This window comes from Schistocerca piceifrons, chromosome 2 (assembly GCF_021461385.2).
Source record: "Schistocerca piceifrons isolate TAMUIC-IGC-003096 chromosome 2, iqSchPice1.1, whole genome shotgun sequence".
NCBI classification, from domain to species: domain Eukaryota; kingdom Metazoa; phylum Arthropoda; class Insecta; order Orthoptera; family Acrididae; genus Schistocerca; species Schistocerca piceifrons.
The window spans coordinates 200,578,685-200,722,863 of record NC_060139.1 but is presented as its reverse complement, the minus strand read 5'-3'; the positions used below and the strand labels follow the sequence as shown (position 1 = coordinate 200,722,863).

Here is a 144,179-nt window from a genome sequence, read left to right as displayed (position 1 = left end):
GAATATAACAATGTGCCGAAGAGAAGGAGTGCAGTCATGAGTTGAAGCAAGAATTTGTGAACTTAATCTTAAGGCATTGTTTGTACCCAAGAAAATGCCTGGAGAGAAGGCTGCAGAGGAGACGCTGACTTTACACCAGGAACTGGGAAGGTCTATGTTAGAGTGCATCGACAGGCTTCTAAAAGAAATCGATAAGCGTGCAGAACCATGATATGTATATCAGATGGTTTTGCAGTTTTGGATCCCAGAAATCGGATTAAAATTTCAGAAACGGAACTTACCACGACTGTAGAAAGTTTAGTCGACAATACAATGAGATTTCTGAAGATGGTATCCTTGCAGAAATTCCATACCTTAAAATATTTCTGCAAGCTGCCTAGATGGTATCCTTGCAGAAATTCCATGCCTGAAAATATTTCTGCAAGCTGCCCAAATTCCAAAAAAAGAATCTCTTGGTCAGATATATTTAAGAATCTTACAATTCATCGTTGAATATGAATTTTCTGAATCAGTTCCCAACCATATTCTGACGTAAAGATTATTCTTAACACTGTGTGTTCCAATAGTGTCATGTGAGAGGAGTTTTTCAAAATTCAAACTAATAAAAAATTATTTCAGTTTCACTTTGAGTCAAGCATGACTGTCTAATTTGAGAAACACTCGAAAATACTGCAGCTAAACGTATGTACAGGGTGATTGATGGACGATATGCAAATATTTTAATATATTATTCTGCAAGTAAAACTAAAGAAAGAAGTTCATATAAACATGGCTCCGCAAATGTTTAGTTACGAAGTTAACGGCTGATAAAAGATTTTGCCTGAAAGTTAGCAAATTCGCTAATATGAAGCCATCGCAAAACTGTACAAGGTTAAAGTAAAGCACGATTTCCATTCATTTTGTTGTTATTGGTCTGGTGAATGTAATAAAGCATGTCCGCGGTTTCTGAGGAAGAAATCAAAAGAATGAGACAACACAATCACTGAGAGAAATACTGTATTATACTCAAATGCAGTGCAGTGACCTCTAGATGCAATTTTATACGAGTCCTTGGCAAAGCCAGTATAAGTTGAAAAATTTGGGCCTTCACAACAAACATTAGCAGAGTACGTTGTGATTCCACTATATGTCGATCTTCGTATGCTGCTGACTGGAGCTACTCGACAACTAGGCAAGCATTCGGCAAGAAGCGTTCGACAAGAACTAGCTAGAGCTGCAGTCGGGAGGTCTCTTATCCGCGTGATTCGTGGTGCCATTGGCGCCTCAGGTCAGGGGGCGTGGCAGCCACGCGACCAGCGGTTGGGCAGCGCCAGTCGCTGTCGCTGTCGGACAACTGCAGAACCTCTGGTGCCAACCTCCGAACCTAGAACGATTGCCACCTGTGTCGTATCATTTGGCTACGATACCACACGTATGAGACGGTTGTGACCATAGAAATTTTCCCAGCATAGAGAGTATTCCCTGAAGTTTCCATATAGCCAGATAACGACGACTTCTTGGCACGATATTTCAGCTGACAACCATTCAGCTACATTCAGGTGAATGTTTTGCACTGGGGAATGCTAGCTGACACCGCTACTTTTACAGCAAAAATTGACGCGATGACGCATGCGCATTCTGACAGAGGGAGCGCATCTAGTATCTCTCTACGCTTGCGCCTGCGCGCCACAGATTGAGGACTATTCCAACAGGGCGCGTAACCCGACAGAGGTCGCTCATGTAACGGCTGCCTTTGCGCATGCGTCTTCGCGCCAATTTTTGGTGTAAAGGTAGCGATGTGAACCAGCTATCTCCCTATCGCATCCGCCTCCCTTCCCCCACGGAGATCCTCTACGACTTTTCCCACACCTCCTCCTCTTCCTTGAATGGATACGGATCCTTTACACCTCCCTTAAACTTGAACCCCACACCCGCTTGTCTCTCCCATACTTTCCCACCCCCGTCCGCTGCCGCGCTTGTGTAATTGTATCCCACCTGCTCTCCATATTACCACACTCCATACCCTTGCCCAAGGTGGCTTCCGTCAACTCCCCCTCCCAGATGATGCCACCTCCCCTCCATCTACCCCTCCCACCAACTTTGATCCTCCCCTTCCTCCTCCTGTGTTTTTCCTCCAGGACACCCTCTTTCCCTTCTCTCCCTTCTCCCTTCCTCCCACCTCCTCCCTCCCTCCCCTCCCCCACTCACTGGGCTTCTGCACACCCCCCTACACTCTCCCCACCCGCTCCCTTCTTCTCTCCCACTGGCATCTTCCCCCCTCCTCCCTCCTCCCCTCACCTCTTCCCCCTGGCATGCCTCTGGCTTTTTAGTGTACACAGTAAGTTTTTAGTGCGCCGGAGATCGTCGCCACTGTGATAGTGTTTGTCCACCAGTCCGTTACTCAGTGTCTCTCATTCAGTGTTCATCCGTTCACGTGTGAAACTCTGTGTCTCCGTTGTGTACCGTGCTGAACGTTTTTATACAAACAGCGCATCCGTGAACGCCTTCATTTGTTTTAATATGTCTGTCTCCTGCTTTTATCCTCCACGTACGTTTGATTATGTGTCTTCTTGTTTTCTGTATGTTTCTTTCTGCGGCATAGATAGGCCGCTGCCGGCCTACATTTTTGTAAAGGTGTTAAATAAAATAAGGAGAAAAAAACTAGCTATCTCCAGTGCAAACCACTCACTTGAAGACAGCTGAATGGTAGACGTTATAGGGCTACAATTTCGAAACGTCATAGAATATGAGAAGGTTCTCCGCAGAATCGCCAAAGAAACGACCGTAGCAAAACACTGACAAGAAGAAAGGACAGGATGATAGGAAAGGTGTTTAAATATCAGAGAGTCACTTCCATGGTACCAGAGGGAGCAATAGACAACAGACTACGCAAGGGAAGACAGCGATTGGAACACATCCAACAAATAATTGAGGACGTAGGGTGAAAATGTTGATACATGAGGAAAAGCAGAACATCGTTTTGTGCTGAAGCATTTTCAAGAAGACCAATGCTGGATTCCCCCCTTTTTCTTAATGTCTGTATAATTGCAAAAATTCTAGATGGACAGACATTATTGCGAATTTAATTATCAGCCTGAGACAACAAAATGCTTATTGTAAATATACTGCACACCAAGTTTTTGTTTTCAGTGCGAAGTTATTTCATGACGCCGAGAAATTTAAGAGGCCTTGCAACGGTAACAGGTACTGATCATATCACTGTGATGACGTAATCTGAGACGCTATCAGCTACACACCTCTCTACAACTACTTAATGCTATCACATTACCGGTAGTCCCGTGTGGAGATAAAAGAGGATCTTGGGTTTTTACAGTAATGTTCCTTGCTACAGATCTTATCTCTGACTGTTGTAATGTTTGTGGCCTGCACTTGAGTAGCTTAGATTAAGAAAATTCTTAAAACGGGTTCAGCAGCTAAGTGCTCTAACTATCCACTACTTTTAGTTCCAGTCCATAACCCAGTCACTCAACTCAGTGTTTTCGCGCATCGCGAGCAAAAACTTCAGAGTTGCCAAAAGCATGGATGTCTGACCTCCTGCCTGTTTTGAACGTACGACGAAGTGCAAGGAATAGCTAAATATTTCATACCCATGTAATTTAACATAATTAATGATCATCCTTGCAATTACGCTCTCCTGCAGACGTGTTTCTGCGTCCAGAATCTAATTAATCGCAGTTTTCCTCTCCGTTTACCCTTATTCCGGTTTGTAATATTGCGACAGCTGTTATTCGGTATGTTAAGGGAGACGAAAATTTAATTGTAATGGAATGCGACAGAAAAATACGAGACGGTGGAGTAGGGAGCAAAGAACGGATGAAGAAAAGGACGTAGTAGAATTATGACACAGCATAAGAAAATCATTCCTAGCATTTGATTTAAGAGTTATGAAAGTAGGTTGTATCCGTATAAAAGAGTTGCACATCGGAGGATTTCTGATGTAATTCATATTGGTACTTATGAGATTTGCTGTTGTAATCTTCAGTCCTGAGACCGGTTCCATGCAGCTAAATTGTACAAGCTTCTCCACCTCTGAAGTGTGGTCCATTGATAGTGACCGGGCCAAATATCTCACGAAATAAGCATCAAACGAAAAAACTACAAAGAACGAAACTCTTCTAGCTTGAAGAGGGAAACCAGATGGCGCTATGGTTGGCCCGCTAGATGTCGCTGCCCTAGGTCAAACGGATATCAACTGCGTTTCTTTAAATAGGAACCCCCATTTTTTATTACATATTCGTGTAATACGTAAAGAAATATGAATGTTTTAGTTGGACCACTTTTTTCGCTTTGTGATAGATGGCGCTGTAATAGTCACAAACGTATAAGAACGTGGTATCACGTAGCATTCCGCCAGTGCGGACGGTATTTGCTTCGTGATACATTACCCGTGTTAAAATGGACAGTTTACCAATTGCGGAAAAGGTCGATATGGCGTTGATGTATGGCTATTGTGATCAACATGCCCAACGGGCGTGTGCTACGTATGCTGCTCGGTATCCTGGACGACATCATCAAAATGTCCGGACCGTTCGCCGGATAGTTACGTTATTAAAGGAAACAGGAAGTGTTCAGCCACATGTGAAACGTCAACCACGACCTGTAACAAATGAGGATGCCCAAGTAGATGTTTTAGCTGCTGTCGCGGCTAATCCGCACATCAGTAGCAGACAAAATGAGCGAGAATCGGGAATCTCAAAAACGTCGGTGTTGAGAATGCTACATCAACATCGACTGCACTCGTACCATATTTCTATGCACCAGGAATTGCATGGCGACGACTTTGAACGTCGTGTACAGTTCTGCCACTGGGCACAAGAGAAATTACGGGACGATGACAGATTTTTTGCACGCGTTCTATTTAGCGACGAAGCGTCATTCACCAACAGCGGTAACGTAAATAGGCATGATATGCACTATTGGGCAAATCCACGATGGCTGCGACAAGTGGAACATCAGCGACCTTGGCGGGTTAATGTATGGTGCGGCATTATGGGAGGAAGGATAATTGACCCCCATTTTATCGATGGCAATCTAAATGGTGCAATGTATGCTGATTTCCTACGTAATGTTCTACCGATGTTACTACAAGATGTTTCACTGCATGACAGAATGGCGATGTACCGGCACATAGCTCGCGTGCGGTTGAAGCAGTATTGAATAGTATATTTTATGACAGGTGGACTGGTCGTCGAAGCAAGTTCGCACGCTCACTGGATCTGACGTCCACGGATTTCTTTCTATGGGGAAAGTTGAAGGATATTTGCTATCTTGATCCAACGACAACGCCTGACAACATGCGTCAGCGTATTGTTAATGCATGTGCGAACATTACAGAAGGCGAACTACTCGCTGTTGAGAGGAATGTCGTTACACGTATTGCCAAATGCATTGAGGATGACGGACATCATTTTGAGCATTTATTGCATTAATGTGGTATTTACAGGTAATAACGCTGTAACGCGTTCTCAGAAATGATAAGTTCACAAAGGTACATGTATCACATTGGAACAACCGAAATAAAATGTTCAAACGTACCTACGTTCTGTATTTTATTTTAAAAAACCTACCTGTTACCAACTGTTCGTCTAAAATTGTGAGCCATATGTTTGTGATTATTACAGCGCGATTATCACAAAGCTAAAAAAGTGGTCCAACTAAAACATTCATATTTCTTTAAGTACTGCGCGAATATGTAATAAAAAATGGGGATTCCTATTTTTAAAAAACGCATATGATATCCGTTTGACCTATGGCAGCGCCATCTAGCGGGCCAACCATAGCGCCATCTGGTTTCCCCCTTCAAGCTAGACAAGTTTCGTTTTTTGTAGTTTTTTCGTTTGACGCTATTTCGTGAGATATTTGGCCCGGTAACGATCAATGGACCACCCTGTATATAAATAATGCACCAAATATCTACTTGAATCTGCCCATAAAATACCATGAAGATGGCCGCTGTAGGCCGAAATCGATTACGATCGTGTCATTAAATATAATTTGTTGCAGAAAAAAAAGTTAAGAATTCCACTGCTGAAAATGAACGAGCACTGTAGGCAGCACTACGTGAACCAAGCGCACTGTAGCCACATAAACCATCTCTTCGGTAGTAGTCGTTTCTTTATGACCACCCTTTCCTCCCTGCCCCTAATTCTTTAACAAACCTAACTCCCATGTATAAAACAGTTTGATACGTCTGATTGTTTTACAAATGTTAAAACTTTTATGACTGAAGAAACAAAACCCATATTATGTTGGTTTCATTAGTCTCGTACCGTTCATCCATACACTAACGAAAAAGTTTAAAGAAGGTTTGAAATTATATTCGAAGTATGTTGGAAGTCGCTAAGTGCTTTCGTTATCAAACGAAGGATGATTTGGGCTCCACGTTAAGAAAGATTAGTTCTTCACTCATCTCAGTGTTTATGACATCATGTCTCTTAAACTATGTCGTACAATGATATAACTTTGCAGGTACACTCAATGGTTTGGTTTGTGTGTGTGTGTGTGTGTGTGTGTGTGTGTGTACTGTCTGCAAAACGTGTTGCGAATAGATTAACTGGTAAAGAAGTGGCAAAATAAAACGTCGTGCCTGATCCTGAAGTTTTTTTACAGAGTCAACAACGAAAATTTAGTGAGGAGGGGTTTGTGGAGAGCAGAAGGGGTTTGTAATGATAGCATATGGTTAATTCGTTTCTAAACGATTTTTTCAGCAGTCTGTAGGTTGCTTGAAATCATCCAAGCCGACTGCGAAATGCATTCCCGCCCCCCCCCCCCCCCCCCTCCTTTTGGTCCAGAATCTATTTACGCGCATGTAATACTATAATAACTTAAGCTTTTTCAGATGTTCTATCATTATCTTCAATTTGTAATGTTTTTAAGTTGTAGAAATAGTGATATAAGTAATAATTTTTGGTTACTTTTGTAGCAGTACTTATCTTTATGTATATTCTGTTCTTTCTGACGCATTTTGTACTATGACTCTGGGCATAAAGGTGGCTCACTTCTGGAAAAGCGCTTTATGTCTTCAACTTTTACTAGAAGAACGATGTTCAGCTGTGAAATGTATTATTCGTAATATCACTGGAACACTGAGTCCAATCGTGACAACTCTAAAATGTTTCTAAATAAAACTCGTACAAAAGACAACGTATGTTACAGCGTAGAGGAGTTTAGTAGTAGTAGTAGTAATAGTAGTAGCAGTAGTAGTAGTAGCATCAAAGACTGTATAGCAAACATTAGAAGTCAGTTGAGTTCAGTGAGTGTTAAGATCCCAAAACTGTAGTTCGTAGTATTTGTGTATTCCATTTTGTTTTATAAGTATGATTTCTTGCTACAGCTTCGAGTTGACTGTTGAAATAATAGTTCAAAAAGAAGTTCTTGATCACTTAATGTAATTGAAGAATTTTGATGTTAAGTTTGAGACTGAATTAAGAAACCTGGAATTTCATGTGCTGAGACAATTCTGACTTGGTTTCAGGTAAGTCGTAAATTTAAATACAAGATTGTATGAGGAGAAAGACAATTGTCAAAAGAGACTTGAGCCCTTTTAGCTTTACAAGTTATCCAACTTTAAGATTCATGTGCTCCGCTAAAGTGAACCTTACTCGTATACTAGAAGATCGAGCTGTCTTTTGTTGGCAAGGAGGTAATTTATTATATTAAAATTTTAATTCGTTTGGCGATGAACTGCAGTTATTGCACTGTCAAATAAAGAAATACTTAATTGCGCATTTGGGTATTTCTCATAGAATCCTTCCTGCTACCAAGTCCATACTCTTCGTAACTCCCCTCTGTTCCCTCCTCTACTTCTGCGCTCCAGTCCCATATGATTATTAGATTTTCATCGATCTTTACAAGCTGAGTAATCCTTACAGTATCCTCACATAATTTCTCTGATTCTTCATCTTCTGTTCGAGACATCTGACATCTTCATGTATATGTAATTTGTTGTTAGCGTTGTTTGGCGTCGATTTTGATGAGTAACTCACTCTCTGCCCTGGCTTCCTATTCATAACGAATTCTATTCCCGTTGTGTCATTTTTTCTGTTTTTGTTATAAGCATGTATTATTGTGACTGGATATCCGTCTCGTCTTTCCGTTTCACTTTACGGACCTACACTACATCTAGACTGAGCCTTTCTACACTCCTGGAAATGGAAAAAAGAACACATTGACACCGGTGTGTCAGACCCACCATACTTACTCCGGACACTGCGAGAGGGCTGTACAAGCAATGATCACACGCACGGCACAGCGGACACACCAGGAACCGCGGTGTTGGCCGTCGAATGGCGCTAGCTGCGCAGCATTTGTGCACCGCCGCCGTCAGTGTCAGCCAGTTTGCCGTGGCATACGGAGCTCCATCGCAGTCTTTAACACTGGTAGCATGCCGCGACAGCGTGGACGTGAACCGTATGTGCAGTTGACGGACTTTGAGCGAGGGCGTATAGTGGGCATGCGGGAGGCCGGGTGGACGTACCGCCGAATTGCTCAACACGTGGGGCGTGAGGTCTCCACAGTACATCGATGTTGTCGTCTGTGGTCGGCGGAAGGTGCACGTGCCCGTCGACCTGGGACCGGACCGCAGCGACGCACGGATGCACGCCAAGACCGTAGGATCCTACGCAGTGCCGTAGGGGACCGCACCGCCACTTCCCAGCAAATTAGGGACACTGTTGCTTCTGGGGTATCGGCGAGGACCATTCGCAACCGTCTCCATGAAGCTGGGCTACGGTCCCGCACACCGTTAGGCCGTCTTCTGCTCACGCCCCAACATCGTGCAGCCCGCCTCCAGTGGTGTCGCGACAGGCGTGAATGGAGGGACGAATGGAGACGTGTCGTCTTCAGCGATGAGAGTCGCTTCTGCCTTGGTGCCAATGATGGTCGTATGCGTGTTTGGTGCCGTGCAGGTGAGCGCCACAATCAGGACTGCATACGACCGAGGCACACAGGGCCAACACCCGGCATCATGGTGTGGGGAGCGATCTCCTACACTGGCCGTACAACACTGGTGATCGTCGAGGGGACACTGAATAGTGCACGGTACATCCAAACCGTCATCGAACCCATCGTTCTACCATTCCTAGACCGGCAAGGGAACTTGCTGTTCCAACAGGACAATGCACGTCCGCATGTATCCCGTGCCACCCAATGTGCTCTAGAAGGTGTAAGTCAACTACCCTGGCCAGCAAGATCTCCGGATCTGTCCCCCATTGAGCATATTTGGGACTGGATGAAGCGTCGTCGCACGCGGTCTGCACGTCCAGCACGAACGCTGGTCCAACTGAGGCGCCAGGTGGAAATGGCATGGCAAGCCGTTCCACAGGACTACATCCAGCATCTCTACGATCGTCTCCATGGGAGAATAGCAGCCTGCATTGCTGCGAAAGGTGGATATACACTGTCCTAGTGCCGACATTGTGCATGCTGTGTTGCCTGTGTCTATGTGCCTGTCGTTCTGTCAGTGTGATCATGTGATGTAAGTGACCCCAGGAATGTGTCAATAAAGTTTCCCCTTCCTGGGACAATGAATTCACGGTGTTCTTATTTCAATTTCCAGGAGTGTATTTTCCCTTTTCAGATTCTCTAGTTTCCCCACTAGGATTAAGTCCGCCTCTGTATCTCAGAGGAATAATCCGAAATCTGTTGCCAATGGTGAGACCACCATGATGCTTTTTGAGTTACATGCTATATGTCCCGTGGCCACAAATAGCGTGTCTTTAACACACTGGTTTCCATTACGTTCTGAATCTCCATGCCATTGATCATTGCAGATTCTTCTACCTCTTGTGGGCAATTTCCCAACCCAAGGCCAAATGTTGGCCTACAACGTGTAGTATTTCAAAATATTCGCTCGAACCCAGAAGTCATTTCCCGCCTGAGCGACGTCTAGGACATAAAATTAGTTTATTTGAAGGAATATTATTAACTGTTTGTCAAAGTATTAAAATAAATTTGAGTTTTGTTTTTGTTACATCTGGAGCTAAGGAGTTCGTGACAACGCGCTCCGGTAATTATATATGGACGCTGCGTGCGGCGGCGCACTTCACTAGAAAGAAATAGCCGAGTGCCAGCGTCCGGGAGAAGTCAATGGCGGCATTGTCAGGATATTCGTAGCAAGTTATTATATTAAAATGATGATTAGAAACGCGATTAGTTTGTGCTGAGCATTTGATCAAACATTATCTTGCGATTTATGAATTTGATCTCGGACTTAGTCCTATATTTCGCATTAGTGTGATTGTTCTACTATAAAATTAATAATTATCGATGATGAAATAAGCGAACATATACCTTGGAGTTGGAGTATTAATTTTATCCAATAATTTCTCGTGAAGAACATCGAGCCGGAAGGCCTACACAACTTCGATATCTACATGTACATCCATACTCCGCAAGCTCTCTGACGGTGTGTGGCGGAGGGTTCTTTGAGTACCTCTATCGGTTCTCCCTTCTATTCCAGTCTCGTATTGTTCGTGGAAAGAAAGATTGTCGGTATGCATCTTTGTGGGCTCTAATCTCTCTGATTTTATCCTCATGATCTCTTCGCGAGATATACGTAGGAGAGAGCAATATACTGCTTGACTCCTCGGTGAAGGTATGTTCTCGAAACTTCAACAAAAGCCCGTACCGAGCTACTGAGCGTCTGTCTTGCAGAGTCTTTTCACTGGAGTTCATCTATCATCTCCGTATCGCTTTCGCGATTACTAAATGATCCCGTAACGAAGTGCGCTGCTCTCCGTTGGATCTTCTCTATCTCTTCTATCAACTCTATCTGGTACGGATCCCACACCGGTGAGATGTATTCAAGCAGTGGACGGACAAGTGTACTGTAACCTATATCCTTTGTTTTCGGATTGCATTTCCTTAGGATTCTTCCAATGAATCTCAGTCTGGTATCTGCTTCACCGCCGATTAATTTTATATGGTCGTTCCATTTTAAATCACTCCTAATGCCTACTCCCAGATAATTTATGAAATTAACTGCTTCCAGTTGCTGACCTGCTATATTGTAGCTCAATGATAAAGAATCTTTCTTTCTATGTATTCGCAGCACTCTACACTTGTCTACATTGAGATTCAGTTGCCATTCCCTGCACCATGCGTCAATTAGTTGCAGATCCTCCTGCATTTCAGTACAATTTTCCATTGTTACAACCGCTCGATATACTACAGCATCATCCGCAGAAAGCCTCAGTGAACTTCCGTTGTTATCCACAAGGTCGTTTATGTATATTTTGAATAGCAACGGTCCTACGACACTCCCCTGCGGAGCACCTGAAATCACTCTTACTTCGCGAGACTTCTTTCCATCGAGAATGACATGCTGCGTTCTCCACGAAAGAACGAAAAAATTAAGGTGCCATGGACGTTCAATAAGTAATGCAACATATTTTTTTCTAAAACCATGCCTGGTTTTATTCAGTATTCTAATACACCATATCATTCCCCACTCTTCTGCCTAAAAACCCTATTTTTCAAAATAACCTCCACTCGATTCGACGGCCTTATGCCGTCTTACTCGGAGGGCCTGTATTCCCGCATGGTACCATTCCACTGGTCTACTTGAATAATCTCCCCATGATCCACGTACTGCTCCTCGCGAAGTGCCTCCTTCATTGGGCCAAACAAATGGAAGTCTTCTGTTAGGCAGCGAGGAACCCAGTGGGCAGACATCTTTCAGTACCCCTACTGCTGGGCGAGTATATCAGCAATACCATCAGAGACGTCCGGTTGAGCAACTAGGTGTCTGATTGCGATCCGTCGGTCACCTCGAATGAGTGTGTCGTCCGCACTTTCCGACATTGCAGAGTCACAGCTGTGTACGGCCGGCCAGCACGCCGTAGCTCGGACAGGTTTGCGCGACCTTGTTGCACTAACCGTGCTTTTGTTCACTGCCAGATCTCCGTAGACATTCTGCACGAGACTATGAATGTCCACGATGTTCTGGCTTTCTGCCAAAAGAATCTCAGTGACAGCTCTCTGCTTCGAACGCACCTCCGCTGCAGACGCCATTTTGAATGCTACGTATATCGCCACCACCTATCGGAATTTCATGAAACCATAGGTGCTGAAGTGGGAATACTTCAAGATGTCCCACAAAAAATTGTGCATTTTTAACTGAAATTGGCAAGGGAAAAATGTATTGTTTTACCTATTGAACGCCTCTCGTATATTGAAATTCAATCAAGGAATATTACAAATAATAATTTAAGTTGTATTTGATCTTGCGCTGAAATTTACTGACTTTAATTAATTCCCAGCTAAAATGTGAATTGCGAATTACAAGCATTTAATTTACGTAAAATCTCGTTTTATTTTGTGTGGAGTTGAAGACGCGGCAGTCAAATAGATATTAATCAAAATAAACATTCGGACAACAGCAGTTAACCAAAAGAAGAAAAAGATGAAGAAGAAGTCTTTACTTGGGTTTGTGGTGTTCCTATTTGTTCCACGATCATTCACGCGAAAAACAAGTCCGTATGATGGATCACAGATATTAATAAGGAGGCAGTGACACGGTAGAATCTGTTCGTCCCTCCTCCCTCTTTTGTCAGGGTCATTGGCAGAACGATGGTTATGGTTTATATCAGAAGTCTTTGGTCGCCAGTGCTAATGATTTGTATTTAAAATATAAGCTGCGGCTAGTCTTGAAACCGGGATCCAGGACGTAAACCCTAGACTAGTGGTTCCCAACCTGGGGGTAATTACCCTCTGAGGGACAAAATGAAATTTTCTGAAATGATTCGATTCCTTTTCAGTCAGGAAACTAAACTATTTTCAAAATATCAGTACTATTATCATAATTCTGTAAGCCTCTGATATCAACTATATAAGTAATCAATAACTATTTTTTTCTCAATTAGTAGCATTAATGCGAAGGAGATTACAGGTTCCTCATATAGTCCACCCACCTACACACATATGTTGTGCTTGTCCCGTACATCGCTGACGATTAAAGAGGTATATTTACGTCACAAATGCTAGATACTTCAAGTAAATGTCTTCTCCAAAATGTCGATACTGCCTGCAGTAGTCCAGAAATTGCTTCATTAGTCGCTTCGAAACAGATAAATGAAGTAACTGACAGCATGACACAGTAGTAACTAATTAAGGACTCTACACACTATTATTATTATTATCAATAAATTGCAGCCAGTGCGTTGAAGCGCAACGCCTCTGCAAAGAAATACAATAAAATACAAAAATATTATTTTAATGTAAGCATGTGACTTTACCACTGCAAAATATACACGCGAGCTGGTGATCACTATCAATAAAACCTAAAAATAATACGCGGGGAAATTTTTTTTTTTGAAAATTTCCGATGTTTCAAACCACTTTATGACTACTATCAGAAGACTAAGTTGGATCCTGGTAGAGTAAGCCACATCCAAGATGCTACTCCAGGCGGGTGTAAAAATGAAGGTGCGCAATGGAAAATACTGAACGCGAAAAGCCGTCCGGGGTGGAAGAGCGGTTCTAGGCGCTACAGTCTGGAACCACGCGACCGTTACGGTCGCAGGTTCGAATCCTGCATAGGGCAGGGATGTGTGTGATGTCCTTAGGTTAGTTAGGTTTAAGTAGTTCTAAGTTCTAGGGGACTGATGACCTCAGAAGTTAAGTCCCATAGTGCTCAGAGCCATAAGAAAGCGAAAATGAAGATTTGGCCCTGTTTGCCTACCCCCTAAATCAGGTTTTAGGATCTCTTAATGGTGATATTGATGATGATGACGAGGTCCCATACTCCGAGGAGCGTAGGGGACGATGCGGGAGACCCGCACCGCTGACTAGGCAAGGTCCTAGCGGAGGTGTATTGCCATTGCCTTCCTCCGACCGTAATGGGGAATGGTGATATTATTTCCTTCTTGTTGCTCGTTAACATATAAATTCCATAAATGAACGATTGAAGGAACTAGTAACTACAAAATTACACAACTGGCCATTAAAATTGCTACACCAAGAAGAAATGCAGATGATAAACGGGTATTCATTCGACAAATATATTATACTAGAACTGACATGTGATTACATTATCACGCAATTTGGGTGCATAGATCTTGAGAAATCAGTACCCAGAACGACCACCTCTGGCCGTAATAACTGCCTTGATACGCCTGAGCATTGAGTGAAACAGAGCTTGGATGGCGTGTACATGTACAGCTGCCCATGCAATTTCAACACGATACCTTAGATCATGAAGAGTAGTGACTGGCGTATTGTGACGAGCCAGTTGCTCGGCCACCATTGACCAGACGTTTTCAATTGGTGAGGCATCTGGAGAATGTGCTGGTCAGGGCAGCAATCGAACATTTTCTGTATCCAGAAAGGCCCATACAAGACCTGCAACATGCGGTCGTGCATTATCCTGCTGAAATGTAGGGTTTCGCAGGGATCGAATGAAGAGTAGAGCCACGGGTCGTAACGCATCTGATATGTAACGTCCACTGTTCAGAGTGCCGTCAATGTGAACAAATGGTGACCGAGACGTGTAGCCAATGGCACCTCATACCATCACGCCGGATGATACGCCAGTGCTGATGCTGTAAACAGAACCTGGATTCATCCGAAAAAATGACGTTTTGCCATTCGTGCACCCAGGTTCGTCGCTGAGTACACCATCGCTGGAGCTCCTGTCTGTGATGCAGCGTCGAGGGTAACCGCAGCCATGGTCTCCGAACTGATAGTCCATGGTACTGCAAACGTCGTTGAACTGTTCGTGCAGATGGTTGTTGTCTTACAAACGTCCCCATCTGTTGACTCAGGGATCGAGACGTGGCTGCACGATCCGTTACAGCCATGCGGATAAGATTCCTGTCATCTCGACTGCTAGTGATACGAGGCCGTTGGGATCCAGCACGGCGTTCCGTATTACCCTTCTGAACCCACCGATTTCATATTCTGATAAGTCATTGGATCTCGACCAACGCGAGCAGCAATGTCGCGATACAATAAACCGCAATCGCGATATGCTAGAATCCGACCTTTATCAAAGTCGGAAACGTGATGGTACGCATTTCTCATCCTTACACGAGGCATCACAACAACGTTTCACCAGGCAACGCCGGTCAACTGCTGATTGTGTATGAGAAATCGGTTGGAAACTTTCCTCATGTCAGCACATTGTATGTGTCGCCACCGGCGCCAACCTTGTGTGAATGCTCTGTAAAGCTAATCATTTGCATATCACAGCATCTTGTTCCTGTCGGTTAAATTTCGCGTCTGTAGCACGTCATCTTCGTGGTGTAGCAATTTTAATGGCCATTAGTGTATAGATGTTGATTCTGCTTATATCCCTTTTATATATTACAAATGTTTATATATCAATGTCCAATTGACATAAAGAGCGACAAATGAATTTCCTAACTAATATCTTTGATCAGTTGCCGAATTCTGCCCCTATTTATGGCTTCGTGATCTAATATCAATAAACCGAGATGACTGACATCATCTACGTACCAAACACTAAAAGACAATACTTTCAAAGATGATCTACAGTGGTGTGCAACCCCAGTGGAAATAAAACTTACGTTATCACAACTGTTTAACTTTACAGCCCTAATAAGCCGAAGCAGTTAGCAATATCACCGTATGTACTGCGTCCGGTGCGTCTGAGTGATGGTTCTCGTATATGTCCGCGACGATGGAAGAACTCCAGCCACAAAATAAAAACTCTTTCAAACACTAGGATGGCAGAAGGCGGTCTTATGACTAGTATGAGCTAATACCGTCTCCTCCTCTCTGTGTTCTAAAGTCATGAAATGCGAGCTCCCAGCCACAAGGACGGAATTCAGATAACGTCTCTACGTGAGTACAGACAGAGGAAGTGCTCTCAATCACTGAATGCTGCGTACTCAACGACGACTCCCTACCCGGAGGCGAAGTCCTGAATCGTATAAGTTCGCAACAGCACTGTGCCTAACCATTCTAACTACAAAATCTCCAGAGAGCAAAGACAGCAAGTTCGTCTGTACCAACAAAAGCTAATACTGAGCGACTGTCAAACACGGGCGCTCAAAACGGAAGACCTCTTTCTCTCCATCGCTGGCTTCCCAGCAAAGCTCGGCTCCCCTCCCTCGTAACTGCAGAAGGTGAATCATATTCTCGAAACCCCGAAATATTCTCCCTCTCTACAGATTCTTCCGAAAGCCAACCAACCATATTTTAGTCTCTCGTCGCCCAGGGCGGAAAGTTTGCTTGGAAATACCTATCCCCATTAATTAGGAATTCATACAATAGTACACTTCTTAGAGTAAAAATCCTCAGAAATAACACAGTCTGCGTGATTTCCGAGGTAACGCTTCCTTTCTGTGGCGTCCAAGATTTTCAGAGTTTCTGAAGTATTATCCAGTTATACTTCTGGCCTCGCTACAATGCCGGCCAGCTGCCATTCTATTGATCTTCATTGCTTAGGCACCCCGACCGTCCATCTAGGGCTACTTTCCGTGTTAAGCAGGACCAACACTCCTGTGCAGGCTTTTCCAACCAGGGCCTGAGTTATGCCTGCTGTTTCATTTCCACTGGCGTTCCAACCTCTACTGGTACAGGCAATCATTCATTAAGCCATTTTTATAATAAAGACACTCCATCACCTTTCATGCAATAAGCGTTAACAACCATTTAAAAGGTGTACGCGACAATGTCAGTCTTCTTTAAATATTCATAAATACGATGTACAACACATCAAATGTTACCCAGTTCCGGTTTTATATCACGGCAAAGTATGCAGATGAGAGCTCATAAGGTGCGAAATTATAGCCACCTTACAGAACATATACATTATAAACAGTGCCTGAAAGAAATAGGTGTTGATTTTTACATAACATTGAGCGAGAAAAGTACCCTATATCCTTAAGAACTTTAGGCTCCATGCTTTCAAGCAACATATCTACAGACTGACTGAGGGTGAAAAGAGAAAGTATGACGAATCTGACATCAGTCGCGGATTTGTTGATTCTGACGACTCACCTCTCTGCATGTTATGTAGCAAGCTACTTCCAAATAGTTCCATGGTACCTGCTAAGATGCACTGACATTTAGAAACTATACATCCCAGTTTCAAAGACAAGAATAAAGACCTTTTTATGTGCAAGAAAGCACAGTTATTAAGAAGTCAAAAAAACTAGGAAGTATGTAACCCAAAATATGAATAAGAAGCTACGGAGGCATCGTATTTGGTCAGCTATCACATTGCAGAAGGGGGCGAAGCCCGTAAAATGCAGAGAATAAAAGCATGTGTGGCAGCAACAACACAATGTACGCTCGACGAAAAATCTGCAAAACATCTTTCTACAGCGCTGCTGTCAAACTCATCTGTTTCACGTCGAAATGACGAGCTAGCTAACTATATCAAAGAACTAGTTCGTCCCCTTTAATACAAAAAATTCGTCTTGTAAATGGATAAGTCAACTGATGGCTCTGAACTGGCCACCTTGCTGATAACTGTACGATATCTATATAAACATTCACTCAGATAATGCGTGCTTTTGGGCATATCGCTGCAAATGGTTCAAATGGCTCTGAGCACTATGGGACTTAACATCTGTGGTCATCAGTCCCCTAGAACTTAGAACTACTTAAACCTAACTAACCTAAAGGACATCACACACATCCATGCCCGAGGCAGGATTCGAACCTGCGACCGTAACAGTCGCGCGGTTCCGGACTGAGCGCCTAGAACCGCATATCGCTGCAAACTAACACTACTGGAAAAGAAATTTTTAACACAATTAACAGTTTTCTTGAAATAAACGATCTTGAATCGATTGATTGTATCAATATTTGTACATATGGGGTCAGGGCACTGACTGGTAAAACAGCAGGAGCGGTATCACTAACAAAAAATAAAGCGCCAAGCTAGTTCCAGCCATTGTATCCTGTGTAGACAAGCACTCACGATAAAAAAGTTGCCACTAAATCTAAAATTGGTTTTTGATTGAGGGGTGAATTGTGAGCTGCTCACAAAGTGGACAGCTAAATGCAACGCTTACTCCAAAGTCTGCGAACATGCGGCCCAATTGGTGCCAGGACCATCTGCGTCTGGACTGTAAGTCTGCCTCCCTCTCCGCGGCACGACGGCACGTGTCCGAAATTATTCCTCTCTCAATCAAACACACGAATTTTTGAAATCTCTATATGCAGGGGAAGATTCCTAGCCATAGCCATAGTGGCCAACGATGATTTCGCTTTGTTTACGTGAGTACAGCGAACCATGTATAAATTTCCCATTCTTGGCTTACAGAACGCGTTTTAACATTTAGGACCTTGGTATCGATTGCTAGCCATGTTCCACCCGTTGGGCGAGTCCTTTGCACCTACGCAAGGTGGCAGGCAAGACACATTTGACTGGATAACAAGATCTGGAGGAAAAAGCGACTAATTTTCTCACTGTAGCCGAGCAGCGCGGTGGTGGCCCATTCTTTGATCTGTGACATGGAGGTGAGCTATGCTCTAGGGAGCTGCAGTGGTTTAGCGGCAGCTCCCTTCAAAGGAGAAAAACCGCCTTCACCATCAAAGTGTGGAGGAGATGCTTTTGACAACCGCATCAGAGAACTACAATGGCCTGGGGATCCGCTTCCCCTCCCTAGAGCCTCTGTGACTGACCTCCTGTGGTAAAACCAGACAAGGGGATGAACACCTGGGCCCATTAGTTCCTTAACAAGATAATCGGAAGCCTTCTTTCCCAATCAGAAAGCTTAGCACTCTCCTAAACAATATCCAAGAGATGAGCAGAAAAATAGGCAAATATAGCTCAGCGATAAGTGACTGTCATGTGACACTGATTGCCAAAGTTGATCCATGTCCAAAAATAAAACTTTCCGTCGTTAGATATTCCTGTCATTCTGTGGGTTGGAACAGCGATGAAAAGAATCAGAAAAACATTTGCTTTAGTCTAGAGTCGCATTTTCATTTTGTCTACTGGCTGTTGGCTTCAGTGCCACGTACCATCATCACTTTGCCAAGCTCGCTTTCCAGATAGGTATGTTGAATTCCAAAACGTGTTGATTGTGGGTTGGAACCTCATGCTAAGTTGTTTTATTAGTGGATAAAAAGTAGCACAGTGTTCAAAAGTTTGTCAGAAATAAAACATTTACAGTCAAAATGCAACCTGTGCACATGGCCCTGTCCGTATACAGTGAGGTGTCAAAAGTCACGGAACAGCGATATGCACGTATACAGACGGCGGTAGTATAGCGTATACAAGGTATAAAAGGGCCATGCATTGGCGGAGCTATCATTTGTACTTAGGTGATTCATTTGAAAAGATTTCCGACGTGATTATGGCCCCGCGACGGGAATTAACCTACTTTGAACACGGAGTAGTAGTTGGAGCTACAAGCAGGGGAGACCCAATTTCGGAAATCGTTAGCGATTTCAATATTCTGAGATCCACAGTGACAAAAGTGTGCAAAGAATACGAAATTTCAAGCATTACCTCTCACCACGGACAAAACAGTAGCCGACGGCCTTCACTTAACGAACGAGAGCAGTGGAGTTTATGTAGAGTCGTACTAACACACAAGCACAACTGCGTGTAACAACCGCAGATATCAGTATGGGACGTACGATGAATGTATCCGTTAAGACAGTGCAGCGAAATTTGGCGTTAATGGGCTATGGCACCAGACGACCGACGCTAATGCCTTTGCTAACAGTACGACATGGCCTGCAGCGCCTTTCCTGCGGTTGGACGCTAGGCGACTGGAAAACCGTGCTCTGAACAGATGAGTCCCGATTTCAGTTGGTAAGGGCTGGTGGTAGGGTTCGAGTGTGGCGCAGATCCCGCAAAGACATGGACCCCAGTTGTCAACGAGGCACGGTGCAAGCTGCGATGGCTCCATAATGATGCGGGGTGTGTTTACGTGGAATATACTGGGACCTCTGGTCCAATTGAATCGATCATTGACTGGAAATGGTTGTCTTCGGCTACTTGAAGACCATTTGCAGCCACTCATGGACTTCATGTTCGCAAACAACGATGTCATGTCACAGGCCTTCAATTGTTCGCGATTGTTATGAGAATCCCTTCAAACACTGATGGAACATAATTGGGAGGTTAGTTCGTGCACAGCTTTCTGCACCGGTATAATTTCCCAGGGGACTTCCGACGACTTGTTGAGTTCATGCCACATCGACTTGCTGCACTACGCCGGGCAAAAGAAGGTCCGACACGATATTAGGAAGTATCCCATGACTTTTGTCACCTCAGAATACGTAGCGCTCACACGTGATTTTTAAGTCTTAAAAAATCACAATATACCGTGAAATACACATCCGCACGTCTGCTTACGTTAGATATTCCATTCATTGATGATCAACCTTAGACAGCATATTACTCGCGCAAACAAAGTTGACGCTCGGCGCGGTGGCTGATGGGAACGACTGTAAACGGCAAATGGCTTTACGATCGCTCCCATCAGCCACCGCGCCGAGTGTCAACTGTTTGTGCGTGTAATATGTGGTACAACTCAACGGACGTGGCCATATGCACAAGGAGCTCTTTAACTGTAAATGTTTTGCTTTGAATGACTGTTCCGTCGGTTCTCGGTAGAATATTTTGCACATCATGAATGAAACACGCAGAACACTAGCGTGTTTGTTTCACGAACCGGTTTTCGGGTGTTACGCCATCTGATGATAATAATGTAAATATATTATTTCTGACACACCTTTGTTGGAAGTGCTGCATTTTACCCATTAACATGACAACTTGGCATGAGGTTCCAACTCACAATGAACACGTTTTGTAAATAAAATTTTTAAGACCAGAAGATGACAACAAAATCTGTGGAAAATAGTTGTCGAAAATAAAAAAAAGTATTTATGCGATCTTGTCTGTGCAAAGTTTTTTACCAAGTCAACAGGTCGCTCCTTCTCATTTCTCAACAAGAGAAAATTTAATTTCTTTTCTCTAACGTTTGTCCTGTCTAGTACGTGGTCCACTTTTTCAGGTTTTGCAAATTTTCTTTTATTTTTTAACTCTTTGGCCGGATACTTTTCCCGACGCCATAGATGTCAAAGCAGTCTAAGGTTAGTCTTGGACGCCGTCTGTATGTGAATCGTGTACAGTTTGCTCTGTATGTTGGCCTATTTTAAGTGATGAGGAATTTGGGAATTAGCGCAGCATTTGTTTAAACAAGCATGGAAAACCCGCTAAAACCACACTCAGGCTAGCTGGTGTTCCAGACCGCTGTCAGCCCGTCTGTGTCACCACCCTGTCCCGCAAGCTAGCGCTCTGTGCATTATTCAGTACAAGCAGGAACGTTGATCAGTGATGAAATACATGTCGTAATTAGTCTCGTGAGCAGGACGTCACTATGAGCGCCTGGATTTCGGCACAAATGTGTGACGCCATACTTTCTTGGATGAAGACAAGGACTGTTACAAAAGATCCACCCTGGTATTTCACAAAGGATTTATGCACGAGTCTATACATAAACACCGAAAGTTTTACAGAAATGGGAAATAAAAAAGATCGTGACACTAGACTAAATGTAAATTATATACAGACGACCTAGCTCCTGTTGCAGAGAATGATGACGTTCAGGTAGGAGCCTATAGGTTGCAGCAGGTAGCCTCACAAAGTAACATTGTCGGCAGATGAAACGAAAGTGGTGGCATTTCAGGGCAGACAACCAGTAAGATCTAAAATAGTCTTGAATAACAAAATCTTTTAACAAGTAAAACATTTTGAATATCTACCATGTGACATCACTTGCGAATATGACAATGACGTCGACCAAAAATTAAATAAATTTTCTTCCATATGTGGAACCATCGGAAAACGTTTGCAGTATAAAGACAGGAAAGAAAAGCAGATGAAGTTTTATAAAAGAATAGCAGTACCAACTCTTACTTACGGAAGTGAAGCATGGCCAACAACAAGACGCAAAGAATGTAGGAAACAAGCTCAAGAAATGAAATTTCTAGTAAGAGCGGAAGGGTGTTCATAAGAAGATCAAAAAAAATGAGGGTATAAGGAAGGATGTAGGAATATATAACCAAAACATAAAATTGAAGTAAAATAGGAGAAAGTGGAAGGAACATTTAGACCGTATTCGTGGAGAAATATTCCCGGTAAAGGCTCTCACTTATAAATGCGCTGAAAGAAGAAATGTAGGAAGACCTTACAAGGATAGCGTAACAGGCAGTTTGCCTAATAAATGAAGCGAAGAAGAGAAAGGAGATGATTTGGGGAAACTCCGAAAATCTTAAATGCAAATGGCCAGACGGATTGAACTCAGCTCACTCTCAACTCCTACATTAGCTCACTCTCACATTTGATTACATTTTAAAAGACGAATGCTTTTTTCTCGTGTAAAATAGTTCTAGAAAGTTTAAACATCATAGAATAAGCCTAATTTTTCACAAATACTTACGCTTTTTATGTTACATGTGGGACACCACACACTGAAATATAGACTAAGCAAAAATAGTAATAATTTTTGCACCTGAGAAAACAATTAATACTTCTCATATTATTGCAACAGCTCTTGATTGTTTCACCACCCAAGAACAAAGCAGATCAGCAATCTTTACTAGCAACATCTAAATATTTCTTCATTTTTTGGTTATCTCTTATAGCTCGTGTTCGCCAAGTGTTATCCCAAAAAGTACTTGTTTCTGGGAGAAATTTATAGTAAAAAATAAAATACAGAGCTTTAGCACGGATTTGATGCGAGAGAGCCTTAAGTTACCTAAAAATTTATTTTTATCTTTATGTCCATATTTCACTGGAATGACCCAACAGTTATTTGCATAAGAAATTGCTAAAGGATAATTGTTGACCTTCTAGGAAAATCGTATTCATGAGAACTTTCAAATGGTATATAACACAAGTAAGGATGAGGCATCATTTCTAATATATAAAGGTTCGAGGATCACTCACTTTGGAAGCTTTTTTTATGGCCGGTTTTAACGCTGCCTCTGTCATAAATTATGAACCCAACAGCGATAAAACATACACTACTGGCCATTGAAATTGCTACACCAAGAAGAAATGCACATGATAAACGGGTATACGTTGGACAAATATACTAGAACTGACATGTGATTACATTTTCACGCAATTTGGGTGCATAGATCCTGAGAAATCAGTACCCTGAACAACCACCTCTGGCCGTAATAACGGCCTTGATACGTCTGGGCATTGAGTCAAACAGAGCTTGGATGGCGTGTACAGGTACAGCTGCCCATGCAGCTTCAACACGATACCACAGTTCATCGACACTAGTGACTGTCGTATTGTGACGAGCCAGTTGCTCGGCCACCTTTGACCAGACGTTTTCAATTGGTGAGACATCTGGAGAATGTGCTGGTCAGGGCAACAGTCGAACATTTTCTGTATCCAGAAAGGCCCGTACAGGATCTGCAACATGCGGACGTGCATTATCCTGCTTAAATGTAGGGTTTCGCAGGGATCGAATGAAGGATAGAGCCACGGGTCGTAACACATGCGAAATGTAACGTCCACTGTTCAAAGTGCCGTCAATGCGAACAAGAGGTGACAGAGATGTGTAACCAATGGCACCCAATACCATCACGCCGGGTGATACGCCAGTATGGCGATGACGAATACACGCTTCCAATGTGCGTTCACCGCAATATCACCAAACACGGATGCGACTATCCTGATGCTGTAAGCAGAACCTGGATTCATCCGAAAAAATGACGTTTTGCCATTCGTGTGCCCAGATTCGTCGTCGAGTACACCATCCCAGGCGCTCCTGCCTGTGATGCAGCGTCAAGGGTAACCGCAGCCATGGTCTCCGAACTGATAGTCCCTGCTGCTGCAAACGTCGTCCAACTGTTCGTGCAGATGGTTGTTGTCTTGCAAATGTCCCCATCTGTTGACTCAGGAAACGAGACGTGGCTGCACGATCCGTTACAGCCATGCGGATAAGATGCCTGTCATCTCGACTGTTAGTGATACGAGGCCGTTGGGATCCAGCACGGCCTGTCGTATTACCCTCCTGAACCCAACGATTCCATATTCTGCTAACAGTCATTGGATCTCGACCAACGCGAGCGACAATGTCGGGATACAATAAACCGCAACCGCGATAGGCTACAATCCGACCTTTATCAAAGTTGGAAACGTGATGGTACGCATTTCTTCTCCTTACACGTCGTCGAACTGTTCGTGCAGATGGTTGTTGTCTTGCAAATGTCCCCATCTGTTGACTCAGAGATCGAGACGTAGCTGCACGATCCGTTACAGCCATGCGGATAAGATGCCTGTCATCTCGACTGCTAGTGATACGAGGCCGTTGGGATCCAGAACGGCCTGTCGTATTACCCTCCTGAACCCAACGATTCCATATTCTGCTAACAGTCATTGGATCTCGACCAACGCGAGCAGCAATGTCGCGATACGATAAACCGCAATCGCGATAGCCTACAATCCGTCCTTTATCAAAGTCAGAAACGTGATGGTACGCATTACTGCTCCTTACACGAGGCATCACAACAACGTTTTACCAGGCAACGCCGGTCAACTACTGTTTGTGTATGAGAAATCGGTTGGAAACTTTCCTCATGTCAGTAGGTTGTAGGTGTCACCACCGACGCCAATCTTGTGTGAATGTTCTGAAAAGCCAATCATTTGCATATCACAGCATCTTCTTCCTGTCGGTTAAATTTCGCGTCTGTAGCACGTCATCTTCATGGTGTAGCAATTTTAATGGGCAGTAGTGTAAAAGTTTTATAAACAAGCTACCAGCAACAAGGTCACAAAAGATGGGGTTTCTAAACCAGTTACACAAGGAGAACAAGCAACTTCACCTTAGGAAGAATTATGTCGCTACAAAATTCATTGATAAATTTGTGTGCCAGTTTGAAGCAAAAATATGGAACCAGTGAACGTGCACAATGCAGTCTGATCAACTGTCGTGCCAAATTTTGCAGCTTTATGACAGTTATCCACTCAACTACAGTACTTCAAAGATGGCTAAAATTGTTGGAATGTCGCAGAGATGTTTGGACCCTTCACTTAAAGGGCCCCTAATCACAAAGTCTTAAAAATTCGGAGCTAGTAAGTTTCAAATTTTCTTTGGCCGTCTAGCAAACCTGCAATCAAATTTGAACAAAATCGGAGATGGTCAAATGGGGACCTCTAGACTACTTTATGCGGAATCACCCATATAAGACCATGAGCGCAACCAAGTCTTTTCACGGAACAACGTGTCTGCGCACAGCGAGAAATTTTATCCGGTGGTCCCGGTTTCATTAATTTTTTTGCTGGTGCCATGGCAGCAGGAAACGATCTCTTTATGCAGACATAACTAACTGTTTCAGCAGACACTTCTTGCAGAGGACGCAGAGCCGTGGTCTGTTAGCGAAGACCGGAATTAATACGAGACGTCAGAGGTTTGAATAATTTATGACACCTGCAAACAAGCTGGACGTCACTGGTCTCTCGCTCCCAGCGCTCTGGATTGTCCGCGTTCGGCCGGTATGCAAACGGCTCCGTTCATTATTCTCCTCGCCTGTCTGAGCAGCTGCATTATTCAGTCAACGATAACGGCTGAATTAACGCACAGTCCTGAGCGAATACCTGTTCTGGCCTCTGACCTCTGTGCACTAAATCCAACTTCACTGCTATGATCACTTTCGCTACACGACTTTTCTTCGGGCGACATAATGATAGTACCAGGTTCTTATAACTAAAACACAGCTTCTCAGAGAGGTCCACTGCGGGCTGTAATTATCGTATTGAAGGGAAATTTGGTAGATATTCTAATGCGTTAATGCGGAACCGATTTACACCGGAAAAAAATTGTTCCAATTTTGGCCGTCAGGTGCAAATCTGGAGCTTTCAATGCAAGAAAGACGCATAGAAATGTTTCCATATGTAATGCGTTAGAAACGGGATGGAGAGAAAAGGCCAAACAAATGAGAAAAGCATAATGTTTATTTTATTATTAACCGCTGTTTACACAGTTTGTTCAGTATGAGCACCAGAGACGCCGACGAAAAGCTGAATCCGAAAAGCGATGAGATCAACAGTTGCACGCAGCATTTCCGGTGGAATCTGACAACGGTTTCTGTATACTGGTCTTCATATCAGATAGAGACCGATCGTGTCCTCAGAGCCAAAAGTCGCATGGACTCATATCAAGTGATCTTGCAGGCCATGCATCTGGGTAACATCTGGAGATAACGCGTTCGTGAGAGTAGTCGCGATAACGCGCAGACGTCACGCTACTCTGAAAGAACCTCTGTGTATATTCTGTCTCTTAAAGTGAATGCATGGCTCTTCGTCCACAACACACGGTTTAACAGTACCCGAAATTCAGTTCTGTGTATTAACTGCACCCTGTAGTGTAACATGTGCCTAGCCTCTCCACAGAATATTGCCAGGCCACATGTCATCAACTTCGATGCGTGCCAGAAACTGATCGTTGCTCCGGATATTGAGATTTCAGTTGCTGCTCCATCTGGATCTTGTACAGTTATCAGCGTGAAACAGACCACAAAACTTTCCGTACTGTTGACTAAGGGAAGGACAATTCTCAATACACTGCGCGAGCACTAGCACACTACCTGGGGCACGTGCTGCATGGTCAATTACACCAACAGCAACCTCGTCAATAACTGCTGCCGCGATAGGACGCCTTTCTCTTCCAGGTGCTATACCATGCTCGCCCGTGTTTTGGAATTTCTTTATCACCTTCTTTAAGCTATTTAATGACATCAGGCCTCTCCTCAGACATTTCAGTGGGCGATATTCTCTCAGTGCAGCACTGTTATTGCTGCAGTTCACATAACAAAGGTTCACTAACAGCGTACAGTCTCTTCTCTCGATAGCTTCATAATGAATGACATAATGAGCCATCCAATGTGTAGCCAATTATATTTAGAATCACGAACGTTATTTTATTTCTTCCTTTGCCATCCAGCACCCCACCAGATTACACAGTAAACACAATACGCCAGCCAATGAGTACCGCAGCACAAAAGCTTATCACAGGACAAATTAGTTACGTAGTTTATCTGTTCCCGACACACATCCACGCCTTTACTTTACAGTCAGCTGCTCTGTTCAAATACTAATCTAATCATGAGAAAAATATTTTTCCACAACTACACAGCAATATTCACTGAAGCACCAAAGAAACTGGTACAGGCGTGCGTATTCAAATACAGAGATATGTAAACAGGCAGAATACAGCGCTACGCTCGGCAACGCTTATATAAGACAGCAAGTGGCCGGTACAGTTGCTACATCGGTTACTGCTGCTACGATGGCAGGTTATCAAGATTTAAGTGAGTTTGAACTTGGTGTTGTTGTCGGCGCCCTAGCGATGAGACAGCATTTCACGAGTGTACTGTGAATATTAGGAATCCAGCAAAACATCAAATCTCCCACATCGCTGCGGCCGGAAGAAGATCATGTAAGAAAGGGGCCAACTACGACTGAAGAGAATCGTTGAATTTGACAGAAGTGCAACCCTTCAGTAAATTGCTGATGATTTCAATGCTTGGCATCAAGTGTCAGCGTGCGAGTCATTCAACGAAACATTTTCGATATGGGCTTTCGGAATCGAGGCCTTGATGACTGCACGACACAAAGCTTTGCGCCTGACCTGGGCCCGTCAACACCGACGTTGGACGATTGATGGCTGGAAACATGTTGCCTGGTCGGACGAGTCTCATTTCAAATTGTATCGAGTGGGTGGACCTGGGAGGGTATGGACACAGTCTCATAAATCCATGGACACTGCATGTCAGCAGAGGACTGTTCAAGCTGGTGGAGACTCTGTAATGGTGTGGGACGTGTGCAGTCGGAGTGATATGGGACCCTGATACGTCTAGATACGACTCTGGCAGGTAACACATACGTAAGCATTCTGTCTGATCACCTGCATCCATTCATGTCCATTGTGCATTCCGACGAACTTGCGCAATTCCAGCAGGACAATGCGACACCCCACGCGTCCAGAATTGCTACAGAGTGGCTCCAGGAACACTCTGCTGAGTTTAAACACGTCCGATGGGCACCAGACTCGCCAGACATAAACATTACTGAGCTTGTGCTGTTTGAGGCTTTCCCGGCGTGCGTCTACTTGATAGGTTCCCGCGAATTACGCCGGATAATATTGTAGAAACCGCACAATATATCAGCGAGACAACTGCCCGCCATCTTCAGGTGCTACTGTCGCGTCGCTGAAAAGCTCGCCAATTTATATGTTGGCTATTCATATAAATTGGGGAGCTTCTCAGCGACGCGACAGTAGCACCTGAAGATGCCGGGCAGTTGTCTCATTGAAATATTGTGCAGTTTCTACAATATTATCCGGCGTAATTCCCGGGAACCTATCAAGCATTATTGAGCTTATCTGGGATGCCTTGCAACGTGCTGTTCAGAAGAGATCTCCACCCCCTCCTAATCTTATGGATTTATGGACAGTCCTGAAGGATTCATGGTGTCAATTGCCTCCAGCACTACTTCAGACATTAGTCGAGTCCATGCCACGTCGCGTTGCTGCACTTCTGCTTGCTCGCTGGGACCCTATACGATATTAGGCAAGTGCACTAGCTTCTTTGGCTATTTAGTGTATTACATATTGCCACCTGCTGATTTTTGTGATTTTGGCTTAGAGTATGCGGTACCCACACACCGATTTTTAAACTGTCCCCATTGCATGCAAATGATGCACGATGGTGGAATGGTCAAAGTTCATCACATTTGCCAGTTCTCAAGTAACTGATATGGATCATTGTGAATTAATGAGTTTAAACGATCTTCATCAAACCAAAAGGTCTTCCTGAACGTGGAGAGTCACTAAAGTCAAAACGATCTTCCTTAAAACCATTTTCTTGGTGTGCTCTGTCAATGGCATCACCCCTACACAAGGTGCAACATTAAGACGCTCGTGTAGCATTGAGCTGGTAATTGTGGAGAGTACGGCCAGGCTGACAGGAAACAGACTCTGCCGATCGTTTCTGGACAACTGACAGAACCTACCTCAGTAACCTTCACGAGACGACGCTGAAAATACCTCGCGCGCAGTCAGTGAAACTTGTCAAGGTTTAATGATTCATGTTAATCCTACGCAAAACAGTTTCCTGTTAGTCCAATTCCAATCCAGGAATAAGGGGGAGTTGGGGCAAGTTGTCTATTTTGGCTTATTGGGTGGTGGGGCGGAAATGAATTTCGTAGTGGTGCCGGCTTAAAAGGAATGCCCAGTGTTGCAGACTTTGCACCATCTCATCCAGGAGCTTAGAACGAAGCCTGGATACAGAAATCAATGTTTTGTGATCAGTCAAGAAGTGGAATTTGCTGCCATACAAAAACACACGAAATTTCTTGACCCCATAACTAGTAGAGTAGTTGGGTTTTCAGTGCAGTTCTGATACCCAATTGATATGTAAATTAATTAAATTAATCAAATACTTCCCCCACCATCACGCCCATCTCCACCCCAAGGGACGTCATGTCTTTTCGTCAGCCTGGACGTGGGTCCTAGCCCCCTACCACCTTCCCACACCCCTCCCCCGCTCTCCGACCAACCCTATTAGCAGGAATTTCGAATTTTGGTGGGAATTTCGAATTTTGACCGGAATTTCGAATTTTTGTGGCTATTTCTTTGTCATGGGGCTAAGCTGACGTCCCACCCCATCCACCACCCGGGAATCTGCGGGAAATTAATAATGGTGCCGCTTCTGGGATTCGAACCTTGGTCTTTTTGGACAAAAAAGCCCAAGTGCACCCCCCCCCCCAAAAAAAAGACAATTATACTACCAGATGTGCTTGGAACTGGTGGGAAATTACAAATGGCAGTGCCCTTTCTGGGACTCGAACCCTGGTCCTTCTGGACAGTAAGCGCAAGTGCACCCCCAACACCTGGAAACTGCCCAGATACAGGAAATTTGTGGTAAAATCTTATGGTACGAAACTGGTAAGGTCATCAGCCCCTAAGCTTACTACTTAATCTAACTTAAACTAACTTATGCTAAGGACAACACACACACCCAGGGAGGACTCGAACCTCCGATGGGAGAAGCCAAACGGACCGTGACAGGATGCCCTCGACCGCGCAGCTACCCCGCACAGCCCAGATGCAGGAGGGTAAGGTTAGGTCAGTGTACTTTATTTACTTTGGTCGGGAAACTGACGGAAATATCAACCTAATTACATAATTAATATAATCGGCCCTAATTACACAACTATATGCATAGTGCTACACAAGGACTGCCTAAAATTGCAATACAGCTCAAAAATTGAGAATGCTGTACAATTGGGGTTAAATGGCTCTGAGCACTATGCGACTTAACTTCTGAGGTCATCAGTCGCCTAGAACTTAGAACTAATTAAACCTAACTAACCTCACACATCCTTGCCCGAGACAGGATTCGAATCTGCGGCCGGAGCGGTCGCTCGGCCCCAGACTGTAGCGCCTAGAACCGCACGGCCACTCCGGCAGGCAAATGGGGTTATCCTGCTGGGAAAAAAAATTCGCAATACCACTTGAAACTAGTGATGGACACACTCAAACTTTATCCTTTACCTACAAGCTGGTGGGAAAATGGCTGGGGTGTAAGGTATTATCTTTATTATTTTTGGCAAGAAATATGTTCAACTGATGAGATGCTGGTGTTGGACAGAGAGGAGTTTGATAAGTGTATTACCTGTAAGCATACTGCTGAGGACAGTATCTATCGTTGTTTGACGCCAGAGTTCACTACAGATACCTGCTCAAAAACCACCCTGAAGCCTAGGTAATCGAAGGCAATACGTGCTACCACAACTGATGGAAAAAAAATACATCACTGTTCTAATTACACTTAGAAATTGCCATGAAAAAACCAGCACTCATAATGAAGGGTCATAATGCAACACACGTACTGGGGAAAATCGTCATCCCAAAAGACTGCAGAGGCGACGATAGTTGAACGTGTGTTTTTCTTGATAGGTGCTCACAAACTCCAGAAATTCAAGACTCTCCTACCTCCCCTCATCCACCCAACCCTCCTTCCTTCCATCACCCTAAGGGAGGGCACAGGCTTTTCTGCAGCCCACAGCCCTTATGGCGCGCAAGAGCTGGGCACAGTCGCTGTCTGCCTTGAGGCAATGGTCCTTCATCATCACAAAAGCATGTATAGTCAACTAACAATAGGAGATAAAAGGACGGCAGCTCCAAGTGCAACTTGTTCATCTAAAGTATAGCGGCATGGTCTCACCCTCACACGCCGTCCCTAATGGTCAGGGAGCGCACCTGCGGCGGCGACCTGACACAGTTTTGGCATGCCCCCAATGCCTGTCGTTCTGCAATGGAAAACACTTTTATTTAACATCAATGCAACTCTTTCTTGCGTTCTGTTAAACATATTTCTTAGAAAAACTGGAACCCTCTGGAACAACAAGGAAATTTCAGAGAACAGTCCAGATTGTCTATAGTGTCTTCAGTACAATGAAGCTGCAACTACAATAGAGCGCGACGCCAGTGGTGTATTCGCGCCCAGAAAGGGTGGAGGACGGTGCCGCTAATCCCCTTCCCCGACAGACAAAAGAGTTGAGGGACGCTACCTGGAGGTTTCCGAGCTGGAGTTTTCTGCCATCAGACAGAGAGAGAGAATTAAGTTTCTACCACACACCACTTCAAACTGCAGTAATTACAATAGATTACATTCTTTTGCTTACCTGCAGTACTATTCAGCAGTCATTATCAATATAATTTTCATTATAACAACTACACTTCTTGAATACTCAGAAATATCAAGTGACTCTATACTTGGCGATTAGTAATGTCACTTAATTTTAACTCTTAATTTATGAAAACTAGCGAGGAATTGGGGTGGTGACTCTTGAATGAGAAGTATAATTGTAAATGGTTGACTCTGAAAAGGGTTCGCTTTTGTTTTGGTGTATTGTAAAACACATATCCTGTATTTTAAAAAAATCTGATTTCCATCACACTTTATCCAAGCTTTGGACTGGCTAGAGAGCAAAAGTCATTTAGGCGTGTTTAAAATCTGCTTATAAGCATCGTCAATATTTTTTTAATTTTTATTATTTTTTATATAAGTTGCTATTTACATTTGAACACTATTGTATCTATATACATCTTCTGATAAATTCAGTCAAGTTTCTGTAGGTAGGATATGGCTTTCAAGCAATCCTTGATCTCATAATCCTCTTCGTATTTTTTTACTATTTTTCCCAACCTTTCATCACGTTTCATGTGGACTGTTTTTTTCCGTTTATCTTCCATACTCAGTTCTGCCCTCATTAAGACGCACGCAGAATTTTCTGCTCCTCTTTTCAAACACCTAATAACGTCATTAATTTTCGGATTTGGTTTAGCAAGCATGTTATTAATTTTGTGGTGCCAACCTTCTACAGCGATGGTTGTTCGGTGGCGCCGTTTGTAGCAACCCCAAAGGTTGATAGGGGTTTCTTCATTTTCCAACCATCTATCTACGAAGTAGTCAAAAAATTCAGAAATTTTGGGGATATCCTGTGCATGTGAATGTATCTCCAGCCAACCATCACATACATCTTCAGGCCGTAGAAACGCCAGCGCAGCACACATGCGAACATGTTGTCTCACATCTTCGTTTTCTTTGTATTCACGAGTAAGTCCTAGCTCTTGAACTTTTCTCCAGAGACACTTTTTCGTATGGAAATAACATCCATGCAATTCAGCTGTCGGAAATACAACTTTAATTGCCGAAATCTTAGTTGATTCTAAGTCTACGGTCACGTTTGCAGGTTTCCATTCTGGAATTTTTTCCATCAAATTTCGGAAAAGACGGACGTACGTCTCTTTTCTTTTGTTTGGCAGTAGTGCAAAGGCAACTGGATAGATGTTTGTCTCATTATTTGTACTCCCAAAGTCGGCGAAAACTGTTTGCTGCAGCACTTGAACGTACCATCCATAAAAAAGTATTGTTTACACCTTAGAGCCTCTCTTCCTGCCCTTCCACTAAAGACTATTATCCTCTCTCCTAGTTTGTCGTCGGTTAACAGAAAACTGCTGCCATCGTTCATAGCTAGTAAACCTGCCTTTAGGTCAATTTCTTCTCTTGTCGGCGGATCTCTCTCATTTCCCTGTGATTTTGCCCGCTGGTGGTACAAAGCTCTCTTCGTTGTTTGCTGCTCTGGCATTTCAGTCACAAAATCATAGCCTCGATTATGCAGGCAACCCAGCTCCTCTGAATATATTTTTGAAATAGACGTCTCTTCGTCTCCTGCCCTCTTCTTTGCGTGGTTCAAAGTCTTACTTACTTCCAACCGAGCGACATCCGGAGGTCCACATTGATGCTCGAATGAAAAAAGCAGTGTCGAATCCTTCGTTTTCAGCATTCCTCGGCAGTGGTTAGCTCTCTGTCTTGAACAGCGCCACGTTACTGTTCCATCTTCTTTAGTTCTCTTCACTATGTAAGAATAACCTTCGTAGTGGCAACATGGCTTACCGTGATTACGGGTTGAAAATTCCATATCTGAATTACTCTGTCAAAAATACACGAATCGCGCGATGTGAACTCTTCGACAGCCAGAGCGGCACTAAGGCAGTGTTTGTGTATCAGACAGTCGGCGGCTGTGCCTAGTACCGGGGGGCAGGCAGGTCCCTGTGTCCGAGGAGCAGGTGGTTTAGGGTGATTAGGAAGGCCCGGGCGCGGGTAAGCCCGACACAAAGGGGGCAGGTGTTGGGCGCGAATCTCACACATTTCTACGCACCCTTAGCGCTAGAATTTCACCCGAAACAAGTCCCGCCCCTTCACCCCCCACTGCGCCTATCCATAGCGTAAGGCCCACCCCTAAACAGGCGCCAGTTCCGCAAACTGGAAGCTACATGAAAAGTTGTTATCGTCACAGTCCAACACATGTTACACTGTGATGAAATTCAGTAATGATAAGAAATTTAAGTTTTTCTAGATAGTAATATAATGTGCATTATTAAAGAAATAGAAATATTTATAGAGAATTGAAAGCATCGCCAGCAATAGAAAAGAAAAAAATAACGTGATGTTCTTTAAGGGCAATAAGGACAAATTTTCATTAACTAATTCACTTATTATAATACGTTTATTTGAGGGAAACAGCAGAGCAAACATACAACGCGAAAACAACGGTCATAAATCTGTCATGTCGGTAGTAAAGCCACGGATGCAATCGAATAACTCGGTTGTCTAAAATCAATGTTATATAGAAATATGTCAAAGTCGTTTTGTTTATGTTGGCCCTCATAGTAGCTTACGAAAATTAAAGAATATAAGAATGCCATAAAGTAGAAACGCCTAATGAAAACAGTAAGATATTTGCTTATGACATATTTCGTTAGTATTTGCATGGGTAATAGGTGAAATTAACTTGTAAATTCTTCCAGTGCCATACCTGCGTATTATAAACGAGGTTGTAAAGAATTGTGACTGTTTCTGTGTGATTAGTGTCCTATATGCTGTTGCAAACGTCTCAGAAAAATAATCTGTCGTTATTCTTTGTCCTATCTGTCTTTAACCAAAAGATTTATTAATTTCATAAATGTCATTCAAATCATTTTTTTAAAATAATAATGATGTGTATATTTGTCACAGAGCAGTTATGGAGGAAATAAATGCTGCAGTGTTTCAGGGCTGTAAAACGTCCTTCATGCTGTGCTACCTCTTCTTCCACCTCTAAAACTTTTCAGCAAAACTACTGATGAATAACACGCAAAAACAGCTTGGATCGATCTAGCAAAAACAAAGTAATTTTGATGCCCTCTGGAAGTACAGTGAACACTGGTGCTTGTTTCACATATACTGTCTGAGTTCTGAAACTCAAGTGTCAAGAATACTGTGGTTCCTCTTTCTCCCAGCAAATTATTTTTGAGGTTAGGTTTTCCTGTTTTAGCTTTGGGTGCTTTTTCTCACATAGAAGTATGTTTCTTCATAGGCTATTCATCTGAATACCGAGTTCTCGTATTAAAGAATTCAGTGCTAAATTGTTTTCTGTTATGTTTGCTGTGGAAGTACCCGGCGCTGCTGAGGCCAATTGTGCACGTTTTTTGTAACGTGTCTTTTAACTATCTGGCAAAATTTAAGACCTAGCAAGATATTGATTTAACATTCACTCCAAGTGCAGCCGAACGCGGTAAACCACGTGGGTCAACTGAAACGATGCCCAGGCGCCGAACAAAGACCGGGAAAACCGGGGGTGAATGGGTAGGACTTGTTCCGGGTGAAATCCTAGCTCTAACGATTCCTCACATTTCTGGTTGGGAGTGAATCTCACTGGGCGCAATTTTCATAGATTCGACGCCAGCATCCCTCAGAACAAAACTGTGATAAATGAGGGCTGTCCTACCCATGGGTTGTTTGTCTAAGTGGACAGACACGACCTCCTACGGAACTCAGCCACCACGCTGTTCTAAGCACTGCACTGTAACATTTGCATTTAACATCAACACGTCTCCTATAATCAAGCGTCTATTAAAGCAGGAAAACACAATCACGACAACAATAAATGTCCTGCTACAGAAGTAGAGCAGTCCATTTTCTATTAGTTTATGAGCAAAATCGGTATAGTTTTTACTTTCAACTGCAGAATACAATTCGCATCTCATTATTTTGTGACAGCCAACGAAGTGCACCACCGCCGATTACAGGTGATTAGCAGAGACCCGTCCACCCTGCATAAAATTGGGAAAAAGCTTCCACTATTTTGATGCGAAAACTACCGATCACTGTAGAATGTCCTCGTTACTTCAAAACCATTATCGGAGCAAAGAGAAATCGAGAATTTGAACTCTGAAGAAAATAACATCTATGTTAATCAATTTCTTTCAGCTTGATGGACAGATTACACGACCTGAGACACCTCTCGCTTTCACATCAGTGTCTGCAATCAAACTGTCATGTATGTGCGTATTACAAACATTTCAGACACATGAAATAACATTAGAGAATACAATCTTTCACGTCATTGGCTCAAATGTCGGGAAAAACACAATTATTTTATGTTCGACAACAACAAGCTGTTATTCGCGAGAACATAGCTGTTTTGTACACTATAGCACGTGCTGTTTTACCAATGCGATGCTTTATCGTACTAGCGTTTACGAAACAAATTGTGAGAGCCTGTCTCGCCCAGTGTAGGTGGGAGATTGAAATTTCGTTAAAAGATATCGTCGTAACGAAAAAAAAAGAACAGAAATGCCTGTCAAGAACCATTCCGTGGTGCCCTAGCAATCTCTTCCACCCACCAGGCAGCACGTCATTGTTACCAAACTGATAGGATAATTAATTAAATTAATCAGGGTCACTTTGCGTGGCAAGTGATTTTTTTTTTTTTTTTTTTTTTTTTTTTTTTTTTTTTTTTTTTTTTTTTTTTTTTTTTGAGTAGTCAGATTACACTAACCAGTAGGTCAAATGGGAATCCATGGAGGGAAGACGATGTTCTTTTCGAGGAACATTATTGAGAACCAACATTTGAAGCTGACCAGACAGGGATTTTACAGCCCACAACATACACTTCATGTAAGGACTGTACTATTAAAAACATGTTCATAGCGACTATGTTACCGTCACCCTGTATAAAAATCAGTATTGAGTCTACGGCACACACAGGTCGCTGATAATGTTACGCTTTCTGGTAGAAATGCCGTCTGCGATTTTGAATCAAGTCCATCCATTCAACCACATACTTGCATTGGATCCTGTATACATGTCTTCTAATGATTACAGCCACTGGTGCATCATATTGGTGCCAATCTCATACATCGAGTCACCTTTTTCGAACCTATCTGCTGAGAATCCCATACTGCAAAAACTCCAGCACTGTTTTTTTAGACAGTCCATCTGCATCTTGTAACTGCTCCTCAGTCTCCGCCCCATCCTCCCTGCAACTTTGTCCATGTGATCATCCCGTGGAGAAACAGGACGAGCTGACTTGATGCGACAGTACCGCGTTTTGACCACTGGGTGGAAACTGGAACATGTTGTAGCTCCGCCAACCACGTACAATGTGTAAGGCCAGTGCCAAACAAAGCTTTCCCCAGCAACATGAGGCAGTAGAAAAGATAGTACGAGCTTTTACGGTGGTGTTTCTTGTTGGTAAAATTAGGAATACTCCACATCATACAGGACATGAAAGAAGGACGAAGATTTTGCCACTGCATTGCGACATATCTCCAAACTACATCCATTTACTGCAGTCCGAAGGAGATCTGCGTCTCTCAGGGTGCATTCATGTCTGTCACCCAAACATTCTCCCACACCTCAGTATTTTGTACCGTCCAACAGAGAAAACCTACAAATTATAAAAACTTCGCTAACATCATCCGTTAGAGAACTTGATAAGATATTAACATGTCCCTGTCTTCTGATACATGGAAAACAAATGCAGTCTGCATGCTGGCATTGAGCATGTTTGGTGATCCTATTAAATATACAGGTATTGGTTCATTGGAGCAGGTGGCTCATGATCGAATTCGCTCCCACAGACCAGTGTAAAGTTTCGTCACCTGAACTGGAGCAGGAGCATATCCCACAGACTATCAGTCGCAAGAGACGGTCCCTGTGTTGTTTGATGCAGTGCTTTTTTTCTGCTGTAACACATTCAAGCAGTGGGAGAATACAATTAAATACACCGCCATCATTTTTTTATTTTTTTTTCTATCACGGCTTTGAGGTTTGCGTCACGTGCTAAACAGACTTTAACACATCTCAGTCCATTGACTCTCACAGAAAAATGGACATCGCATGGTGTAATTATGCTATTGCTGCTTACACGATACACACAAGATGACTGAAACAGCCGGCCGGTGTGGCCGAGCAGATCTAGGTGTTTCAGTCTGGAACCGCGCGACCGCTACGGTCGCAGGCTCGAAAACTGCCACGGGCATGGATGTGTGTGATGTCCTTAAGTTAGTTAGGTTTAAGTACTTCTAAGTTCTAGGGGACTGATGACCTCAGATGTTAAGTCCCATAGTGCTCAGAGCCATTTTTTTTTTTTTTACTGAAATAAAAGATTGATGACCTCTCCATTTAAAGTCGTCTTTCACAGTGATGTGGTAGCAGATGTCTAGATGTACCGTTTCTACTGATCCGTCGTACGGCAGTCATGTATATGATCACTGCTTCAGTGCAGATGATCCTCGAAGGGTGTTGCTCCCACTAAGACACTTTCTCCCTCTCAAACAATCATCATGTACTAATCAACAGCATACCCGTGGACTAATTGGATGAAAAAGACGCTGTCTATTTACTGTAATAAACACCACAGTTGAAAGTGCGACCAGTTTTGGCAATTTTACAAGTTTTTCTGTAATTTTAACACCGACCAATGAGGCGGCAGCGTGCTTCCCAGTTCCTGTATCATCGCTAAACCACCCCTCCACTACTTTGCGAGTAGCATATACAAGACTGCGAATGTAGATAAATGTCTGTGCAGTCCATCCACTCATTGTTAATTCTCGAATAAATATATATACAAGGTGAGTCACCTAACGTTATGGCGCAGTGGTTAGCACACTGGACTCGCATTCGGGAGGACGACGGTTCAATCCCGTCTCCAGCCATCCTGATTTAGGTTTTCCGTGATTTCCCTAAATTGCTTCAGGCAAATGCTGGGATGGTTCCTTTGAAAGGGCACGGCCGATTTCCTTCCCAATCCTTCCCTAACCCGAGCGTGAGCTCCGTCTCTAATGACCTCGTTGTCGACGGGACGTTACACACTAACCACCACCACCACCACCACCTAACGTTGCCGCTGGATATATTTCGTAAACCACATCAAATACTGACGAACCGATTTCACAGACCGAACGTGAGGAGAGAGGCTAGTGTAATTGTTTAATACAAACCATACAAAAATGCACGGAAGTATGTTTTTTAACACAAACCTACGTTTTTTTAAATGGAACCACGTTAGTTTTGTTAGCACATCTGAACATATAAACAAATACGTAATCAGTGCCGTTTGTTGCATTGTAAAATGTTAATTACATCAGGAGATATTGTAACCTAAAGTTGACGCTTGAAACCTCCGATGTTCAGTTGCGTGCTGTAACAAACACGGGCCGCGGTCGGCGAGCAGCATCTGCAGGGACATGTTTACGATGACGACCGTGTTTGCGAGTGTGGCTGTAGTGCACTGTTGTGGTTTGATCTAGCTATCGCAGTGTCCGCATGTAGCGCTTGCTGCTATTGTTATTCTGCATTCGTCTCCGCACGCAGACCAACTGTAGTACACTGTGTTACCAGACGTCTGTGATAGTGTAGTGTTGTAGGAACTGTGACCATGGTGTATTCGAACTCTCAAAAGACGAGTGTCGACGAAATGCTGTTGAAGCCTGCAGGGTGTATGCAGAACGGTACCCGGACAGAGAGCATCCAACGTGCCGCACATTGCAAAACATCTACCGCCAACTGTATGCAACAGGTATGGTCGTAACACGCAAACGGGTCCGCAACAGACCCGTCACAGGAGAAGCGGGTGCAGTTGGTGTGTTAGCTGCTGTTGCCATGAATCCACACATGAGTACGCGGGACACTGCGAGAGCTGGTGGACTGAGTCAAAGTAGTGTCATGCGCATACTGCATCGTCACCGCTTTCACCCGCTTCATGTGTCGCTACATCAGCAATTACATGGTGATGACTTTAATCATCGAGTGCAATTCTGTCAATGGGCATTAACAGAGAATGCGTTGCAGTTCTACCTGTTTACCGATGAAGCGGCCTTCACAAATCACGGGGCAGTGAATCTACGGAACATGCATTACTGGTCCGTGGACAATCCTCGCTGGCTCAGACAGGCAGAGCGACAGCGACCATGAACTGTAAATGTATGGTGCGGAATCATTGGCGACCACCTCATTGGTCCTCACTTCAATGCAGGGGCCCAAACAGCTGCAACATACATCGCGTTTCTACAAAACGATCTGCCAACGTTGCTCGAAAATGTCCCACTGGTAACGCGTCGACGTATGTGGTATCAGCATGATGGTGCACCTGCACATTCCGCAATTAACACTAGGCTGACCCTTGACAGGATGTTCGACGGCCGTTTCATAGGACGTGGAGGACGCATAAATTGGCCAGCCCGTTCTCCTAATCTTACGCCTCTGCACTTCTTTCTGTGGGGTACGTTAAAGGAAAATGTGTACCGTGATGTGCCTACAACCCCAGAGGATATGAAACAACGCACTGTGGCAGCCTGCGGCGACATTACACCAGATGTACTGCGGCGTGTACGACATTCATTACGTCAGAGATTGCAATTGTGTGCAGCAAATGATGGCCACCACATTGAACATCTATTGGCCTGACATGTCGGGACACACTCTATTCCACTCCGTAATTGAAAACGGAAACCACGTGTGTACGTGTACCTCACCCCTCATGGTAATGTACATGTGCGTCAGTGAAAAGGACCAATAAAAAGGTGTTAGCTTGTGGACGTAATGTGCTGTTCCAGTCTCTTCTGTACCTAAGGTCCATCGCCGTTCCCTTTGGATCCCTACGTAATTCGGTGTTCTCCGATACACATGATCGAACAGCGGAGGAGTGGTACTCAAGCGTCAACTTTAGGTTACAATATCTCTCTTATGTAATTAACATTTTACAATGCAACAAACGGCACTGATTACGTATTTGTTTATATGTTCAGATGTGCTAACAAAACTAACGGGGTTTCATTTACAAAAACGTAGGTTTGTGTTAAAAAACATACTTCGTGCATTTTTTTATGGTTTGTATTAACCAATTACACTAGCCCCTCTCCTCACGTCCGGTCTGTGGAATCGATTCGTCAGTATTTGATGTGGTTTACGAAATACATCCAGCGGTAATGTTAGGTGACATATATATATATATATATATATATATATATATATATATATATATATATATATATATATATAGGGTGAGTCACCTAACGTTACCGCTGGATGTTAGGTTATATATATACAGGGTGAGTCACCTAACGTTACCGCTGGATATATTTCGTAAACCACATCAAATACTGACGAACCGATTCCACAGACCGAACGTGAGGAGAGGGGCTAGTGTAATTGGTTAATGGAAACCATACAAAAATGCACGGAAGTATGTTTTTTAACACAAACCTACGTTTTTTTAAATGGAACCACGTTAGTTTTGTTAGCACATCTGAACATATAAACAAATACGTAATCAGTGCCGTTTGTTGCATTGAAACGTCCCCTTTGAACAATTTATACATGACTGTGCTTAACCTGACACACAATATTTTGTTAGCGCAACGCAATCTGACTTTCAAAAATCCCTACAAAAGAATGGCCCTGACTAACATTAAACTATACCTTTCACAAATCACTTACCTCACAAAAATCTTTGCTGCTCAAGCTACTGCAATACAGCGAGCGCCACTACTGCCAGCTAAATAAAAGATTCAAACTATGGAAGGCACTAACTACTGATAGGGATAGTTAGCAAATGAAAGATATTAGTAGAGAACAAACAATGTATTTACCTTGATATCATCATATATAAATATAGCAGTTCATGACAAATTACAAATCTCCGCCATCTCTCTCCCCACATCCACCACTGCTGGCGGCTCACCTCCAACTGCGCAATGCTACGCGCTGTTCACAGCCAGCTGCCTAACACTACAATGGCGAGTATTACAACAATGCAAAGCAGCCACAGACTGCACACAGCACAGCCAGTGATTTTCATACAGAGGTGGCGTTACCAATAAAAAAACCTAAACAGCCTACTTACATAGCCCCCATGCTCCCCACAAAAATTTTTACAAATTGGATTGGGCAGTGGCCAATACAGATTTTAAAAAAATTTTCATAATTACAATGACAAAGAAATCAAATGCACACACTTATTGATACAATGTTGATCAAAAGCTAAAATTTTCTCACAGTCTATAAAGATAGTCCTGATCATTCATCATAATAGTAATTACAGGTTTTTTTTCACAAAGTCTCATTAGTAAAAGAAATTGCACACAGAAGTAGTGGATTTCCATGCAGTCTTGCAGAAGTAGTGTTGTCCTTCCAACGGAAAGACAGTGCTGACTCTTGACATGCTGACAGGTAATGGGCCACAACAGAGCAAACCCACAGCAGAGTCAGTCGAAGTTTTGAAGAATATTGGTGGGTAGGTCATCACAGAGCAGACCCACTGGAGTCCTGGTAGAGATTGTGGTATTCGTGGGCCACCAGAGGTGCAAACCCACTGCAGTCCTTGTAGAAATAATGGTATTGGTGGGCCATCAAAGATGCAGACCTACTGTAGTCCTTGTAGAAATAATGGTATTGATGGATCATCAAAGATGTAGACCCACTGTAGTCCTTGAAGAGACAGCCAGCAGCCATCTGTTGCGACTGTGCAGGTGCACAATCACCATCGAAGAGTCTTGTGGAGAATATAGCAAGTCCATAACCACCACTTGTGCACTCACAAAGTTTTTGGAATTGTCCTTAGAACCAGCAATGCTGTTATCCAGTCCCTTGCTGAATTATTAACACACGTGCAAACACTAACAGTCCCTACTTCTCACATATTGTCCATATACTACGACCAACAGAAACGTGTGCAGTGAAATGTAACTTATAAGTTAATAATATCATGAACTGGTGACAATTACAATTTTATAACATAAGAATACAATAACAAAGGTACATAATACATCATTAAAGAACATAATAATACAGATAACATTTGTAGCACAGGCTTTACAAAAGAATCGAACTAACATATACATCAGTGGAATTATGACATGAGTACATACATAAAAGATCACAATAACTTTTGAAACATCAACTTCACACATGAGCATTAAACAGAACGGAATTAATAATGTCTAACATCTTTACAAAGTAAATAACATAGTATTAGAAAAATTCTACAACATAGCTCTCATCAGCTAAACACATAAAGACAGTAAAAACACAAATATACAAGAGTACACAAACATATAGAGGGATGACACAAAAGGGAAGGACAGGGTTTGTTTTACTGCAGTATTTTGCATGGAGATCTCCCTTTGTTCATCATTATTCCCAAAAGTACTATCTAAGCCTGCTTTCTGTATTCTGGTCACATCCTCTTTCAAAATAGTTTTTCTCCACTGTACACTACTTTTTTTTTGGCCAAACCATTTTCTTATATCTTCTCAATGCATTTCTTCCGATTCATCATAGTTAGTTTCTTATATAGTGTACCCCCTCTTAAGCTAACTTAAATCTACTGAGCTCAGATGCTAAACTAAGGGACGAGGCAATGCAGCAGCACAAAACAATTAACACAAACAGTAATGATAAAAAAATACAAATGCCAAAGCAAGCAGTATAAATTAGCAGAGCAATTGCAATATTACAACTAATATAAGGCAATGTGCAGCAAAGAATAAAATAAATCTGGCTTAGCAGAGTAACACAAATTAAAGTTCAGTAGCACTATGCCTGGCAAACAGCAGCTTATATCTAAACATGACATAGCTCAAGCAGAAAAAATAGTACACTAAAGATAACAATGCAGATAAGGGAAATGTATAATCATATCTTAATGTCTAAGTAATTAAAGTGGTGCACCACAACAACTTATTGTAAAAGAAATATTACCATGTACTTGAAAAGAATATTATGTATGCAGTTACTGTTACTAGTCCCTTCTTATTGTTCTTTCCTTAGCAAATGCATTTAATTTTATTTTATGAAACCAATGCTGCAACACAGCTGGAAAACAGATGTCAAATGAAATAAGCAATTACGCAAACCAAAGCATAAAACCATCATTCAATAGCTATGTGGCATTTCGTAAGTCAGTAGCTCTCAACTCTCGTAGAAAGACACTTGTCATAATCAGGTGTGCAGATGTACGAATATTTCCCATCAATTCATAAGCATTTCAGTAATTAGCACAAAGTACGAGTAACCATATGTTTTCAGGTAATGAGCGTGTAATATTTGTGATGCTTTCTACAAAGGAACGTCAATAGCGAGGATAATGGCCTCCCTTTTTCTTTCTACCTGTGCCGCTGAAAGGCTAATGGCTTTTTTTCGGGCGGCTGTCGCCCAGGTGGGTGCCCGCGACGCATTACGTGCAGGTGGTCACTTAACTTTCTTACGGAAATATTTACGACAGCAGTTTCCGCTACAGTGACAGTCTCACATAAAAATATTTCGCAGGTCAAGAATTAGCGTTGCAAATCTGCAGAAAGAAAATCCTATAAATATAAGTGTCCAAATAAAATATTCGTCAGCATTGTGATACAGTCACGAATTTACGCACATTTCATAACTCTTAAAGTATGAATCTTGGTTTCCAACAACCTTTTTCACAAACCAGAGTCCCTAAACACTACTCATTATTCCTTACCTTATTACACATATACGTATCCATCGACACTCGTCAATATTTCGTCATTATAAATATGAAGCATAATCAAATAACTCATATAGCCTCAGCCTATTAATCATAAACATACCTCAGCAGCATAATACACATCGTCGTCATAATAATAACATCATAACACCTCAGTCAAATCTCAAAAACGTCGTAGCTTTCTGTAATAATTTCAAAACCTAAAAAAAATTCTCTGCTCATTTTAATAGTGTCATCTACCTCAAACGTACTTTAAAATCATGCTCCCTTACCAAATATATCATTCAAAGCTCTCATAGTATCACAATGGTTCCGAAAAAATATGAACAGATCACACAGTACAGACAAAATACAATTTCCTAAGTGTGAAGTAATCCAACTCTGTAATTGCGTAAACATATGTCACTGATGTAATAAAAAAAGTTTATCTCTCAGTTACATGATCAGATAGCTGTGTAATTTGTGTGTTAGAGAAATATGGTACCGATGTGTAAAGTTGTATAAGCAAATACCATATTAGCTAGGGTTCCTTGTGGTTGCCACACACATGGTACACAAAGTAAGCGCGTACCCCTCTGAGGATAAATGTAATTATACCCTCAGGTGTTACAGATAACACCAATGGAATGAAATATATCATGGAAAACATTCTTTGTAATTCAAAAATCTTTAAAAATTAATGTTTTAAGTATAAAATTAATCACTCAAATACGTGTACTGTAGCGCTAAACTGTGCGTCTTGTAACATAATCTCTGTGGAAGTGTCGTAGTTATCGTCCTCCGAAAGCTAAGTTCTGCAGAAGTCAATGTACTTACCTCATGACAAACAGAAGGGGAAATGCTTTGCGTATAGATATCGTAGTTATTATGCTTATAGGCGTGATGAAGAAAGTACTGTACAGTAACGTACTGTTGTGCCACGAAAAAGGCTGTCTCATTGTTGCTATACCACAAAAGTTACTACTAAAACATGTTTTTCTTTCCAGAAGATTTCAGAAAACTGTGCAGATATAAAACAGATACACCGCAAAAGCAACATTGTAAATTGTCACTCATTAGTAGCGTCGTAATAAAAATCGTGTAGCTGTCACATAAACTAACCTCTGTGTCATCTGGTATCTCTCAGAAAGCACTTTAAATTCAGAATGTATTTTCAAATAAACCAAAATGTTGGCCACCACTGCTAGCGGCTCACCACCAACTGCGCAATGCTACGCGCTGTTCACAGCCAGCTGCCTAACACTACAATGGCGAGTATTACAACAATGCAAAGCAGCCACAGACTGCACACAGCACAGCCAGTGATTTTCATACAGAGGTGGCGTTACCAATAAAAAAACCTAAACAGCCTACTTACAGCATTGTAAAATGTTAATTACATCAGAAGATATTGTAACCTAAAGTTAACGCTTGAAACCTCCGATGTTCAGTTGCGTGTTGTAACAAAAACGGGCCGCGGTCGGCGAGCAGCATCTGCAGGGACATGTTTACGATGACGACCGTGTTTACGAGTGTGGCTGTAGTGCACTGTTGTGGTTTGGTCTAGCTATCGCAGTGTCCGCATGTAGCGCTTGCTGCTATTGTTATTCTGCATTCGTCTCCGCACGCAGACCAACTGTAGTACACTGTGTTACCAGACGTCTGTGATAGTGTAGTGTTGTAGGAACTGTGACCATGGTGTATTCAAACTCTCAAAAGACGAGTGTCGACGAAATGCTGTTGAAGCCTGCAGGGTGTATGCAGAACGGTACCCGGACAGAGAGCATCCAACGTGCCGCACATTGCAAAACATCTACCGCCAACTGTATGCAACAGGTATGGTCGTAACACGCAAACGGGTCCGCAACAGACCCGTCACAGGAGAAGCGGGTGCAGTTGGTGTGTTAGCTGCTGTTGCCATGAATCCACACATGAGTACGCGGGACACTGCGAGAGCTGGTGGACTGAGTCAAAGTAGTGTCATGCGCATACTGCATCGTCACCGCTTTCACCCGCTTCATGTGTCGCTACATCAGCAATTACATGGTGATGACTTTAATCATCGAGTGCAATTCTGTCAATGGGCATTAACAGAGAATGCGTTGCAGTTCTACCTGTTTACCGATGAAGCGGCCTTCACAAATCACGGGGCAGTGAATCTACGGAACATGCATTACTGGTCCGTGGACAATCCTCGCTGGCTCAGACAGGCAGAGCGACAGCGACCATGAACTGTAAATGTATGGTGCGGAATCATTGGCGACCACCTCATTGGTCCTCACTTCATTGCAGGGGCCCAAACAGCTGCAACATACATCGCGTTTCTACAGAATGATCTGCCAACGTTGCTCGAAAATGTCCCACTGGAAACGCGTCGACGTATGTGGTATCAGCATGATGGTGCACCTGCACATTCCGCTTGCTGCTATTGTTATTCTGCATTCGTCTCCGCACGCAGACCAACTGTAGTACACCGTGTTACCAGACGTCTATGATAGTGTAGTGTTGTAGGAACTGTGACTATGATGTATCGAACTCTGAAAAGGCGGAGATGATACTCATCTATGGCGAGTGTCGACGAAATGCAGCTGAAGCCTGCAGGGTGTATGCAGAACGGTACCCGGACAGAGAGCATCCAACGTGCCGCACATTGCAAGACATCTACTGCCAACTGTATGCAACAGGTATGGTCGTAGTACGCAAACGGGTCTGTAACAGGCCCGTCACAGGAGAAGCGGCTGCAGTTGGTGTGGTAGCTGCTGTTGCCATGAACCCACACATGGGTACACGGGACATTGCGAGGGCCAGTGGACTGAGTCAAAGTAGTGTCATGCGCATACTGCATCGTCACCGCTTTCACCCGTTTCATGTGTCGCTACATCAGCAATTACATGGTGATGACTTTAATCATCGAGAGCAATTCTGTCAATGGGCATTAACAGAGAATGCGTTGCAGTTCTACCTGTTTACCGATGAAGTGGGTTTCACAAATCACGGGGCAGTGAATCTGGTCCGTGGACAATCCTCGCTGGCTCAGACAGGTAGAGCGACAGCGATCGTGGACTGTAAATGTATGGTGCGGAACCATTGGCGACCACCTCATTGGTCCTCACTTCATTGCAGGGGCCCAAACAGCTGCAACATACATCGCGTTTCCACAGAATGATCTGCCAACGTTGCTCGAATATGTCCCACTGGAAACGCGTCGACGTATGTGGTATCAGCATGATGGTGCACCTGCACATTCCGCAATTAACACTAGGCTGACCCTTGACAGGATGTTCGACGGCCGTTTCATAGGACGTGGAGGACGCATAAATTGGCCAGCCCGTTCTCCTGATCTTACACCTCTGGACTTCTTTCTGTGGGGTACGTTAAACGAGAATGTGTACCGTGATGTGCCTACAACCCCAGAGGATATGAAACAACGCACTGTGGCAGCCTGCGGCGACATTACACCAGATGTACTGCGGCGTGTACGACATTCATTACGTCAGAGATTGCAATTGTGTGCAGCAAATGATGGCCACCACATTGAACATCTATTGGCCTGACATGTCGGGACACACTCTATTCCACTCCGTAATTGAAAACGGAAACCACGTGTGTACGTGTACCTCACCCCCCATGGTAATGTACATGTGCGTCAGTGAAAAAGACCAATAAAAAGGTGTTAGCTTGTGGACGTAATGTGCTGTTCCAGTCTCTTCTGTACCTAAGGTCCATCACCGTTCCCTTTGGATCCCTACGTAATTCGGTGCTCTCCGATACACACGATCTAACAGCGGAGGAGTGGTATTCAAGCGTCAACTTTAGGTTACAATATCTCCGGATGTAATTAACATTTTACAATGCAACAAACGGCACTGATTACGTATTTGTTTATATGTTCAGATGTGCTAACAAAAAAAACGGGGTTCCATTTAAAAAAACGTAGGTTTGTGTTAAAAACATACTTCCGTGCATTTTTTTATGGTTTGTATTAACCAATTACACTAGCCCCTCTCCTCACGTTCGGTCTGTGGAATCGATTCGTCAGTATTTGATGTGGTTTACGAAACATATCCAGCGGTAATGTTAGGTGACTCACCCTGTATATCAGACAGCGTCCTATACTGATCTACACATTGGTAGTACCTCGATCATTGTGCGTTATTTACGATTATAATTCGCCAACTTTCCCTACACGACTGAGAGTCACAGAGCGTTCTTGCATTCTTAGGATAAAGTTGTAGATTGAGAGATCTCCCAGTATTGTCTCTGACCAACCCTCCCTGAAATTCTGTCACCAATTTAATTTCCAGCTGACCATAAGTAGGAGGCTACTATATGCACACTATGCAACAGAACGAACCGAGACCGTAACTGCTGTTCAGCGAAGACTGTTCCGCGCTGATCTTACTCACAGCGCCCATCCAAGTGAACAAGATCTCTCCAGATGCACGTATCTTGATGAGATTAACACCCCTTGTCGGTGTATAGCAGATATGATAGTGTTGTGACGGTATAACAGACGGCTATGAAGAAGAAAAGTTTGGTTTATGCATGATGGAGCTCCAGACGGACGTAGTTTGAAGCAGCTTACGTAAATCAACTGCGCTATCAATTCAGAAGTATTGTTCTAGTGTCTTGGGTCAGTATCAAGATGGTATTGGTAAGAGGGAAATGATCGTGAACTATAAACACATATAATCCTAAGGCTACACGGTTCTGCACTTAAAACTCGCTGTACTGCTACAGCGGCGCGGCTTCCGACCTATTCGTCGTGTGGAATACAACCCTGTTAATATTCAAATGTAAAAAATATATTCCCAACGCATGACTTACTTTCTCCCTGCAAGTTTCTGTACCATAAACTGTGGTGGCAAACTGGAAAGTATAAAGCGACTACCTTGCACAACAAAGGAAACATCGATTCTTTGTAACAAAAACACTACATAGGTTCAAATGGCTCTGAGCACTATGGGACTTAACTACTGTGGTCATCAGTCCCCTAGAACTTAGAACTACTTAAACCTAACTAACCTAAGGACATCACACACATCCATGCCCGAGGCAGGATTCGAACCTGCGACCGTAGCGGTCACGCGGTTCCAGACTGTAGCGCCTATAACCGCACGGCCACTCCGGCCGGCCACTACGTAGGTTTCCAGAGGTGTGTGACGCCTGTCTTTTACGAAGTTTAAGACCGATTACGGTTCGGAAATTACGATACGCTCACAACAGGCCTATAAAATGATCGTCGACGGCCGAAAACGCATACGAAGTAGCCCATCGCTCCTCGTAACCAACAGAAGTTATGGCCCGATGTTAGATCGTATTGCTCATGTGCAGGATAATATTGCCGTTTCGCCTTCACACCACATCTCTAGAATGCCTCCTCTCTCCGCTTTAAGATATGTGTATGTAACATCGGTCTACTCTCCTCCTCTAGAACACGCAGTTTTATTGATTTTGCTCAATATTCTTATCATGGTATTTGACTCTAATTTTATGTATTCTCAGTTTCCACAATTTTAGTAGGTTTCCGCGATTTTACATATTTTATATTTCCCTCAATTTTTATGTATCTCTCATCAATTTTTAGTGATTATACCAGATTTTTCAAGAATTTTACCGATTTTACGTCATTTCCCATATTTTTCCCACGTTTCCCATATGTACAGTATATGGTCATATCGGTGACATACCCATGTGCGGTTTGATTTTCTACGAGCATATCTGCGCGTGTTATACACCAACCTACTAAAAAGTTCCGCCCCCTCCCCGATGATCCACTTAAATGCATTTTGGATAGAATGAATATGAAGAGCCGCTTCGTACCTATATGAAACTGAAGACTCGATATACGTCCAAGATGTGGCAGAGACGTGGAATACATCCCACACACCTTCGTTCGTCTAAAAGAGGGCGCCGAAACAGGTTTTCCGTTGATGGATATGTTTCATCATCACGCATGCGTTGGAAGCTCTCTGATGGCTGTGGTTTGGAGACGTTTGCTGTTATCGATCGCAGGTAGATAGGGCTGTAAGTCACACACACAGAACACGCAATTGTATATTAGTCAATCGCAGGTTATACCACACAGCTGATACACCCCGAGAGAACAACGGGAAACAAATGGTTAAATGCGTGATAAATGTATGCAGCAACATCCCCCTCTCCCTAGTATGCATAATCAGACTACCATTAAATCATACCTCGCTACAACCCCTCTCAACCGATCGCTCCATCCACTTTGTATCATCCTTTAACGCAGATCCATGTCAGTTTAGAGGCAGACGGCTTTGTTTATCAGGTCATCATCAAAGACAACAGTCAACTTCCATGATCACTATTACCTTAATAAACATACAGCTGAATTTTCTAAAGAAAAAAAAGCCATGTAGCAACTGTTTGTAAGGTTTTTGTTAGCTCACATCGCGTGACTGTGGTTAGTGGAAAACGCAGTCAAGCACATTGTAAACACAGTTTGTTAGAGTTTAAAACACGTAAACAGTCCTGTAAAGTGTCAAACACGCGATCCATTCTGTAGTTGTGTATTACAGCCATCCCAGCTGGTAATACAGCACTCTTTAGCTAAGGACACTTTATGAAAATTTATAAGGCGGCTGTAGATAACTTTGGGTTCACACTTGGGCTGCTGACCCGACATACACTCCTGGAAATGGAAAAAAGAACACATTGACACCGGTGTGTCAGACCCACCATACTTGCTCCGGACACTGCGAGAGGGCTGTACAAGCAATGATCACACGCACGGCACAGCGGACACACCAGGAACCGCGGTGTTGGCCGTCGAATGGCGCTAGCTGCGCAGCATTTGTGCACCGCCGCCGTCAGTGTCAGCCAGTTTGCCGTGGCATACGGAGCTCCATCGCAGTCTTTAACACTGGTAGCATGCCGCGACAGCGTGGACGTGAACCGTATGTGCAGTTGACGGACTTTGAGCGAGGGCGTATAGTGGGCATGCGGGAGGCCGGGTGGATGTACCGCCGAATTGCTCAACACGTGGGGCGTGAGGTCTCCACAGTACATCGATGTTGTCGCCAGTGGTCGGCGGAAGGTGCACGTGCCCGTCGACCTGGGACCGGACCGCAGAGACGCACGGATGCACGCCAACACCGTAGGATCCTACGCAGTGCCGTAGCGGACCGCACCGCCACTTCCCAGCAAATTAGGGACACTGTTGCTCCTGGGGTATCGGCGAGGACCATTCGCAACCGTCTCCATGAAGCTGGGCTACGGTCCCGCACACCGTCAGGCCGTCTTCCGCTCACCCCCCAACATCGTGCAGCCCGCCTCCAGTGGTGTCGCGACAGGCGTGAATGGAGGGACGAATGGAGACGTGTCGTCTTCAGCGATGAGAGTCGCTTCTGCCTTGGTGCCAATGATGGTCGTATGCGTGTTTGGCGCCGTGCAGGTGAGCGCCACAATCAGGACTGCATACGACCGAGGCACACAGGGCCAACACCCGGCATCATGGTGTGGGGAGCGATCTCCTACACTGGCCGTACACCACTGGTGATCATCGAGGGGACACTGAATAGTGCACGGTACATCCCATCGTTCTACCATTCCTAGACCGGCAAGGGAACTTGCTGTTCCAACAGGACAATGCACGTCCGCATGTATCCCGCGCCACCCAACGTGCTCTAGAAGGTGTAAGTCAACTACCCTGGCCAGCAAGATCTCCGGATCTGTCCCCCATTGAGCATGTTTGGGACTGGATGAAGCGTCGTCTCACGCGGTCTGCACGTCCAGCACGAACGCTGGTCCAACTGAGGCGCCAGGTGGAAATGGCATGGCAAGCCGTTCCACAGGACTACATCCAGCATCTCTACGATCGTCTCCATGGGAGAATAGCAGCCTGCATTGCTGCGAAAGGTGGATATACACTGTACTAGTGCCGACATTGTGCATGCTCTGTTGCCTGTGTCTATGTGCCTGTGGTTCTGTCAGTGTGATCATGTGATGTATCTGACCCCAGCAATGTGTCAATAAAGTTTCCCCTTCCTGGGACAATGAATTCACGGTGTTCTTATTTCAATTTCCAGGAGTGTATATAGATTTATTACTCTGCATTTGATGGTCAGAGACGTTAACATTCTATCCCAACCGTCTTATCGCTGTAGACGAAAAAAATGACTGTTTCCTTGTTCCCAGGTGTTCTCATATCACTTTTTTCGTCTTCCTCTTGCTGTCGCATACTCGTTCCCATGTACAAGAACTTTCCTGCACCAAGCAGAAGACATGCATGTATCCACTCATTCCTCTCAACTGCCCCCGCATTTTGGTGTATTTTCCATCAACTTATACGTATTTTCCGTAATTTTATAGATTTTATGTCACTTCTACCCATAGGATCATGACATCACTTCTGGGCACGTATTCTAAAACTGACTGTAAATGTAGTGCAGCTGTGAACATCTAGTGCAAATGTACTATTTTTGTAATCGGGCGACGTGGTACAGCACTGTTCTCGAATGCATCCAGTCACCGCCAACCGCTTATTCTACAGCTGCAGTGAGTTTGCTCTATTTTCTGGATATCTGTACATGTGTCGCAGATGGTTCCCATGACCTGGAGTAGACCCGAGTTAGTCTTCGAATGTGGATCCGCCACGGGTGTGGGGCGATGTTCGGATTCGAATCCACAATATGCCATTACTTTTCACCATGTATATAAACGACACAGTAGACAGTATCGGAAGTTCCTCGAGACTTTTCGCGGGTGATGATGCTTGTACTGAGAAGTCACAACACTTGAAAATTGTGGAGAAATACAGGATGACATGCAGAGGATCGACGCTTTGTGAAGGGACCCTCAACGTAAACATACGTAACGCACTGAGTGTACATAAGAAGATCCATTATTGTATCATCACGCGATTGTAGAACAATCACGGGAAGCCGTTACTTCCATAAAATATCTGGGACTATGCGTATGGGGCGACTTAAGGTGGAACGACAACATAAAAATAATCGCAGGAAAGGCTGATGCCAGACTGAGATTCATTGGAAGAATCCTCAAGAAATGTAGTCCATCAACAAAGGGGGGGGGGGGGGGGGTAGCTTGAAAAACCATCGTTCAACCAGTACTTGAATACTGCTCGTCAGTATGGGATCTGTAACAGACACAATTGACAGAGGAAATGGCGGAGGAGGAGTAGGAGATTAGTGCTTAACGTCCCGTCGACAACGAGGTCATTAGAGACGGAGCACAAGCTCGGATTAGGGAAGGATGGGGAAGGAACCCGGCAGTGTCCTTTCGAAGGGGCTATCCCGGCATTTTCCTTAGGCTATGTAGGAAAATCACAGAAACCTAAATCAGGATGGCCGGACGCGGGTTTAAACAGTCGTCCTCCCGAGTGTGGGTCCAATGTGCTAACCACTGCATCACCTCGGTGACAGAGGAAATACAGACGATCCAAAGAAGAGCAGCGCGTTTCGTTCCAGGGACAAATTTTCAACGACAACTAGTGTCTTTGTATAATACTACGGCCTATATTTACGACCAAAGAGCCGACCGAGTAAAAGTCTGAGGGTCGGGTACAAACCAGAAAATAATAAGGAGGATAGGTGGATAATGACACAAATCACCACGAGGATTACAGAATGTTACTCTCCTTTATCAGCAAGCAGTTCCATAGATCCACGGTGCGTATCAGCGGTTACTGAGTGGTGCCGATGAATGTCAGGTAGAAGAGGGCAGCCAGGCCACGAGCGGTCGTCCGACACAAATGTTGCCAACCAACCGACAGGATGTCGGCCTGCTGCTTGCAGTCGACGCTGACCCCGGTGAAGTACTCCAGTACCTTAGCTCTGCGCAGGCCCTCCTTGTGCAGCTGGTGGCTTCGGCCGCTTGGACCCCATGACCACCCCTTGTCGCGCCGCTACCGCCAATGCCCAACTTCCCAACCTCCAATTCCTCCCAGAGGGAGGACTTCGTGCCTCCCTCGAGGGCGAGCTAAACCCGTATATATATCGGCAAGCAAAGACCTTCTAAGGGCACATCCCCCAGATACCAACTCTTCCTCATAGATATTGACAATGGGGAACAAGAGGGATAGTTGATACTACACCTGAGCCAGTGGCCCCAGACAGAACAGTCTACTTATTCAATGGCGCCACGGCTCAGAGATTCGAAAACTCTCTCCTCAAAACTTGTAGGGAAAATCCCGTTGCCCTACAGTCATAAAATTTGGCAAGAAGCAATGTTTCACAATACAACCAAAGAAAAAATACGAAAATGGTGAATTTTTAATAATATCACATGAAAAATAGTTTTTTTCATTTGTTATCAGACTATCTGTCTGTCATCCCATCTATTAAGACCCCGTTCTCCCAGGAATGGATAGACGTACTAAGTTGAAGTTTATTTCACACACTAGGATGTAAAGTCCTTTGGCGATCAAATAAGCGGTAGCTTCTAAGTCGGTGCAATCAAAAGACACGTCACATATTTTGATACTTGCAGACTCACTCATCAAAACCTACAGGCTACTTCCCGTTGGTCTAGAATCACGAAATTTGGCAAGAAGCAACGATTCACTGTACAAGTAAGGGGGAAAAACGAAAATTGTGAATCATTAATTACATCAGACGAAAAAAACTATTTTGTCATTGTTATCCGTTTTGAAACTTGAAATGAAAACATTTCCAGAAGTCTTGGAATCCCTGGGACCTATAGTTGCCAGTATCAACGTCGGTAACAGACAAAACTTGTCGAGATTCTCGATGGCTAGACTCTCTTTGTACATAATTAAGTTTCTACGGGACCCTGCGCGAATCCTACTCACTCCTGGCCAATTTTTCTTCTTTGTTTCTATTTTTTCTTATATATGTATATATAAACGGAAGTTACTTTATGAATAGTCCTCGTATCTCGCAAGAATTGGCAACTAAGCCAGTTCTCGCGAGATATTTAGTGTCTTTCTTCAAGACAGAAACGAAATTATGAGTATTTTTCTCACCCACACGTATACATCTCGCAGAGGTCGTGTGGATAAAATCGGACAGATAACAACTCGTACAGAGGTGTGTACAAGCCGTCATTCTTCCCATGCTCTGTCTGTGAATAGAACGGAAAGAAATCCCGGTATGTGGCACCCACTTTACAGTGATTCGCAAAGATGCATTTGTAGAATAAAGTTCCTCATCTCCTCAGCGCGTTTTCGCCCACGTAGACAGACATCACCGCTCGATATTAACAGGTCATGTGTTGCGTACCTCGGCGTTAACGGGCAGTCACGGAGGTCGTTAGTGAGATAACGTATCTGCAAAGGGAACTTCCCCTACCGTGTGCAGCTAACAACAGAGGTAAAAGTATTACGTTGCTAATGCCAGTCCTGTACGACTACTTTTAAGAAACAGATAGGTGGGGCAGAGTTGTGTATGAGTTCCCAGAGATTGGCGTTGACTCGTCCGGGTACTGTGTGTGAGCTTCCGAACTGTAAATCAACAAACGTTCTACAGAATTCCAAACCGTGTCCTTTACCAGTATTTGAGCCTTGCATATTGTCGGAAGATTCCACCGATGGAGTAGAAAATGACGATCGCGGTTCGAATACTGATATGACACAGTTTAGGTCTGCCAGGAAGATCAAATGCAGTGAGAAGCTTGTCAGCGAGGGGAGGTTAATTGTGGACTACAAGTTGCATCGGCAGTCGACCCCATTACAGAGGAAGTCGTGAAAGAGCCATTAGAGCCGAATAATGAGCTTAATTTCCTCTCCCTACTGTATGTGATCAGATCCAGATACTCCATAATGAAGTCGACGAGATAGATATTTTTACCTACTCTAAAATTTATCTGTCGGAACAGTCGCAAGTGGAGAGACGTTATCGACACTGGCGAGTAAGTCTGGCGCAACTGCACCCCTGAAAAGTTACTTCCCTCACTATAATTCGAGTGTATCATCTATGAACGTCTGAGTAGTGTCAGTATTGTTCCAGTTACGAAGAAGTGAAGGTCTATTCACCAGTTCATCTACCCAGCTCATAGATCCCGTCACCTACTCTGCTCCACCACTAAACAGGATTCTTTCCACCACAGCCATGTAACTGTACCCAGTACCCAATTACCTTCAGCGGATGTGTGACGAAACCCTTCTATAGACTGTCACATCTATACTGACGGAAAAAATATCGCAATACTAGGAACGAGTTTTCGGGATATAAAAAAGTTGGTGGGTGTGTTTCTACATCGGAAAGATGATGTCTGTTCAGATTTTGCGCCTGTGCATAAGAGTGGCGCTAGTACGAGGGTTCTGCCGAAAGTTTTTGGCAGCCCGTAAACCGTAAGGTGGAGAACAGTGGGGTTGTTTTCATTCGAGAGAGCGATGTTTTTCGACCTTGGGACGTGCGCACTCAGCCCCTGGCTAGCGGTGATCCCCCCACCCCCACAGCGCGGTAAGAAAGCGCAGGCAGTGCTGAGTCAGAGACGGTGCAGGATGGAGCTGTCGCGCCGCGACTTTCGCGCCATGACTTTTACGATTATAAAAAGGGTTTAAGTGCCCAAGAATGCCACTCTTCTTTGCTGTGTGTTTTTGGTGAAGCTTCCCCTTCTAGGGCCACAGTTGGAAATTGGTTTCGGGAGGTTTCGAGGGATCGGCAGTCAATTGAAGAGGAACCTCGTCCCGATCGGCCAGCAACAGCTGTGACTCCTAAAAACATTGATGCAGTAAGGAAAATAATCAAAGAAAATCCACATCTTACATTTTGCGACATTGAAGGGACCCTAAATATTGGATCAACAGCAGTACAGACCATCGTTTATAGTCACTTAGGCCTTACTAAGAGATGTGCCCGTTGGGTGTCACATTCCCTGACAGAAAGCCAAAAGGAGGCGAGAGTGGACTGGTGTCGTTTCATGCTCGAATAATTCAATCGAGGGAAGTCCCAAGACACCTACAATATCGTCACAGGTGATGAAATGTGGGTCTACCATTATGACCCTGAAACGAAGAGACAGTCTTCTGTGTGGTGCTTTCCAGGGGAGGAACCACCCACAAAAGCTCGACGATGTCGGAGCTCCGGAAAAAAGATGGTGGCAACTTTTTTCACAAAGATCGAGCATCTGACCTCTGTGACCTTGGACACACGTCGTAAAGTCAATGCTGAATTGTACGTGAACGATTGTCTTCGAAAAGTCGTGGCCACATGGAAGTCACAGCATCCAAAGTCCAAGAGTGGGCACCTTCTGCTGCATCACGACAATGCATCTGCGCACAGGGCTGCCAGAACGATGGACTTTCTGACCTGGCCCCCTGTTACTTATTTCTGTTCCCTAAGACTAAGGAAAAAATTCGAGGGTAGCGGTTTTCATCAGATGAAGAGGCCATTGCAGCGTACGAGAGTGCACTAAGTGACATCCAAAAAGAAGCTCGGACTGACACATTTTCCAAGTGGTTTCAGAGAATGGAAAAATGTATACGTGCTTATGGAGAGTATTTTGAAAAGTTGTAAACGTGTTTTTGCAAATAAATTTTTTTCACACGTTCTGCTAATAACTTTCGGCATAGCCCTCGTAGCACCACTGTGAGGATGTAAATCAGGTGCACTTGAAATACACGCTGCAACGATTGTGAGTGTTAGTTACCTTTGAGATTGAACGTGGAGAGCTGATGTTAGCTCAAGAATGCCTTTAAGGCGATAAAGACGCCATTATCAACACCTCATGAGTTTGAACGAGGTCATTTAATACGGCTATGAGAAGCTGGATCTTCCTTCCGCGATACTCCACAAAGGCTTGTCAGGAATGTAACCACTGTACATGAATGCTGGCAGCGGTAATCAAGGGGATGTACGATCGCAAGAAGACAAGGCTCCGGGCGGTCACACGGCAATAACGAGAGGAAAGACCATCGTGTTCAGCTTGCAGCTCTGGCGTCCCGTACGGCTTCTGCAGCAGTAATTTGAGCAGTACTTAGCACCATAGTGACACAAAGAACTGTCACAAATCGATTACTTCAAGGACAGCTCCTAGCCAGACGCTCTACAGCGTGCATTCCACTAACCCCAAACCACCGCCATTTGAGACTTCATTGGTATCAAGCAAGAGCTCATTGCAAGGCTAGATGGAGGTGTACTGTGTTGGTTCTGCCTCGGTGCAAGTGATGGTCGTGTGTTCCTTGGAAGGAGGCCAGTTGATTGCCTCCAACCAACCTGTCTTCATGCTAGACACACTGGACCTACGCCTCTACACCTGGAGTTATGGTCTGAGATGCGATTTCGTACGACAGCGGGAGCACTCTCGTTGTTATCCCACGCACACTGATTGCAAAATCGTACGTCAGTCTGGTGATTTTCCAACAGGATAACGCTCGATCGCGTACCGCCGTTGCAACCCATCATGATCTAAAGAGTGTCGACACGTTGCCTTGGCTACCCTATCACCAGATCTGTCTCTATTCGAGAACATATGGGACATCATCGGACAACTCCAGCGTCATCTACAACCAGCATTAACCGTCCCTGTATTGGCCGACCAAGTGGAACAGGTATAGAGCTCCAGACACTACATCCGGCAATTTTACAACACGATGCATGCACGTTTTCATACTTGCATTCAACATTATGGCAATTGCAGCGGTTCTTAGTGTGCCAACATTTCACATTTGCAATGGCTTATCTCGCGCTTCCATTAACATGGTGATCTTACAATGTTAATCATTTAAGTATGTTACCTAGACAAATTAACATTCGAAGTTGCATTACTTTCCATTAGTTATTTTTTAGTGTTGCGATCGATTTTTGTTGTCAGTGTATAGCAAAACACGAGAACATATTCTGAGTGTAAACATAATGCCTGTTACGGAACAAATAAACTTCTCCGTGAGGTTCTGCTCTTCATACGTGACATCATCAGAAGGAAACTAAATTTATTCCACGTTTATACGCTTTCGAAGAGCTTTTGATTCAGTTCCACGCCAATGTTGCCTAACAAAAATCGTTATGGGATATCTAACCCTGACCCACGCTGGCTTACGTCATTGTTCCTTGACAATAGGATGATTAATGAGTTACCATTGCATCCAGTTATATCATACACATATTTCGAAGTAACAGTGTGTGGAGATACGAAGTGGTTGTAAGTAAAGCAAACCGCAGACCGCGATGCTTGTAAGAGATCGGGGAACTGCAGTTTTTCTACAAAACGGTCTGAATACAGAACTCTTGTACGGCGTCTACTTGAATACTGCTCAAGTTTATGGGACTTGTACCAGATCGGACTAACAGGGACAAGGCCAGTTTAAGGCCCAAACGACGCAAGCGGCAGCAAAAATCAAAAATAATCTAGTAAATATGGATCCGCAGATGAGCCGTTTGCCAAATGTCTGCGAATTTGTGGTCACGCACCGCCAGTGGGGACTTAATCGAAAAATGTTACAATAAATGTCTGATATTGTCACCTGAAGAGCGATCGTGCATTCATTGTAAAGAAAGCTACGGATACGAAGTTTTTATTGCCTTTATCGCATGTAGGTACACTAGATTACTAGTTTCGGCGGGGCTAAGCTGCCATCTTCAGATCCTCTGTGCACAGGTTACGAAATCATGCTATGCGATAAACCGCACGTTTCTTACGGCGGTACAAAAACAAACTAGCGGTTTATCGCACAGCATGATTTCGTAACTTGTACACTGCCGAAACTATTAATCCAGTGTGCCTACATGCGATCAAGGCAATAAAAACTTGATATCTGAAGCTTTCTTTATCTTAAAATGTTTACATTTCAAACACATTTTTAGTATCCAGGACAACATTCCATACTGAAATCAGTTTCTGATCGAAACTTCACATTCACAATTATCTCGTGAAAAGCTCGCTTGCGGATCCATATTTACTGGAACGTTCTTGCTTCTGTTATCGTATCCTTTCTCCAGTGTCGTTTTTGTAACAAAATGAGATCCATCCTCTAGAGTACAATTTTAACTGAAATATTTACAGATAAATAAATAATAAATCTTTTGTGGCTCAAAGCTTGGTGCAAAACCACTCTAAGATTTAAAAAAAATCGATGCACGACGAAGGAGTTATCCGACTGGGACGGAAATCAGAGGACGCGATGTACTTGTACAGACAAACAAACGGTTAAAGTTTCAGAAAAATTGGATGATTCATTCAAGAGAAAGAGCTTTACAAATTGAGCAAGTCAATAACGCGATAGTCCAGTTATGGCCTTCATGCAAGCAGTTATTTGGCTTGGAACTTGATTGATAGAGTTGTTGGTTGTCCTACTGCGTGATATCGTGCGAAATGCTGTCCAATTGTGGCGTTATATCGTCAAAATCCTGAGCTGGTTGGAGGTTACTGCCCATAATCGTCCAAAAGTTCTGAGTTGGGGGGAGATCCGACTACCTTGCTGGTCAAGGTAGGGTTTGGCAAGCACAAAGATAAGCAGTAGAAACTATCGCCATGTGTGGGTGGACATTTTCTGGCTGAAATATAAGCCCAGGATGGCTTGCCATGATGGGCAACAAAACGGGACGTGGAATATCGTCGACGTTCCGCTGTGTTCTAAAGGCGCCGCGAATAACAAAGAGGTCCTGTTATGTACAGAAGTGGCACCCCAAACCATCACTCTTGACTGTCGTGCCATATGGCGGACGACAGTCATGTTGTTATCCTACCGAATTCCGGGAAATCTCCAGACACGTCTTCGATCTGGAAACTCATTGTCTGGAGAAGAATTGTCTTCAGTGATGAGTCCTGCTTGGAATTAAGACCAGATGACCAGCGAAAACATATCTGGTGGCGCCCTGGACAGCAGTGGGGTACCAACCTGATCGTTGCCAGCCACACAGCCCACCAATCAGGAGTGATGGTCTGGGGTGCCATTTTTTTACACTCCTGGAAATGGAAAAAAGAACACATTGACACCGGTGTGTCAGACCCACCATACTTGCTCCGGACACTGCGAGAGGGCTGTACAAGCAATGATCACACGCACGGCACAGCGGACACACCAGGAACCGCGGTGTTGGCCGTCGAATGGCGCTAGCTGCGCAGCATTTGTGCACCGCCGCCGTCAGTGTCAGCCAGTTTGCCGTGGCATACGGAGCTCCATCGCAGTCTTTAACACTGGTAGCATGCCGCGACAGCGTGGACGTGAACCGTATGTGCAGTTGACGGACTCTGAGCGAGGGCGTATAGTGGGCATGCGGGAGGCCGGGTGGACGTAGCGCCGAATTGCTCAACACGTGGGGCGTGAGGTCTCCACAGTACATCGATGTTGTCGCCAGTGGTCGGCGGAAGGTGCACGTGCCCGTCGACCTGGGACCGGACCGCAGCGATGCACGGATGCACGCCAAGACCGTAGGATCCTACCCAGTGCCGTAGGGGACCGCACCGCCACTTCCCAGCAAATTAGGGACACTGTTGCTCCTGGGGTATCGGCGAGGACCATTCGCAACCGTCTCCATGAAGCTGGGCTACGGTCCCGCACACCGTTAGGCCGTCTTCCGCTCACGCCCCAACATCGTGCAGCCCGCCTCCAGTGGTGTCGCGACAGGCGTGAATGGAGGGACGAATGGAGACGTGTCGTCTTCAGCGATGAGAGTCGCTTATGCCTTGGTGCCAATGATGGTCGTATGCGTGTTTGGCGCCGTGCAGGTGAGCGCCACAATCAGGACTGCATACGACCGAGGCACACAGGGCCAACACCCGGCATCATGGTGTGGGGAGCGATCTCCTACATTGGCCGTACACCACTGGTGATCGTCGAGGGGACACTGAATAGTGCACGGTACATCTAAACCGTCATCGAACCCATCGTTCTACCATTCCTAGACCGGCAAGGGAACTTGCTGTTCCAACAGGACAATGCACGTCCGCATGTATCCCGTGCCACCCAACGTGCTCTATAAGGTGTAAGTCAACTACCCTGGCCAGCAAGATCTCCGGATCTGTCCCCCATTGAGCATGTTTGGGACTGGATGAAGCGTCGTCTCACGCGGTCTGCACGTCCAGCACGAACGCTGGTCCAACTGAGGCGCCAGGTGGAAATGGCATGGCAAGCCGTTCCACAGGACTACATGCAGCATCTCTACGATCGTCTCCATGGGAGAATAGCAGCCTGCATTGCTGGGAAAGGTGGATATACACTGTACTAGTGCCGACATTGTGCATGCTCTGTTGCCTGTGTCTATGTGCCTGTGGTTCTGTCAGTGTGATCATGTGATGTATCTGACCCCAGGAATGTGTCAATAAAGTTTCCCCTTCCTGGGACAATGAATTCACGGTGTTCTTATTTCAATTTCCAGGAGTGTATAACAGGATCTCTTTGATCTTAAATTAAATTTTCCCTGAGAAATTTAAGTCTCCAATTTATCTACGATAACGTTGGAAACTGAGGAAGTAAATTAAAATTTGTGTTGCGGCCAGGACTCGAACCCACGTCTTCTTGCTGACTAGATAGATATGCTGAATATGCTGACAATGACACCACCACAGCTTTATGGTCCACAGAGCTGCACGAACTACCCAAGTCAAATACCCCCCCCCCCCCCCCCCCAACACAAACTCCAATTTACATCTCCCCTTATATTGTCACTATTACCAGGGCTCTCCGACATTGGAGTATCACCCCAGCATTGGACGTAATGGGGAAGTGCTGTACTACATGTGACCGTATAGATCTTAAATTAAATTTTCCCTGAGACATTTAAGGGGAGATGTGAATGGGGGTCTGTGCTGGGAAGGGTATTTGACTTTGGTAGTTCGTGCAGCTGTGTTCACTATCATGCTTTGGTGGTGTAATGGTCAGCATATTTGCCTACTCAGCAAGAAGACCTAGGATCTAGTCCCGCCCGCAGCACAGATTTTAATTCACTTCTTCACCTTCCAAGGTTATCGTAGGATCCCTTTGGTTGTCATCCGCGCCAGCCTTACGGCACAGTAGCGCGTCGTCTGATCAATATATCTATGACATGAGTAAAATGCTTTTGATTGAATATTATTAATGGCAGGGCATTATGACTGGTAAATTGCAGTCTTATAACAAAATACATAGCACTTGGTCAGTCCTCTTTAATAACGAATAGACTGGTGAAGTACACAGAACCTCATGTGCTAGCCAAATGTTGTATCTCCCTCCTGCCCTTCCACACTGCATTGCCGAGAATGGCATCGAAACAATGTGGTAATTCCACTTGATTCCATATCGCAGTGATCAATTCGTCTCCTAGAACACTGTGATTCCCAAACTTTTCCTCTGACGGAACATTTTCAGGGTAATTTTACGCTGATGGAACACCTTGTTTGTTTTGAAGGTTAATGAAATGATGAAAACTTGTTTTATTCATGGGTTCCTTCAATTTTAAATCATATCTAGTAACACAGAAATCATAATGAAGTGTAAAAAAAGTTAACCCTATCGTCTAAATGTCGAAAAAAACGACATGCGACATGTCGTTAATAGTCTTACGCGTAAAATCACGTAAACGAATAAACGTGTTTGACAAAATTGCTCTTATGTAACCACGGATTTGTCAAGCACGCCCGCACACGTTCAAACAACGTTTGTCAGTTTAACCTCTCATTGAAGCAGACGCTGTTCGTCCTCATAAATATTTTGACAGTAGTGAGAAAGATTACAAATACAGACAAACCAGTCCAGGCATTGACTTTGGCACTATGTTTAAAGAAGAAGAAGTAAACATGACTCTGGTCCAGGGAATGACTTAAAATGACACATTCGCCAGAGAATATCTCCTAAAGGAAATATGACCGTCCGAACCCAATGATTACATCCACTTTCTTCGAATGGATAACGAATTTTTTTTAAACTTGCTAAGGCCCTCCTAAAGAAACGAACATGTCTATCGAGTTCCCTCTTATCTAGCCACGGATGTGGGAAACAGTCCCGTACGTGTACCAAGAAAGCCTGTCAATTCAACCTCACTTTTGAAGCAGAAGCTTTTCGTGTATGCTGTATTTTGGCACTAGTGGGAATGGCTACAAATGAAAATACAGCATTTTTAGTAGGATGGAGGGCTGCATCATACCACTTTTCGGACTGAAGACCACAAAAACAACAACAGTGACTCTGGCACTAAGTTTAAAGAAGAAGGAAACAAGACGATGGTCCAGGGAATGGTTTAAAATGAGAGAGAAATATACAACAAGAAACCTGTTTATGGAACTGTTACATTCAGAACCTGGTGATTACATCAACTTTCTGCGGATGGACAGTGAAACGTTCAATAACTTGTTTACCGTTACTTTGCCCTAACATTGAAAAAGAAGACCCAAGAATGGGAAAATGTATTCTCTCCTACTTATTCATCTAAGACAATTCATTAAAAGACTAGAACGTAGGGACATATGGCTCACATCGTGCGTGGAAGAACCGGGGAACTTAGGTTTCTTTTATTTCATTCCACTTCCGCTTGTATGTGACTGCGTAAAATATTGATTTCCTTCATAATCTTTTCATGCCTAATATATGGCTCGGAAAGATGCTATACCTCTACCATTTTGGTAACTGTCAGAGCTGTTTTGCTTTTGTACTTGACCACAGTTTCCATGGTTGTGGAATCTCACGATATAATGAGGTAAATTGTGATAAAACAATTTTTCACTTAACATTTGCGGTGAAACACTGTCACACACACATCTATATATCTGTTTTTCGTTTTGTTATAAAAAAACACTAAGAAATGTTCAGAATGTAACCATATGTGCAAATTAATTTGTGATGTGAATGTAAAACCACTCTCGTTCCAGATCATTGCGACCTATCGCGCTAAATGATTCGTGGAACATGTAACTAACTAGCTAACTAGTAAAAGATACAGTCAGGCATGAGCTAAATGTAATGACAAACCCCATTAATGATGAAATAACAGTGATAAGCTAAAAAGTCACGTGAATAGCGTGAGAGATGAAAAAACTTAGAAAATCTCGAACTACAGCTCCAAAGGTCTGAGAGACACAGATCGACCAAACAATGGACATCAACTTTGTGGCGACGGAACAGACAAGTGCTCAATCCCTGTCTGTAAGACGGCTTTTACGACGAAGTTGCTGTTAACATCAACATTTTTCTAACAGAAAAATTTTTGGCATAGGTATCTCCCTTTGGAAATAACGAATAATTAATTTAGTATTACGCATGCAGCTATTTAGTTGGGGAATAATAACATCTGTACAGGTGATGACAACGCATTTCATTTACGTTAACACCATTAACAGTTCAGCCTGCTGTTCATGAATAGTTGAAAACTATCAATGCGGTTCAGCACCTGGTAATCACACAGAATTGTTGGAAAGTTGTCCCAGAATAAGATAAAATTTCGTTATATACGGGTGGTAAAAATGAACCTTCTTATTAAAGTTTGTTAGATAGCTGTAGAAATGCTTGCTTAAGTGTGAACATATCCAGCACAAATGTAGTTGTAAGTTGAAAGGTTGTTGCTATGGATAGAGTACTATGGAAGGTTTGTTTACGTTAGCACTTTTTTTAAACACTGTACACCAAGTGTGTCCGTAAATTGATTTAGCTGCTAAACAAGGCTTTATTGGCCGTAGTTGACCTTCAGCGGCTCCCCCTTAGCGACATAACGAGATAGAATCAGTGGAGGGGCACGGCACCGCACATCACGTCGCGAAGATAGCGGCCGGATTGAATGAGTTTATAGCGCCTCGTGTAATCGCTGGGTGTTGTAAGCAGTTACTGTGCGCCGTCGCAGGAAGCGGTAGCAATGGCAACCAAGCTGGGGAGAATTGCTAGGTTTCAGGTAAAAGTCAGTGGAACTCTCTTGTGTAATGTGTGTCATTAGTTTTTTTAAAAGCCGTTGAGTGTCTGCTCAATGTTACATATGCACGACAACGTCTGTTTTGTGAGAAATGCTATTAACACGTGTTCTGCGACTTTACTGCCGAATGTGTGCAATAACTCGAGTTGTTGATATTAATTTTCTGTACCGCACTGTACGAAGATAGAGTTTTGCTCTATCTGTTGTAGACGTAAAACTTCGGATGTGTTATGGGCTCATTTAAAAGCCATGAAGTGTCAACAAACATGTAGGCATTTTCTGTTGTCACATAACGACCTCAGTTTATTGCAAATTGAGTCTACATGTAGTTTTGATGTGCAGCTGGTGCAAATAAGAAACTATTTAAACTATCTTTCAAAGTGCCTGCTCTATACTTCAGATACCAACACCGGCGGCACCAGTCCGTTCGAACACAATGTTTATGAAGCGTAATCAGTTCGAACCTATTACCTTCTTAATGTACTTGACGGATATATTCAGGAATTAAGTATTTTAGAGTCCATACTATCAATTCAGGAAATACTTGACAAGCGGTGCTATGCTTCAATGAGTTAACAAAGGTTTGTATACATTCTTGGAACATAATTTCTATATTCAATAGACGACGGACAATCAATCCAGAAAAATTACAGCGATCCTGCGAGTGAATTAACTGTCACTTAGAATCCATCTCTTGCAGGCCGTCGTACCGTAAGAATATTCGTTCTCGGTATTGAAGGTTGTAGTCCTCCCATTTTAATTGACAGCCATTCGTAATAGACATGGGGAGTGAAAGAAAAGATATTTTATGTTTTAAATGTAAAAATAAAGTGAAGGATATAGCATGGGCATTTAGTGTCATGTCATTCAGGAACTTGGGAAGAACTGTTTTGCCATAGCAAGTGATTCTCTCTCTCTCTCTCTCTCTCTCTCTCTCTCTCTCTGTGTGTGTGTGTGTGTGTGTGTGTGTGTGTGTGTGTGTGTGTGTGTGTGTGTGTGTGTGTGTGAAGACTATACTTTATCATTTCAGTATTCCTTTTTCTCTTCCATTTCTTTATTCATACCCATTGCTGCTAGTGGACCTGGTTTAAATTTACTTGCCTACAGTACAGAACTTTAATATTATTATTATTATTATTATTATTATGGCTTTCATGATCACTCATGTTGCTGCTGATACTACTTAATAATCTTGATATGATACAATTTACAGTTCTCAGTTGCTAAGGTTTTAGTTCTCCTTAAAGATGCCTGAAAAATTATTTTTTCAGGTTCAGAAGTTGAATGGGGATCCTGCGGTCAGATACTTTAGTTCACCTGCACCAACAACAAAGTTATTTATTGATGGAAAGTTTGTTGAGTCTAAAACAAAAGACTGGATAGACTTGCACAATCCAGCAACAAATGAGGTATCCTAATTTGTCACTGAGCACAACAAATGACTGCTCTTTATTTTGTAAGAATTGCCATATTTGGAAAAATGTGATTTGTTATACTTCCATATAAAATGTGAATATTGGTGTAGGTGGTTACTAGAGTCCCAAAGTCGACACAGGATGAAATGGAAGCAGCTGTGGCCTCAGCAAAAGAGGCTTTTAAATCTTGGTCCAATACCTCGATACTGACTCGTCAGCAAATAATGTTCAAATATCAAGACATAATTCGCAAAAATATGGTACGTAGTGACAAATATCTACCTGCACAGTTAAAGAAATTCTTTCCACTAGTTTCTTGTGGGGTTTGTAATATTTTTTCCTGTTTATCAATTTTTTCTATAGGGTGAGTTGGCAAAAAACATTACCACAGAGCAAGGAAAAACCCTTGTAGATGCAGAAGGTGACGTTCTACGTGGCTTGCGTAAGTGAATTGTGCTGCATACATTTCTTGCAAGTAAATATTCTTTTAAGAGTTGCAAAAGCTGAAACATTCCCTTTATCATGTATTTACTCTCTTTCATAAAACCTATAATTTACCATGCTACTATACACACACGCATATTGCTCCTGGATTTTTCCCAATGTCATCCACCCACCTTCATTTATTCATTCAGTGACAGTTTACATCGCAAATTAAAATGGTTTTATATAAATAAAAATGTGCAGTTCTCATTTATAGCTAGTACTGGTGAGATAAGCAGACGTTGTTGCACTCTGTTTTTGATCTTTGTAAATAATGACCTTCAGTAACATTTTGTGTGTGCTGTTTAGAGATAAAAAATTGGTACACAATACAAGTTCAATGTATAAGATATTGTAGCAATGAATATTAGATCTTATAATGTTAACTACATCAGCCTTTTTTTTTCCCTCTAAAATAGAGGTGGTGGAACATTGCTGCAGTGTGACCTCTTTGGCACTGGGAGAAACGCTACCCAACATTGCGAAGAATATGGACACACATTCGTACCGCTTGCCACTTGGTGTAACTGCTGGAATCACACCTTTCAACTTTCCTGCTATGATCCCATTATGGATGTTCCCTGTTGCTACAGTTCTGGGAAATACATCAGTGATAAAGCCTTCAGAACGTGATCCTGGTGCTTGTATGATGTTGATGGAGATGCTAAATGAAGCTGGTTGTCCTCCAGGTGTAGTCAATGTGATACATGGTGCACATGAATCAGTTAACTTTATTTGTGACCATCCAGATATTAAAGCCATTTCCTTTGTTGGATCTGATCAAGCTGTAAGTATGTAATGCTAGTTCATGTTTAGTTTTGTGACCAGTTTCAAGTTGAAAAACAGTGTTTTTTGTTGCATGAAATAATGATATTAATATTTGATTTGTGGATGTTACTGTATCAACCACATCCCAAATTTACTGTAATCTAATTTGTGAGGACAGAGGAAATTGGCTCCAGTGTTCGGCAGGATAGATATAAACTGATTGTTTAAGCTTTATAATTTCCACTTAACTCTCCCAACACCTTTTCTGACTAGAATGTCTAAAAGCTAAATCTTTTACCACAATATTTAGCATAATATTATTTCTACTTTTGAGGACGAATGCTTTATTTCAGGAAACTCTAACTGGTCTCTTCTTGTGCAGATTTTCAATCAGCAAAGACTTGCCAAAGTTCTTCAGATTTCTTCAATCACAAATAAACTTCCCAAACCAAATGAATTTCCAGACACCTAACAAAGGAACTAGTACTCACTTTACAGTGTACAATTCTTTTATTTTATTTTAGGAGCAGGCGCAGTAACAAACTTTTGATAGTGTCTGTTTTGGCCATATGTTGGCCGTCTTTAGAAATCTTAAGTGCTCAGCAGGGTGTGGTAAACTGTGTACACTAAACACGACCTAATACCTAAGATTTCTGAAGATGGGAAATGTATTGCTGGATATGGCTTTGATTAAAACTTTATTACTGTAACAGTGCTTAAAAGAAATAAAGAATTGTACAATTTATGTCTAATTACCTTTCTCAGTGAACAGAAAGTCATTTCTCCAATTCTGGATTAAATTTGTGCACCCACTCATGTTTACTTGGTGACATTTTAATCAATATCCATCATTACACATTCTGGCACTCTTCAAACTGATAATGAATTGATTGTCCAGTGTGTCAAGATGTGAATTTGGTTTACTGATACTTTTTCCTAAAAATGGGGGGGGGGGGGCGGGGAGGAGGAGGAAGAGGGTGTGCAGCTGATGCCTTCCCCTGCATCCACTGGTTCAATCTTGATAAGATGCCAAATAAATAAATAAATAAATATGCTTCCCTGCAGTGTTCAATGAAATTCTGTCGAAATCGATTTTTTTTTTTTTTTCTTCAGTTTACTTCCTACATCTTGGAAGTATAGAAAACACTTGTGGAATATCATATAGTGGTCAAAATAAATGTTGCATATTGCCAAAACTTTAATACTGAATGTTGTGATCAATAGAATAGTTTGTTTGTAATGTCATTCTAGTGCATACACTCCTTGTTTTTACCATGAGGGGGCAGTATGTGATGACTGTAGCACTTATCAACATTGTAGTGCTAGAGCTATGTGCCAGTTTAAGAGTTGTGTTGCTTCAGAATGATTTGAACAACAACAACAACGTACAATCAGAGGCTCCATTTACTCAGTCCAGTGGAACAGTTAATGAGACAGGTGGATATCACAGTGAGTGTTACTGAGTCACAAATTGATGCCTCTAGTGTCTGGAAGAAGTTACTAGCAACAGGATCAGTTGAGGACCATCCATCACAGAAGTGCCCAAGGAAGAAAAATAAGTGTGAATGTTCAATACATGGGTATAACAGCAAGCAGTGCTATACGTCTACAGCGGCAATTCCAAATAGCTATAATAACGCAGATGTCAACACAAGCAATATAAAATAGGCTCCATGAGTAGCAACATAAAATAGGCTCCTCCCTTAAATCAGGTTCAGAGAGGACCTTGTCACATGGGTGTGAAACTACTCTTTGTGGACTAGGCAGCAGTGGGACATGTTGCAGGACATGTTGCTCTTTCCTGATGCTACTCTTGTCAGCCTCCAACCTGACATATTTGTGAGTGGAGGAAATGACGACATTTACATCGTAACTGTATCACAGGCCGCCACCCTTATCAAGGTGATTCAGTCAGACTTTGGAGTGGAATTGTTTATGGCCACAGGACCCCATTGTGTCAATACATAGGACGATTAGTGTGAAGTATTGGGACGACATCCTTGCTTACATTGTGGGCTCATTTGGTGAACATATTGGAACAATGGCTTGCAATCCTATTTCACAAGAGACCTTACAGGGTATCATAGAGACTGCTGTGGAGGAATGGGACAATTTCCCTCAGGTCTATCTGGACAATGTGTTAAGCGGTATGCATAATCACATTCAGAAGTATCTCCAATTACTAGGGGGCCAATTGGTTCATAAGCTATGTGTTATGCAAAATGACAGCGAGGAAAAACTGTAGTGTTTGCAGTGGAATCTTTTGTAAGGTTTTGTTTTTGCCTTTTTGTTTGCCATTATTAAGTGGGAAAGTGTTTATCTTTTTGTTCTTGTTTCCTTGTGACTAGCTTACAGTATAAAATCAGTTTTGTTTCCTGTTACATCCAGCATTGACAGTAAAGCTATATGAAACATTATTTTACCACTCTATATTGTTAACTTATATAAATTTTCACAATAGAGCTGACAAAATAGGTTGTGACAAGTATTTATTGTATTTGCAGTAAATATGTTGGCAGCTGATTGTAAGTAATTAAATTTTTCTGTAAACTTCTGTTTGAATGTATGGATGTGCTTATGCAAATACGCACAGCCTGAATGTAACAACGATAATGATTTTCTACCTTTTGTAATATTGTACTGGTCCAATGATATGACTTTAGATTGTGAACAAACACAATTTCAACAAAAACTGAAAAATAAAATGCAGTTGTCTTCAACAAAGGGAGGAAGGAGGAGGGTTAGAGAAACTGTTGTAAAGGAGATAATTACTGCCCACTTAAAATAAAGGCTCTTGTTTCAACTTTATTTTCAATAATAGCTGTGTTACTAGCTCTGCACTTCATGGAGTATTGTATCAGTGGAGCACAATGATCAAATGACTGTCAAATATTTCAGTATGGTCAGTGTAAAGCATGAAATGGCTAACTGTGAATTCATACACTTTAATTAAAACCATTATATTTTCGTAGGGCAAGTACATTTATGAACGAGGTTCACGAAATGGTAAACGTGTACAGTGCAACATGGGAGCAAAGAATCATGGTGTCATTATGCCGGATGCAGACAAGGAACGTACACTAAATCAGCTTGTGGGGGCAGCATTTGGTGCAGCAGGGCAGCGTTGCATGGCTCTTAGCACAGCTGTTTTCGTGGGTGAAGCAAATGACTGGCTACCTGACTTGGTGGACCGAGCAAAGAAATTAAAAGTCAATGCAGGTAAAGTTTTCCATTAATAAATAGAGTGCAATTGATGTATGCAATGCAAATGAGTCTGTCAAGTGCTGAAGAGTTTGTGCTGTTATTAACCCTAGCAATACCAATGCATTTTTCATAATGTGTACTATGGAGGGATGAGCGAGGACTGTACTTCATGCCACCAGAAAAGAAATGAAAAAATCACAAAAAAAATTGTTTATTGTTATCAACTTTTATTCACAACATGCTAATTAAAAATATATAAATGTTTAAGGAGGACCCAGAACCTGAAGATTATGAATGACATTTGCTGCGTGAGGTGACTTTCACTAATAAGCATTAAATTTTTGGGTTAAGTTTTACTGAAAACTTGTAAAAAATCATTGCAGAGTTTGGCATAAGAAATCATTAAAAACCATAAATAATTTGTCAAAATTTTCAAATGTAAAGTATATTACTAGATTATAATATTTCAAAAAGTTGGGCATAAAACAGTTCCCCCCTCCCTTTATCCTTGGTATTCTGAGGACTAAGATCTCACTGGATAATATATACACTATGTGGTCAAAAGTATCCAGACACCCTAAAAAACATACGTTTTTCATATTAGGTGCATTGCACTGCCACCTACTGCCAGATTCTCCATATCAGCTATCTCAGTCAGACATCGTGAGATAGCAGACTGGGGCACTCCGCGGAACTCGCGGACCTCAAACCTGGCTAGGTGATTGGGTGTCACTTGTGTCATATGTCTGTACGCGAGATTTCCACACTCTTAAACATCCCTAGGCTCACTGTTTCTGTTGTGATAGTAATGTGGAAATGTGAAGGGACACGTACAGCACAAAAGCGTACAGGCTGACCTTGTCTGTTGACAGACCGCCGATAGTTGAAGAGGGTCGTAATGTTTAATAGGCAGACACCTATCCAGACCATCATACAGGAATTCCAAATTGCATTGGGATCCACTGCAAGTACTTTGACAGTTAGACAGGAGGTGAGAAAACTTGGATTTCATGGTTGACTGGCTGCTCATAAGCCACATATCATGCCGGTAAATGCCAAACGACACCTCGCTTGGTGTAAGGAGCGTAAACTTTGGACGGGTGAACAGTGGAAAAACGTGTGGAGTGATGAATCACGGTACACAATGTGGTGATCCGATGGCAGAGTGTGGTTATGGCAGATGCCTGGTGAACGTCATGTGCCAGTGTGTGTAGTGCCAACAGTAAAATTCAGAGGCGGTGGTGTTATGGTGTGGTAATTTGTTTCATGGAAGGGGCTTGCACCCCTTGTTGTTTTGTGTGGCACTGTCACAGCACAGGCCTACATTGATGTTTTAAGCACCTTCTTGCTTCCCCCTGTTGAAGAGCAATTCTGGGATGGCAGTTGCATATTTCAACACGATCGAGCCCCTGTTCGTAACGCACGGCCCGTGGAGTGGTTACACAACAGAACATCCCTGTTGATACCTCTGCTCAGTGCAGCACTCTGTGACGATTGGGCTGCCATTCCCCAAGAAACCTTCCAGCACCCAATTAAACATATGCCTGTGAGAATGAAAGCTGTCATCAAGGCTAAGGGTGGGCCAACACCATATTGAATCCTAGCATTACCAGTGGAGAGCACCATGAACTTGTAAGTCATTTTCAGCTAGGTGTCCAGATACTTTGGATCACATAGTGTATGCCAGCTTCAGTTCATGCTAAATCATTCATTTCCATGCCTAGTGTGTGATGGTGAGTTACAGAAGATTTCAGTGGGGTATGTAAATCGTTACAAATAAATAATACATCTACAAACCATTGTGAGGTGCATTACACCAGTTATTAGAGTTTCTTCCCATTTCATTCAAGTATAGTGTGTGGGAAGAATGACTGTTTGAATGGTTCTGGGTGTGCTGTAATTATTCCAATCTTGTCCTCACAATCCCTTTGTGAGCAATATATAGGGGGTTGTAGTATATTCTTGGAGCTATCATTTAAAGCTGGTTCTTGAAACTTCATTAGTAGACTTTCTTGAGATAGTTTAAGTCTGTCTTCAAGAATCTGCCAGTTCAGATTCCTCAGCATCTGTGTGACTCTCCCATGGGCCAAACAAACCTGTGGCCATTTGTGCTGCCTTTTCTGTATACATTCAATATTCCCTGTTAGTCCTATTAGGTACAGGTCCCACACTTCAGCAATATTCTAGAATGGGTCGCATGAGTGATTTGTAAGCATTCTCTTGTGTAGACACCGAGCGAGGTGGCGCTGTGGTTAGCACACTGGACTCGCATTCGGGAGGACGATGGTTCAATCCCGTCTCCGACCATCCTGATTTCCCTAAATCGCTACAGGCAAATGCCGGGATGGTTCCTTTGAAAGGGTACGGCCGATTTCCTTCCCCATCCTTTCCTCACCCGAGCTTGCGCTCCGTCTCTAATGACCTCGTTGTCGACGCGACGTTAAACACTAATCTCCTCCTCCTCTTGTGTAGACTGATTGCAGTGTCCCAGTATTCTACCAATAAACTGAAGTCAGCCACCTGCTTTACCGACAATTGAGCCTATTCGATCATTCCATTTCATGTCCAGTGTTACACTCTCATATTTGTTTGAGTTGGTCAATTCCAGCTGTGACTCAGTGATATTATAGTCATAGGACACTATCATTTTCATTTTGTGAAGTGCACAACTTTAAATGTCTGAACATTTAAAGCAAGTTGCCAGTCTTTGGTCCACTTTGAAATCTTACCAAGATCTGGCTGAACATTTATGATGCAACTTCTTTCAGAAAGTGCTTCATTATAGATAACTGCATCATCTACAAAAAGTCTGAGGTTACTATTACTATTGTCTGCAAGGTCATTAATAGACATCATGAAAGGGTCCCAACACACTTCCCTGGACCGCACTGAAAGTTGCTTTTACATCCAATGATACATTTTGCAGCAGACAAGTGTCAAACTAAAAAATGCTCATAATGGTGGCAATGTTTAAAACCAACTCAGGACCGAAACAGTGAACATATCACATAAGGCACGTATATTGGAATCCACATTCTATTCCTGCCTTCTAAATGGATTTTCCATGGCTCTATCACACACTGGAGAAATCTGGTTCCAGAAGGTTGATATTTACTGTACCCAGTATTGTTTACTTGATCATAACTGCAATCTCTTGACCAGTTTTCAAGAAGTAAAGCTAGTATAGATTCTACTTATGAATTTCTTTGCAGCACCAAGAATTTGATTTTGTGTGTGTGTGTGTGTGTGTGTGTGTGTGTGTGTGTGTGTGTGTGTGTGTCAATCATCACATCAAATATAGTTTCAATCCTGAAAGTGATCTCCTACATGTCCTTTGCTCATAGTGTTCTGTAGGTAAAAGTGGGAAGGAAAAATACCTGCAATATTTTATGCGAAAAGAGAACTCAGTTATTACTTCTTGTTTCAACAGAATGTTATTCATGAACATCAGTATTACAGATTCTGACAATTACTGGTGTTAGGTGAAAAATTTACATCAGTTACAATTCACAAATAGGGAGGAAAAATATTTTAATATCTGACAGACCATATCTTCAAAAAAGATAGTAGTAGACTGACACAAAAGTCAATACAATATTTATTCATTCACTCTGCCACGCTAATGATAAGGACAGCATGTGTAAGACTGCAGTGGTACATCATCTCCTATGTTATAAACATATATTGTTCTCAAATTAGCCTTTCTGTTATGTATGTGTATGTTCATATCAATTCCAAGAGCATAAATCTAATTGTTAATCAAATAAAAGTTAATTATTTTCGTAGAGGCAGTAGCAAGATGCACACAACAATATTTGACAATTTCCGGGGGTTGGAGATGGCAGAATGTGGGATAGATTTTTTTTTTTTTTTTTTTTTTTTGTGGGGGGGGGGGGGGGCTACTGAGAGAGAGCTTTGTGGTTGTGGCTTCATGTATTATGAAGTGAACTAATGAGGTAATGGTAAGAAACTGATGGAAGTAAGAGGGGAAGTAGCGGGATTTACATGTGGAGGCAACATTTGGTCCCCCAGTGTACCAAAAGTAATACTAACAAAAAAACCAAGGTTCCCAGCAACATTTCTCAAGTAAGCTGTATCACAGTATCCTGCTTGAGAAAAGTAATCATTCTGCTGAAGGTTACATCTAACTGTCATTAAGGAGGTTTTATATTTGTCTATACTGACAGCAATTAAACTGAATTACAGATTGTCTTAATTATCTATAAATAAAATATTGCTGCTTCTATGAGTTTTTTGTTTTGCTCATTTGTGAAGCTCTGTTTCAGATATATTTAAGAAAGAATGCTTAATTAATTGATAAATTCAATTTTTTCATCAATGAAAACATTTTAAAAAAGGTAATACGTATTGGATCTGGTTGCCAATACACTCTCTGAGGGGGAAGGTAAGCAAATTTGCTTTGGTCAGAATGTCTGCAAAGATCAGGAATCTGAGTGTGAGCTCTGACCTGTTACAGTTGGAAGTTCTTATGAATGCTTATTACAGTGTGTCCTCTGTTATAGCACACACAGATGAAAACTGCTGTGAATGATATGAAAAACAAGGGGAATCAATTAATGCATATTAAAACATGGTGGATGACAAGAACAAACAACTGCTGTAGAGGAGTCTGTGTTCAGCAGTAAAAGAAAATGAATAGCAGCAAAAGAAAATGAATCTTACGTGTGCAGCGAGTTGGATGTGACCCATTATTATGAACTCCTCTCTGTTTCTAAAAATAAATTATGCATGTGCACTTTCTTAGTTATAATAAGTCAAGGCAGCAATTTTAAGTGAGTAGTAAGTTCAAAATAATACTTAAAATTAAGTACTCACATGGTTGTCATATCTCTTAATCAAACATAAGGCTTACTGAAAACATGGCTTGCTGAAAGCAATAATTGTGTAGGTGATATGATTTTAGTTTTCTCTTAAAATCCGAACATTTCATTGTCATTCCTTTTATTTTTATCATCTCCTATTTCAGTGTAATCTTACAAAAGGTGGGTCTCCCTTATGATAGAATCCACTCAGTTGAGCATAACAATTTCATATTAATTGCATGGCCACTATTCCATGATAGCTACTTAACTTCTTGGACCATGATTGACCAACTTCGACAAGATGAAAGAAGATAAAAGAAGTCATAGTACAGCAATGTTAAACATTTTGACTTTACAGCCAGAGAATCAAATTATCCTAAAATTATTCTGCAGCATAAATTAAAGAATGACTTTGATAATTTCAAATATGATTACAATTCTGAATTAAATTTGAAGTATGAGAACTAATTATGTTTTCCAAAAAATAAATCTTTTGTTAATTTCATGTGGTATTTCTGTTTACAAAAAATAAAGTATTAAGTTATGTCAGTTTAATCAAAGTATAATATTCTGCAGTACATGATGATAGAGGAAGACTGACCAGTTCTGTTACAAGATTTTGTCCATATGGTGTAGTTTGTATTGCTCATAAAAAGGCAAAATGCTGCACTGAACTTTGATTCTCAATGGTGTTTTTCTGGATAAACTACCAAGTGGTGTAATCAAATTAAACTAACTTTTTCCCTTCTTACAGGTCATGTTCCTGGCACAGATTTAGGCCCAGTCATCTCCCCACAGTCCAAAAAAAGAATTTGTGATCTTGTTCAGTCTGGTGTTGATGATGGAGCACAGTTGCTGCTAGATGGCAGAGATATTGTGGTTCCTGGTTTTGAGAAAGGGAATTTCATTGGACCCACAATTTTAAGTGGTGTTAAGGTCAGTTTGATTTTATGTTAATGTCTAGTTGCAGATCATTATATGAATGTTCTAACAAAAATGAGCATGCACACAATATTATCTGTAGGAAGTGCTGAAATCTATTCAGACTTCTACCAGCTTAAAGAGGATGTTTGTGTTCACAAATAACATTGATTGCACAATTAAGGGATTTAAAACAAGGTGTCAGCACCTTCAAATGTTTGCTGGCCAGGAGTAGTGTGTAGTTCGAAGAATTGTAGTTTGATAGCATGAAACCTCAAAGAAATCGTAGGATGATGTGCAAGTATGGTGAGAGCTTCCAACTGCCGATTCACTTTCACACATTGACTAACGGTTAGTAAGGTTTCAGCACTTCATGAGACTGAGGGTTTGTCTCAGTATCCTGTGTGCACACAGTCCACTATCTGTCTGAGCAGATCCATGATAACACAAACACCCAAAAAGGTGCTTGAAATGTTGTGGGATGTCGTTGGTATCTGTGAGGGTACTTGTTTTGTTATAACCAAGCTGCTTCTGAACTGTTTTCATCTGCTTTGCTGTACACAAACACCATCTCAGCTTGTTCTCGACATGAATACTGGACTATCCTTAGCAACACACAAAGACCACATAGCATGTGGCCAGAGGACCTGCCATTTGTAAGCACCATCTACCGTGGCAATGATGACTTTCTGGACACGTGTTCATAGCACCATTTTTTCCTGTACTTCCAGTCACGAATCCGCCCCTGTAGTTTGACAGTTTTATTAATGTTCACCCTGTATAAGGTGTCTCCTTAACCTATATCACCCCAAATAACCTACTGCCCAGAAGTCAAATAGAAAATGTGTTTTTTATTTATCAGATGCACTAACCAATGTCATTGCCTTTCTTGTAACTTTGTTTATTACCAAGATACATACAGGAGTATGTGCCTTCTAAGTAACAACCTATATTTTTTATGAAGTAATCCACATCCTTCCAACGAGACATGTTCAAACAGCATCATTGTACTATTCACATAAATACTGTGTTATTAAAAGCTTAACACAAAATCGATTGACTCATTGCAGGAATCTGGGGCAATGAAACTCACCATCTCGCTGAAGATGACAGTAAACAAATGGAAACACAAGAGAAGTTCAAAGTGGCCATTCAGTCACATTATTGCAATTACTGTTCTGCTAACTTACATGGAAACCAGTTGGCTGAATGACTGTGATAAGTTTTTCAACAGATGCTGAGAGGAAGTGAATTACTGAATTAAATATAAGGGTGCTATATAAAAAAAGTACTGCCATTCACATCGTTATGATGAGTTAAAAGAGAGGCAAATGTGCTGGGTAATATCCCCCTGTCAGCTAAACAAAATTTATTTGGTACATTTTTCATTTTGCTTCTGGACAGCAAATTATTTGGGGGGAATCAAGTGGGACATGCTGTATATGAGTTGGACCACATCTGACATGAAAGTTAGAACTGTGTGCCAGAGTGGGACTCAAACCTGGGACTTTTGGCTATTCATTGACTGAGCTACCCAAGTGCAACTTACGACTTGCTATCACAGCTTTAAGGCGAAGGTCCCAGTTTCGAATCCTGGTCCAGTACACATTTATAATCCACCAGGAAGTTTCAAATCAATGCACTCTCTGCTTCAGAGTGAAAATCCATTCTGGAAATACGTCTAACATTTCTTGCTGCCACATTTTTCACTATCTCAAGAAGCAAATTATTTGAGAGGTTGTCAGTTATCACTTTTTATTTGTGAATGACATTTTTTGGTAATAAGTTTATGTACTCAAGATTTTTCTGTGACATTAGCACTACAGATATTTTTCAAAAATTTACAGCCCAGTATGAAATGTTACAAGGAGGAAATATTTGGTCCAGTTCTTATAATTTTGTCTGTTGACACTCTGGATGAAGCAGTGCAGTTGATCAACAGAAATCCGTATGGTAATGGAACAGCAATCTTCACCACTAATGGAGCAACTGCTAGAAAATTCACCAATGAAATCGATGTTGGACAGGTATGTATACAGAATTTTTTTTATTGAATTATGGTTACTGATGCTCTGACACAAAATTAGAATGTTTGAAGTTATAGAAATTATTCAGGATGTTTTATCACCTACATTTTCAAATTACCCTTAACTTTCTGTGTCAGTTGAGTGAATTCATCAGATTTTAATCCTTACCCATGTTTTGTGTTCATTCGTTCATCAGTTTAATTACTGCAAAACTTGCTGGCAATGTATTTCTTGTGTGTTACACTTGCAACTGCTGTTTTAAACATTTTAAGTTATGCATTGGGCATGGGGTAGCTATTGCATCCAATTCATCCATAGTTTTTTTCTGCTGGTAACCTTTCTTCCTCTGCACATTCACATACAAAAAAAGCTATACAGAATGTTAAATCTGGACTGCAGTGAAACAATAAAAGGGAACCATTGATCAATCGAATGTCTTGGTGACCCTGAACATGAAATTGCTGGCAAATGTTATCTGTGACATACAGGAGTATGTGAGCCTGCATAAAGTGAATGTGCAACATTATCCCACTGAAATTACTGATCACACATTAACTTTGAAGGATCTTCAGGTATTATTCACAAATATTCATTTTGCAGGAAATGAAAGCTGCATCATTGGACATTGTAACCATGCACTCTTAACATTACCTTACAATGTCCTTACACCTTCTTAACATAAATGTACAGCTTTTTGGCCATCCTGAAATGAATTACCTGCCAGTCATTAGTAAAATTATGATAAAGTTGTCTTGAGCTCCATACAGTGTTCAGTGTCAAGGACACTGTTATTGGAAACAAGGTGGCTGCAATTTATTACAGAAGTAGCATATTCTCAGCCTATTTCTAGTTGCATAAACAGGTGGAGCACTTTTGGAGTATCATTGTTGCCAAGATTCCTTTGGAGTTCCAAAAAATCTCTCATTACTTACATGAACAAAGGCATGTTTGCTCAAGTGGAGTGTCTTCTTGTCTTCCAGACACCACGATTATTGCATGTTGGCATTTATTGAGATTCTTGGGAGTGACAGCCATGACAAACTTTTCACCTGATGTGTGAGATATAAGACAAGCAAAACATCCTCAGACTTAAAGAAGAATGTAATAATTCCAATTCCAAAGAAAGCAGTTGTTGACATGTATGAATACCATCAAACCACCAGTTTAATAAGTCATGGAGTCAAAAATTTTTTACACATATTATTTACTGAGGAACAGAAAAACTGGTGGATGCCAACTTTCGGGAAGGTAAATTTGGGTTCTGGAGAAATGAAGGCTCTGGAAGCAATACTGGTCTTCTGATTTGTCTTAGAAAATAGGTTACAGAAAGGTAAAGCTGGGTATGTAGCACTGGTAGAGTTAAGGTGCCTCAACATAATGCCTTTTTTCTATTCAACTTTGCTCATGTGCATAAATTTCCAACAGTGGAAGTATACATGTGCATTTTGAGCATGTGTAGTTTCCTGGAAATGGAGGTCAGCCTTTGGTGGGAACTTCGTGCATTCTGGCTGATGACAGGCAGCTGGGGCCCTGTGTGTTTCATTGTGTAGTGTGTTGAGGTTATGCTGTGAAGGGATTTGTGTAGTAATGGCTGTTGACTTCAAAGGAAACACACTTAATTTTATGGATGATTACAGACAAAGAAAAGCCATATGGCAAGCCACTTCTAAAGATTATTTGAATAAAAATTTGAGATGTGATGCCCTAAGCATCACCTATTTAAAAAAAAAAGTATCTGATCATGTTACTGTAAAGAATAAGATGATGCAAGTTTCAAAGTAGAAAATGACAAGAATAATCCAGGAATTTATGAAGAGTGTATATGAAAACTGTGGACAAGTATTAATGCTATGGTGACTTGGAGAACATCTGTGAAGCCTGATATATGAAGGAAAGAAATGAGGTATGTATGTGTAGCTCCTCAGGATACTATTAGAAATGGAAATGAAGGACATTGATTGTGCTAAAAATACAAATTGGAAAATACAAGCTCCATTCTAGTGGATTTTGACATACATGAACTTGCATATAATCTTTCACGATTAAAGTTGTGTAAATAACTGTTTTATAAAATAAAATATAAATGCTGCAGTGAAGTTAATAACCTTCACATAACGACTTGGAACCCCTTCTTAAGTGTTTCAGAGTTTCAGGAATAATCACTGAAATGATTTGTTTTGAAATGCAAACTAGAGTCCAAATTGGAGTACAAGTTGCTGGTTACTAGCTAACAAAATGTTATTTGCAGCCTTATCACAGCAGTTTCCCAAGCAGAAAAACTGAAAGCTTACTGTGACCTGAATTTTTTTGCAAACAAAATGTCGTCATCACTTTGTATTGAAGTATGAAAAGAATAATAATAATAATAATAATAATAATAATAATAATAATAATAATAATAGGAGCACTCAGTACACTAAATATACACACTAGGCACAGATCAGAACCAACCAACACACAGAAGAAACCCACAAAACCAGCATGGCAACACAGGCTACAGACCAGAATAGAAAAACTGAGAAAAGACATCGGACAGCTAACACAATTTATAAGAAATGAAATGTCAGACAAAAAAACCAAAAAGGTTAGGTAAAATCTCACAACAAAAAGTGATAGAGCAGTTAGATGAAAGGGAGCAGTAATTACAAGCATTGGCCAAATGACTTAGAAGATACTAGAAGGAAACAAAACCAAACATTCAACACAAACCAAAAGAAATTTTACCAGACAATAGATAACACACACATTAAAATAGACAATCCACCAAACATAACAGACATGGAACACTTCTGGAGCAACATATGGTCAAACCCGGTACAGCATAACAGGCATGCATGGTGGATACAAGCAGAAACAGACGCATACAAGATGATACCACAAATGCCTGAAGTGATAATTTTCCAACATGAAGTCACCCAAGCAATTAATTCTACTCACAATTGGAAAGCCCCTGGAAAAGATAAAATAGCAAATTTCTGGCTAAAGAAGTTCACCTCAACACATTCACATTTAACTAAATTATTTAACAGTTACATTGCAGACCCATACACATTCTCTGATATACTTACACATGGACTTATCTGAAACCTAAAGATCAAGTAGACAAACCAAACCCAGCTAAATATCGCCCCATAACATGCCTACCAACAATATACAAAATATTAACTGCAGTCATTACACAGAAATTAATGACACATACAACACAGAACAAAATTATAAATGAAGAACAAATAGGCTGTTGCAAAGGAGCACGAGGATGTAAAGAGCAACTGATAATAGATGCAGAAGTGACATATCAAGCTAAAACTAAACAAAGCTCACTACACTACACAAACATTGATTACCAAAAAGCTTTTGATAGTGTACCCCACTCATGGTTACTACAAATATTGGAAATATACAAAGTAGATCCTAAATTGATACAGTTCCTAAAAATAGTAATGAAAAATTGGAAAACCACACTTAATATCCAAACAAATTCAAATAATATCACATCACAGCCAATACAGATTAAGCGTGGAATATACCAAGGAGACTCATCAAGTCCTTTCTGGTTCTGCCTTGCTCTGAACCGTCTATCCAACATGCTAAATAATACAAATTATGGATACAATATTGCTGGAACATACCAACACAAAATCACACATTTGCTATACATGGATGATCCAAAACTACTGGCAGCAACAAATCAACAATTCAACCAATTACTAAAGATAACAGAAGTATTCAGCAATGATATTTGGAACAGACAAATGTAAGAAAAATAGCATAGTCAAGGGAAAACACACTAAACAAGAAGATTACATATTGGATAACCACAGTGACTGCATAGAAGCGATGGAAAAAACAGATGCCTATAAATATCTAGGATACAGGCAAAAAATAGGAACAGATAATACAAATATTAAAGAAGAACTAAAAGAAAAATATAGACAAAGACTAACAAAAATACTGAAACCAGAATTGACAGCAAGAAACAAGACAAAAGCTATAAATACTTATGCTATACCAATATTGACCTACTCTTTTTGGAGTAGTGAAATGGAGTAACACAGACCTAGAAGCACTCAATACACTTACATGATCACAATGCCACAAATATATAATACATCACACACATTCAGCAACAGAAAGATCGACATAAAAAACCTACATTATGGACAGGTAGACAATTTAAGAAAATTCTTTCTAGAACGAGCAGAAACCAGCAAAATACACAAAGCAATCACTCATATAAATACATCGGCTACACCACTGCAATTTCATAACCACTTCAACCCTTTAGATCACATAACATCAACAGATACGAAGAAAGTAAATTGGAAAAAGAAAACACTACATGGCAAGCACCCGTATCATCTAACACAGCCACACATCGATCAAGACGCATCCAACACATGGCTAAGAAAGGGCAATATATACAGTGAGACGGAAGGATTCATGATTGCAATACAGGATCAAACAATAAACACCAGATATTACAGCAAGCATTTTATTAAAGATCCCAATACCACAACAGATAAATGCAGACTTTGCAAACAACAAATAGAAACAGTAGATCACATCACAAGCGGATGTAAAATACTAGCAAATACAGAATACCCCAGACGACATAACAATGGAGCAAAAATAATACATCAACAACTTGCCATACAACATAAACTAATAAAACATGTTCCCACATACAAGTATGCACCACAAAATGTACTGGAGAATGATGAATACAAATTATACTGGAACAGAACCATTATAACAGATAAAACAACACCACATATCAAACCTGACATCATACCAATAATAAAAAAAAAATTAACACAACTAATCGAAATATCCATACCCAATACAACAAATATACAGAAGAAAACAGGAGAAAAAATTGAAAAATACATCCAACTGGCTGAGAAAGTCAAGGACTTGTGGCATCAGGATAAAGTTGACATTATACCAATTATACCAGGGCCGGCCAAACGCTGCACAGTGTGCAGACGTGCGGAAGTGCTGCACATGTGCGCACGTGTGCGACAGCGACATCTGTTATTAGATATGTGTCCTAAATGAACGGCGGAAGCTCCACTTCCCTGTTTATGTGATACAAGCAAGAGCGCAACATACCCAGTCTCGTTTACCCCTGGTAACCGTAACCTTAACAGAGAAGTACTGAGAAATGGCAGGTACTGTGAAAAAGCAAAGGACGGGAGATCTATGTTCTCAGTCGTTTAAAAATGACTGGGAACTGCAATTCTTTTTTGTAGCCGTTGGTGAAAACTCACAGTGTTTGCTATGCCGCTGAATAATATGCAGCCAGCATAAGTTTTCAATTGAAAGACACTACAATACATATCACAAAGATGAGTGTAGTGCACTCAAGCGTGAAGAACGGCAAGCAAAATTAAATGTCCTTAAGAAAATGTATGAGACACATAAACTCGATTATCATTTCTCATGACCAGTGATAAATGTGTTTGGATTTATTCCTTTCATAATTAAAAATTAATGTTTACTAACTGTGCATTATTGCCTCATTCTGCTCCATGTTACATTATTATCAGGAAAGTTGGTCATTAAACCGATTGTTCCAATGTATACTTACATTTAGGTTTTTTTTTTTAATGTGTGTAGGGCTACGCTCAGCTGAAGTCAATAAACATAACATTCATCTAATTGTCGGTTATTATGCAGATTTCAGACGGAGCTGATGAAAGATGTAGCAATAATGGTATTGAAATAACAGGTGATCATCGAGAGGTCTGCGGTTATCATTCCGTTCAGAGGTCAGTGAGACAGAAATTATGTGGGTGTAACTGAGGGCACCGAGAATTAGTTATAGGAAACCTTGCATTAGTTTAATGTTATTTGAAATCATGAATAAGGTTCGGTGGAAGTCGCTAAGTGCTCTCTTTCTTCAATACTAGATCAAAAACGTTAAGGGTATTTACGTGCCGTCAGTCAAGCTGTCTTAATAAAAACCCACGGTTGTTAACTGTATTACTTGTCTTACTGGGTTAAACTGTCAACATAAACGTAGACGTCTCAATAAGTAGACTGTGACAGTATTTTAAATGTTTGGTATGCGAAATACCTTCCCATAGTTGGCTTGCTCTTTCCATGAGCACTAGAATGCGTCGATACAGAGTATCCCAGCAAGTGGATAAAGCGACATCTGTGTGTAGAAACATGCACTACATGAATGCTGATGGCTGCGGCGTGCACGCTGTGACCCGGAGGTTGCACATGTGCAAGAGCACTACACGCGTGCAGAATTTCTGGCCGGCCCTGAATTACACTATCAACTACAGGAGTCATACCACACAATATCCACCAGTACATCAATGCAATATAGCTACATCCAAACTTATATATACAACTACAGAAATCTGTAATTATTGATAAATGTTCAGTTACCTGAAAGTTCCTAAATGCAATGTAACATATACCGTACAGTTAAAAGGAAGTCACGCTTGATCAAGGTCCGCGTCACTTTCCAGTTTTGACCAGACATAACGTCTGAGAAAAGAAAGAATAATAATAATATAATAATAATAATAATAATAATAATATCTGTCAGAAACAATTATTAACAGTCCAGAGGCAACCTCTATCGGAAGTTAAATGTAAAATGGTCTATTACCTTGACCTCTAATCACCAAAAGTTAATTGTTTGTCTTAAAGGTGGAAAATATATTAATAAATTGCCAAGTGAGTTTATCAACGTTACAGGTGACACACAGACAGTTGCTACTGTGAAATCTAAGTGATCCAGAATGAAGTACAGTCCTCATGAGTTCACTTCCAACTTTTACTGAAAAAAGTCTACCCAGCTCTGATGCCATTCAAGGCACAATGCTCACAGGCAATTGACTGGCACAGACAGATTGATAAGTGTCTCTTTTCACACTCTGTTTAGCTGTATTTATGTAGAGGTGCAGTGGATCGTCAAACAGAACATCTGCTGTCAACTGCCCTAGGAGCAGGTAACAGTATCTAAATGGCCCATTTCTTGGACATACGTTAATTAATAGCTCTGCCATTTAACAATTACAGTCTTCTTAGAATGGAACTGACAGCAGAACGTGACCTCTGAACTTGCCTAGTTAAGATTCCTTGTAATCATTATTATTTGTGATAAAGTTTTCAAACCTGGTACAGCTTTGTTATTGCATGAATGTTATTGATTTCTGTAATTAGAAGTTTCTATTCCAAATACAAGTGATACTTAATCTGACATGAATAAGGACATTTTTGTTCCAAATTTGGTTTTCAGTAAATAACTTGAAAACTTGTAGAGGTTGCTTATTAGCATCACACATTTATTTTTCTGATGTTAAATTCCATTGGGAACCTTGTGCACCATGAATGTATTATTGTAAATATGGTTTGGATAAATGGCAGCATAGGTCCTAAAGATTGAAATCCTTTATTTTACACATAGATTTCAGTTACTGTGTGACCATCTTCTGTGCTAAGAAAACATAATAACCATCAGATATGAGAATCTTAACACAAATGTGGCCCTATTTATAACCACCATCAAAAAGAACATAGTCAGGAAAACATATACAAATATACAGATTCTCATACATATCGAACTATTTGAACCTTGCAGGCCCATACCATAACAACACAACGTTTTCTGTGAAGTGTAACATGTACTGTGATGATTACTTCCAGCAGGTATCTTCACTTTCACTGTAAACATTAATTTTGAAATTACAAAAGAACCTATCTTGTGACCTTACAGTGAGCTTTTAGCTTACACAGCCAACTATTTATGCTCAGTATAGCAAAACAAGCATCATAGTGCCCTCTACATGGCAAAGCGTACAACATGGAGACATCAATTACAGTAAATACCGTTAATAGAAAAAACCATAGCTTACATAAAAATAACCTTTAAAATCAAATGACGATTTTTTTACCATCTGAAGTCATAGCTAAACTGTCAAGAAATGCAGCACAGGCATAACAAAGAACAAATAAAACTATGCCCTCTGACACAGTCAAGATAAAATGTGTACGAATACACGTAGTGAAAAGCACATAGTAATTTCTCAAATCAGAAAAATTAGTGTCAGAAACCCCCTTTTTCCAGTTCCAAAACCATCAGTTGAATGTAAAAAGATTAACCTTTGTAATGGGACATTATGCCATCTCTTAACACCCTCGAAAACTTGAAGAACCCAATGATTGACATTATCAGCATACATTCTTAACAGGCATTTACAACAAGTAATAACAAGATATTAACAACCATACAATAGTCGCCTATATGATGTATTGGACCCATAATATTGCTATTTTTCATGTGACAAACTTACACAAAATTTCAATAATGACAAAGTGGGCCAAATATACTGGGTGACAATTACTGAACTATATGCAAAAAATGTAAATTGGTTGCAAACTTTGGCATGCACACACTTTGTTCATAATGTAAGCATCACTACAGGTATTCAGACTTGTGCTATTACATGTTCAATATGCTTGCCACCTTAAGAGTATCTGTGCAGTCAATGACCTGAATGGCTGCTTTCAGCTCAGCAGTGGTTTTGGTGTTGTTATTGCTGTAAACCTTTGTCTTCAATGTAGCCCCACAAAAAGGAGTTGCATGCGTTCAGGTCTGGAGAATATGGCGGCAAATTGAGGCCCACGCCAGTGGTGTTGGGGTACCCCAGAGCCAGAATGCAGTACCCAAGCACTTCTCCAGGACATCAAACACTTTCCTACTTTGATGGGGTCGAGCTCAGTCTTATATGAACCACATCTTGTCAAAACAGGGTCACTTTGGATAATGTGGAAGAAAGACTGTTACAAAACCTTCATGTAGTGTTTGGTAGTCAGGATGTCATCAAGGAATATCACACTGAGTATTCCATGAGTGGACATTGCACATCACACAGTCACCTATTGAGGGTGAAGAGACTTCTCAAATGCACCAATTTTGCTTATTGACGAACCCATTCAAATGAAAGTGAGCTTCATCGCTAAAACAAACATTCACATCAAAGTCCTGTTCGTCAATTCTGTGGACAATAGTATTGGCAAAACGCAACCACTATTCCATGGCCCTGGGGCTTAATAGCTGATGGGTTTGAATTTTGTATGGAAAGAGATGAAGGTCTTAAACAGTAATTTGTGACAGTGTTTCCCAGTTGATTCCCACCTGTTGTGCAGCTTGTCTGATTGATTTCCTTTGGCTGATTTGAAACACATGGCATGTCTTCTTGATGTTTTCATGCGTTTTTGCCCTTTTTGGACAACTGACATTGCCAATACTGTCATCATGAACACTACCTGTTCTCTCAGTCTTGCAAGTCAAATTCTTGGTTGTTGGCACCCTTGGACCAGTTGTCTTCAGCTTGAACTTGGTAGGAAACTTTGGTTTAGCTGCTGTTGGGTGGTTATTACTCACATAGGCCTTCACAAGCACTATGTGTACTGTACCTGCAGATGGCTAGCAACAATAAGGCGCATGTGCATTTGCATACTAATTCCCATCATGCCCTGTGACCAACATGCAGTTTGAATGCCCTAACACAGACCATTCAGAAGTTATGACTATTGTTTTCATATAGTTCAATAACTGTCACCCTGTACATTGCAAATAGGGCACAAAAATAAAAATAATGTCCACCATTTGTTATTAGGAAACCTGATAAGCACCTCTTAACAAAAAACTGCTGAAGAAATGGTTAGTCTAAGTGCACACAAAGTTTATGCTCATATTGTGAATCAGCATGTTGCACTGTATAAGACATAATACCAGCTAATCTTTCATCTTGTTGCTGGCCCTGTGGACGGCCTTCCTGCCATGCAAAGCCCTCAAAGTGCTTTCAAAAATGGTCACTTCTCATAAGTGTCTGCTCATTAAACAACATGGAATTCCAAGATTTCAGACTACAGGAAATCTCCATCTTCTCAAGGAGATTAAGATATCTGCCCTTTTGTTTTTTGCTGTACAACAATTTAAGCTGTGATGTCACATCAGGAGGAGCATGGCCTGTGCCAATCAAATGTGCATGTCAATGTTCTGAGGAATGTCATTACCTGTAGGTGTGCAGGGCATCTGTTAGTAATGAAAATAATGTTTCTTTCTGCTGCACCCATATTAGCATCTAAACTCCTTAGAAGCTTTGTACACATTTCAGCTGTCATCCAGGCATTGCTAATAAAATTGCAGGTGCTCGGTATTAGTGTTCTTGTTTCAGGCAGGCCATCCACCTTTGCAAGATACTAGTCTTTAGTGATGGTAAATCATTACTTTTATGAGAAAAAGACACAACTCCAAATTTTATTGTATTCTGGAATCACCCTGAACATTGGTGCATAGAATCTACCAATGAAAACTATAATTTTAAAATAAAATAAAATGTAACTGGATAGATTTTTAAATCTACTCAGCAAGTGGAGACAGGAGAACTTTCATAGCCAGTGGCCCCTTGTCCTGGCAGGAGGATAGAAGGGGAAGGAAGAGGGGTGAAGGAAAAGGACTGGTGAGCTGTAGGAAAAGCGATAGATTTCATAATAGTCACCCAGAACTTGCCGGATTGGATGAGAAGGAAAGACTGATTGTGGGGGACTGCACCAGAGGAGATTTTCAAATCTCGTCTGGTGAAGGTCCCAACAATCAGCCTTTCCTTCTCATGCCATCTGATAAGTCTCCCATGGCCCAGGGTTCTGGGCAACTTCTCCAAACTCTTTCCTTTTTCCTAGACCTCACCGACAGTTATTCTTCACCCCTCTTCCTTTCCCTTCAACCCTTCTGCCAGGAGGAGGAGCCACTGACTTCAAAAACCTTGCAAATTTTACTACAGTGTGTGTGTGTGTGTGTGTGTGTGTGTGTGTGTGTGTGTGTGTGTTTTGTCCTGCCACTGCTTGATGAGTAGGTTTTTTTAAATCCATCCAGTTACAGTATATAGGATGCGTTTCACAGCAACCATGTACAATGTTTAATACAAGAACTGAAATTTTCTGAGACACGAGATTACTCACAATATTGTAATGTAGAAATTAAATAAATTTTGCCCTTCATATCAGAAAAAAATATAGAAAGCTGCACAGCTGCAACCATATAACAAACTGTAGCTACCCTTTTCTGTTCCTCATTGTCATGTGATCATGAACCTGCCAGAATTGGTAAAACTGAAGGGTAAAACCAAATGTAGCCTACAAAGCTTCATTCACGACAACCATACAGATTTAGTCTTGAACTGATAAATGTGCAGCTAAACAAAGGTGTTAGGCATCTTTGAACACACGTTCTCCCTTTTTAATGCAGTGGGACAGAAAATTCAACATTCACGAATGCCTGCTCATTTGCTAGTGTGTAGGACATGAAAAAGACTATGCCATATTGTGTTTCTTTGCCATGTCAGAGTTTAATATTTTGACTGTGCTCAACATCACAAATACTTGTCGTCTCTACTGAATCTTAAATGTTCTTGTTTTGCTGTCTGCTGAAACTTCCACAATATAGTAGTCAACACTTTCATAAACAACTTGTAACCAATGCACAAAACACCATTATTTTATGGGACTGGAAATCGGCAGTTATTTGAATTTTCCAGCAAAAAATTATAACGTACCTATTGACAGTAAGAATACTTTGTAAATTATAGACATTCTTTCCTGCAACTCACCAAAAAACTTAGGAATTTTGACTTAACTGGATTTCATTTTGCAAACTGTTCAGTGTTTCTTCCTTAAAAAAGGACTTTCTCTTAAAGGGGATTCATTAAAAATGAATTTCAGGAACATTGTTCTTGTGGCAATTTCGCCAGAACCAATTGTGGATTGTGGTTTGTCTCATAACGTACATAATGTAAATAATTTGATTCAGGTACAGGAGACACGTCAAATTGTGGTAAAATTTCACATTAGACAAAGAACAGCTGATGTTAACAAACAGCATAATAATAATAATAATAATAATAATAATAATAATTTTTATACAAATCAAGCACTTTATTACCCCCTTGCCCAAGTTCTCATTTCATCCTCTATGAATTCTTCTCTTGAACAGTAGCATTTCTCCCACAGAATCTGCTGTAGCCTTGTTTTTAAAATTTCTGGCTTCATGTTAAATATGTTTTTGCCCATTGACTTGGTGTATATTGTCATACCCGTATATTGTGGCGTCTGTGCATACAATTTCAACTGGCGTGTGGGTAGCATAAAATTATTTTTATTTCTTGTGTTATATGTATGGTTAAAATGATTCTCCCCAAATAATTTTTATCTGCTGTGCAGATATAGAAGTAACATTAAGGATTTGTAGTTTTCGAAATAATGGGCGACAAGGCTCTGTTTGCTGTGCAGTGCACTTGTATTGGACAATTTTCTTTTGCAGTTTCAGTATTTGAGTTACACTACTTGAACTTCCCCAGAAAATTATCCCATATCTAGTGACAGATTCAAAATAACTATGATCAGCATTTTTTTCTGTACTCATGTCTGTGGAATTTTGCTAGTATTTGCATTGCAAATGCAAGACTGCTTAGTTTATTTGACCAAAAGTCAACATGTGTATTCCAGCTTAAGTTCTTGTCGTCATATAGTCCCAGGAATTTGACCGTGTCAACTTCTTTCATAGGTTGATTGTTATATTTGTATTTTAAGTTCCGCAAATTTTGAATCTGTTTTTGAAAAGTGGGAATTCCTTAAAGTGGGTTTCTTACTACAGAGTTCTATTGTACTTACTATGTAGCAGAGAGGTTGATGGCAGAATAAAAACCAGATGGAATAGTGTATAATCTTTTGGTCAGTATCCTTCCTTGGAGCTAACTCAACAACAAAATCACACTCATATATGCAGTATTATTTATGCAGTATTACAATATACTCTGTTGATTGTTAATGTATCTATCATATGGTGAAAAGTACCTATATTCCTCCCTCTGAGTGATGCTTACGAAGTCTGAAATGAAAAAGTAATTCTCAAAGTATTGCAGCCATGCAGGCAGATCAAATTCATAGCCAGTTAGTGTTTGCAGTGTGTCAAAGAACTAAATCTGTAGTACCGAATAGATCTACTAGATAATACATAACAAGAAGCAAGAAGGAAATGAGATAAGTTTTGCCAGTGACATAATTCTATCTGGCAACAAGAGACTTGAATGTTGTTGTTGTTGTTGTGATCTTCAGTCCCAAAACTGGTTAGATGCAGCTCTCCATGCTACTCTATCCTGTGCAAGCTTTTTCATCTCGCAGTACCGACTGCAACCTAGATCCTTTTGAATCTGCTTAATGTATTCATCTCTTGGTCTCCCTCTACGATTTTTACTGTCCACGCTGCCCTCCAGCACTAAAGTCGTGATACCTTGATGCCTTAGAACATGTCCTACCAACTGATCCCTTCTTCTAGTAAAGCTGTGCCACAAACTTCTCTTCTCCCCAATTCTATTCAATACCTCCTCATTAGTTATGTGATCTACCCATGTAATCTTCAGCATTCTTCTGTAGCAGCACATATCGAAAGCTTCTATCCTCTTCTTGTCCAAACTAGTTATCGTCCATGTTTCACTTCCATACACGGCTACACTCCATACAAATACTTTCAGAAACGACGTCCTGACACTTAAATCTATACTCGATGTTAACAAATTTCTCTTCTTCAGAAACACTTTCCTTGCCATTGCCAGTCTACATATGATATCCTCTCTACTTCGACCATCATCAGTTAATTTGCTCCCCAAATAGCAAAACTCCTTAACTACTTTAAGTGTCTCATTTCCTAATCTAATTCCCTCAGTATCACCCGATTTAATTCGACTACATTCCATTATCCTTGTTTTGCTTTTGTTGATGTTCATCTTATACCCTCCTTTCATGACACTGTCCATTCCGTTCAACTTCTCTTCCAAGTCCTTTGCTGTCTCTGACAGAATTACAATGTCATCGGCGAACCTCAAAGTTTTTATTTCTTCTACATGGATTTTAATACCTACTCCGAATTTTTCTATTGTTTCCTTCACTGCTTGCTCAATATACAGATTGAATAACATTGGGGATAGGCTACAACCCTGTCTTACTCCCTTCCCAACCACTGCTTCTCTTTCATGCCCCCTGACTCTTATAACTGCCATCTGGTTTCTGTACAAATTGTAAATAACCTTTCGCTCCCTGTATTTTATGCCTGCCACCTTCAGAATTTAAAAGAGAGTATTCCAGTCAACATTTTCAAAAGCTTTCTCTAAGCCTACAAATGCTAGAAACGTAGGTTTGCCTTTCCTTAATCTTTCTTCTAAGATAAGTCGTAAGGTCAGTATTGCCTCACGTGTTCCAGTGTTTCTACGGAATCCAAACTGATCTTCCCCGAGGTCGGCTTCTACTAGTTTTTCCATTCGTCTGTAAAGAATTCGTGTTAGTATTTTGCAGCTGTGGCTTATTAAACTGATTGTTCGGTAATTTTCACATCTGTCAACACCTGCTTTCTTTGGGATTGGAATTATTAAATTCTTCTTGAAGTCTGAGGGTATTTCGCCTTTCTCATACATCTTGCTCTCCAGATGGTAGAGTTTTGTCAGGACTGGTTCTCCCAAGGCTGTCAGTAGTTCCAATGGAATGTTGTCTACTCTCGGGGACTTGTTTCGACTCAGGTCTTTCAGTGCTCTGTCAAACTCTTCACGCAGTATCATATCTCCCATTTCATCTTCATCTACATCCTCTTCCATTTCCATACTATTGTCCTCAAGAACATCGCCCTTGTATAGACCCTCTATATATTCCTTCCACCTTTCTGCTTTCCCTTCTTTGCTTAGAACTGGGTTTCCATCTGAGCTCTTGATATTCATACAAGTGGTTCTCTTTTCTCCAAAGGTCTCTTTAATTTTCATGTAGGCAGTATCTATCTTACCCCTTACATCTATCTTACCCCTTACATCTATCTTACCCCTTACATTTGTCCTCTAGCCATCCCTGCGTAGCCACTTTGCACTTCCTGTCAATCTCATTTTTGAGACCTTTGTATTCTTTTTTGCCTGCCTCATTTACTGCATTTTTATATTTTCTCCTTTCATAAATTAAATTCAATATTTCTTCTGTTACCCATGGATTTCTACTAGCCCTCGTCTCTTTACCTACTAGGTCCCCTGCTGCCTTCACTACTTCATCTCTCAAAGCTACCCATTCTTCTTCTACTGTATTTCTTTCCCCCATTCCTGTCAATTGTTCCCTTATGCTCTCCCTGAAACTCTGTACAACCTCTGGTTTAGTCAGTTTATCCAGGTCCCATCTCCTTAAATTCCCACCTCTTTGCAGTTTCTTCAGTTTTAATCTACAGTTCATAAACAATAGATTGTGATCAGAGTCCACATCTGCCCCTGGAAATTTCTTACTGTTTAAAACCTGATTCCTAAATCTCTGTCTAACCATTATATAATCTATCTGAAACCTGTCAGTATCTCCAGGCTTCTCCCATGTATACAGCCTTCTTTCATGATTTTTGAACCAAGTGTTAGCTATGATTAAGTTGTGCTCTGTGCAAAATTCTACCACACAGCTTCCTCTTTCATTTCTTAGCCCCAACCCATATTCACCTACTACGTTTCCTTCTCTTCCTTTTCCTACTGTCGAGTTCCAGTCACCCATGACAATTAAATTTTCGTCTCCCTTCACTATCTGAATATTTTCTTTTATCTCATCATACATTTCATCAATCTCTTTGTCATATGCGGAACTAGTTGGCATATAAACTTGTACTACTGTGGTAGGCGTGAGCTTCGTATCTTGGCCACAATAATGCGTTTACTATGCTGTTTGTAGTAGCTTACCCGAACTACTATTTTTTTTATTCATTATTAAACCTACTCCTGCATTACACCTGTTTGATTTTGTATTTATAATCCTGTATTCGCCTGACCAAAAGTCTTGTTCCTCCTGCCATCGAACTTCACTAATTCCCACTATATCTAACTTTAACCTATCCATTTCCCTTTTTAAATTTTCTAACCTACCTGCCCGATTAAGGGATCTGACATTCCACACTCCGATCTGTAGAACGCCAATTTTCTTTCTCCTGATAACGACATACTCTTGAGTAGTCCCAGCCCGGAGATCCGAATGGGGGACTATTTTACCTCCAGAATATTTTATCCAAGAAGATGCCATCATTATTTACTGTATTTACTCGAATCTAAGCCGCACTTTTTTTCCGGCTTTTGTAATCCAAAAACTGCCTGCGGCTTAGAATCGAGTGCAAAGTAAGCGGAAGTTCTGAAAAATGCTGGTAGGTGCCGCCACAACTAACTTCTGCCATCGAATATATGTAGCGCTACACAGGCATGCTTTGCAGGCACAAAGATAAATACTGGCACCAAAACCTCAGCGTCAGTAAATAAATTTAAAAAAAAAGATGGAAGATGAGCTTTTTTCTCTGCCTCAATTTTCGACCACAGCATTTTCATACATTATCCAACGAAGTAAATACAAATTATGTGTTGTTAATCTACGAATGTAGCAGCATTTCAATGTACTACAAAAATCCGACTGGCAGGACTGTTTGGGATGTTTGTCAATATGGCCAACTCTACGTTCTGAATCTTTTCCTACCTATGAGAAGTGATGGTTGCTAATAGGAACTTTTATGAATTGTGAATCACAGGCAGTATTCTCTTCATTATAAGTATAATACGAATATAAACATTTTGCTATATATTCTTTCATGTTTGCTGCTATCTCGTTTAAATCCTGTCTGCCTAATAAAGTACAAAACTAGAGTGAGACAACAGCAAACACGGAAGAATATACATTTCATGTCATGTTTATATTCGTATTATTCTTATGCCTAATAGTGATATAGTCAGAAATGAAGCATGACAATTGACTAGATTTTTAAATCTAAGATGACTCTTACTTCTGTGCAGAATGTAATGTACTAAAGAGGCGTTGTAAAGATTTTCAAATGGAGAAAATTTTTTGCTAAATTCTCGTTCAGAACATCATCTATCATACGCAGTCTATTATTTGGTTCTTGTTGATCATTATCAAAGAAAGCAGCAGCGTAAGTAACAACAAATAGCAGTCTCTTGCCATTGTTTTGCCAATGAGACGATTCCCCTCTTTTTTTTAATTGTAAGCGGCAGTAGCGTGTACAAAAGCAAGCCATGCTGCGAGCGGTGACAGGCTCTAAACACTCTTTATCAGAATGCGACAAAAGATGCATGACACAGTACAGTAATGACTTTTCAGCTTAGAGTGACGTAAACACCTATAACAAAGAGAACGGCACTTATCAGTTCAAAGAAAAATAAGCAATCAATTCAAACCAGATGAAGCACATGAAAAAGGAAGGGTATCCGTATAAATATGGACGGAGCGCCTGACGCATAGCAATGGCTACCGGGTAAAGCTTAACTGCTAAGCTTACGACTCAAACCAAACTACTGTAGCTGTATAGTCATTCATTCGACCTAAATTGTGTCAAATATTACAATGGACCAACTTTGTTTCGATTTGGAGGTGCGGCCTAAAACTTTTCTCTCCCCTTGAATTTCGAGTCTCAAATTTCAGGTGCGGCTTAGATTCGGGAAAATTATTGTTTCCTTGATTTCAAGTCTCATTTTTCAGGTGCGGCTTAGATTCAAGTGCAGCTTAGATTTGAGTAAATACGGTAACCATACAGTAAAGCTGCATGCCCTCGGGAAAAATTACAGCTGTAGTTTCCACTTGCTTTCAGCCGTTCGCTGTACCAGCACAGCAAGGCCGTTTTGGTTGGTGTTACAAGGCCAGATCAGTCAATCATCCAGACTGGTGCCCCTGCAACTACTGAAAAGGCTCCTGCCCCTCTTCAGGAACCACACGTTTGTCTGGCCTCTCAACAGATACCCCTCCATTGTGGTTGTACCTATGGCACAGCTATCTGTATTGCTGAGGCATACAAGCCTCCCCACCAACGGCAAGGTCCATGGTTCAGAGTTAGAAAACTGCTGCAGAAGCAAAGGGAACTTCACAGCAAACATAAACATAGCCAAAGCCTTGCAGACAAACAAAAATTACGCGAAGTGAAATGTAGTGTGAGGAGGGCTATGCGAGAGGCGTCAATGAATTCGAAAGTAAAGTTCTATGTACTGACTTGGCAGAAAATCCTAAAAAATTTTGGTCTTATGTCAAAGCGGTAGGTGGATCAAAACAAAATGTCCAGACACTCTCTGACCAAAATGGTACTGAAACAGAGGATGACAGACTAAAGGGCGAAATACTAAATGTCTTTTTCCAAAGCTGTTTCACAGAGGAAGACTGCACTGTAGTTCCTCCTCTAGATTGTCGTACAGATGACAAAATGGTAGATATCGAAATAGACAACAGAGGGATAGAGAAACAATTAAAATCGCTCAAAAGCGGAAAGGCCGTTGGACCTAATGGGATACCAGTTCGATTTTACGCAGAGTACGCGAAGGAACTTGCCCCCCTTCTTGCAGCGGTGTACCGTAGGTCTCTAGAAGAGTGTAGCATTCCAAAGGATTGGAAAAGGGCACAGGTCATCCCTGTTTTCAAGAAGGGACGTCGAACAGATGTGCACAACTATAGACCTATATCTCTAACGTCGATCAGTTGCAGAATTTTGGAACATGTATAATGTTAGACTATAATGACTTTTCTGGAGACTAGAAATCTACTCTGTAGGAATCAGCATGGGTTTCGAAAAAGACGGTCGTGTAAAAACCCAGCTCGTGCTATTCGTCCACGAGACTCAGAGGGCCATAGACACGGGTTCCCGGGTAGATGCCGTGTTTCTTGACTTTCGCAAGGCGTTGAGTTCCCCACAGTTGTTTAATGAACAAAGTAAGAGCATATGGACTATCAGACCAATTGTGTGATTGGATTGAAGAGTTCCTAGATAACAGAACGCAGCATGTCATTCTCAATGGAGAGGTCTGCCGAAGTAAGATTGATTTCAGGTGTGCCCCAGGGGAGTGTCGTAGGACCATTGCTATTCACAATATACATAAATGACCTTGTGGATGACATCGGAAGTTCACTGAGGCTTTTTGCAGATGATGCTGTGGTGTATCGAGAGGTAGTAACAATGGAAAATTGTACTGAAGTGCAGGAGGATCTGCAGCGAATTGACACATGGTGCAGGGATTGGCAATTCAATCTCAATGTAGACAAGTGTAATGTGCTGCGAATACATAGAAAGATAGATCCCTTATCATTTAGATACAAAATAGCAGGTCAGCAGTGGAAGCAGTTAATTCCAAAAATTATCTGGTAGTACGCATTAGGAATGATTTAAAGTGGAATGATCATATAAAGTTGATTGTCGGTAAAGCAGATTCCAGACTGAGATTCATTGGAAGAATCCTAAGGAAATGCAACCCGAAAACAAAGGAAGTAGGTTACAGTACGCTTGTTCGCCCACTGCTTGAATACTGCTCAGCAGTGTGGGATCCGTACCAGATAGGGTTGATAGAAGAGATAGAGTGGATCCAACGGAGAGCAGCGCGCTTCGTTACAGGATCATTTAGTAATCGCGAAAGCGTTACGGAGATGATAGATAAATTCCAGTGGAAAACTCTGCATGAGAGAAGCCTAGTATCTCGGTACGGGCTTTTGTTAAAGTTTGGAGAACATAACTTCACCGAAGAGTCAAGCAGTATATTGCTCCCTCCTACGTATATCTTGCGAAGAGACCATGAGGATAAAATCAGAGAGATTAGAGCCCACACAGAAGCATACCGACAATCCTTCTTTCCACGAACAATACGAGACTGGAATAGAAGGGAGAACCAAAAGAGGTACTCAAGGTACCCTCCGCCACACACCATCAGGTGGCTTGCGGAGTATGGATGTAGATGTAGATATAGAGTATCAAAAGTAAAATGAGGACTACGAAATGTTGTCTGTTAAATTTTGGCAAATGTAACGGAGTTGCATTACGACAAGACACTAAGAGTATTAAATGAGTTTACTATCAAGAGAGTAAAATAACTAACAGTAGCCAATACTGCGAAAGAGAAATGCATTGATGAGCCAAAACATCATGACCACTTGCTTAATAGTGTGTTGGTCCATCTCTATAATACAATACAGGAGCAGTTCTTACTGGCATGGATTTGACAAGAAGGTTCTGGAGGAATGTGGCACCAGATGTGTGTGCAAAAGTGATTAAATACACTTAAATTATGTTGGTGAGTGAGAAGTTGGTGCCAGTGACCCAAGTGCATTCCATTGGGAGGACTAAAAACCAACATGAGTTCAGTATCATGTCCCTGAAATCACTGTGGCATGATTAAGGCCTTGTGACATAAACAGTTTCCCTGCTGGTGGCTGTCATCCTGTTAGGGAAGACGTTAAGCCTAAGACGGCGCAGGAGGATGCGATAATGCTCGTGTAGTCCACAGCTGTTGTGCAGTCTGATTTCTGTCACAGGTCTACATCATCTACATCTACATTTATACTCCGCAAGCCACCCAACGGTGTGTGGCGGAGGGCACTTTACGTGCCACTGTCATTACCTCCCTTTCCTGTTCCAGTCGTGTATGGTTCGCAGGAAGAACGACTGTCTGAAAGCCTCCGTGTGCGCTCTAATCTCTCTAATTTTACATTCGTGATCTCCTCGGGAGGTATAAGTAGGGGGAAGCAATATATTCGATACCTCATCCAGAAACGCACCCTCTCGAAACCTGGCGAGCAAGCTACACCGCGATGCAGAGCGCCTCTCTTGCAGAGTCTGCCACTTGAGTTTGTTAAACATCTCCATAACGCTATCACGGTTACCAAATAACCCTGTGACGAAACGCGCCGCTCTTCTTTGGATCCTCTCTATCTCCTCCGTCAACCCGATCTGGTACGGATCCCACACTGATGAGCAATACTCAAGTATAGGTCGAACGAGTGTTTTGTAAGCCACCTCCTTTGTTAATGGACTACATTTTCTAAGGACTCTCCCAATGAATCTCAACCTGGTACCCGCCTTACCAACAATTAATTTTATATGATCATTCCACTTCAAATCGTTCTGCACGCATACTCCCAGATATTTTACAGTAGTAACTTCTCTGTATACTACAGCATCATCCGCGAAAAGCCGCATGGAACTTCCGACACTATCTACTAGGTCATTTATATATATTGTGAAAAGCAATGGTCCCATAACACTCCCTTATGGCACGCCAGAGGTTACTTTAACGTCTGTAGACGTCTCTCCATTGATAACAATATGCTGTGCTCTGTTTGCTAGAAACTCTTCAATCCAGCCACACAGCTGGTCTGATATTCCGTAGGCTCTTACTTTGTTTATCGGGCGACAGTGTGGAACTGTATCGAACGCCTTCCGGAAGTCAAGAAAAATAGCATCTACCTGGGAGCCTGTATCTAATATTTTCTGGGTCTCATGAACAAATAAAGCGAGTTGGGTCTCACACGATCTCTGTTTCCGGAATCCCTGTCGATTCCTACATAGTAGATTCTGGGTTTCCAAAAACGACATGATACTCGAGCAAAAAACATGTTCTAAAATTCTACAACGGATCGACGTCAGAGATATAGGTCTATAGTTTTGCGCATATGCTCGAGGACCCTTCTTGAAGACTGGGACTACCTGTGCTCTTTTCCAATCATTTGTAACCTTCCGTTCCTCTAGAGACTTGCGGTGCACGGCTGTTAGAAGGGGGGCAAGTTGTTTCGTGTACTCTGTGTAGAATCGAATTGGTATCCCGTCAGGTCCAGTGGACTTTCCTCTGTTGAGTGATTCCAGTTGCTTTTCTATTCCTTGGACACTTATTTCGATGTCAGCCATTTTTTCGTTTGTGCGAGGATTTAGAGAAGGAACTTCAGTGCGGTCTTCCTCTGTGAAACAGCTTTGGAAAAAGGTGTTTAGTATTTCAGCTTTACGCCTGTCATCCTCTGTTTCAATGCCATCATCATCCCGGAGTGTCTGGATATGCTGTTTCGAGCCACTTACTGATTTAACGTAAGACCAGAACTTCCTACGATTTTCTGTCAAGGTGGTACATAAAATTTTACTTTCGAATTCACTGAACACTTCACGCATAGCCCTCCTTACGCTAACTTTGACATCGTTTAGCTTCTGTTTGTCTGAGAGGTTTTGGCTGCGTTTAAACTTGCAGTGAAGCTCTCTTTGCTTTCGCAGTAGTTTCCTAACTTTGTTGTTGTACCACGGTGGGTTTTTCCCGTCCCTCACAATTTTACTCAGCACATACCTGTCTAAAACGCATTTCATGATTGCCTTGAACTTTTTCCATAAACACTCAACATTGTCAGTGTCGGAACAGAAATTTCTGTTTTGATCTGTTAGGTAGTCTGAAATTTGCCTTCTATTACTCTTGCTAAACAGATAAACCTTCCTCCCTTTTTTATATTCCTATTTACTTCCATATTCAGGGATGCTGCAACGGCCTTATGATCACTGATTTCCTATTCTGCACTTACAGAATCGAAAATTTCGGGGCTGTTTTTTATCAGTAGGTCCAAGATGTTATCTCCACGAGTTGGTTCTCTGTTTAATTGCTCGAGGTAATTTTTGGATTGTGCTTTCAGTATAATGTCACTCGATGCTCTTTCCCTACCACCCGTCCTAAACATCTGAGTGTCCCAGTCTATATCTGGTAAATTGAAATCTCCACCTAAGACTATAACATGCTGAGAAAATTTATGTGAAATGTATTCCAAATTTTCTTTCAGTTGTTCTGCCACTAATGCTGCTGAGTCGGGAGGTCGGTAAAAGGAGCCAATTATTAACTAGCTCGGTTGTTGAGTGTAACCTCCACCCATAATAATTCACAGGAACTATCCACTTCTACTTCACTACAGGATAAACTACTACTAACAGCGACGAACACTCCACCGCAATCTATCCTTTCTAGACACTGTCTGTACCTTTGTAAAAATTTCGTCAGAATTTATCTCTGGCTTCAACCAGCTTTCTGTACCTATAATGATTTCGGCTTCGGTGCTTTCTATCAGCGCTTGAAGTTTTGGTACTTTACCAACGCAGCTTCGACAGTTTACAATTACAATACCGATTGCTGCTTGGTCCCCGCATGTCCTCACTTTGCCCTGCACCTGTTGAGGCTGTTGCCCTTTCGGTACTTGCCCAAGGCCATCTAACCTAAAAAACCGCCCAGCCCACGCCACACAATCCCTGCTACCCGTGTAGCCGCTTGTTGCGTGTAGTGGACTCCTGACCTGTCCAGCAGAACCCGAAACCCCACCACCCTATGGCGCAAGTCGAGGAATCTGCAGCCCACACGGTCGCAGAACCGTCTCAGCCTCTGATTCAGACCCTCCACTCGGCTCTGTACCAAAGGTCCGCAGTCAGTCCTGTCAACGATGCTGCAGATGGTGAGCTCTGCTTTCATCCCGCTAGCGAGACTGGCAGTCTTCACCAAATCAGATAGCCGCCGGAAGCCAGACAGGATTTCCTCGGATCCATAGCGACACACATCTTTGGTGCCGACATGAGCGACCACCTGCAGATGGGTGCACCCTGTACCCTTCATGGCATCCGGAAGGACCCTTTCCACATCTGGAATGACTCCCCCCGGTATGCACACGGAGTGCACATTGGTTTTCTTCCCCTCTCTTGCTGCCATATCCCTAAGGGGCCCCATTACGCGCCTGACGTTGGAGCTCCCAACTACCAGTAAGCCCACCCTCTGCGACCGCCCGGATCTTGCAGACTGAGGGGCAACCTCTGGAACAGGACAAGCAGCCATGTCAGGCCGAAGATCAGTATCAGCCTGAGACAGAGCCTGAAACCGGTTCGTCAGACAAACTGGAGAGGCCTTCCGTTCAGCCCTCCAGAATGTCTTTCGCCCCCTGCCACACCTTGAGACGACCTCCCACTCTACCACAGGTGAGGGATCAGCCTCTATGCGGGCAGTATCCCGGGCAACCACAGTCGTAGTCCGATCGGGGGATGCGTGGGACGAGCTGGCCGTCCCCGACAAACCCCCATCCGGACCCCCACAATGATGCCCGTTGGCAACAGCCTCAAGCTGTGTGACCGAAGCCAACACTGCCTGAAGCTGGGAGCGAAGGTCCCATGGAAGCTGAGGTGAATGGCCGCATAGCATAACTCTGCCCTCCACCAAACTGCATCAGTGGTGCAGTGTGAAAAACTGGAAGTGGAAGCAAGTTGGGGTGAGAATTGTAGCAGATGTCAAAGGTCTCACTACATAAGCAGGTTCAAGTGGATATAGGCTGCAGTAGTTATGAAGAGATGGAAAGGCCTGGAAAGCACAGGGACATGGGGAGTTGCATCACTTTTCAGACTGAAGACTAACAGCAATGATAATTCGAAGAAATTGTGTTGTTCCTTCTGCCTGTTTTAATACATAGTTCTGAAATCTAACTGCATAAATTTTTGTTTCATAGGTTAACAATGCTGCAATTTATTGAACTTTGGCCACAGGTTCTGATATGGCAAACAAAATTAATTTCCACTCACATCTTGTGTAATGAAGTGACATACTGTGTGTTTATTCAAATGATCACAATATTTTAGATATTTCAGCAGTGATGATTTGTCCTACGTAAGTTACTATGTTATTGCATTGTAAGCTATCCCAAAACTCCAAAAATACTGAGTGAATAATGAGTCAGATTGAATAAGAATTTTCACAGATTCCTACGAAAAAAGCAGTATTATTAACAATCCACATGTCCTAAAAACTGTTTCCTGCACTCTTTGTGCAATGTATCGACAATCGTCCTGATCACAAGTCCTGCATTTCTTGCCCTCTTCAGCCACATTTCTTCTCATATTGTCCATGTAGTCCTGCACATATCTTCCCTAGGTTTTCACATTCATCTCTCAACACCTCTTTTAGTGCCCAGTAATTTGTCTTATTTCTTTAGCTGTTCTGCACTATGTCTTCCTAATGTTAATGATTCAGCCACATATTGTTCCACATTCCTTATTGTTGCCTTGTAATGTTTAATCTCAGTGTTCAGATACATTCTTTTTATGGTGTGTGTCTCTGCTCATTAAGAAGGCTGACCTTGTCTTCTTCATCCCGTATTATTCCTTCACTGTTTTTGTTTCTTCCTGCTGTACATTCTCAGAGTTATTGAAATTTGACCACCTTTTGCATAGTGCCATTGGGTGCTTTCTAGTGTCAGTTTCCTGCAGGTGATCATCTGTCTCAACCTTCTTGTTACCTTGCTAAGGTTGTCAGATTATTCTAGCAGAACAGAGTGCAACCACCAGCAGTTGGGGGACACAAACATTCATTGTCACCTGAATCATTCCGGTGACCGGCAGAGGAGGTTGACAAGACTAGCGGTTCTCATGGGGTTTCAGTGAAGTGCACAGTGTGCAGCTGTCACCAGAAGTGATCAGGACCCCTAGTTTTCCGCCAAGTAGAAGGCTTGAAACATATGCTCACAAGGTTATGTGGCAAGCTTGGCTGCATTTTCTTAGGCGTGTGCCATAAAGTAGAGAATTGTAGGTCCCCCTTAATTGGTGAGGGGTGCACTACATCAGAGACTGCTATAGAGGTAATTGTGCATGATGTACACAAGAGTTTATTAGATAAAGCAATTGTCTGTAGAGTCCAGATAATAATATCACCCCAAAGATTAAACAACTACAGTGCTATCGATCAACACAAAGCATTCACAGCAGTCCAGGAATTTGAAGCATTCCTAAAATGCATCAGAACCCACATACTTGGTACAGAAAGCTTGGTACAGAAAGCTGGCTGAAATCCAGAAGTGTCAGGATAAGAACTTTGGATAAATATAAGTAATTATAAAAAGGGTAAGCAAGTGGGTTACAGAGGTGGTACATCAGTTGCAATAAGCAATTCAAATTCTCTGGGACTGAAATTAAAGCTGTGAGATAATGCGATCAGCACTCAGTAACAAGGATGTGCATACATTTGTAATTAGATATTTTTATCAACCACCAAATTCACTTCCAAATGTACACAAAAATTTCAGAGGAAACCTCACTTCACTAGTATGTATGTTCCCCTATCATACTACAATCATCGGAGGAGACTGTAATCATCCAATAATCGATTGGTATGATAAGGTTTGCAAGTGGTCGGGTTGATAAGCCATCCTTTGAACCCATACTAAATTCTTTCTTTGAAATCTGGTTAAGGTTAGAAAATATAATTCCACAAGAGTGCATTAGTATCCATGTATAGTTTTGTTAGCAGACCTGTTTTGGTATATAAGGGGTGTCAACAGTCAGATGTATAGTGATCACTTTGAAGGACATGAAGGTGCCACATACTCACATGAGACAGCTTTTGCAGCATCTGACCAGTGTTCGAAAGAGGCCTCCTTTGGGTCTCCATTTGGCTGGCTGGTCTAATTGTGCAATATCAAAATTTGGGGTGTTTTCAGATGCATGTCAAAGATTCCAGTTGACCAAGTCAAACCATCACAAGGGAGGATCACTGTGTTTGGCACTAAGCACATCATACCCCCTTTCACATCTGTACCTCCCATCACCACCTTCAGAGGTGGCAGGGGTAAAATACAGGGAGTGAAAGGCTATTTACAATTTGTACAGAAGCAGATGGCAGTTATGAGTCGAGGGACATGAAGGGGAAGCAGTGGTTGGGACGGGAGTGAGACAGGGTTGTAGCCTATCCCTGATGCTATTCAATCTGTATATTGAGCAGGCAGTAAAGGAAATGAAAGAAAAGTTCGGAGTAGGTATTAAAATCCATGGAGAAGAAATAAAAACTTTGAGGTTCACCGATGACATTGTAATTCTGTCAGAGACAGCAAAGGACTTGGAAGAGCAGTTGAATGGAATGGACAGTGTCTTGAAAGGAGGGTATAAGATGAACATCAACAAAAGCAAAATGAGGATAATGGAATGGAGTCGAATTAAATCAGGACATGTTCTGAGGTATCAAGGGATCACCAATTAGTACCGGAGGACAGCGTGGAGGGTAAAAATCATAGATGGAGACCATGAGATGAATACACTAAACAGATTCAGAAGGATGTAGGCTGCAGCAGGTACTGGGAGATGAAGAAGCTTGCACAGGATAGAGTAGCATGGTGAGCTGCATCAAACCATTCTCAGGACTGAAGACAACAACAACAACAACAACAACAACAACCTCCCATCAGAGAAAGAGAATGCATTCTTTGCAACATTGTGTCATCCCACATCACCGGTCAGAGACTAGCAGCAGCTAAACTAGGAAATTACCATCACATGTGTAGGCTGCCATACAAACAACAGCACGAACGGTTATGTTTGGAGTAGAGCTGTGACTGAGGAGAATGTACTACTGATGAATAGCATCACATGGTGTTCAGTGATGAACTGCTGTTCTGCACTACCCTCAATGACCATTGGCTGTGAGTATAATGGTAACCTGCTGAGAAGTCCCATTCTTCCAATGTTTTGGAGAGATGCAGCAATGTCACTTCTGACGTCATGGTTTGGGGAGTCATCAGGTCTGACTTTAGGTCACAGCTGATAGGGACTGAGAAAACTCCAGTGCCACAACATAATGCCAAGGACATCCTGCATCCTCATGTTACCTCTCATGTGACAGTCTTGATATGAAACTTCCTGGCAGATTAAAACTGTGTGCTGGTCCGAGACTCAAACTCGGGACCTTTGCCTTTTGGGCAAGTGCTCTACCAACTGGACTATCCAAGCGTGACTCACAACCCATCCTCACAGTTTCAGTTCTGCCAGTACCTTGTCTCCTACCTTCCAAACTTCACAGCAGCTCTTCTCCGAGCCTTTCAGAACTAGCACTGCTGGAAGAAAGGATATTGCAGAGACATGGATTAGCCACAACCTGGGGGATGTTTCCAAAATTAGATTTTCACTCTGCATCGAAGTGTGTGCTGACATGAAACTTCCTGACAGAAAGGCAAAGGTCCTGAGTTCGAGTCTCGGTCTGGCACACAGCTTTAATCTGCCAGGATGTTTCATATCAGTGCACACTCCGCTGCAGAGTGAAAATGTCATTCTGGATGACAGTGCTCATTCACAGAACCCCAGATATCCCCAATGTGATGGGTGGGGCCAGCTCGGACATAAACTCCATCCCAGTGCCAGTAACAAGATGAAGAGTATGGGGAAATATAATGGTAACCCACATTAGCTATGAATGGAGATATTCAGTTGGAAAAGTTTAAAAAAGTATTTCATACATAAGTTATTAATATTTTTTTATGCAACTGGTAGTCACTGCACAACATCTTAAGCACACAAATCAATCTAAAAAATACAAAATTTGATTTAATAATGTCAAAAACTCTATCTTTTCCTAGCTGTGGTGAACATATTATGTGGCATACCATTATTTTCATGCAACACACACAGGACAGCTGAAAATCCTCACATTTCATCTGCAGATGCATCTTTATACTCATCCTAACTTTTAGGTGTCTTCTTAGTTTTTGTTGCTTTTTAGAATTTGTGATAAATAGATGGTATCCAGTTCAGTGCAGATGTGAGATCTTGTTTTTTCTTTGAATCAATTGGAACTGCCCGGAATACTTCTTTTGGAGACTGGTTCCTTCTTAGGTTGTAGGGCAATCTCGTTTGTGTAAACTGACTTTCTGCCAATCTTCCCAATGAAACGTATTTGATATGAACAAGATTCCTAGGTGATCTGCATTGAGGAGGAGCCGTACAGCATAACATCTTGTGCCCTTTTACTGAGATATTCTGTTGACTAGATGTAGATCTCATGTCACTGATGCATACAAAATCTTCTGATGACTTAACATGGTCACACTTCTTCGTGATCTCCACCTAATCTTGAGGGGCATTTATAAACGGCATCTCCGCGAACATACTGCTCCACAACAGCAAAATCTCGAACGGTTGGGAACATGGTATGTCCAGGAAGTGGGAAGTGGTTCTCAATGGTGGAAAATCTACCTTTTGCTATAAGCAGCGTCCGAACAAACACAATGTTCCAGTTTTTGTTTTGCCCTGAGCAGTTGCCTGAAATTGCAATCAACTTATTCACTCATATATTGTGATCTTCAGAATACTTCCGTAAGCAGCTGCCTATTTCCTCTGAACCCCTTGATGCTACTGTGTCATCCCAGACATAGAAATGACCTGGTGATGAATTACAGGGATGAACGCTGAAGTTCTATGTCCACAGTTTCCTCTTATAGAACATTGGACCTGTAGAGAGGTTAGGAGTGGGCAATGCCTGTTGTAGATCGAAAGTTATTACGTGAATGTCTTTATCAAACACTGCCTTCTCTGTTTGCACTTTTATATCATCTTGACCCGCCTGGGCTTTTCTGAGATGTAACTCTTTCTGTATATTTATTTCCCTTAATTTTTCCTGGTCATTTTTTGCTTCTATCAGTTTAATTTCATTTGAATCGCATCTTGGGTAAATATCTGCTTTTGACAGTTTGAATGAAATATTGAAATCTTGAATGAAAATTCAATAATACTTATCAAAACCTACAGGCTTTGCTTTGATATCAGGACAGTATTCATCTTTATAATGGTTGTAGCAGCTTTGTATGGAATATTCCCTCGACACACAGAGTTTTTTTACCATTATCTTTTCTGCTGTAGACATTTGTGTTTTGGAATACCCTCGATATGCTTTTTGACTGAGTGCACGTCTTCCTTTGAGGAGACGTGGGGTCTGTTCTTGTGTTTGCCTCTTCTATCTACTGGTGGAGTAGTAGCCCCTGTTCACATTTTGGATTGTATGTTTTCTACTCTAGCTCTGTTGTGCTGCAAACCATGGATGCTTAAAAATGCAACTTTACAGACAACAGTGCTGCTGCCATCTTTTATAACACTGTAATTTCATTGCCTGTATATATTCTTTTTATGGTTCTAGCCACATGGAACCAAACAAAGTATTTTGTCTATTGAAGTCCCCGGTGTTTCAGAATGACTTGTTTATACTCTGTATAAGCTTCTCTTCAATCCATTCAAAACACTTTTTAGAACGTTTTGCAGGAAGCTCCAACTAAAGTTCTCTCTTGGATCACTGTACCTTCTTTTGTAGTACATTCAATTCCACTATTCTTTGCAAGTTTCTTCTGTTGTTGTTGTTTGTTTACTAGCTTTTATATTTTTCTTGATGTTTTCATTATGACGTCTTTATTCCCAGGGTCAGTTCTGTTGTGATCTTCTTCATTCTATTAAAAAAATATTTTTTGTATGGATAGTGTAATATTAAAAAAGTGCTGTTAACCAATAATATGGTAACCTCATCAATGATGAGATGAATAAATTGGTAAGCCACATATATGAGAATATTTCTTTATGTAAACATTCCACGATGTACAGAGGACAATATAGTTGCATTAAAAGACCTGTTGACTCTACCTTCATATCAAGATCCTGTAAAAAAGTTGAATATGGAAATAAAATACGTAGCCTAACTAGCTAGCACAAAGATAGTGGTAGCCAGCAAAAAACAACATGATGTGGAAAACAAAACTTAATTGACTTGCAGTAGAATTACTGTAAGTAGAATCTTCCATCTCCTCATTTAAATTGAAATCTGTATCATTAATGTCATCATCAAAACAGTCAAATTACCACACAGTTCACTTAAAATTACAAAAATGTCACAACTTCCGTCACTGCAATCTGCTAATGCCTCCGTTTTGAATTTGTGGGTTACCATTGTTTCCCACCAGCGTATGTGGGTTCCCACAGAAACAAATCAGCATCGTGCTGCCATCTGTCGTCAGTAAGATGAACTTGTTACATCACCTAGCGTAGATCAGGGTTACCATTGTCTTATTGTAGTTGGTTTGAAAAATTCAAATTTGAGGGGTACCATTGTCTTTCCTCTATACCCTTCAGATATTGAGAACTATTTACACTGGTTGTGGGCCAGCTTGCCTCAAGAGAGGATACTACAGCTCTGACAGCCTCCCCAACTGAATAGGTCCATGTACCTGTGTCAGAGGGGGTGCAACGTTATTGTCATAAATGGGCTGATACTGCCTAGTTCTTTGTTCGTAATCACTGAAAAAACTTCACATACACTCTGATTGTGGAGCTGCATTTCATTTCCTCTTCCACTTTTGGGTGCTTGACTTTTTCTTATCAGGTAATGTACATTAGGCAATACATAGACCTGTCCTCAACTAGGAAATTCAGATCGAAACTTGTACCATTGACCATTAAGCAGTTTCAGCAACAGTATTATCACAGTACAAAGGGCAACTAATACAAGTAGATATACAATGTAAAATAAACTAGGTAAAGGGACAGTAGTGCCACATATTTAAGAGGATCTCAAAACATTTAACTCTGAGCAGGAGAATATTGGAAACTATGGCTCAAGTTTAGAAGAATATTTAACCATCACTGAACAGATATGTACCTAGTAAAGCAGTTCATGATGTGAAGACCCTCTCCACTGTGTACAGAGTCTGTTAAACTTCTTTAGAAGCTAGGACTACTGATCTTCTAGTGTGAAATGAAGCATAGTTTAGTAAACAGAGAAATAATAAATAAAACACATTTGGCTTTCTGAAGAGAAATGTGTTCTAGCATTACATGAGTATGTCCAATATAGTCTGATCTTATAGTGTGAAATGAAGCATAGTTTAATAAACAGAGAAATAATAAATAAAACACATTTGGCTTTCTAAAGAGAAATGTGTTCTAGCATTACATGAGTATGTCCAATTTAGTCTGATCTACTCTGCGTCACGTGTGTGTAGGGGAGTCGAAACAAGTAGTGACCCATGAGGTCATATCAACTTGAGGATTTTTTTTTTTTTTGTACACTGTAATTCATTTCTAAATTTTATTGATTATTTGCAGAGTAGAGAATTTAATTATGTACAACATTTAATAGGTAATGAGTTTTAATGAGATAGATATAAATATGTTTTGACATAGCAAATCATGTTGTTGCATTATGCATGATATGTTTTCTCTTTGTAAGAACAAAAACTTCCGTGTTGCTCAAGTGCACGATCAAGTAGTCGTCAAGTGCGGACCTTCTGTAACTTTCATGAATTGGCATAGAATTGTTAATTTACAACCCGGAGTTGATTTAAAAATTATTCTAGGGAACCATGGCCTGCCTTGGTGCAAATGAATCGCGCACGAATTCTCAAATATTGGCACGGAGTTTGATACGCGGCTGGATATCGGGCATTATCGTCATGTATAGGATTCAGTAACATTAACCCCCAATTTATGGACATTAGCTTGATAATAACTATCAAAGACTTATATGAGCGTCATAGTAATCGTCTTGATGCTTAAAGCAAGCAAGAAGCGATTTACTGTCAGGATACAGCAAATATTGATCATTGCGTAGTCAGCTTGTTGATAAGTTGCTCAGCAACTCGTAAATGGACAGTGATAGAATTACTGAAACGATCTTTTAAGTATCAATGACACCACACACACATCAGAAACTAATTACTCTAATTGTGAGTGACTTCTGGATTGGATGAGATTTTTTTTATTTCAGCTAATTGGTATTAATAAACTTCTTTCGAGGTTCAAACTTCATCAATGTTGTCACGCTCATTCAGTTTAGTAGTACAATAGGTAGTAATAGCTACGCTACTATTTATAGTTTTAAAAGAAAAGTGAGCACATACCTGTTTTCTTTTGAGATATGTACGTACTTCAGTCATCAGTCTTCTCAAACCAGAGGCAACAGTGACGCCCCCTGACAGCACTATACCATCATGAACCACCACACACATGTGCCTACTTCTCACAACATTTCTGCATTGAAAAACCTGAGATGTAGCCATGGTACGAAGAAGGAAGAAAGAAGAGGAAAGATCAGTGAAAGAAATGGAGCAAAGAGAGAAGGGGAGGTCACATTGTGAAGTCTTAAGCGTACCTCTTTACAGAATATTACAGAAAATCTCTCTGTAACACAAATTTAGAGTGTTGTTAATGACACTAAAGTTACGTGCACACCTAAGAAAATGCAGACAAGCTTGCCACACAACCTTGTGAGCATCTGTTTCAAGCCTTCTACTTGGCAGAAAACTAGGAGGCCCTGATCAGTTCTGGTGACTGCTGCACACTGTGCGCTTCACTGAAACCCCATGAGAACCGCTAGTCTTGTCAACCTTCTCTGCCGGTCACTAGAATAATGACACAAGAACTGAAATTCAGGGTAGTAAAGCAGATGCTAAATTCCATTTCATAAGTTCCTCTAGAAATGAAAAGAGTGCTGCTCAGTTAAACTCTTATATGCTACTGAAGTCTAGTGGCACTGAGCTATTGCTGAACTCAGTAAAATTGAAAAAGTGGCACAGAGCCTAAAGGAATGGTGCGTTTGTTAGCCTGTCTGTTAACCATAATAAATTGTAATGCCTTGAAGAAGCCACCTGGATTGTCCTGACATAGTGGCAACAGTTCTGCTTCTGCCAAAAATGAATGCTAAACAAATGAGTTGCACCATTTTGTTCTAGCTCCTATATCAAAATGCTATGGCATCTAAACATCACTCGAAGTTACTGTACTGCCTCAGGTTTGCCCTCAAGATAAAACAGTATTGCCTCTTTTTATTAAATGTACTGAACACATAATTTGTCCTGCTAGTTTTAGTTGCTTTCTATCAGAAATTTTCCTAAAGTGGTAGGGAGGAGTTGCTTTTCGTTAATGGTTGGCTCTTTTTTAAAGTGATCAGCAAGCCACTTATGAAATCTATTTTGTTGGGGGGGGGGGGGGGGGGTGGAGATAGTGTGCGTGTGTGTGTGAGTGCATGCGCATGCATACAGTCTAATATATTTTAAAATATGGATTCAATCTTGAATGATTTTTCAGGTTGGTGTCAATGTACCAATACCTGTCCCACTGCCAATGTTCTCCTTCACTGGTACGAGAGGATCATTTCTTGGAGATGCACACTTCTATGGTAAACAGGTAAGTAATTACTGTAAGTCTCAAACGGTCAATATTTCTTGATGGAAGTTAAGATTTAGTACATACTTCTTCAGCTGAAAATATAATTGCATCATATTTAAGCATTTACAGTTTTTTTTTTTTTCTTCTTCTTCAAAAAAAATAGCTGTGATTAGGCTGTGGTTATTTTTTTTTTCCTTCAAAAAATAGCTGTGATTAGGCTGTTGTTAATTTTCACTGATATCTCCATGTATCTGAAGTAAATATTCTACGATAACTGTAGAATAGAGGAAATGATAGCTTAGACACAAAAAGCTTGTTTAAGATAGGTTCTTGTATTAAGAAAGAGTATAGTATTCCCCATAAGAATATGATTTAATTTGATAGTATTGGTTGCCAGAATGCTAATTTACCTAAAATTGCTTTCAAAGAGTTTCCCTTGCATATTTTTAAGCTTTTTGCTAATCACAGCTGTAACAGTTTCTCAGTGAAGTCACTACAGCAGCTGTTACTTTGTAGTGGTGTCAGTTTTCTAGAATTCAGTTTTCCTTAGTACTTCACATCCTCTTTGTAATCTAAGCTCACTAGACAAAATATTAGTCAATGGTTTTTAAGTAGTGTTGTAAATGGTTTAGAACTGGTACCAGATGATCATGTGATCATCCATCACTTTCACAAGTCATGGCATTGAAGTGATATCTTTGTACCAGTCAGTCATATGTAATCAACTCGGGAAGAAAGATGAATATGATATCGTGGCAGAGAGGGGTTTTCATGGGCTCATTAAGCCACTGTGACTGAAATAGCCTGACTTGTTGATACATCAGTGTGGACAGTCACACAAGGAATAGTGACCACTCAGGGGAGTGTAATATAGCATATAAAGAATGTTTATAATAAGAGTACCCATCATTGTCAATGACCAGTGGTTTCAGTGCCGCTGTCAGTAAATGCGGGCCCAAACAATGTGAGAGAACATCAGGCAATGAGAATTTTCGTAGATTACTTCACAAAAACCCATACTCACAGTTGCATACTGTATTAAACAACACAAACTGGACAGTAAATGATTGGAGGTTCTCATGTGACCCAATGACTCGTAGTTTTGCTTATTTTCAGATGATGCAAAGCATAGAGTACACAGAGAGGCCTGATGAAGGGTTAAATATGTAGTGTGTAGGTTGTGTAATTTAGGGTGGTGGTGGATCTGTGTGATGTTTTGGGGATATTTTTCATATCATTACTTGGGCCAACTAGCTCAGGTTACTATGAAAGTGAACAGGATGTTTGTTTGAACATTCTTAGTGACAGTGTTGCCTTTTTTTAAAGCGTCATGATTTTTGGGGACTCCTTTGTTCGAAGAAAACATCCATGTTCAAAGACTGTGTGCATACATTCCTTGTTTGCTGAATGCAAACACCTTCTCACATCTAAACTGCCCAAAAACCACCTGATCTAACTCCAGTAGAAAATTTCTGGGAGTACTTGGAACAGTTCTGCAGTTCGTTAAATCTATGGTATCTAATCGACAGGCTTTTGCTGGATGCTACATATCTGGAGAAACATTGGGACTCCTTTCTTTACTTAACTGAGGCTATTATTAAAGCTAGATTTTAGGTTACACAGTGTTAACAAGTTGTCTCACTTGTGATCAGTGTGGTTATATTCAGTAAACAGGAAATCTGTCCTACAGAGGTGAACTGATTAACACTGTTGAACTGGTCCTCAGTTTCCTATGTGAAGGTTGCTTTTATTTTCAGTTATAAGGTTTTGCTTTACTCTGGAGGAGGGGCGGAGTGGCTGTGGTTGGGGCCTCTCTTCGTGTTTCCTAGGTCTGGGACCCATGGCCACTCCCCCTTGCAGAGACTGCTCTTTTATCTCTCTGTTTTCCACTTTTAGATCTGGCCTACCATTTTATGCTTTCTACTGTGTGTGTTTTAACTTCCTTGCTTTATAGTTTGACCCCTCTGATTGGATCCACCCACTTTTAGTGGACCCTCTATCTTACACAAGAAACTTTTGAATCACAGGACTGATCTTGCTGTTTAGTCCCATAACCCCTCCGCCTCAATCAATCAGTCAACATTTAAATTCAGAAGATGCAATGTTCTTCTAGTGGGTACCAATATGTGATTGAACTTAGAAAGTCTTCACTGATCCAGAAACAAATGTTGGAAAAACCCAACACAGTTGATTGACATTTCACAATTTTACAATGTAAGCTGAAATACACTCTTCGAAAATCTGAAGGTTGCAGGGATAAAATACAAGAAGTAAAAGATTGTATACAGCTTGTGCAAAAACCAGAGTGCAGTTGTTAGTCAAAGGACATGAAAGGGAAGCAGTAGCTGAAGGGAGTGACACACGGTTGTTGCTTGTCCTTGATGTTATTCAATCTGTGTATTGGGTAAGCAATAAAGGTAACCAGAGAAAAATTTGAGGAAGAAATTGAAGTTCAGGGAGAAGAAATAAAAACTTTTAGGTTTGCCAAAGATATTTGAGTTCTGTCAGACAGCGAAGGACTTGGGAAGAGCTGTTGAATGGAATGGATAGTGTCTTGTAGAGAGATTAGTTGATGAATATTAAAAAACTGCAATTTAGTCAGTTGAATTGGGTTTTTCTGGGATTATGTTTGGAAATAAGACAGTGAAAGTAGTAGACAGGTTATTTTGACAGCAAAATGGCTGATGATGGCTGAATTCGGGGATATAAAATGCAGACTGGCTGTAGGAAAAACAGGAATTCGTTAACATTAAATATAAATTCAAGTGTTGAGAAACCTTTCCTGGCAGTATTTGTGTGGAGTGTAGCCTCAGAGGGAAGAGAAACATGTATGATAAGCAGTTCAGATAAGAAGATAATAGCTTTTGAAATTTGGCCATACAGAAGGATGCTGAAGATTAGATGGGTAGATCCCATAACTAAGGAAGAGGTACTGAATCGAAATGGAAAGAAAAGAAATTGATGGTACAACTTGACAAAAAGAAGTAATTGATTCACAGGACACTTAGGGGCATCAAGAAAATGTCTATTTGGTAGGTTCAAATGGGTGTAGGGGCAGTAGTTCATCAGAAATGAACAGTATTTCACATATTTCACAGAATAGAGTAGTGTGGAGAGTGTGGTGTCACCGCCAGACACCACACTTGCTAGGTGGTAGCCTTTAAATCGGCCGCGGTCCAATAGTATACGCCGAACCCGCGTGTCGCCACTGTCAGTGATAGCAGACCAAGCGCCACCACAGGGCAGGTCTAGAGAGACGAACTAGCACTCGCCCCAGTTGTACAGCCGACGTTCATAGCAAAAGCTACACTGACCAATACGCTCTCATTTGCCGAGACGATAGTTAGCATAGCCTTCAGCTACATTTGCTACGACCTAGCAAGGCGCCGTATTCAATTGATATTGAGATTCTATTAATTTATCATCAAGAGCGATGTTCTACAAATGTGGATTAAAATTAAGTATTCCAGAAGCTACGTACTTTTCTGTATAGCATTCATTACGTATCCTGTTTCAGACCTCACGCCAGCCTGCGTGAGTTTAAGCGCGTGCCTTTCGGCTTCCTCTCATTGTGTCTAGGCTGTCTTGTCTAGACACAACAGAGAGCTCCATTATGTGTCCTATCTATGTCATTTTGTAGCGGACATATTCTGTATTCTCGTAATGACTGAATCATAATGCTTCAGTCATTGATAAACAACTTGCATTGTCGAGTGTTAATACTGTTCTACAGCCCTGTTAATTGCATCTTAACAACAGACTTGCATGACCTTAGTTCGAGCTAGTCTGGAGAAATAGATGAAGTTCATAAACTCGCACAGTAATATGCCACAAGTAATAGTTATGTGGTAATGTGAATACTCTCATTTCTTTCATGTCAGGGTAGTATATGTCCATTGCCTATTGGATCACCATAGTTGTACCATATAACTTGCCTCTTCTCTTGGAACAGAGGAATCAGTGGAAGTAGTGACTTTGGGTCGGTATAGACAGTTTCCACTCACTGCCAGTCTTAGCTAGGAAACAACAGTGTGCTGAGCATGTAGCATTCTGAATGAAAGATCCAATGTGCTCAGGTTTTGGCACCTGATCAAGTTGACAGGAAACACTTCCTGTTGGTGTGAGAAAAAAATGTCTGACTATCCTACACACAGCTGCATTAATACAGGGCTATTACAAATGATTGAAGCGATTTCATAAATTCACTGTAGCTCCATTCATTGACATATGGTCACGACACACTACAGATACATAGAAAAACTCATAAAGTTTTGTTCGGCTGAAGCCGCACTTCAGGTTTCTGCCGCCAGAGCGTTCGAGAGCGCAGTGAGACAAAATGGTGACAGGAGCCGAGAAAGCGTATGTCGTGCTTGAAATGCACTCACATCAGTCAGTCATAACAGTGCAACGACACTTCAGGACGAAGTTCAACAAAGATCCACCAACTAGTAACTCCATTCGGCGATGGTATGTGCAGTTTAAAGCTTCTGGATGCCTCTGTAAGGGGAAATCAACGGGTCGGCCTGCAGTGAGCGAAGAAACGGTTGAACGCGTGCGGGCAAGTTTCACGCGTAGCCCATGGAAGTCGACGAATAAAGCAAGCAGGGAGCTAAACGTACCACAGTCGACGGTTTGGAAAAACTTACGGAAAAGTCTAAAGCAGAAGCCTTACCGTTTACAATTGCTACAAGCCCTGACACCCGCCGACAAAGTCAAACACTTTGAATTTTCGGCGCGGTTGCAACAGCTCATGGAAGAGGATGCGTTCAGTGCGAAACTTGTTTTCAGTGATGAAGCAACATTTTTTCTTAATGGTGAAGTGAACAGACACAATGTGCGAGCTGGGCGGTAGAGAATCCTCACGCATTCGTGCAGCAAATTCGCAATTTACCAAAAGTTAACGTGTTTTGTGCAATCTCACGGTTTAAAGTTTACGGCCCCTTTTTCTTCTGCGAAAAAAACATTACAGGACACGTGTATCTGGACATGCTGGAAAATTGGCTCATGCCACAACTGGAGACCGACAGCGCCGACTTCATCTTTCAACAGGATGGTGCTCCACCGCACTTCCATCATGATGTTCAGCATTTCTTAAACAGGAGATCGGAAAACCGATGGATCGGTCATGGTGGAGATCATGATCAGCAATTCATGTCGTGGCCTCCACACTCTCCCGACTTAACCCCATGCGATTTCTTTCTGTGGGGTTATGTGAAAGATTCAGTGTTTAAACCCCGTCTACCAAGAAATGTGCCACAACTGCGAGCTTTCATCAACGATGCTTTCGAACTCATTGATGGGGACATGCTGCGCCGAGTGTGGGAGGAACTTGATTATCGGCTTGATGTCTGCCGAATCACTTAAGGGGCACATATCGAACATTTGTGATTGCCTAAAAAACATTTTGAGTTTTTGTATGTGTGTGCAAAGCATTGTGAAAATATCTCAAATAATAAAGTTATTATAGAGCTGTGAAATCGCTTCAATCATTTGTAATAACCCTGTACAATTGGAAATGTACACAGTTATTTTCTCACACTGAATTTAATATTTTAGTCAAAAATCAAAGGCATTTGAGAAGACATGTAAAATTGCCTGAAACACCTCATTTTGAATCCAGCTACTGTATGTCTAGCATCAGATGTAGTGTGTCATCAACAATAGGGTTCATGACCACTTGTTTATGATTCTGGAGGAGAGAAAATGGAGGGTTGAGATGTGGAGTACAATATTATGTTCCTGGATGGAATTGCATTTAGAAACTGGAGAATCATTAGCTATGCAGGAAAAGGACTACAAAGGTAAAAAGTTGGCCCGGGATGTTGTGGTAAAGGCATCAAAACAAAATTTGTTATTGAATACAGTGCAGTTTAACCAGTATTATTGGGACTGAGGATAGTATTTACAACATGAGCTACAAAGCAAATAGCAAGGAGGGGCTCCCTGTAGAAGATAGGTTTTACCTAGCAGTGTTCACCAAAGGAAATATCAGTTGTAAATGAAGAATTGTGTCATTTCATGTCTTCCTAATCCACCACGGTTCAGCAAAAGTATGTAAACCATCAATCATCTCTAACAGTCACATATTATAATTAAAGTTAAACTTTCAAACCACTGTAGAAATAACACCACTGGTCAGAATGACGTCAAACTGCAACGGAATATTATGGAGAAGGGGAAAACGTATGGCAGAAGAAAAATAAATAGTTACAAAATGTATCAATAGATGGCGCTGTAAGCACCATAATTTAACAGTGGTCGACTACAAATGACAAATGAATCGTACAAGAATGCCTGTACTACTCAGTATGCATGGGCCTCCAGGTGTGATACTGTAAGTTACGCAAGTCCATCCACCATGGCAAGGTCATATCACATCGGATGGGAAAAATCAATTTTTAATTGTCCTGGGGCCAAAAACCACAGAAAAAGTATCAGTCAAAATCAAATAGGATTATTAATTCCTGTGTGACTGGCACAAAACATGTTCAGTATGGTGTCCACCATTTTCTGCAATAAGTTGAAACTGAGAAACATCATGTTCCACAACTGATCAAAGTGTTTCTGGGGTCAATTTCAGTATGTGTTGCACAATGCGTGCCTTCAATGCAGCTAAATTTGCTTTCGGAACACTGAACACATCTTCTTTCAGATAGCCCCACAGCCAAAAGTCACTCAGATTAGGATCAGGTGATTGGAACGGCCAGACTGTAGGGAAATGGCAGCTGGTAATTCTAGCATTGCCGAAATGACACTTCAGCAGCTGCTTAACTGGGTTTGTGATGTGCGGAGGTGCATCATGTTGCATAAAAATAAATCCCATCCACACTGTTTGGCGAGCTGGAATGACATGGTTGCACAAAAGGCACTCATAGCGCTTATTAGTGATGGTAGAGGTAACAGGACTGGAAGCATCTGTCTCTTTAGAAAAAAAAAATGGCCGTATGATAGATGATGCCATAAACCCCCACCACACAGTGACCTTTTCATGACGAAGTGGGGCTGGTTGATTTCCGTGTGGATTTTCTGTTGCTCATATTCAACAATACTGTGTATTGACATACCCTGTCAGATGGAAGTGGGCTTCGTCTGTCCACAAAATCTTCCACGGCCAACCATTATCCACTTCCATGCGAGCAAGAAATTCTAAAGCAAAAGTATCTCTTGCTCTCAGGTCAACAGGAAGCAACTCGTGCACATGGGTAAAACTCGTGCACATGGGTAATTTTGAATGGATAGCAAAGAAGGATGTTTCGTAGGATTTTACACACCATGCTTATGGGTATGTCCAATGTTTGGGCAATTCTCCGTGCACTACACATTTGCACACCACCACTCGTCTCCTCCTGCATTGCTGTGGCCACTGTTTCCACTGGTGTTGAATCAGTTCATTTCCTCCCTGTACCAAGTTGCACACCAAAGGAACCCATATTTTCGAATTTCCAAATCTTTTCTCCAGACCCGGCAGTCATTGGACCGACGCCTTTTTTCAAACCCTTCAGTGTCTGGAACTTCTGCAGAGCGACATGTGCACAGCCATCATTCTTGTAATACAGCTTTACAAGCAGAGCATGGTCCTGCATTGAGACAGTTATGTCGAACGTTGCAGACGTGAAAGGAGAAAAAGCCATGTTCCCAGTGTGTTTATACCAACTTCAGTGGGTCGTGCGCATGACAGGTGTTTTTATTTATGTATTCTGACACACAATGATATTGATAAATTTTCACACCATTTTTTTTTTCTTCTGCCATACATTTGCCCCCTTCTCGAATAATATTCAGTTGCAATTTGATATCACTCTGACCAGTGGTGGTATTTCTACAGATTTTTGAAAGTTTAACTTTAATTATAATCACCCTACATATATTGCAGTGGACACACATCTGCGGCAGTATTGTGGTGAATGTTTTCTTTGGGCATGAAGTTATCCTCAGATTTCATCAATGTGATCTGTCCTAAGGGAAAGAAAAGTTTCCACCTAGCACGTATCTCAAATGCTACAATGATTATGGAGGGGTGGTTTACAAACAAGGTGAGATTGCTAGGCTTGACTTGGCTCACCCCACCAGTCTGAATCCCAAGGAAAGGAATTAAAAATGGCAATTGAAAAGAAAATAGCAAGAAACAGAATTTATTGTTCATCCAAAAGTTTCCCTTTAAAATCTAAATCTGTGCTCTGCAAATCAGTGAAAGGCATGAGAGAGAGTGTTTCCCATTGCATCACATACTAGGATTTTTTAAATGCATCTGTGCTGTCTGTAATCAATCCCATTATGTCTTCACAGTTCTAATGGGAGCCATAGGTAGAAAGTTACATTATACTCCTAGTTTCTGTACAGCTTTAGATGGTTATGGATGTTGAAAGCCTTTGGATTAGTTACATGGTGAAGAAACTGCAGGCCTAGCTCTATTGTGTCTGGGGAGCAAAACAGTATTTAACATACAGGTAGGTTTCCTTACAGCATACATATCTTGTCCATACAACTGATTATGGCTTTTTTGTATGTTACATAAAGCTCAGATGAAGTCACTGTTTAGAATGCTTTGAGTGACATTGTTTGTGATTCAGATATTTGGTTATCACAAAAAATTTTGTCATGATATTTCTCACAATTAAATAATTCCTGCAAGAATATATAGTAAATATCTTTTGCACAACAATGCACAAATTACTTTAATAATAACATAAAATCGATGACAAAGTTGGTTTGCACTGTTAAGATCGACATAAATCAGTGTATTTATTTACCTATTTGAATCTTCGTATCATTTACTACTTTCATAATAGAAGGTAATCATGCTTGTAAAATGGGGTACATGTGACAATGTGTAATTCTTTGTGAAATACATTGTTCTCAAACTATGAATAAGTTGAAACTTCCTGACAGATTAAAACTGTGTGCCAGACCGAGACTCGAGTCTTGGTCCGTCACACAGTTTTAATCTCTCAGGAAGTTTCATATCAGTGCACACTCTGCTGCAGAGTGAAAATCTCATTCTGGTATGAATAAATTACTATGGCTGTCTAATAAGTCATCATCAGTTTACTAATGAAACTGTAAGATTATCTTAGAGAATTTAGTAAAGACTCAGTAAGATATTTTATGTGCACTCGAAACACTGAATTTCTTTGGCTCAACCAGAATTACTTCCATGTCTGACCGCCAATTTGATAAACAGTCCATTCCTAAATATTTATCCTATGCTACCTGTACTACGTTGTTTATCACACTGTGTGATGTATCCAAAATGTTTTGAGAGATCAGATATATCAGGAATCACATAATTGCTGGCTTTTGTATTCTCCTCTACACTGACTTCTTTGACATGTCTCTCTTCTGACATTTTTCATGCCACACTTTGTAAAGTGGTGTGTTGTATTTTGTTCTCATGTTGAATAAATCTTTTTTTCAAATCATTACGTGGTTGACTATTACTAGTGTAGTTTACATCACTACCATATGTAATATCCACATGGTCGTGGCTCTCAGCTTTGAAAATAGAAATGGTTGCCGTGTGGCCACTCATGTGGTCTGAGGCGCCGTGTCATGGATTGCTCGGCCCCTACCGCTGGAGTTTAGATTCCTCTCTCGGGCATAGGGGTGTGTGTGTGTGTGTGTGTGTGTGTGTGTGTGTGTGTGTGTGTGTGGGCGCGCGTGCTTGCGTGCGTGCGTGCGTGTTGCTCTTAACATAATAACATAAGTTAGTTTAATTTAGATCAAGTAGTGTGTAAGTCTAGGGACCGATGACCTCAGCAGTTTGGTCCCTTAGGAATTCGCACACATTTTTAGAAATGGTTGTTACCGTTATACGGCAATTCCACATTACAACATAACTTTAATTTATATTGTTATGGCTTTTTTGTTGAAATATAATCCACTGCACTTTCTTCTGAATCCTGTTAATAAAAATGAACTGCTGTTACAGTTCAACGTGGACGACTAAAAAGCCTTATATGTATTTTGCATTGCAATTCATTATTGTAGTCAATAACCTAAGTAGCTTTTGATATTTCACTACAGAAAAATTCATTTGTATTATGCCATTGTGGACCATACAAAAACATCTGCATCTCTCTATTGAAAATTCTGAAGGCTGGTGTTATTTGATGACAGTCATGGTAAAAGAAGGAATGAAAAGATACTTCTGATACCTGCATATTCATTTCATATAGACCATAAAATTGGAAATGAAATGTCTTTTTAAAATTCTGGAGGTGAATTTCCATAAATATTACCATCAAAACTGGTTAGAAAATCTTATGTCATGATTAATAGATGAGAAAATATTGTAGCTCTGAACAGTGCAGATTACTCCTGGTGCTTTCACATTTAGTATTAAAACTGTGTTGTTACTCATTCTTCATACCAGGAATCTAGTTAGTGAAAAAGGCATTTTAATTGAATGTGTGTCAATATTTTTTGTTCAAAATTAAAGACAATTACGCTGCCAAAACTGAAAATGTATTGTGTCGTTACAGCCAGAATAAATAACTTATGTGAAACTGCCTTGTTACCAGCAAAATAAATACTTTCCCTTGTGTTGTTTGCTCTCTGGAAAGAAAACTTTTATACCACTAGAACTTAACACTTCACCTACTTTTTTGTAACTACACAAACAGTAAGCTTTTACTCCTTTGAACGTTTCAATGCTACTGTACAGTTATTTAAAAGTAAACAACAAATGACTACAACTGATGGTAATTAATTCTTACCAGTGGGAACTACTTGGTTAAAATTATAACCAAAGCCTTAGGTTTTTATGTGCACTCATACAGATTTGACAAAACTGCAGGCAGTAAACCCTGCCCATGTTCTTCAAAGCAGTTTGACATATGATTGTATTGCTCATTTAGAGCGGGATATGTGAGCACAATGAATAAATTGAAATCTTTATAACAAAATAAATAAATCTTCAGATGAAGAGGAAATTAAATTACCTGTGACTAACAAGCGGACTGTGTGACGAACGTTTTTAGCCCTTGCTACCATTTTTATCAGTGAAATATTGAGTCAAAATGATTATGTTGCACTTAAAAGAAATCACTTCCCTTGTCACACTTGTCATCTACTTTCTCAGCCTTAGATGTACGTGAATCATACATAAAGTTGCATTTAAAAGTGGGCAATGGGCAGATAAGTTATTTTATTAATATTCTGAAAAGGAAGGTTACCACTCACCATATAGCAGAGATGCTGAGTCGCAGATAGACACAACAAAAAGACTGTCACAAATATAGCTTTGGCCAGTACGGCCTTTGTCAAAATTAAACCACACACACACACACACACACACACACACACACACACACACACACAACTGCAGTCTCTTGCAACTGAGGACTCAGTTGCCTGAGACTGCAGTCATGTGTGCGAGTTGCATTTGCATGAGTGTGTGTGTGTGTGTGTGTGTGTGTGTGTGTCTATATATATATATATATATATATATATATATATATATATATATATATATATATATAATGTGTCGGCTAATTTTGATGGGCATTGCTTTGGAGTTAGCATTAACTGGCTGGGCAAATCAGTTCAAAGGGTAAAAGACGACACTGTATCACATCTAAGACAGAGTTTATGATGGAGAAGAGGTTTAAATAAATGATCCCATGATGTTTGCGTAAGTGTGATTTCATTATTTCATTGCCATGATTCTAAATCAGGACTACACACTGGCACAAAGAACATAGCTATGAAAAATTTTACTTCATATTTACTTACATATTTAGTAATGTCAGGAATATTGATGCCTCTGCTACTTAATAAAAGTATGAGCTGTTAATGTAGTCTACCTAGCAAATGTAAGTATGTAGGAAGATAAGCAACATGATGTATGGTTCATGTTGCAATTTATTATGCGTATGTCAGAGTTTTCTAAACAAATTGCTTCCTAACAATGCAATGTAAAGATCATATAGCACAGCTGTAGATGATAGCAGCAGCATCTCAGCAAATTATTGGCTGTTCATTTTTTATTATTTTTTATTCATGTATATAGAACTTCCAGAAATTTAAGGAAACCAATGTAATCTACGTACAGTGGGTGGTATACTAAGTAACTCAACCAGCATCAAAGACCATGGCAAATATCAAGGAAATTTTGCAGATGCTTCTCACCAACACTGAACCACAACTGCAGAATGAGACAGCTATAAGAAATGTTACACTGAAGCAATTTAAGAATTGCTTCACAGGTCACCTAAGACATTACCTGCAGTACAATTGAAACCTAAAGATTTTTCCTGAGGTTAATAATAGGGATTTACCTAAAATTTGCAGCCAACGCTTTTGTAGTAGAGATTAATATTTCTCACTTTATGAAAAAGTTTATAAAGGAAAACGTTTGCTGGTGCCATTAGATGGGGAAAAAAACAACTCCAGCAGTTTCCAACATAAAATGGCACAGAACTCAAAATGAGAACAGGCTGGTATATGTGCGATGGGGAGAATGAAGAAGACCAGTGCTACATAAGTGCAATATCATTGGGTTGCGTGAAAATGTAATTGTATTTCAGCATCAAGTAATCAGTATAAGAGAACTGAGGATTCTGATAAGGCGACTTCTATTAATGTTTGCCTCAATATTAACATCTGACTACAAATCAGAGCAAAGAAGCAGTAGAGGAGCATTGAGCATTGCCCATACAGACTAGCGAGTGGAAACACATGTAAATAATTTTGTATTTTATTTGCTACTGTAGTTTTGTAATTTAAGCAGTCAATACTTACACAAGTTCATAATAAGTAGGGTCAAAATTTTTAGTTACTTTAAAAGTATTTTAATGAAAAAATATAATCTGAGATTTTGAGGGGTAATGAAGCATCTGTGTTACATTCAGGGCCCTCTTAAGGTCTGGTAAATAAGGTACATGAAGAAAATGACACCTACATTATAATTAGCATTTTACACTCAAAGATAGTGTAGTATTAATTAACATGTACAAAAAGAATCCAATCCTATTAGTTCGGTGTTACATCAGGGATAGTGGGCTGGTGCAATGCCTTGCATGGCAAGTGCAGCTGCTGCTGCTGCTGCTGCTACTTTTAAAATAATCCTGTCAATGAATGAATCTGTATGTAAGCGTAGGCTTCCGCGGCCATTGTCTTCTTCAATAAAATTCTTCAGGGTATCAGACCGCATCGTCATAATTTAAAATGCGCCAACGTTTCAGCCAGCGTTGCAGCTTACGTTAACGTAAGGCCCTGATGAAGGCTTCAATAAAATTCTTCAGGGTATCACACCGCATCGTCATAATTTAAAATGCGCCAACGTTTCGGCCAGCGTTGCAGCTTATGTTAACGTAAGGCCCTGATGAAGGCTTCAATAAAATTCTTCAGGGTCTGAAGAAACCCTGAAGAATTTTATTGAAGTTTGAATCTGTAATTAATATCAAACTTGTTCTTTAAAATAAGTTTGTGTCCAGTTAATGCCAAATAAGTGTAAGAGGGAGGGATGAAGGATGGATGGATGGATGGATGGCAACATACGTGTAAGTGTACACGTAGTCTTATTTATACAGTGAAATGAAAAGGATCCTAGCTGAATGTGCCTGCAAGCCATTACAGCGATCTCTTCTACGTATTTCAGTGTCCTAAGCAGCCTGGCGTATCATGAATGTTCAAAGTCCCAGTAAATAAAAGTTTCAGAGATCGTAATACTGAGAGAAAGATCAAGCCACAGATCACCATCACCATGCCTTAGCAACTAGTCATTACTCGGAATGCATTTCATTCACAATCTGCAATGACAAAATAAAGAAAAGCAAAACAAATGTGCACCGAAACCCTGTTTTGTCATTCTCTCTCTCTCTCTCTCTCTCTCTCTCTCTCTCTCTCTCTCTCTCTCTCTCTCCCCCCCCCCCCCCCTCCCCCCCTCAAGCTGAATGTGTGGTAGTTCTCACATTTATCTGTCATAGCTGTCTTTGATGTAATGTGGATGACTTCCTTCTAAAAGTCAGTTGGTGTGTCTGCATTCTCATAGAATATAACACCAACTTCAATAGGCAGTTGGTAACCACTTCCCCAATGATTTTGGGAATTCTGAAATAATTATATCTATTCCTCCTGCCTTACTTAATCCTATGTCTTCAAAAGCTCTGTCAAACCCTAATAATGGATTTCCTTTTTCTTCCAGATCTCCTCCCATTTAGTCTTCCATAAAGTTACCACAGTTTCTTCACTCTTGTTAGAGGCCTTTGGTATTCTGTTCCCATCTTTTTACTCTCTCCTTTATATTTAACAGTGTAATTCCTTTTGCACTCGTAATGTTGATATCTTTGCTTTTAATTTCAATGAATGTGGTTTTGACTTTCCTATGTGGTGAAACAGTCCTTCCATTTTCTTTTATATTTCTTTACTTTTTTCTTGTGACTGTTGCATTACTTTCCATGCACTTGCTGTTGCTATCACTCCTAAGTGCTATGTTCCCATCCCTGCTTGATCATTTTTGTACTTCCTTCTTTCTTTGATAAATGTAACTTCCTTTTGTTACTTGGGATTTCTTCATGGTTCCTTTCTTGTACTTACATTTGCTGTTATCCAACCTCTTCTATTTGTGTCCTTTTTAGAGATGTCATTCCTCTTCAACAGAACTACCTACAGTGATGTCCATTGTTGTGGTTTCTATGGCCTCAGATCTTTGGATGCTCATCACCACTCATAGATAGTAGAGTATCTCACTTCATTCTATGTTGATTCTTCTGGACAGTTCTTTTTTTTTTTTTCTTTATCATTACTAAATTGTCTATATGTCCTCCTGGATATGCCGTACAGCCCAATATATGTTTTCAGAATTTTGTCTATGTCTGCATCTACATCTATGTTCTGCAAACTACCATGAGTTGCATGGCAAAGGGTACATCTGATTGTACCATTTGTCCACAGCTTGTGGTCTAGTGGCTAGCGTTGCTGTCTCTGGAGCACAGCATCCCGCGTTCGATTCCCAGCCGGGTTGGGGATCTTCTCTGCCCAGGGACTGGGTTTGTGTGTTGTCCTCATCTTTTAATCATCATCATCATCATCATCATCATCAATCTTTCTACGGGCACTGATGACCGTGCTGTTGGGTGCCCCACAAACAAATCATCATCATCATCATCATCATCATCGTCATCATCATAATTGTACCAGGTATTAGGGTTTCTTGCCGGCCGGGGTGGCCGAGCGGTTCTAGGTGCTACAGTCTGGAACCGCGCGACCGCTATGGTCACAGGTTCGAATCCAGCCTTCTACCAGTTTTTCCATTCGTCTGTAGAGAATTCGCGTTAGTATTTTGCATCCGTGACTTATTAAACTGATTGTTCAGTAATTTTCACATCTGTCAGCACCTGCTTTCTTTGGGATTGTAATTATTATACTCTTCTTGAAGTCTGAGGGTATTTCGCCTGTCTCATACATCTTGCTCACCAGATGGTAGAGTTGTGTCAGGACTGGCTCTCCCAAGGCTGTCAGTAGTTCTAATTCCATAACATTGTCCTCCAGTGCATTGCCCTTGTATAGACCCTCTATATACTCCGTCCACCTTTCTGCTTTCCCTTCTTTGCTTAGAACTGGGTTTCCATCTGAGCTCTTGATATTCATACAAGTGGCTCTCTTTTCTCCAAAGGTCTCTTTAATTTTCCTGTAGGCAGTATCTATCTTACCCCTAGTGAGATAAGCCTCTACATCCTTACATTTGTCCTCTAGCCATCCCTGCATAGCCATTTTGCACTTCCTGTCGATCTCATTTTTGAGACGTTTGTATTCCTTTTTGCCTGTTTCACTTACTGCATTTTTATATTTTCTCCTTTCATAAATTAAATTCAATATTTCTTCTGTTACCCAAGGATTTCTACTAGCCCTCGTCTTTTTACCTACTAGGTCCCCTGCTGCCTTCACTACTTCATCTCTCAAAGCTACCCATTCTTCTTCTACTGTATTTCTTTCCCCCATTCCTGTCAATTGTTCCCTTACGCTCTCCCTGAAACTCTGTACAACCGCTGGTTTAGTCAGTTTATCCAGGTCCCATCTCCTTAAATTCCCACCTTTTTGCAGTTTCTTCAGTTTTAATCTACAGTTCATAACCAATAGATTGTGATCAGAGTCCGCATCTGCCCCTGGAAATTTATTACAATTTAAAACCTGGTTCCTAAATCTCTGTCTTACCATTATGTAAGCTATCTGAAACCTGTCAGTATCTCCAGGTTTCTTCCATGTATACAATCTTCTTTTATAATTCTTGAACCAAGTGTTAGCTATGATTAAGTTGTGCTCTGTGCAATATTCTATCAGGCGGCTTCTTCTTTCATTTCTTAGCCCCAATCCATATTCACCTACTACGTTTCCTTCTCTCCCTTTTCCTACTACCGAATTCCAGTCACCCATGACTATTAAATCTTCGTCTCCCTTCACTATCTGAATAATTTCTTTTATTTAATCATACATTTCTTCAATATGTAACATAAATGGCCATATCTTTTGGTTCCATTGAATTAGAAGCTTCAGTTTTTTATACTGCCGAGGGACTGTAGGTCTTATTATGTGACATAAATTTAACTTGATATACCTGCCTGTTGCTGAGAAAAATAGTTTCTAACAGACGGACAACAAAGAGATACTATAATGGTTCTGTTTTTACTGATTGAGGTACAGAACTCTAAAAATATTAGTGAACTTTATGATATCTTTAATGGAGGGATGTAGAAAAAATAAAAAGAGTGACATCATCCCTCAGTTATGACAAATCCATTGTTGATTGCCTGCTACTTATCTTTAATGGCTGTCCATTGCAACCTAAATACAGAATGAGCCTAAATATTTATTACTTAATTATTTTTTCCACATTTCAGGAAAGGGGCTTGTAATAAAAAGAGGTTTGAGCGTATGTAAGTTCAATCTTTATGAAAAATTTTGCTTCTGCTTAATATATGAAAAGTTTTTAGTGATTATATTAATCATTGTTATGTTATTGTTGTATTCCTCCAACAGACATTCAGCTTCAAAATGTATCATAGTTAACTGAAATCAGCTATAAGGTGCTTGCATTATATAGTAAGACACATTACTGGAGTTGGAAAATTACACAAAATTTGATAAATTGTTATTAAAAAACTAGTAAACATTTAAGAGAGAACATTGTGGAAATTGTTTTCTTTTCTGATAACTGACAGATGTAAAAATTATTAATAATTTTAAAAACTGCAATGTAAATTTTCTCTTTTTTGTCTGATTTGAAATGGAATAGTCCTATTACATTTACGATATATCGGAGTGTAATTTAGCAGTAGTAATAGCCTGTGTACACTGGCCCGCTATGAAAATCTTGTACCTCTGTGGCAGTCATAAATGGCTAATGCTGTGTTATATTTCTGTATGATCAAGCATGAGTAGTGTGTTTGATTCTAAATATTGATTATTTCTATCTGGGGACTTGTCAGTGTCGAAAGAAAACACACAGCTCAAATAATTGTGTGCCTCACAGTGGTAGCACTATGAACCCTTTTATAAGTTGGAAGGAAACAGATTTACTCTTTAAAAAATCAAATACTTTCTATAACCTTTCAAAGTCCACATTAATCTCATCTCAGATGAAGGCATACAATAAAAGAAAACTGACCTTAAACACTGAGGATGTATGACTATAAAGTGCTACAAAGTGCACTGCTTTCTATGTGAGAGCAACTTTGTGTACTTGGTTGTGTTATGTGACATTTCTGTAATTTTAAGCTGCCGTTGTAATATCTTTGCTTATTACGTTAAACATATTTCATAGCTATTTTTGTAATGCAAATGGTGTTGTATAAAGCAACACAGAAAATCATTCACTATTGTGACCATTTGCCCTTAAATGCTTTCTTATTGCCTGAAAAGGTGCATTCTTATTTTCTAAAAATTGTGTCACTGGCCAAAAGAGAATGATAATGCTCAAATTCTGAGTAGCAGAACTGATTTTTTCCCTTTTATGACCAAAACAAATGATTGTTTTGCTGTTGGACCACATGTCAAGAAAAGTTAATTTCTTAACAACCACGTCTCCAACTGAGTGAAATCAGAACACATTGTAAGTGTGTTGTTGTTGAAATGTGAGGAAGATCCATGGGTGCTCTTACGTCATTGCAAACACCAGTGATAGTGTGTGAAAAATAGTTTCTGAACCATTCAAAAAGTTGATAAGCAATCTGGACAACCTTCAAAGTTCATGGCTTCATTTTGGCAGTAATTGGAATCAGAACAGCTGTATTTCATCTTATTTTCAAAATTTCAAAGTGTGACAGACAAAACGTGTATTTTCTTCAGATTTTCTTGGAATGTTCGATTTATATAGACTTCTAAGTCACAGTTAATGTATAAATCGAAAGGTCCAGTATGACCTCAACCCCTCTCCCACACTTCTCTTCAAGTACCTATATGACAGAAGTGAAATAGTCCTAGTTGTAGTAAAAGCTCCACAGGGCGTTCTGTCTGTCTTTCCATCCGTCCGTCTGTGTTTTGACTGTTCTATATATGATTAGAAAAACAAAATATGATATGTGCATAGTTCTGTTCGTATGGACTGTCAATGTGAGTCAGTCCATAGTGTCACGTGAGGGCCATCTTTGGCCTTAATAAAGAAAAATGTAGGTGTTCATGTCTAGTGAATTTGTGAGATCATAATGCGAACAGTTACTATTCATATAAAACGTAATATATTTTCACTGGATGGTTTGGTAGATAAATGGTTGCATTAGGTATTTCCTAATGTATTTTAACGTGGCTGTGACTGACAATGTATGGCTGTGGGGAATCAAATAGGTCAGAGGATCGGTTTCAGTGTTAGTGTTACAAATGGTTCCAAAAGTGAGTTAAAAGCTCAGAGGAAGGTAAAATTATACTGACTTCAGTAGGACTGAATGCAAAATTAGGTGTTTTGTCAATAGCAGGTTTTTGGTGACTGTTATTTTCTGAAATAGTTGGTCTGAAACAGATCATTTTATCTTTCCTGTAACATTCGTTAAAAAGAAAAAATAAACAATAAAAATTGAAATATCCTGACAGATTAAAAGTGTGTGCTTTACTGAAACTTAAACTCAGGACCTTTGCCGAGTTAGTCTTGGTCTGGCACATAGTTTTAATGTGCACACTCTGCTGCACAGTGAAAAATTCATTCTGGAGGAAAAAAAAATTTGTGAAAATATAATGTAGATAAACATTTTAGTAGTCAATGGAAATAATCATTTTTTGAAAATATAACGTAATTGGATCGATGAAATCTACTCACCAAGTGGCAACAGGAGAACACACTTATAAAAATAATTACAGTTCACAAGCTTTCAGAGCCAGTGGCTCCTTCTGGCAGAATGGTTGAAAGGGAAGGAAGAGTGATGAAGGAAAAGGCCTGGTAAAGTTTAGGAAAAGGAGCAGAGTTCTCCATTTCAACACTTTGTTGACAGGGAACCAGCTACTACATTAAATTCCTTATAGTGTTTATTATAGATTCCCTCAACAGTTGCTGTGCTTACATTAGGTGACTAGTTTCGAACCTTACAGGTTCATTTTCAAGTCTAGCCTACTGAGGCTACCAAAAGCAGTATGTAGTTGTAAGTGAATAATGAATACAATAGTGGTATTACAATACAAGGTTCAAATGTAACAGAAATTAATAATATGAATACAAACAGACCGACACTGACAGTGTCTGAGTTTAATAAGAAAGATCAAATTTGCAACACATACTTTATAAATGTTTGCAGAATGAATGCCACAATCTACGCATGCCTCTTACCAAGTCAAAACCAAACTGGAGCTCAAAATAGCCAACAGCACCAGGAATCTCAGTGGCACTAGCATTGTGCTTCATGTGCAAGCACCCATCCGCAGGCAGTGGGCATGTTGCGTTTTAAATGAGGATGTGTCTTAAGCACCTTTATGAAACCTGACGTCAGTACAGTGAATGACAACAACAAATGGACAAGCATTACACAAATAAAGCACTTTATGTTAGAGTGCATGTCCATAGGCAGTGGATGCATCAAATGAAAATGGGGGGGGTGTTGCAGTGCCGTTATTAACCGGTTACATTTAATATAAAATACAATGAAACAAATCACATTTGTTGCTCTGTTACAAATTTTGTGTTATACATATGGATGGTCGTCTTCCAGAAGTCTGCATACATAAATAGTTTACATATATAATGTAGTGTTGGCAGAAGAGCCAACACTGGGTTTCTGGAGGAGGCCGAAATGCATGCGTTTAATTACACGCTGACTGGCGTGAGGTCTGGAACAGGACAATATTGAGAATTGCAAATAAGTACATAGATGATGTAATACTTAACTTTAATCCACAATTGTAGAACATCTCTCGTTACGGTACATGCTTCATAATATTAATTATCAATTGAATACGGCGCCTTGCTAGGTCGTAGCAAATGTAGCTGAAGGCTATGCTAACTATCGTCTCGGCAAATGAGAGTGTATTTGTCAGTGAACCATTGCTATGAACATCGGCTGTACAACTGGGGCGAGTGCCAGGACGTCTCTCTAGACCTGCCTTGTGGTGGCGCTCGGTCTGCTATCACAGACAGTGGCGACACGCGGGTCCTACGTATACTAATGGACCGCGACCGATTTAAAGGCTACCACCTAGCAAGTGTGGTGTCTGGCGGTGACACCACACATAAAACATTTAAAAATAATAAATATTGTTTGTTTAGCCAATACGCTTTGTAAAAGAGAGAGAGGGAGAGGGAGAGAGTTAGGTAGTCCTCCTAGAACAGTGCCTTGTGGCACAGAATCATTACAACGTCTTGTCATGAATGACTACATTGAAATCCTTGTCAGATACTCAAAATTTATATAAATTTGTGCGAGTCCTGTTGTCATAAATCACAGAGGATGAATAGTGACATACAGATATTCAAGCCTTTTATGTAACTCCAAACAGTTTTGCAGTGCCAGTCATGCATACTGCATGAACCACCTTTTTCATTTAGTGTCCCTATGAGTACGCCACCAGTCAAATACAAACATCATGACCTTACATAATTTGCTAACTAGACATGTTAATCCAATTACAGATGCACTTAAGTGCTCTCCCACAAAACAGCGTTTCATATTCAAACATCATGATCTAACATATCTTCTGGCTTGACATGCATATCTAATTATAAATTACGCTCAAATGATACAATATCCACAACAAAGTGCTCTCATATGACATGTAGCACAGCCTCTAATATGAGAGCACTTTGTAGTGGGTAACATATCTTTTGAATGTAATCCATAATTAGATATGCATGTCAAGCCAGCAAATACTTTAAATCATGATGTTTAAATTTTAAACACAGTTTTGTAGGAGAGCACTTAAGTGCACTTGTAATTGGATTAGTATGTCTAGTTGGCAAATGATATCAGGTCATGATGTTTGCACCTGACTGGTGATGTAATCATAGGAGTACTATATGAAAAAAGGTTGTTCATAAAATGTGCATGACCTGTAATGCAAAAATGTTTGGAATTACGTAAAATGCTTGAGTTGCATCCTCCGTGATTTATGACAACAGGACTCGCATGAACGAATACAAACCTTGAGACGTAACACTGTAGTCGCATGTGATGAGATGTAATGATTCTGTGCCACGAGACACTGCTCTAGTATGGCTATTTAACTGTTTTGTAAAAAAGTTATTGGCTAAACAAATGATATGTATTGTTTTAATGTCTTATGTATGTAAACCAGTTAAGTCTGTAGACTTTTGGAAGATCACTACCTGCATTTAAAATGTGAAATTTGTGATTGAGCAACAAATGCGGTTGTTTAATAAAGGTGCCATCGAAAGTTTCCTGGTGCTGTTTATGTTAACCTCCAGTTTAATTTTGACTAGGTAAGAGGCATGTGGAATTGTGGCATTCATTCTGCAAACATTTATGAAGCGTGTGTTGCCACTTTGATGTTCATTATTAGATCAGGCACTGTCAGTGCTGGTATATTTGTATGCAAATCATTAATTTCTGTTACATTTGAACTTTTTATTGTAATGCCATTTTGTATTCACTGCAAGGTTCAAAACTTGTTTCCTGATATAAATACTGCAACCTTTGGCAGAATAATTAGTAAATACTTAAAGGGTTAGAGGTAAAGTTGCCCAGAACCCAAATTCAGGAGAGACTGGACGAAGTCATCCCTGATTTTGCTGTTATTTGTAATGATTGTAAATACCTGTTTCTTTGCTGTTTTTACTTTTTACCTTATTGTAGATCATGTTCATAGAATGGAAGACAACAACCTGAAACTTTTGAATAACTAATTTGATCATTCATATTATTTACTTCAGTCTCTTTTGAGTGGAATAGCGTGATACATATTAATAAGATCCATGAGCTCCGTATATTGATTTGTTTCTCATTGTGTTTCAGATTAAAAAGACAGTCATCTTACAGCACTGCAAGTTCCTTTATACATAAAGTGAAATTTAAAAAATGTTTTACGTGTAACAGCAAAAAGTTGTCAGTCTTGCTGGATTTATTATTATAACCCCTTTAAATTTTAGTGCACTTGGCTCTTCTGTCAGTGCAATTCTTAGAATACTGAAATATCTATCTACAGTTTCCATAACCTCTATATTGGACTCCATTTTCTGGGAATGGTTACAGTTTGAAGATGCAGAATGACATGAATAGTGTAGACATTTCAATAATTCACACTTAAGATCCTTCAGTTTCCAACTGCCATAACACCTTTGTGGACAGGTGATGGAAAATGACTTCATTTTTTATCCAGTCCTCTTCTGAAAATTTTTTCCCTGTCTGGCCCAGAAGACATGCGTTGTGTTTAGTACCTACTCCTTGCAAATTTATAAGTCACTCTCTTTTCCATTCCAGGAAACACTTACCATAACCTCCCTAGCTGATGAAATAGACTATTGCTTCTTTTTATACAGAGCCTGCGACTTCAGTACATTTTTTTTTCTATTTATCTTTTTGTGTGGACTGCCTTCTTATTTATCTGCACACAAAAGATTGTTCAAATTCTTTATTATTCTTGTTTTTGCTAACATTCAACAAATGTGGTACTCATCATACCTAAACTTTTTTCACAGTTAATTCTTCATGTTGGATGCACTATGTTCATGCTTTGACGTGCCTGTTGCCACCTGTTTCATACAGCTTTAATTGTCTGTCATACACACTTTCTTGGTGTTGACATAAGTAGTTGCAGTATTGGAATGTCTTTGCAGTGTTGGAATGTCTTACGTGTGGCTAATTTTAAAGAAAAGTGGAATTAAAATTAAATTCAGCTACCTATTTCTTAAATGCAAAAATTAAGAAGCAGATACCTTGTCAATCTTTACCAACCTGGGATGAATTTCTCTTTTCAAATCATATCTTTTTTGATAGCACAATAACACAGTTTTCCATGTGAATGACACACACAAACAGTTTTAAAGAAAGTGTGATAAACAAAAATATTCCACAGATTATTCGGAATCTTAAGTTATTGCAAAATATGTACTACCATAGCAAACTCAATTTAATTTGACATCAGTTACACTTCTGTGTAATCCAGGAACATTAAACCTTGTTCTTCTCATATGCATAGTTCTGAATTCATTCAGACGGTAGTGAAATGTTTTTATTTACATCAATTTGCAATAAAGAAATAAGTTTAAGAAATTGTTGTTTTCATGACTGCATGCAACTGATTTCATGTGTTTTTAACAGGGTGTCAACTTCTACACACAAGTGAAGACTGTTACCCAGATGTGGCATCAGAGTGATGTCACACACAGCAAGCCTTCTGTTGCATTCCCAGTCATGCGATAGAAAGTATTTCTACTTGAAATAATTTTCAGCTTCAGTGAATCTAGAACTGTTAATTTAGAAGCTGAATTCTCATTGTTGTTTCACGCTACTAGAAAGGTTTTACCTAAGCATTCAAAATTTCAAGATATATTTAAGTTTTGCACAGAATATTTGTGACAAAGATTTCATTCCACAGAATATTTCTTACCTAAATTGATGTACAAATCAATAGCTGTAAAGTGAATGTTCGATTATTTATCTTAGACTGAATATTGTCCCGGTGCTTTTAAGCGCTTAATTTGTATTGATAAATCTCACAGAAGTTTCTCTTCACAAGTTAAAACTTCTGTGAGTGTATGAAACTACTTAGGCTATTCATATAGTCCTTATTTCTAGTTGTATATGACAAATTCATCTCAAAATAGTGGCATTACCTCAAGTACATGGATTTTAACTGTAATATGGTCTTACATGCCATGAACATTCAGAGGCACATGTTACTTCAAAAGTAAATAGTCTTCCACATGCGAACTTAAGACTGAAGAACCAGTCTTCCATTGTAAATATGTTAAAGAAAGAATTATTTTTAAAGTAATTTACAGAAATGACTAATTTGCTATTGCCGCAAGAAAAAAGTAAACATTATTTTTAAGAGGTTTCTGCCCATTGAATGAAGTAAGATGAAATGGTTTTAGATAATGTTCCCAAATGTATTACAGAATTCTTACAGAAAGTGCTTTCAGTGCTTGTCATTTAGTCTACATTTTCCACAGAACATGTAATTTTTGGTACATCATGTTTACATATTTAGTATGACACTGTAATTATATTCATGTATCCAGACAAACCATGTAAGAATTTTGAGTGTGTGACAATTATTTGTAAAAATATATTTTTGTAGAAAATGCAAACTCCTCATAAGAAGTATGTACATGTGATTGAATAATTTGTCCAGACTTTACCTCAGACATTCATTAAAATGTTTAAAAGTGATCTTACATGGCATAAGTGTATCTTCAGACTCACTTAGGGTACTTCTCTTCTTATACTTGTATAGATTTGAATACTTACAGGAAAAAAAAGGCCTTGGTATTAATGATTAATCAGCATGCTCTTGTAACATTCCAGATTTAGCAATGACCAAAAAGTCAAAGAGTACACTATGGGCTACAAAACATTCTAATTAATCTTGAACACTGTTTGAATTTTCTTTCTGCAAAAAATGAGCAAATGGGAGGAAAATGACTGCTCATGTCTTGAACTTCTAGTTCTTGTAAAGCATGCCTTATGAGACTTTCAGTAAAGTAAGCACACATCTGATGTCATGACTCTATGGCACTCTTGAGAGTAAGAGGCTTGGATGTCTTAGGCTGAATCATAAACAGAGATGTGAATTATATGTATTGAACAAGGTACGCAATTTAGTTGGTCAGCACAGCCAAACAACAAAAGATGGAAATTTGGTCATTTCATGCGAGCTGTATGTTGTATCATTTGTTTGGTGTGAGTGGGAAAGAGCTGTATTGCATGTTGACAGAAATAAAGATGAACTTGTGGACCTGCTAATATTTCACGGATGTCCATAAAGAGAAGTACAGTGTCATATTTATGCTGTTGTATAAATGTTGTCAGACAAGTATGCGTAATTCATCATTTGGAGAACATTATGTATCTCAGAGCACTCTCGTATGAGTAAATAGCTCTCCTAACATAGCTACAGTACCTAACTGATTGTTTCAGCTGAAAACTGTCACTTAATTTAGTTGGTATATCAACTGAGACCACATCACTACAAGCCATTAATTATTCATGTGTTATTAGAATAAAAATAACATTTATACTTAACTTTCACGTAGAAATAACAGGTCCAGGGTTCTTGATCATTTAATAATATCCTAGCAGTACATCTACACTCCTGGAAATGGAAAAAAGAACACATTGACACCGGTGTGTCAGACCCACCATACTTGCTCCGGACACTGCGAGAGGGCTGTACAAGCAATGATCACACGCACGGCACAGCGGACACACCAGGAACCGCGGTGTTGGCCGTCGAATGGCGCTAGCTGCGCAGCATTTGTGCACCGCCGCCGTCAGTGTCAGCCAGTTTGCCGTGGCATACGGAGCTCCATCGCAGTCTTTAACAGTGGTAGCATGCCGCGACAGCGTGGACGTGAACCGTATGTGCAGGTTACCGGACTTTGAGCGAGGGCGTATAGTGATAGTGGTGATGCGGGAGGCCGGGTGGACGTACCACCGAATTGCTCAACACGTGGGGCGTGAGGTCTCCACAGTACATCGATGTTGTCGCCAGTGGTCGGCGGAAGGTGCACGTGCCCGTCGACCTGGGACCGGACCGCAGCGACGCACGGATGCACGCCAAGACCGTAGGATCCTACGCAGTGCCGTAGGGGACCGCACCGCCACTTCCCAGCAAATTAGGGACACTGTTGCTCCTGGGGTATCGGCGAGGACCATTCGCAACCGTCTCCATGAAGCTGGGCGACGGTCCCGCACACCGTTAGGCCGTCTTCCGCTCACGCCCCAACATCGTGCAGCCCGCCTCCAGTGGTGTCGCGACAGGCGTGAATGGAGGGACGAATGGAGACGTGTCGTCTTCAGCGATGAGAGTCGCTTCTGCCTTGGTGCCAATGATGGTCGTATGCGTGTTTGGCGCCGTGCAGGTGAGCGCCACAATCAGGACTGCATACGACCGAGGCACACAGGGCCAACACCCGGCATCATGGTGTGGGGAGCGATCTCCTACACTGGCCGTACACCACTGGTGATTGTCGAGGGGACACTGAATAGTGCATGGTACATCCAAACCGTCATCGAACCCATCGTTCTACCATTCCTAGACCGGCAAGGGAACTTGCTGTTCCAACAGGACAATGCACGTCCGCATGTATCCCGTGCCACCCAACGTGCTCTAGAAGGTGTAAGTCAACTACCCTGGCCAGCAAGATCTCCGGATCTGTCCCCAATTGAGCATGTTTGGGACTGGATGAAGCGTCGTCTCACACGGTCTGCACGTCCAGCACGAACGCTGGTCCAACTGAGGCGCCAGGTGGAAATGGCATGGCAAGCCGTTCCACAGGACTACATCCAGCATCTCTACGATCGTCTCCATGGGAGAATAGCAGCCTGCATTGCTGCGAAAGGTGGATATACACTGTACTATTGCCGACATTGTGCATGCTCTGTTGCCTGTGTCTATGTGCCTGTGGTTCTGTCAGTGTGATCATGTGATGTATCTGACCCCAGGAATGTGTCAATAAAGTTTCCCCTTCCTGGGACAATGAATTCACGGTGTTCTTATTTCAGTTTCCAGGAGTGTATATGTCTTCCAATTTATTCATTCCGGATGCATCCTCACAGACTTGCAATTTTTTATTCCAGATTGCTGAAAATTTCAAATGTAATTTTCCATAGTGTGAAATGTTGAACAACCATCTTCATACACGCCAAATACACCTAAACAGAACTGCTTTGGGCCAACACTGCCACTTACATGGAAAAATAACTATTTTTAGTGAAAAATACATTGTTGATTCCCGCATATCAGTGTTAAACCGAAAAATTACATGTTCATAAAAACTGAAGCATAACAGTACATTTCACAAAAGAAATGTAAATGATTGACAGTCAGATTTTTAATGTAACATGATTTTTTTTGTGCAAAATTTAGTAAAAAAATTAATTTTGAACAATTACTTTTCCATGTATCCAAATTGGTACTAGAGCTTAATTATCTTAATTACTATCATTTGCAGAGTCTTCAACGTTGTTACATTATTTGGTATATCCAGCTATCTTGTTATTATCATTAACTACTGAACTGTTTACAGTTTCAGTAATTAATCACAATATTACAGTGAAATTAGTCATTAATTTCATATGAACATAACTGTACTACAAAAATCACAACAGTATTCTTTCAAATTTGACACAATTTTGTTGAATTCCATTCTTTTGAACAACGCTAACTAATGGAAAAGAAATGTGAGTTGTAGTCGTACAGTAATAATAATAATAATAATAATAATAGTGGTAGTAGATTCAATGTATTGTGTTGTTTACTAAGCACATTATCACATATTACACTAAGTGAACCTTGGTCTGTTAGACTACACTCTGCAGGTCAGTGGTGCAGATAGAACTTTTTATATGTACGTTTAGGGGTTCTGTCAGCACAAGTACAGCATACATTCCTAGAAGAATCAACCAGTATACTGCTTTCTCATGTGCACATCATGTGAAAAGCTCATGAAGGTAAAATTAGAGATTTGAACTTATACAGAATCTTAGCAACAATTTTCCTCTCTCTAAACCATTTGCAGTTAGAATGGGAAGTGTAGAAGTGACAGTGGTACGCCAGGTACCTCCGCCACAAGTGGCAAGGTGGCTTGTGGAGTATAGATGTGGACACTAGATTGATTTAATTTGTGTTAATCTTACTTAGTTGCTTCCTCGTTTATTTACCTCTGTTCAGTTTTCATATACATGAATTACAAAATGTATTTGAATAACAAGATACTTTGACTCTGGAAGTTGCATAGAAGACAAATCACTGGTAACCGTGTTAACAAGAATGTATGTCACAGACTGTAGTATTTACTATACATAAAAATTACTCAGAATAATTAAAAATAAATTGAATCAAATAAAGTAAAATGTTAAGCAGTCATCTATTTTAGATGCTCAACAAGTATTCAAAAACTTATTTTTTGAGATATCAAATTTTTCGTACCATGACGACAGTTTTACATTGAAGATTAATTACTTTGACAGTATCAACAAACAGAGAAGGCTGAAAATTCGAGATTGTAACTTTTATTTCCAAAACGCATAGAGACTCCAGAAGCATTTATTATGTGATTCTACCACTTTTGATGTCTCCTCTTCTGATGTTTATTCCCAGCTGAATGAAGTTGCTTCAGCAAATTGCTTTTGTAATATGTTTGTCTTTTGAGGAGGATTACTTCACATATGCATTCCATGAATTTTATATGTAGTGCAATAGGAAGAGGGTGGCATGTCTTCATATGTTTCGGATAGTTTTGGAGGAAACACGTTACAGTGCTTAGTACCATTAATCTGTTACAAGATAAAAAAATTCCTTACACAATACTTGGGTTTCACAACCACCTCACAGTGTGTGGCAGAGGGTATTTCATGTACCAATGTTTACAGCCAAAACCTAGTTTTTATTATGCATCCCCAAGCACACACTTGACTCAAATGCTTGCTTTACGTGTACAATTACTTGGACTGAAGCACTTTATATGCTAGGTATAAAGTTAAAATCTAAGAATAATCAGCAAACTAAATAATATCTCTGCTATAAAAAGTTACATATGTTCACTAAGAGATGAATAAACTAAAAGTGACATGACCAGCAGATCAAGAGGAGACCTGAGGATACAGAATGAGGAGGAGGACTAGAAGACGGTTCTATTCCTGCAGTAGTAGTAAAACATTCCTTTGAGCATGGCCTTGACACTTCCATAGCATCATTTGAAGTACCACAGGTGGCCACAAACATAATCCACACACTCTCAGCCATGTTCAGCATCAAGACAAAATATGCGCTGTATGGTATATGAGCCTACAACTTTCAACAATGAAGGACAGTATCAGATGAGTACTATAAAAACTAATTAATTAAATTCTACCATTGTTATATCTCTGTGCAGTGTGTCACTATTTCAGTGTGCCATGTGCTGTGAACTTATTTCAAAATTAATAAATCAATTTAGGGTTATAAGAAGGTGGTGATGGCCATAGTACACATGTCCCTTACTGTCAGGCAACAATGGCTGTCAGGGTAAGAACTATCTACCTACCATAGTTCAGGAGATATGACATCCTAATCAATGATATGCATAAAAAACTACTGCATCATGCATGACATTTAAATTTATTACTACTGTGCTACTAAAGCTATTCGCAACACATTTTGCAAACAGTATGCACATATCCCACTGATTGAATGTACACAAAAATATTACTGTACAAGTTGTAGTTTAAGAGATATGATGTAATAAACATTGAGATGCATGTAAAATGTGGTGCCATGCATGAAGTTTTAATACATTTATTCTTTACTACTAAGACACTCCTACAGTCGAGTCAACTTAAGGAAATCTCTGACACGTGGCAGTGCTATTGACAGTTTTCAACTGTGAAGCGCGAATGGCTGTACCCATCTATAGAGCTATGAAGAGGTGTTGCCTTAGAAATATTTCCAAAATTGCGTTGCAGACATGTGAAGCAGCTGCACCCATACAGAAGCTATGTTTCTTAATTTGGATACTATACTTATACATTTGTACATTACGCATATTTCTTTGTGCATCTGTCTCATAATTTCAAAGGTGTTTTCATGAACACATGTTATAACATTATCGTATTTACTTGTACAAACATGCCATCAGTAGCTGTGCCTCAGTCATATCTGGCTGAAAAGTGATTGTTACAAGTAAGCTATTTCAAATGATATAGTCCATACAAGTTTACAGTTCAAATACTTTTAATAACACATTGATGTTGACTCACCTGTAGTGACCTAAAATTTTGCATGTGCGTAGTAAATCATGAAAATTGTTAAATAGTTACACTGTCCTTCCAAGGATGTAGTGTTATCAAAATGAACACACTGTGCACAGCAATTATAATTTAGAAATAATGCTTTGCACAATCTGATCCTATTGTCACAGTTAACAGAATGAATTGTTGAGAACTTAACACAGTGCATGAGATTGTGAGTTCACAGTCAATAATTGAAAAACAGTCATTGTGTAAACTCTCAGACATGAATTTTAGGTAAAACCTGGCACACTGTACAAGTTGTAATTGTGTTATAACTCGGCTGCAGTACATTGTGCGACAATGTCAGGCACAGATCTTGCTCACATTAT

At 41.0% G+C, this 144,179-nt stretch overlaps 1 protein-coding gene across 1 annotated transcript; it reads left to right on the top strand.

The window, feature by feature from the left end:
• The first annotated feature begins 65,881 nt into the window (after positions 1 to 65,881).
• Positions 65,882 to 138,848, top strand: LOC124776807 (probable methylmalonate-semialdehyde dehydrogenase [acylating], mitochondrial). Its single transcript, XM_047251956.1, has 10 exons — positions 65,882 to 66,036; positions 67,326 to 67,463; positions 67,580 to 67,729; positions 67,833 to 67,911; positions 68,372 to 68,739; positions 71,693 to 71,939; positions 77,502 to 77,683; positions 79,516 to 79,695; positions 113,405 to 113,503; positions 137,176 to 138,848. Exons 1-10 carry the CDS (start codon positions 66,001 to 66,003, stop codon positions 137,275 to 137,277), a joined length of 1,581 nt encoding a protein of 526 aa, XP_047107912.1. The 5' UTR covers positions 65,882 to 66,000; the 3' UTR covers positions 137,278 to 138,848.
• The last annotated feature ends 5,331 nt before the right edge of the window (positions 138,849 to 144,179 follow it).

Bases quoted from the DNA above. Each gene is read 5' to 3' on its own strand.
- LOC124776807 (XM_047251956.1), top strand. From the start codon at position 66,001: ATGGCAACCAAGCTGGGGAGAATTGCTAGGTTTCAG. The intron at 67,730-67,832 runs GTACGTAGTGAC...TTTTTTCTATAG, and splicing joins ACATAATTCGCAAAAATATG to GGTGAGTTGGCAAAAAACAT. The intron at 68,740-71,692 runs GTAAGTATGTAA...ATATTTTCGTAG, and splicing joins TTGTTGGATCTGATCAAGCT to GGCAAGTACATTTATGAACG.